At 39.4% G+C, this 144,179-nt stretch overlaps 2 protein-coding genes across 5 annotated transcripts; both read left to right on the top strand.

The window, feature by feature from the left end:
- Positions 1–49,433: 49,433 nt before the first annotated feature.
- On the top strand, positions 49,434–53,488 carry LOC149147511 (cyclin-dependent kinases regulatory subunit 2-like). Of its 2 annotated transcripts, none has more exons than XM_089438021.1 (5): positions 49,434–49,568; positions 49,660–49,721; positions 49,880–49,940; positions 52,881–53,117; positions 53,222–53,488. In XM_089438021.1, exons 2-4 carry the CDS (start codon positions 49,669–49,671, stop codon positions 53,082–53,084), a joined length of 318 nt encoding a protein of 105 aa, XP_089294147.1. In that variant the 5' UTR covers positions 49,434–49,568; positions 49,660–49,668; the 3' UTR covers positions 53,085–53,117; positions 53,222–53,488. The 2 variants fall into 2 exon arrangements, with proteins under 2 accessions (XP_089294147.1, XP_089294148.1); XM_089438022.1 differs by having other exon boundaries at positions 49,490–49,508.
- Positions 49,482–127,628, top strand: LOC149147510 (cyclin-dependent kinases regulatory subunit 2-like). Of its 3 annotated transcripts, none has more exons than XM_089438015.1 (6): positions 49,482–49,538; positions 123,491–123,544; positions 123,636–123,697; positions 123,856–123,916; positions 127,023–127,259; positions 127,363–127,628. In XM_089438015.1, the coding sequence occupies exons 3-5, from the start codon at positions 123,645–123,647 to the stop codon at positions 127,224–127,226; spliced, it is 318 nt and encodes a 105-aa protein (XP_089294141.1). In that variant the 5' UTR covers positions 49,482–49,538; positions 123,491–123,544; positions 123,636–123,644; the 3' UTR covers positions 127,227–127,259; positions 127,363–127,628. The 3 variants fall into 3 exon arrangements, with proteins under 3 accessions (XP_089294141.1, XP_089294142.1, XP_089294143.1); XM_089438016.1 differs by lacking the exon at positions 49,482–49,538 and adding an exon at positions 123,373–123,477 and having other exon boundaries at positions 123,516–123,544; XM_089438017.1 differs by lacking the exons at positions 49,482–49,538; positions 123,491–123,544 and adding an exon at positions 123,401–123,446.
- Positions 127,629–144,179: the final 16,551 nt, after the last annotated feature.

Here is a 144,179-nt window from a genome sequence, read left to right as displayed (position 1 = left end):
GTTTTCTTCTTGGAATCTTCTTTAAACGAGAGTTTTTTAGCTTTTCTATCTTCTAGAGCAGCTTTCTTTTCAAGAGCATTGATGCGCTTTTCAACTGCAAGTGCTTCTTTCATATTTTCAGCTAGGGTAGGTTTGTCAGCCCTGTCCACAAAGATAGCTATGTTGGCGGGTAGGGCAGTGATGTACCATTCGCTTCGGATTTGCTCACTTGGTTTAGAAGTGGTAGGGATTTTATTCAGTAGTTTATTAAATCTGGCATTAAATTCTTTTATTGGTTCCCTGTGCTCTATTCTCAAATTGGAGAGGTCATTTATTAAAGTTTCTAGGGACCGGTCGTCTCCATACTTGCTGAGAAACTGCTCTTGGCATGTAACCCAACTGGTAATCGAACCAGAGGGTAAGGAAAAATACCAGGATCCTACTGATCCTTGTAAAGTATAAGGGAACAGTCTTACTACGACATCTTGCTCTGTCACTCCTTTTAGATTAACTGCTAACATGAAGTTGTTGATGTGTTCTTCGGCTTGGGTTCCATTATCTGGATTAAATTTAGGCAGCCATTTTTCGGGAGCATCTGGTAGATCATGTAATGGTCCAGGCATGTTGACAGCACCCGATCTAGTCCATGGATCTACCATTATGCTAGCGACAGTGGTTGTCACTACTGTCGGGGTTAGAGATGTTTGGTGAGGTATTAAAGAGTGAATAGGTTGGGATATTGAGGCTCCTATTCCCTGATGAACAACAACTTGTAATGGAGGGGTGGGTGGTTGACTTTGCAGATGAGGAGATGAAATGGATGATATGGAAGAAAAATCCCCACTGTCGGATCCTTCAGTGTTTTTCTTTGGCTTTTTCCTTTTGGGTAAAGGAAACTCAGTAGGTTCAATACCAAGTTTTTCGCTCTGAAGTCTGGTAAGAGGATGAGTGAGGTTGAACTGCGAAGTCGCACTGCTTTCTGATATCTCAGATTTCTGTGGTGAGATCGAGAAGCTCTGAAGTTTATGGATTAGAGACTGAACTTCAGGAGATTCAAGACTTAGTTGTTCTGGGATATGATGGGATTGAGCAGTGGTGATAGATTCCTCTTCTTCTTGGTTATGGGCTGGAGAACCAGCATGCAATTGAGAAGAACGAGGAGATTTGGAGGGAGAATTACTCTTAGAATGACTTGCCGATTTGGGTCGGCTTGCCATTCACAGTTGGCCCTCCTTCTAGCGCCAATTTTGTTGAGGCCTCGAAAATCGCTGCCACAACAAAGGGGATACCACCCAGTCCGGACCTTAATGCAGCTCCTTTTCCGTTTGGAATAGTGGTTCCGACTGGGGATAATGGGACCAGTTTCCCGAGAAGTATAAGTGAATGGGATGGATGAATGACTTATGAGATAAGATGGTAATGAGCGGACAGCTAAACTATAAACAAAATGTAATAACTATAATCGGATCCCGGGACTTATTACTAGGCAAAGCGTAGCGTTTGATGATCTGTGCTTTAAGGCAGGCATATAAATGACTCTAACACTTTAAGCATAGACGTTTGAACCATTTAAACATTGCTCTGCATAATTAGTTATGCAAAGCGATTAGAGCGAATTACTACGCTTAATCATTCATATCATTGATACATGCATGAGTGAAAGAGATAACAAATCAACACAAACATTCAATAGTGAAACGAAATGACGATTCGTTGTTATATCGCATACATGCATTCAACAATAGCAAAGATAATAACACAGCAATTCATATAATCAGAAAGAACACAGATACAGATAATAGTACCATGTAAGCTGATCGATCAATACAGTACATCAATCACTATGTCGCAGTCCTTCCTTCCAATCGAAAAGCCTTCCAAACAACAGACATTCGTGCGCAATTGTATATAAAACAGCCTTCTAATCAAAATTCAGAACCATTGGTCGAGTTTCACAAAAAGAATATAGACTGAAGCACAATAGTGCAAACTTCAGCCTTTAAGTCTTATTACAAAATTTTACGACCCTTTCCAAAACAATGAAAGGGTCTATAAATACTATACTAATCTAAATATCTAAACAACTGAAAAGCTATTAAATTGGCATCAATAAATATTTGTTCCATCTTTTTTGGCAATCTGGCAGTTGGCGGCAATGCTTCATTCGACGGGTTCTTTGCCTTTACTCCTTAGCTGACATATCGCCAGCATTGGCTCTACTTCTGGTGGAGTGTTGAGACGCGAAGTTAGCTGAGCATCATATGTAGCATCTTGAATGTTGAGGATCAGGTATCCGAGGGCATCTGTTAAACACTTGAGAGCAGACCTTTGAGTATGTGGCTTGATTAGAAAGAGCCAATATGCATCAGAGGTTAAAGTATTTACTCCAGTAATTAATTTCCTCTGTTCCTCCAAGTCAGGATAACTTGATTCTTCAAGCATACCTGCTGTTGTTATGCTTCCAGGTGTGCACTTGGAGATCATGTTTGCCAAATAAAGTGTATCATTGACTAGGTTGATCATATTGCTGGCAATTATTTTACACCTGGAAGCCGCCCTTTCTGCCTTCATTACTTGAGTATTCCATTCAGTGAAGAGTATGTCCTTATACGTTTCATAGATTCGGGACAAATTCGCCGCTTTCCCTTCTGGAGTGTCTTGCCACTCAACGTATTCGGATATGGCTTCTTCGGCCTGATCTGATCTAGCTCATTCCTGGCCTTCTCTATTTGCTCACACACTGTTGTAGATATTTCGCATAATTGCTCAGCCTTAGCAAGTTTTTGACATAAAAGTCTGATCTGAGACAATAATGCGCCATTTATTTGAGTTGCTTCTGCTCTAAAGACTTTCACATTCTGTGTGCTCTTGATACCTTCGAGCTGTGTTGATAGTTGAGCTATTCGCTCATCTTTTGATTTCATCATCAGCTCATTTGATGCTTCCAACTGTGACAATGCCTCCGACAATTCTTTTGCCTTCTGAGTTTCACTTTGGTCTATCCTTTGTCTTTCAATTTGCAGTTGCTGGGTTAACAAATTGTTCTCTTGCTGTTGAGCCAGCAACTGCTCTTCCACCTGTGCTGCTTTGTTTTTCGCCTCAATTACCTCCGCCTGTAATGCATATATTTCATGGTCCTTAGTCTTCAACAGAAGACTTACCTCCGATGCTTTGTCGATGGTTGCTGCAGAATAAGCTCCCGCGAATTGCGACAGCTTTGTTAGATCATCGGAGGGATCCAAATCCTCCTTCCAGACCATATTGCCCGTGACTGTTTGCTCAGGAAAGATAGAAGGTTGATCAAGCCTTCGTCTTTTCTTAGAGCGCTTGATAACGGCTTTATGCTTTGGGCTATAGAAAATATCCAGGGGAGGAATTTCTTCCACCTGGAGAACAATTTGATCGGAAGGGTCCTTATTGATAATCTCAACATCCTGTGAAATGGGTGGGCCGCTGGTTCCTCCTAGAACCTAAGAAGAAGTGATATCGGGCGCATTGCTTGTTTTAGAGGAGCCTGTGTCTTTGGAGCCTTCCTTTCCACTGATAATGGAATCGAATTGATTCCATTGTTTAATCAATTCAGGATCAATGGAAGATTGCTTATGGGCTTTGCTCCGTTCTTTCTCTTGTTCTAACTTCTGCTGTTCTTCAAGTGATTTTCGCTGCTGCTCCTCTCGCGTTTTCCGCTGCTGCTCCTCCAATTCCTTTTTCTGCCTATCTGCTTAGTTCTTTCTTTAATCTTTCTTCTTCCTTCTTCTTCCTCTGCTCTTCTTCCCTCTGTGTCTTTTGCTGCCTTTCTATCTGCTCCTTTTTCTGCCTCTCTGCTTGCTCTTTTTTCTGCTTCTCAGCCTGCAGCTTTTTCTTTCTTTCCTCCTGTTGTTTATCTTGTTCTTTAGTTGTAACCGGAGGTGAATGTATCTGTTGCCGACCAGGCTCGCTTGAGGAAGACGCTGGGGTTGTGGATAATAACTCTAGGGGCAGAGTTTGCAACCTCTGCTCCCTAAGTTTATTAAACTCAGTCAACGCCTCATCGTTGTATTTCATTATGGCAAGCTGTTTGACTTGGCTTATTGTCTCGGCACCTACGAACAAGTCATCAAATGTATCCTCTTGATGATCAACTTTTGTTAATTTTGCTTGTTCTAGGGCAATGTAGGCAGTTTTCTTTGGATCATAGAGTCTGCTTGGGAGAGTGGCCAGGGATAAAGCTTGGATTTTTGCTGCTTCTTTTTCTGCGTGCTTGTAATTAAGCAGAGTAAAAACCCCAATTCTTAAAGAAAAAGAGGGCCAACCTTTCTTCTTCTCTTCTTTAAGAGTTTGTGTGACACTGTCGGCCATAATCTGGTAGCAGATTTCTCGGGCTAACAGCTTGTCTGGGATATACAAAGGGAGGACATGTGGCCTAGCCTTACTCCCAAAAACTCTGATATAGGAGAAATACTCTTCCCCAAACCAACTCGCTACGGCAGGTAAGTCAAAGGAGGCTTCATAAGAAATTCTGGAAATGGGTCTGTCAAAAATAGAATAGTAAATGGGGACCATGAAACCATTACAAATTTGGTACAAGTGGTCCTTGTAAGAGGACTTCCACAATTTCTGATGGTATAAATGAATGGGTGTTGGATCCTGGGTGGTCCATCTCCAACCGAGGACAGGAAACTCAGAATTAAGACACAGGGTATCCATAATGTAAGCAGAATAATAGAATGGAGGGATTTTCCTTTCGGAGACTATAGTTTTGTTTCTGAATTCACGAACAGCTACGACCAATTTATCGGAAAGAATAGTGGCCCAGTCCATGATTATAGAATTGATAGCCGCTTCCATTAGGGGAACCATGTCAATATTGATATTAACAGAGTCATGTAATCCCCACAATCTACACATCATAATCCCCGCATAGCAATAGGGAGAGGCCAAAGAAACGTTGGAGTACTTACCCGAACTTTCATGCTTATGCTTGGCTGGGTTCTGCCTCCAATCTCGGAGGGGTTCGGATGGTGATTCATTTTCTTTTGCGAATTTCTCCACGAAGGTTCTGTTGTAGACTAGCTCGGGTTCAGGCAGATGATACATTCGCCTCAGGTCATCAGGCTTGAATGACCCGAAAATCCTTTCGTCCCTTGTATGGAAAGTTCTATCAGTGATGGGGATTTCTTCGATTGCCCAGCGCACCACGTCTGTGTAAGGGAGAACCTGCTCTCTGGCCGCTATTCTGTGTAAAAAGGAGTCGGCCAAGTCTTTGAGCGTTGCATCAGACTTCCTTAATACATCTACACTAGCCGTTCTCACTGTTACTTTTGGTTGCTCGGCCTCCAACAGATTATATGTACCTTGCCATGTGGTTCTATGAAGACCAGCGCACGTAGTGTCCGAGATTAAGCCTTTCTTTGGAATTGGAGCAGCTTGACCTGCAACAGATGTTGTAGTAGAACCAGAACTCCTCTTATTTTTCTTCCCCATCATGTTCAGGCTTTCTTCAACAAACGAACTCTACACAAGTGCGAGAGAAATCGTAACACGAGGAATAATGAAGACAAAGCATAATTGGAAAGGTATATATCACTTGAAGCGTGGCGCTATTAATCTTCAAAAGTGGCTGCGGATCCAATCACTGGTAAGAGATTGCATATGCATTAATGGTGATTTTAAGGCTTGCTACCCATTAAATGACCATTTACGCTGTTATTCAGTTGAATGACCACCCAACGCGTGCAACAGATATGATATGCCTTAGACGCAAGTATTCGTTAATCGAAGGGGCAAGGTTATTAAATACGCATGCATTACCTTATCCCTGCATTTAACGGCATTTTGAAATCTGCGCCTTATCAACCGGATTTAAACAATCACCTTTTGAAAATGCCGATTACCGATGAACAATGTCGCATCGCATGGGGGGAGAGTTGTTACATTATCGTTTGAAAGTAGCCCTGGCGAACGCCGATTGCGATATCGCATTGGACTAGCATATGAACACATTACCAGATACAATTTAAGTGATTTGCCGAACTCCGATAGCGAATTCGCATTGCATCGGGGAAAGAGGTGGGCGCCTTATAAAAATGCATGGGATACCGCCGATGGCCGATAGCGATATCGCATCGGGTCGGGGTTTATAACTTGACGCGTTTTCTCATAAGAGGCAGTGCCGATAGCCGATCGCCGATATAGCGTCGCATCGGGGTGTGAGATATGTGCTCTTTTTGTGTATGCCATGAATACCGCCGATTGCCGATAACGATATCGCATCGGCAAAGGCCAAAGTGCCGTTTAAGTGCGCCTCTCTTGTCATTGCGATATGCAATCTTGCGATCGCTTTATCGCAATAACAAAAGATTGTTTTATTTTGGTAACATTGTTATTCGAAAAAGGCTTCATTTTTCATACTTATTTGATTATCATCCCTTTTTCGAACAAATTCATTAATACCAATTAATTTCTAAAAGGGACCCATTTCATACGTTGATTATTTGTAAATACAGATGATATGAAATGGGGGGTTGTTGTAGGGCACAACACCTTCTCAGGAGGGGTCAGTCAGCAAGTGTCTCAAGCATTCACCTTTGGAAATGATTCTCCCAAGACAAGAAACTCTCTCTCTCACACAAGCAACACAAAAACAACCTTCCCTAAGCTATCAAGCACTTCCACACTTATCACACCAACTACCTATAGCAGCAATCTGAGCACTATAAGCTCCACACAATCCAAGCTATTCCAAACTAGCTGCTCATGGTAATGGTGGAAGTTTATATAGGAGAAGGAGCCTCCTAAAAGGGTGGAAGGATGAGCTTATCTTCAAGGGAAGTAGTTGCAAAGGGTCGAACAGACATGCCATAGAAGGGAGTCGATACTCACAAGGCCAACAACCAAGCCTGGAGTTATCTGGAAGGCTGGCTGTTGGAACAAATTCGCCAAAACTGGATCAGCGCGGGTGCATAACTGGTCTGGCGCGCTAACATCGCAAAGAAATAATGGAAAGGGCCATGTCAGTGCGGGTAAATACAAACAGAGGTTGCGCTGGTCATGAAATTCGATCAGCGCGGGAAGGTTGTGTGCTTCCGCGCTGGCAGCGCACGCGGTCTGTTATGAAGCGCCAGTCATCGCGGATATTTTAGAAACAGACGCGCTGATGAGGAAAAGTTTGAAAAAGTGGGTTTTTGGCCAGTTCAAAAGGCATGAACTTGATTATTGTGAACTCCTGACACAGTAGGGTGACTAACAAGGAGGTAGTGACAAATTACTGCATAACACTCCTAGGATAGTTTAAAGTTAGATGTTTTCCTTCATTAGAATAAATTTGCGTATGTTAGTTAATAGATAGATTAGATTTAGAATAAAGAATTCTCCCATAAACCTTTAAAAAAGAAAAACATCATCCCGTTAGAATATCATCATAAACAAATTGGGAAACTGGTCCCATTACCCCCAGTCGGAGCCACTATCCCAAACAGAAAAGGAGTTGCTTTCAAGGTCCGGATCGAGTGGTTATCCCCCTTGTTGTAGACCCAATTTTCGGGCCTTCAACAGGTATAAGAACTCCAAACAACTTATACATACTCAAGGGAGGACAACAACAGTGCTATCTAAGCAAAAATGATGAACACTGGCTATGGCACAGAAGATTGGGGCATCTAAGCTTCTCTCAAATAAGAAAAGCAAGCAGATTCTAGGTTGTTCATGATCTTCCTGATATCAACATTCCAGAGAATACAATATGCAAATCATGTCAGTTTGGTAAGAAAACCAGAGCACACTTCCCTGAAAAGGAAGGATTAGCTAGTAAGCCTCTTGAACTTGTTCATATTGATTTATGTGGACCATCAAGGAAATAGTCACTTCATGGAGAAGAATACTTTATATTGTTCATTGATGATTTTTCCAGAATGTGTTGGATAGGACTTCTAAAGCATAAAGATGAAGCATTTGAAAAATTCAAAGCCTTCAAAGCTTTGGTTGAAAATGAATCAGATCGCAAAATCAAATGCCTCAGATCTGATCGAGGAGGGGAATTTACCTCGGATGAATTCTTTGAATTTTGTGAAGAACATGGAATAAAAAGGAAATTCTCCACTGCAAGGACTCCTCAACAAAATGGAGTGGTAGAAAGGATGAACAGAATTGTTCAACAAATGGCTCGTGCTATGCTAGATGAATCTGGAACTCTTGCAACCTTCTGGGGTGAAGCTGCATTCACTGTCGTCACTATTCTCAACCAAGCAAATGTTCGGGTAAACAGCACTCAAACTCCACATGAACTTTGGTATGGTAAGACTCCTACTGTAAAATATTTCAAAGTTTTTGGAAGCAAATGTTACATCAAAAGGACTGATGAAAAACTTGGTAAGTTTGGACCCAGAGTAGATGAAGGCATTCTCCTTGGTTACTCTTCCTGAAGTAAAGGATATAAATGTTATAATAAAATACTTGGAAAATTATTGAAAGTATTGATGTTGTGGTTGATGAAGCATGCAAAAATTCGAAGCAAATAAAAACCAAAGATTGTGAAGAAGATGAGGATTATCCTTCCACATCAAATCAGATTAATTATGAAGAAGAAACCAATGAAGCACGAGAAGAAGAGATAACAGTAGAAGAAAAGACTCCGTCCAGGTATGTTCAAAAAAATCGCCCAAAGACTCAAATTTTGGGATAGAAGGAGGCAGGTGTGCAGATAAGAAGAACTATGATAGAAGCTTCAAGCTATCTAGCATTGCTATCCTGCACCAAACCTAAAAATGTTAATGAAGTATGCAAAGATGAATGTTGGGTCAAGGCCATGAATGAAGAACATGAGAAAATTGAAAAGAATAATACTTAGGAATTAGTTCCTAGACCTCGTCATAAGAATATCATAGGAACTAAATGGATATTCAAAAACAAGTTGAATGAAAATGGAGAAGTTATTAGAAACAAGGCCAGACTTGTTTGTAAGGGATATGCTCAACAAGAAGGTATAGATTTTGAAGAAACTTTTGCACCTGTTGCTAGACTTGAAGCCATACGAATGTTCCTTGCTCTTTCTAGTTTTTAGAAATTCAAAGTATACCAAATGGATGTAAAATCTGCCTTTCTTAATGGAGACTTAGAAGGAGAATTCTATATTGAGCAACCAGATGGATTCATTCTTGGAAATGATGCAAAACTTGTATGCAGACTCAGAAAGGCTCTCTATGGTCTAAAACAAGCTCCAAGGGCCTGGTGTTACCATCTTGGCAAATATCTCCATCAACAAGGTTTTTCAAAAGGATCAGCTTATAGCAATCTATATACAAACATTGACAATAATAAATTGCTAATACTTGTTGTGTATGTTGATGATATCATTTTTGGTAGCAATGAAGAAGGCATGAGTTGGAATTTTGCTTCGGTAATGCAGCAAGAATTTGAAATGTCCCTGCTTGGTGAGCTTACATATTTTCTTGGTCTATAAGTTCAACAAAATAAAGATGGTATTTTTCTGCACAAACCAAATATCTCAAGCAGATCTTGAAAAAATATGGCATGGAAGATTCTAAACCAGTATGTACCCCAATGGTAATAGGATGCAGTCTCAACTTAACTGATGAATCAACAACAGTACATCAACCAACCTATAGATCCATGATTGGTAGTCTACTTTATCTAACTAGTACCTAATCAGCCATCATGCATGCAATAGGAATAGTTGGAAGATTCCAAGCAAATCCAAAGGAATCATACCTTCAGGAAATTAAACGGATTTTCAAATATCTTCAAGGAACACAGAACTTTGGTTTATGGTATCCTAGAGATACAGATCTTACACTTCATGCATATACAGATGCAGATTGGGTAGGAAGAATTGATGACAGAAAAAGCACTAATGGCGGTTCATTCTATATGGGTTCCAGATTAGTGTCTTGGTTCAGCAAGAAACAAAGTTCAATTGTATTATCTATAGCTGAAGCAGAATATGTGGCCGCTACATCTTGTTGCACGTGACTCCTTTGGCTGATGCAAACATTACAAGACATTCAGATCACATGTACTCCACCCATCTCCATTCTATGTGATAATACAAGTGCCATCAGTATTTCAAAGAATTCAGTCATGCATTTCAAGACCAAGCACATACCCATCAAATATAATTTTCTACGTGGACAAGTGCTTGAACAAAAGGTCAAATTGGAGTATGTTCCCTCCAAAGAATAGGTTGTTGATATATTCACCAAACCACTACCTAGAGAGACATTTGAATATCTCAGACAAAATATGGGAGTAGTTGATGCATCATCTTGTTGTTAACACTTATCTGTTTCAGAGAAAAATGGTTATACACAAGTTTCATGAAGCGTAGTCGCGTACATACGCTGATTTCTGTGGATACAGTCACATATATGATGGTTTGAAGAAAAGCAATGGGTCAGACTCAGGATGAAAGGATTCTGATATGGGTCTGACAGTGATCATCTAGCTCAGCTTTAGGGGGAGCATGTACTTCTACTAATGCATCGTTGGTATTATCTTAGAAGATCTTGGTACAAATTCACACAGTTGTTTTTTATTTAGGTGGAAAGGTTCAGGGGTGGTCTGGATGTTGATTGATAAATGCTGGTTACTGATGACTATCATGGTCTTGTTTCAGATATTTGGTCTCTGTTATATATATCATGTATATCTTTTAATGTAAAGGTCATGAAACGACCTATTTTGTTACCTCACTATGGATGGGATGGTTGATGTAATTTTCTTGTTTTGACATGTATAAACAATTGGTATATCCCCACTTGGTTGGGTGGATGAGTCAAACTTGGTATATCCCCACTTGGTTGGGAGATGGATGTGTGAGTCATTAGTGATAGGAAGGTCATTTATGATGTATGTATATAGTCATGTTCTTCTTTTAGAACATATTTTTGCAGACCTTGCTTATATTTAGGGGCAGCATGGACTCAATCATGAAGCTCAATCAACACACTTCAGCAGATCAGAGAATTCAAAATGTACTCAAGGGGAGAGTGAGTTGGTGTGGTTGTTGCCATCAAGTCCAAAGGGGGAGATTGTTGGCATTATGACACAGTATGACACAGGTGTTTTCCTTGATGGCAACTCTGTCAGACGAAATATCACAATATAGCAGGTAAACAACAAAGAATGAAGAAAGAAAGGTATGCACAGGTTCACCATTGACCAAGCTGCGTATACACGCAGGTTCACTGTATACAAAGTCACGTATAGAAAAAGCTATACATAGGTTCACCATTGACCAAGTCACATATACACGCAGGTTCACTATATACAAAGTCACATATACGTACACATGCATTTTCACAAGAGGAAAAGTGCATATACCTTGGAAAACTAAGTTTTTGGTCCGAAGTATTTGATCCATGGTATTGGTCCAAGGTATCGGGTCCGAGGTATTGACCCCAGGTATTGGATCCAAGGTATTAATCCTAAGTGGTTTTCGTCCATGGTATTGAGAAAGGCCTAAGACTATAAAAGGAGGAGAAGATCATTAGGCTAAGGCACTCAAGTATTGAATATCTGTTGAAGAGCAAGATCTAGTATACAGGTTATTGGGTTATGGTGCATAGCTAGATCTGAACTAAGGATGAACCTTAGCGCTTGATGAAGGATAAGTTCTAATTATGGGTCAAGATCTTAAGGCTTGAAAGTTGTATGCATGTTCACTTTAGAAAAGGTGTGTATACACGTTGGTTATGCATATCAAAACAACGTATACATCTTAAATTTGATTTGTAGATCTGTATGCAAGTTCGCCTTGAGAAAAGAGTGTATGCACACAGGTTTGACACATTGAAGTAGCGTATACCTCTTAAAATATGTTTTAGTTTCTTCTATTTTCTGTTGTAATGTTTTGGGTTCTAGCTTGGGTTCTAGTTACTGTATTCTGATTACAGCATTCTGAAAGATCAGAATGAAGGGTTGTCAAAGTGATTGGTACAAAGAAGATTGGTTGATGCAAATATATTTGATGATTGAATGATGCTATTGATGGATCCAGTCTGAAAATTCATGAAACGTGGTCCCTGGAAGAAAAAGGAAGGTTGTAGCCTTCTGTAGGCTGGCACCTACGTACTAAACATATTAGCTAGTACAAGAGCTAGGGGGTTGTAGCTCCCTTCCAGGAGAAGCTGGAGGATGAGATAAGGTTGTAGCCTTCTGCAGGTAAAAGCCTGCATACTAGTATAAGACTGCACCAGTACAAAATTGGAAAAATAAGTTTCTATTTAAAAAGAAGATAGAAACGATTGCAGCAGGTGGTTTTCACCCACACTAGGTTTCCACCTTATATCATGCGTTCTTGTGTGTGATTGTCTGTTATGTTTTTACTACACTTGCTTACTGTTTAAATGGTTTTGATGCACTGATTAAAGATCAACATATGATGAATTAACTGAATCATAAGTCTGTAGGATATACGCTAGTTTCATAAAACACAGTTGCGTAAACACACGAGTTCCATTAACCGAAGTAGCATATATGAATTTGATTATGGAAATGAAAAATTATTGACTTGCTAATACTGATTCACCCCCCCCACCCAGCCTTATTTACAACAGAAGCAGAGAGAGCCCTAACTATTTTCTTCCCTAAATGCACTAGAAGGCACCCCATAAATGAATGCCCATTAAATATCATAGAGGTCTACTTAGTATGTGAGGAAAACCATTCCACAGATAAATGCCCTACTTTGCCTGCTTTAAAATTTGTATACAAAGGGGTAGAAGGTGGGGCTAAGCATCTCTACTTTATAAATCAAAGGAGGCCTCAAGGACCTTGGCCATACAAGTAGGGCATGAAAGGTGTATCTTACTCTTATTACCAGCCCAACCAGAATGCACCCTTTCCACCCTGGTACTCTTACTCTCATCCATCATGGTCCACTCCGCGTTCATAGCCTTATGCTCCTTAATATCTTCCTAAACCTGTCAAGCAACCATTTTAGCCATATGCTCCCCAACCTCCTCAATGGAACAACCCATCACAAGGGTGAAGACCTCAACTGAACCAACCTCCTGCTCTACTGCCTCCACCTCAGCCTCAACCACAACTCACTCGTCCTACTTCACCCAAGCAACCTCATATGCCTGCTCAAACCCAATATGAACCCGAATAATAAGCAAGCACAATAGGTCTACAATGGAGAGACATCTTACCCTGCCTATGTTGTGCAGATCCAAGAGATCAACCTTAGGTCTGGAAGAGTGCTTTCAGATAACCATCCACCATCTCCACCTGAAGAAATTGAAGAGGAAAAGGAAGAGAGTACCCCTCAAGTGAATCCACATCCTTTTCCTGCGAGATTGATCCACCCTAGCCAACACACCTGAGAAGAGATTGAACTTCTGGGAGAATTGAAGAATATGTGTGTTAAAATACCCCTTCTCCAGGATATTAAGGATCTTCCCATCTATAATAGGCTTATCAAGGAGAAATGTTTCAAACACCCTGCGAGAAGAAAAAGAGACACCCCCACCATCAATGTTATGGGTTAATTATCTGATTTGATGTTCGGGAGAGTGATTTGTCCAAAATATTTAGACCCTAGAAGTCCAGTAGTAGATGTTCACATTGATGGCATCATTGTCCCTCTTACATTGATTGATCTTGGGGTTGTCATCAATGTGATGCATAAAGAAAACATGATATAGCTAAATCTCCAAGGAGCTTTGAGAAAGACCACTACAGTGTTGCAACTTGCATATAGATCTACAATAGCTCCTAGGGGAGTTGTTGAGGATGTCATGGTCTCCATTGACTCTTGGGAGTATCTTACTGACTTCTTGATTCTCCAACCCAAAACCAAGTTCAATGGTTATCCTCTCATCTTTGGAAGGCCATGGTTAGCTGCTGGTGATGCTTACATTAGTTATAGGGCTAGGAACATGACCATTAAGAATGGATATTTGTCTAAACAATTGGTATTGTATTCTCCTACTCAACCATCCATTGAGAATGACTTACCCTTGTGGTTAGAAGAGGAGGAGGAAGATGAAGTATATCATACAACATCCTACCAAATCTATACCCTAGATGTTGTTATAGGAGGGGGGCAACCTGATGAAGATGACCTCATTGACCAGATCCTTTAAAACCAACCCCCCTATACCATACCTCTTGATGAGTTAGTGAAAGAATCTAAGAGTAGTCTTTGGACTAAATTATGCTAAGTTGACCCAAGTCCTACCCATGTCAAAGTTGTATAATTTGGCCCATCTAAAACCTTGAAGATTATCCCCTCTCTCTCAGCCAACTAGGAACAGAAATTGTGCAAGATGCTAAGAGAACGCTTAGATGCCTTTGCTTGGAACTATAAAGAAATGAAGGGGGTGCATCCCTCAGTTTGTACTCATCACATCTACATCAAGGATGGATGTAAACCTGTGCAACAAACTCAAAGGAGAATGAACCCAACCCACAAGGACATAGTCAAGGAAGAGTTACAAAAGTTGCTAGATGTAGGGTTCATATACCCCATCTTAGATAATGAGTGGGTGTCTCCTCTAGTCTTAGTCCTAAAGAAGAATGGGAAGTGGAGGATTGGATTACAGAGAACTGAACAAGGCCACAAAGAAATACCACTTTGCTTTACCTTTCATTGATCAAGTTTTATATGGTCTTGCAAGGAAGAATTTATTCTCTTTCCTGGATGGATTCAATGGTTACAATTAGATCCAGATCAGCCCTGAGGACCAAGACAAGACTACATTCACGTATCCTTGGGGTATCTTTTCTTATAGGGTCCTCCCATTCAGTCTATGCAATGCCCCTGCCACTTTTCAAAGGGAAGTTCTGAGCATATTTGTTGAGCTTGTCCATGACTTTGTGGATATCTACATGGATGATTTCACTCCCTATGGATGTGACTTCCTAAAATCTCCCTCTAATCTAGGTAAAGTCTTGAGAAAGTGCATTGAAATGAACCTCTCACTGAGTCCTGAGAAATGTGAATTCTTAATGAATGTAGGGACTTTCCTTGGCCATTCAATATCTCAAGAAGGGATACAAGTGGACCCAAACAAGATTGCCATCATAAAAAGGGTCCCTACTCCTAAAAAACAGAGGGATGTTAGGATTTTATTGGGCTTAGCTGGCTATTATAGGAGTTTTATCAAGGATTTTAGTAAAATGGCTTCACGATTGTTTGGATTATTGGCCAAGGACTCAAAATTTTGTTGGACAAGTAGCTGCCAAGAGGCCCTTGAGATATTAAAAGAGAAATTGACCATTGCATCCATACTTATGGGTCCCAATTGGGCTCTACCTTTCCATATCCATACTGATGCATCATACAAAGCTATGGGAGCATCCTTGGGGAAAATATATGATAAGTTACCCTATTCCATTTATTTCATTAGTAAAAATTTGTCTAAGACCAAATTGAACTACATTGTCATTGAAAAATAGATCTTAGCTGTTGTATACTCCTTAAACAACTTTAGGCACTACATCACTATATACCAAATTTTTTTGCATAATGATCATGCAACTATTAAATATTTGAAGAATAAGCCTAATGTCAATGCTAGAACCATTAGATGGTTGTTATTGTTACAACAATTTGATTTGACTATCATGGAAAAGTCAGGAAAATAAAATGTAGTTGTAGATTTTTTGTCTAGACTTACTTTTCCTGCAGGTGATGAAGGGATGGTCAATGATCAACTTCCAGGTGAGAAACTATTTGCTATCTCATTTCTCTCTCCCTAGTTTTCTGACATAGCCAACTACCTAGTTGCTAGGATATGTCCTCCAAATCTGTCATCCAGAGAAAATAACAAAATTGTAAGGAAAAGTGCTCCTTTCACTTGGATTAGGGGAAATCTTTTCAAGATGGGACCAGATCAGATTTTAAGGATATTTTTCAGGGAAGAGGAAGTCTTTGACATCCTCTCAGCCTGCGATGATGGCCCCTGTGGAGGTCATTTTTATGCCAAGAGAATAGTTTTCAAAGCTATACAAGATGGCTATTATTGGCACACTCCCCTCCAATATGAAAGAAGGTATACCAGCAGATGTAATCAGTTTCAGAGGATGGGGAAACCCACACCCAGGGATGAAATGCCTCTACAACCTCAAGTGGCCTTAAAGCCATTTGACAAATGGGGCATGTATTTCACTGGGCCAATTGATGCACCATCAGGGCAGGAAAAGTACATCATTGTGTGTACTAATTACTTGACAAAGGCTACCAAAGAAACAACTGAGGAGATAGTGGTTGATTTATTAAGGGAAATTATTTTTCTACAAATTTGGGTACCCAAGGGAAAAGTCACTATTCAGGGGGCTCAATTCACATCACATCTGATTGAGAATCTCCTAAGGCAGAATAATATCAAACATAGAACATCGAATTCCTACCACCCTAAGGAAAATGGGTAAGTAGATGTTACAAATAGGGCATTGGAGAGCATCCTCACCAAGGTTGTGAGCAGCTACAGCAAGAGAGATTGGGCAGACAAATTAGTGGAGGCCACTTGGGCTTATAAAACCACTTGGAAGACAACTACTGGGTTCACTCCATATGATCTAGTTTATGGGAAGAAAGCTCTACTTTCTATTGAGTTTGAGTATAATAATTTGAAAGTGGTAACCCAATTGGACTTAGATGTCACCAAAGCACAACAAGAGAGGTTGCTCCAATTAAATGGCTTGGATGAGTTTAGAATGCAGGCCGTCCTCCACACCGAAGTTATAAGGAAGGTATGGCATGATAAGCATATCAAGAAAAAGGTTTTTCAAGAAGGGGATTGGGCATTATTATATGATTCTAAGTTCAAATAATTTAAAGGAAAAATGATGACAAGATGATTAGGCCCATACCTGATAGAAAAATGTCATGACAATGGATCTATTCAAATCAGGACCATTGGTGAGGAAGGGATCCCCTTGCTTGTCATGGTTATAGGCTGAAGTTATACAGAAACCTATGTCTAAGGCAGAATGCATCAGTACAATCAACATAGAAGTCAATGTGATTGGGAGCATCATAGCTCCCAGTGCACAACACTCTTAGATATTTTTGTTGAAAAGAAAGAAACAAGAAAAAGAAAAATAATAAAGGGAAAAAGGCTTGGATGAAAACCTTTATGAGGCATTTGAGGCAAACTCCTAGGTTTAAAACTTCTCTAAGGCGGACTGGGAGCAAAAAAAGAGAAAAAAAATAATAAAGATCCCTAGGTGAAAAACTCTCTTGAGGCACCTAGGGCATGAATATAGGTTGAAAACCTCCTCTGAGGTAGCCTGTGTGTCTCAAGAAAAAATAAAAAATAAAAAACACAAGAAAAGGATTTTTACCATGTCTGCTGACCTTTTTGTCATTTTGCAGGATTATATACAGTGGCAGATTCCATGGCTACAAGGCAAAAATTCTCAATATTTATTTCATTCTTCCATCCATACACTTCCTATCCATCATCTCCACTCATGTGATCACCTCTCTCCACCATCCCATTAGCCAAAAATTCAAGTTTCACCCCCTCTCTAGACTGCTACAGGAAGGACCTGTAATTGCTACAGGAAGGTCCTGTAGTGCTACAGGAGGGTTCTGAAAAGATACAAGAGGGAGATCTGAGGAAAAGGATAGCCCAACAGGGACCCTATGACCTTGAAAATGATGAATAAGGTTCCCCCATCATGGTCCATCATCCATCTATCACTCATCCATCTCATTTCACAAAAATTCACTCATTATTCACTCACTTTGTATTACCCCAGTTAAAAATTTAAAAAACACACAAGCCCTTATCTTAATTTATACAAGTCTACACTACTCCCTCATGGTCCTAGCATTTTCCTCAAGACTTGTTACAACTTCTCTCATCACCCCCATGCAGATTGAAGACCCCAGAGGAAAAGGAAAGGACTGTTACAGGAAGAAAACCTCCTCTTGTAGTAGCATGTGCACACATCACAAAAATCATTGATCTTGTTTTTTCTCATCAATAGGGGGTGATGGAGACTTATGAGACCACTTTGAAGCAGTCATATCACTCCTAGGAGGACTTTCCACCAATAGTAGTAGCTTGAACATCAAAAAGGTACCTGCACACATAACAAATATAGAATTCAAGTATCATGAGGAGAAATGAAGAAATACATAGGAAATAAGCCAGCAAGTCAACTCCCTTGATGCCAATGATATTGTCCAGCTTCAACATGCAAATCCCTACAACAATTAAATCATGAGGTAGGCACATGTATGGAAATGCTTACCTCCTTCCTATGTGTGAATAACGAAAATGTGTAAATGTCAAGAGGGGATGTTTTAATAAGCTGGAGGTGGCCAGTTAACTTGGCCATCCTCGACTAGTAAACTAAAAGTGATGGTAAGCACTCATGTAATGTGGAGATGTCACATCAGCCAAGTTGGGATCACAAATAGTGGGTGGTGATTATGATAAAAGGAGAAATAATCACTCGTAGTGGGGACAAAGGTCAAAAAGAGGGTACTCTGTGTGACTGCTAGGTCATCACAACGCTCCAAGCCTAAACCAAAAATAGCATATTATGTACTTGGTCTTGGGTTCTTTTGCATAATCATTCATTTCAAAAGCAGCTAGGGAGAGACAAGCTTAGGGTTCCATCGAGAAGTTTTGAACCCCATTCTGCAATTGCTACATGAAAGAGCTACAAGAAATCCTACAACTACTACAGGAAGGTTGAGAGACTACTGCAGGAAGGTTGAGAAGGTGGAGGAAAGCCACAGAGGTTCGAATTGATCTCCAAATTACCACCTTCATCCTAGACTACTTGATAAAAAGGAAGTTCCACCATCTCCTTCATCCATCCATCAGATTGCTTGAAAACTTCACTTCTTATTCTACAAGTAGTGGTAGTCTAATTGTGAAATTAAAAGGTCTTTTCAAGTAGTAGAGTAATGGGAATGTAGGCAATTGTCATTAACAAGGAATTTTTAACTCACTGCTGCCACTGAATTACACACTAAAGCTATAGAAGAAGTATCTCTCCCTCACTTAATTAAGAACATAGAGAAGAGATGGGGGGAGGATTTAACAGAAGGGAGCCCTCAGATACCAAGAGAATCCACCTACACCCTCCTATGGTAGACATTTTTAGAAGACACTAGTGGCTAGGATTCTTCGAGTTATTGAAAGGGTATGATGATGACCTTGCCTTTGAATTTTCCATGGCTCTGAATTCACAAACAGAGGATAGTGCCACCACTGTGGTGAGGGGGTTGGATATCTCTCTTAGCCCTGAAATAATTAGTAGAGTAACAACCCTACCTCTAGGAATCAAGTGGAGCAGAGAAAACAAAGCCACTAGTGTCACTGTTAAAAATAATTTCTTCACTGCCAATGAAAATCCTATTGAGGACAAGAATGGAGTTAGGAGGGAAAGCCTACCTTATCCTTGGGATGAGGTGGCCTACCATATTCTAAAATACATATCTTGTGAGGGAAGAATGAGTGTGGTATATGCTTACCACTTTAGATTACTCCATGAACTCAAAATCTAGGTAGAATTACCTCTTGCTCAAATACTTAATGTGCCATAATTCCTCTTGCAGTCCATCAGGGATATGAGTCAAAAATTGAGAGAGGTAAAACACCAACACCTAGGCCACCATGGCCTCATTAAAATGATAGAGGTGGATGCCTTGAGAAATTTGAGAATCCTTGTCTTTTGGTCCAAATTCATAGACATGGATAGAGAAACCTTCATTGAGACATAAACCCTCACACTAGGTGAGACCCCAACCTCTAGTGTTGGGGGAAGAGAGGGAAAAACATATGAAGAAGAAGAAGGGAAAGGATAGAAGAGGAAGAAGCAGTAGGGTCAGAAGAAAAGGAAAGAGAAATAGAAGTAGAAAGGACAGTAGAAGAAGCAGAGATGAAAACAAAGGAGGAAGAAGAACCAGAGGCATGGATAGGAGGAACCCAACATGAAAAAGAAGAGAGGGAGAAACATGAAAAATCAAGTCCTAGAAAACTATTGAGCCCAGAGAAATAGAGATACCCCCAAAACAAACAAGTTTGTCTCCAGGAACCATTGAACAAGAGGTAGCTACAACTTTAGCTACCTTAAGCACCCCAGTCAAACCTAAAAAGAAGAGACAAAGGCAAGCCCCCATATATTTTAAGACTAGGAAAAGCACCAAGATCAAGCAAGGGAGGCCACAAACTCCCACAAAGGTCCCCATCACAATTGAGGAGTCCCCAAGAAAGAAAGAGGAGGTAGGGCCAACTGAAGGAAAAATTAAAGAGGTCACCTCTCCAAAACCCACAACAAAGACTCCTATAACATATGTAAGGAGGCCCACCACTAGATCAACCTCCTTCAAACAACCCAAGACACCAACAACCCTCCAACAAGAAGAAAAAGGGAAGGTACTAGAGAGGTAGAGCATGCAACATGAGGAACAAAGGATGTTACAAGAGGGGCAGAATGAGCTACAAGAGGGGTAGAATGTGCTGCTAGAGGGGCAGAATGTGACACAATATCTACAGGAGGTAGAAACCTCCCCAAAAACATTTGAGAAGTACTTCCAAAGGCTTAAGGAGCCTAGTCAACAACCTAGACTAAGCTATAGAAATTCTAACTGTAGATTAACCTGATAATGCAATATAACCAAAGAAAAATACTTTAACCTACTTCTACAATCAATTTGTGGAAGCTTAAAATATTTGAGCAAGATCAAGCTGAACACATATAACCAGAAGAAGAATCAATGCACATGAAACACAAAAGAATACTCAGGGGAAAGCCTCAGCTAAAAACCACACTATCTATATTATCATACAAGTTTGAAATATCTTAGAATTACACAAAGCCTTAGCTCTCACAGCTAGCCAACTCTCAGTACAACCCTCACGGATGGTCACAGGCAATCAAATCTTATCACAAGCCTTCTCCTCTGCCCTCCAAGCTCCTATTTCCTTGCACAATTTCTCCTGGATGATGCTGTTGTTACCAAGTTGAACACTGATCTCACACCCTATCAGAACTGTGCAATCCTCAAGGAACCTTTTCTTAACTGCATTCACGAGTTTCCTTTATAGGAAAACACATGCAACTGATAGTACATTGTCCTTGACATTTAGCCCAACTGGGTCTTTCTCAGAATAGATATGCATGAGTTTTTGATGAGAGAATCTTCAGTTATCTGGAGTACACTAGTTGAGTGCATGCATGCATCAACTGGCTGATAAGTCACAGTTAGTTCCTCAAACAATTTGGAACTAATTTAACTAGACTTAACTCAGTAAACTGAGCTAACTAATTACAACTCAAATATAACTCAATCTTATCTCCTTAACTAAGGGATAATCTCCTTAATTTAAGGGATAATTGTTGCATGATTTTAGAAAGACTTCTAACTTGAATTTATCCAACTAATTAATCCATAATGAATTAATTAATTATTCCCAAGCAGCTGGTGAGGCTAAATTTGAATTTAATTCACAATTTTAATTTAGGGACAAATTAAAATTGGAATATTCTTGTTGCACATTTCAACACTCCCTCTCAACAAGAAAGGGATTATATGCCACCCCGATCTTGTCTCTATGGAACTCGAATTTACACTTTGACAATGCCTTTGTCAAAATGTTAGCATCTTGCTCCTCTGTCGAAATATACTGTAGCAATATGATCCTCCTCGCTACATAGTCTCTGAGATTATGGTACCGGATATTGATGGGCTTCGACCTATCATGAAATACTAGATTCTCAGAGAGTTTGATACAACTCTGATTATCACAATAGATCACAGTTGGATCCATCCTCTGATAAAAAAAATCAACTAGGATTTTCCACATCCAGATGGCCTCACATGCTGCCTAACTTGCAGCCATGTATTCAGCCTCTGCCGAGCTAAGTGCAACCGAACTCTATTTCCTGCTGTACCAAGAAACTGCAGCTGACCCATGGTTGAAAATCCCTCCTGATGTGCTCTTCCGAACTGATGGACTTCCTACTGAGATGTGCCTTGGAGGTATCTCAATACATGCTTTGCTGCCTTCCAAAACATCGTGGTAGGCTAAACCATCACTTGACTCAATTGGTTCACCACATAGCATAAATATGGTCGTGTGTTCACTAAGTACATCAGTGAACCCACAAGCTGCTTGTACACAGTAGGCTCTACTACTTCTCTTGAAATAGCATCCTCCTTCCTCCAGTTACCTGTTAGAGGAGTTTGAATGGGCTTGCACTTCTCCATGTGGAATCTCCTAAGTATCTTGTTGGCGTACTTTCCCTAAGACACAAACAACTCCCCATCCTTCTACCACACTTCCATGCTAAGGAAGTAATGCATGATACCCATGTATTTCATCTCGAATTCTCTTGCAAGGTCCTCCTTGCAAGACATGATAAAATGATCATCAGCTATCAATATGAGATCATCAACATAAATTACAATGATCAACGGCTTACCTTTCACCATGATGTGGTACAGGTTCGCATCCGCTTCACTCTTTGTGAAGTCCAACCCAATGAAGTAGTTTTCTATCCTGGTGTACCAAGTACGAGGTGCTTGCTTCAGCCCATACAAAGCTCTCTTGAGTCGGCACACATGTGACTCACGATCAAAGGTCTCAAAACCTTCCAGTTGCTCTATGTACACCTCTTCCTCAATATGGCCATTGAGGAATGCAGTCTTCATATCCATCTAATGGATCTTCCAACCCATTTATGCTGATAGTGCTAACATCGATCTGATAGATGAGTACCTTGCGACATGAGAAAAAGTCTCATCATAGTCAATCCCCTCGACCTGTGAAAAACCACGGGCAAAAAATCTTGCCTTATGCTTCTCCACACTATCATCAACAGCTTTCTTTACCTTGTAAAGCCAACGCGAACTCACAACTGACTTGTTCTCTAGTCTCGGAACCATGTCCCAAACATTGTTACGAACTATGGAGTCATACTCATCCACCATAGCATTAACCTAAATCGGCTACTGCACTGCTTCCTCAAAGGAATATGGTTTGGTCTCAACACATTCCCCAACAAGGCCCATGTATCCAGTGTACCCCTTAGGTGACCTCCTCTGTCTGCTAAGAAGATGGTTCTCCCACACTCTCTCTCGCATCTGTCAACAATCTATTAGCTTCTCTTGTGCACTTCCATCCATCCTTTGAAAAGCAACTGTGCCCACTCCTGAAACATTATACCTTCCGTCATCACCCATCTCTATGCGCATCTTGAGGTCTTTCTCCTCCAAGGTACTGAATAAACTTTTATCACCGGTCATGTGGAATGAGGCTCCACTGTCAAGATACCAGACACAACCCATCATCGATGACACCATGCATGCGATGAGGGTAAAGTCCATTTTGAACTGAGAGGCTAATGCCTCACCTTCCAATCCTTTCGAGGATCCCTTCTTGGACTTCTTCGATGGGAAATTAGTCACATAATGTCCCATCTCGTGACAATTAAAACATCTCACTTTAGACTTGTCAACCTTCTTCCCTCCATGAGAAGAATTCGATTTGGAATGGGAAGCCTTCCCCTTCCCTTTCCTTGCCTTACTTGCTAAGGCCAGATTTTCTTCTTCGTCATTCTTGGATGAAGAACCATCTCATGTGCTCTTCCTAATCTCCTCCTTCATGAGATTTGACCACAGTCGTTCCCAATCTGACAGTTTCTCCCTTCCATTCACAGAGTCTCGGTAGCTATTCCAACTCTTTGGAAGGCCAATGAGAGCGAGACTCACCATATCATCATTTACAATAGTTATTCCCACACTACTAAGCTCATCTCTACAAGTGGTGAGCTTGTTCAGATATGTGGAAATAGTATCGCCATTCTCCATCTTGATTCTTCAAAGCTTATCCTTAAGCTCCAATTTCCTTCGGTCTCTACTATTCTGGTAGAGGTATTTCAATGTCTTCCACATTGAAAATGGAGTATCCTTCCCATGGAGACTCGAGACAATATGGTCTCGAACTCCCTCAAGGATGATCCATCTTGCCTTCACCACACACTTCTTCTACTCATACAACTCTTGTGCATTAGTTGAAGCTGGCTTTTGGATTTCTTGATCAATGAATTCCTTCAAGTCGTTGTCTTCTAATACAGCCTCCATGTGATCTTTCCATGCTATGTAATTCGAGCTACCATCCAAGGCATACTCGAGTCTCAAGCCATTGAATGCCATTGGCCAACCTTGAAGTATGATAAGAATTCGATTTTGCACCTGCAACCCCGAACTTCAAACTTCGAATTCTCTTCTCAGTATACTGTTCACAGCTCTGATAACCTTTGCTCCGATACCATGTAGAAATTCTGACTGTAGATTAACCTGATAATGCAATATAACCAAAGAAAAATACTTTAACCTACTTCTACAATCAATTTGTGGAAGCTTAAAAGATTTGAGCAAGATCAAGCTGAAAACATATAACCAAAAGAAGAATCAATGCACATGAAACATAGAAGAATACTCAAGGGAAAGCCTCAGCTAAAACCCCACTATACGTATTATCATACAAGTTGGAAATATCTCAGAATTACACAAAGCCTTAGCTCTCACAGCTAGCCAGCTCTCAGTACAAACCTCGCAGATGCTCACAGGCAATCAAAGCTTATCCACAAGCCTTCTCCTCTGCCCTCCAAGATCATATTTCCTTGCGCAGTTTCTGTGGGTGATCCTCCTGTTACCAAGTGGAAGACTGATCACTCACATTGATCCTACACCCTATCAGAACTGCGCAATCCTTAAGGAACCTTACCTTGACTGCATGGATGATTTTCCTTTATAGGAAAACACATGCAACTGATAGTAACCTGTCCTTGACATTTAGATCAACTGGGTCTTTCTCATAACAGACATGCATGAGTTAATGATGAGAGAATCTTCAGTTATTTGGAGTACACTAGTTGAGTGCATGCATGCATCAAGTGACTGATAACTCACAATTAGTTCCTCAAATAGTTTGGAACTAATTTAACTAGACTTATCTCAGTAAATTGAGCTCACTAATTACAACTCAAATATAACTCAATATTATCTCCTTAATTAAGGGATAATCTCCTTAATTTAAGGGATAACTGTTGCATAACTTCAGAAAGACTTCTAACTTGAATTTCTCCAACTAATTAACTCAAGATGAATCAATTAATTATTTTTCAAGCAGGTGGTGAGACTAAATTCGAATTTTAATTCAAGGATAAATTAAAATTGGAATATTATTGTTGCCACATTTCAACATAAGCTCCTACTACAAATTCATTGGAGGGAGGATTATTCCCCAAAAAATTGCAGTCCCACTTTTCTATGAGTTAGAAACAAAAAGAGGAAGAACCCATAGGTGGATGCAAATTGCTAAGTCTAAGAAGGTAGAGGATGTGGGCCTCATGGAAGAAAATGTCCTTGAAATGAGAAAATAATTAAGTGAGATGAGAATGAGGGAGTCCACAATGAAGGAGCAGCTATAAGAAAAAAATATGTGGTTGAGAGAGAAGTTGCAGGAGAAAGAAACCCAACTTGCCACCATGGAAAGCCTTGCCATGAAGGAATTACAGTGCAGACAACCATCCAAGTCTTATGCACTCTTTTTCAAAGAATAGTGGCTGAAATTCCAAATCAAAACCTTAACACAACATGTATCTATGCCCTTTTAGGATTACAATAGTCCATTGAATTTTGCAACCAAGCTAGCATGGAGGACAAAACAAAATTAGCTGAGTTTTACATACACAACATCACTCTGACTGGTATGAATTTTTGGGATCCCAATGTAAGATTGGGGGAGATACAGTTGTTGGCATTAGCATCCTGGATGATTCATGAGGAGGCAAGAGGTGAGGAAGTGCAGAGATTCATGGCAAAGGAGGAAAATGAACCATTATATATCAGGGTAGAGCTAGTGAGCCCAATGGATGTCATTAACAATCATAGCATCATCTCCAATGATGTTGATTTAGCACCTAAATAACCTGCCAACTAGGAAGCCATCTTACATTTCGAAGACACATTTAGGTTGTTGGGAACATAAAGCCTGCAAGCTTGCTACTAGCACTAGCTTTATAATTAACAAGCACAATATGAACTCTTATAGTTTTTTTCAACAAAGATAGGAATTTGTCAGGATTGTGATAGAGTACCAGGGAAAGGTTAGGGGAGACAATACCTGAGCTTCAGGGAGGCAAATCATTGATTCCTTTGGATGCATCATCTTCATTAAACAATATTATTATAGAAAAATGCATGTCATGTTGTAGACTTCCCTCCAAACCTAGGTGGCCCTTTCCATCCAACATCTCCATCTCCACTAGCGAAGGTGGGTCCCTATCACCTTCTGGACCCACTATAGTTGTGGATGTCTTTTCCCTTCCCACTGAGCTTCTTTCTATACTTTCTCCCTCTTCTAGATCTTTCAACACCACTCCTTCTTGGTGAAACCCCTTTCATCACCTTTTAATCATCTGCATGGCCCTTTCCTTCCATGTCTCCACTATCCGTGCTCTCCTTTATGCTCTTAGATCTCTGTCCTTTCAAAAGTCATCTGCACCCATCCTCGTGACGGTCTCATAGTTCCCCACTCTGTAACATCCCTCCATTTAGGTCCTTCCCCTAGTACTAGGTATTTACAATGCCATGCTCTGGTTCTGGAACACCAGCAAGCCCTCTTCCACCATTAAAACCTCAATGCACAAGGTAACCTATTTTAATAACTCACAATCTTGATCGGAAAATGACTTCAACTTTAAAAAAAAAACTGATGAATTTCTGCTGCAAACTCAATAATATACGCTTCTAGCGTGGTTTGTGCCCAGAAATATACCGCTCTCTTCAGATCTGTATCAAGATGATGTAGTGCAGCGAGATCTCCTTGAGTCCAGGCACGACTTGATGGGTTTTGTCCACTGGAATTTCCTTTCACCTACAATCTTCGCAACCAATTGTAAAGTTATTTTGGGAACTTGCACAAAAATATCTCGTACTGATCACTAACTAGCTCTGAATACATGATTTCTTCCTTCAAATTCCCAATATTTCATCAACGAAGTTGAGCTTGCTAAGAAACAAACTCGTCCACTTGCTCATCCCACCAGTTTTGAAATTCTTTCTTAAAGATCCTCGATACCATATTCCAAACCCCATTTTTAAATTTCAGGTCCCGACAATAGAATCATTTGTTGGCGCAGAAATAGAAACAAGGTTGACACCCCAGGTTCGGGCGCAGGGGCCAAGAAGGCTCCGTTGTAGTCTAGCACAATGCTGGAATTTTCACCTTACCCAGCATGGGTAAGGAGTCTCACCCAAGGCATGCCGCAACCTTAGTTATACGAGGGTTGAAATCTAGTATCAGGGAAAATCATAATAGAGAATTAAGAGTAGAGAACACTGAATCATTATACAAGGAAGTTGGATCACAACAGGTCATACATGTTGTAATAGAGAAACTACTTAAATATGGGCATACATAAAAATGTTAAAGTACCAGAATGACATATAACTAACATACGATGATCCCAATAGCAGTCTTCATCATTAATATGAGAGGCGAATACATTACATCAGGCTCAAGGCCTCTTCCTCAACATACAAGATATAACACAAGATTAGGGAATGATAGATACATAAGAGTTCTCATAGCTCTGCAACACAAGAATAACAACATCAAAAATAACAACAACAACCATTTTTGGTTCTCCTTTCTACCTTTTGTATTGTTCTTCCTTCTCTCTGCACGCCAACCTGAACTTCCAGTTCCTTCTCAGGCTCTCCGCCTTCTCCCTTGCTCGGCTGTCTCCATTCCTCAGCTGTCCTTGCTCTTTTCCCACTCGGTTGTATCTACTCCTTCCCGTCGTCCCTCCGCAACTGCCAGTCTTCCACAAGTTCCTTCCTTTTCCCCGACTGTTATTCGTGCAGCTCTCCAATGACCATTTCTATCACTTGTTTCCAACCTTTTGACTTCTCTCCAAAATGTCTTAATTCCTCCAAAAACTAATGCCCCAACATTTAGCCACTTATATTCTCATCTAGCCTCCTATTCCCTTACGAAATTCCTGATGAAATTAGCTCCTAAAAGATAGGAATTTCCTCCTATTTGCTTGCAAAATTCCCAAGGATTGATCTCCTGACTCATGCAACAACTGTAAACTCAAAAAAGTATACAACTCATGTTACACTGGCCTTGAATCTTGCACTTCAGCTGAAGAATTTGAATTCCATGCATGCATTAGCTATTTTGGGTTGATTGATCAATTAACTGACATATCTCTAAGTTAGACTGTTGTCCCATTCCACAACTAACCGTAAATTGACTCTAGCGATAGTTAGAGGTTAGTTAACTGAATACAATTGAAAATAACTAAACAAGATTGCTAAAATTTAGCAATTAACACATGCATAACTGAACTCCAAGCCCCTAACTCAAATTTACTGAGCTAACAGAGTGACAAGAGCCATGTCACACTAGTTAGCTGCCTGCAAATTGTCCTACTGATGTGAAAATTCAATTTACTCAATTTGACTAAGGTTAAGGTCAAATTGAGCCTTTCTTGCTGTAAGAACCAATAGAGGAGATGCTTCGGCACTGTAATGAATCCCAAACTGAACTGTACCTCGAACATAACGAAGTATTCTTTTAGCTGCTTTCCAATGACTTTCACGGGTGTTTTGCATGAACCGAGCAACAAGGCCAACATCAAAGGAAAGGTCAGGACGAGTATGAGTTAGATACAAGAGTTTTCCTACAAGTTGACGGTATAATGTAGCATCAACTTCAGGAGAAGTACAAGTGACTGAAAGTTTGACTCCAGACTGAAAGGGAGAAGGGGCTGGCTTACAGTCTTCCATGTGAAAATGACGTAGAATATCACAAGCATACTTGGACTGGGAAAGGGAAATACCCTCCTTGGATTGCAAGACTTGAAGACCGAGAAAATAGTGTAAGTGTCCTAAGTCTGTCATTTCAAATTTCCTTTTAAGGCTAGACTTCACATGATTTATAAGGTTGGGATCACTACCAGTAAGGATAAGATCATCAACATAAAGAACAAGGATGATAAGAGAGTTGCCCACTTTCTTGGTGTAGACAGTATTGTCTGAATGACACCTAGAAAAGCCAGATTCTAAAAGAAAGCTATCCATTTTGGCATACCAAGCCCGAGGAGCTTGCTTGAGACCATAAAGGGATTTCTTAAGTCGACATACGAGGCTAGAGTCTGTTTGTATGAAGCCAATGGGTTGTTCCATATAGATTTCTTCATGCAAGTCCCCATGCAAGAAGGCAGATTTAACATCCATCTGATGGACTTCCCATTTGAAAGAGGCAGCAAGGGAAAGAACAAGGCGGATAGAGTTCATTTTGGCAACAGGGGAGAAGGTTTCGGTGTAGTCAATGCCTTCAACCTGTGAAAAACCTTTAGCAACAAGACGAGCTTTATGTTTATCAACTTTCCCATCTGGTCCATACTTGGTTATGTAAACCCATTTGCATCTGACAAGTTTTCGTCCCTTTGGTAGAGGAACAAGATCCCATGTATCATTTGCCAATAATGAATGATATTCTTCATTCATAGCTGCTTCCCAATCTGGATGGCCTGAAGCCTCTGCAAAGGTGTCAGGATCATAATTTACTGGAGCTTGAGCCAGTAAAGAAGAGGCTCTCTCGAACTGAGAACATGTACGTCGCTGATCTGTAGGATCACCGTCAAGATCACTTGCTGCATCTCGAGTAGCACGAACCCATTTTGGAAGCTCAGGAGCTGAAGGAGGATCCTGAGATGGTGGGGGAGGATTGTCATCCTCACTTTCATCTGAAGAAGAAGAAATGTTTTCAAAAGTAGAAGAGATAGGGAGAGGTGGCACAACCGCCGGACTAGGCTCGCAGGCCGATATATTTTCATCAAATTTTACATCTCTTCTAATGATAACATTTTTGGACTTAAATGGAATAAGTCTATAGCCTTTGACATCTTCAGAATATCCAACAAAAGTACATTTTTCACTCTTAGGTTCTAAAGCTTTATGCTTTTCATCTGGAATATGGGCCCACGCTTCACTTCCAAAAACACGAAAGTGACTTACATCTGGTTTGATTGAGCTCCATGCTTCTTCTGGAGTGATATTCTTTAAAGCCTTAGTAGGAGTGCGATTTATTATGTAATTTTCACAGTTAATTTCTTCTGCCCAAAAACTAAGACCAAGTCCTTTAGATTGTAGCATACAATTAGCCATTTTCTTTAAGGTGCGATTCTTCCTTTCAGCTACACCATTTTGCTGTGGAGTATATGGAACAGTATGTTGCATTTGAATTCCATTCTCAGTGCAATAGTTGATGAATGTGTTTTTAACATATTCTCCGCCATTATCAGATCTTAACTTAAGAATTTGATGTCCAGATTGTTTTTCAACAAAGGCCTTGAAGGCCAAAAAAGTGTTAAATACTTCACTCTTGAGTTTTAAGAAGTATACCCAAGTGTGTCTGGAGAAATCATCAATGAAAGTTAAGAAATACTTGCAGCCAGAGAATGACACAACTGGAAGTGGACCACATAAATCACTATGCACAAGCTGTAAAGGGGCTGAGGCGTGCCAAGAGGCACGTTTTTCAAAACTGTCCCGATGATGTTTTCCGAGTACACATCCGGAACAAACACCATCTCTGCAAGATACCATAGGAAGACCTGTCACCATATTTTCTTTACATAGATGCTGAAGGGAGCGATAGTTTAAGTGACCAAATCGCTCATGCCAAAGTTTGCTCACTTCATCGTTATGAGCAACAAATACTGAGGGAAGATTTGATGACCCAAAGTTGTGAAACTTATACAACCTTGTGGAATCATCAACAATGCCAGTAGCCAAAATCTATTTAGGATCTCTTAAGTCCTTGATTACAACATCATGAGGTGAAAATTCAACGATTTTACCTTCACCTGAATGAGTTATCTGATATACAGATAGAAGGTTGCAGGATAAGGTTGGAACACATAATACATCATTAAACTGACCATTGTCTAGATGAACAGTTCCAGTCCCTACAACATTAAGAGATCTATCATCACCAACATATATATTTTTGGTGTTACAATCATTTAAAGAAGAAAACATGGCTTTGTTTTTGGCCATGTGATAAGAAGCTCCAGAATCAATGAGCCACTCATGAGAATGAGAAGAAGAAGATACATTTAATGCATAGCCAGACCGAGATGCTTGACAACCACATGCAGAAAGTGCCATTTGTGAAGATGAAGTTGAAGTTGGAGATTGCCCCAAATGGATGTTATGCTTCTTCATTGTTGCTTCCAAGGCTTCCATCTTCTTAAAGCATTTTGATTCTAAGTGGCCATCTCGATTACAAAAATTGCAATGTCTATCAGTCTTCTTCCCTTTGTTTTTATTTGTCTTATCATTTTGTTGAAATGATTTTTCATTTTGGGGCTGAAATTGCTTAGGACCCTTGTTTGGTTTAGGACCATTCTTTTTAGGATATGACTTCTTGGGATTCTTTGAATTTGGTTGTTGCTGGGCGGCTAACGCTTTCTTGGAAGAGTTTCCAAGATTAAGAAGACCAAGGTGTAAGAGTTTTTCTTGTTCTCTTATTAAAGAATCACAAAAAGAGTCAAAGGAAGGGGACTTGTAGTCTGTTCCTTGAGAAATGAAGGCTTCTCTTGTAGAATGGAAGGTGGAAACAAACACAGAGTAGGCTGGTCCCAACTTTGTAAGAATGGAATAGATAAGATTACTATCTTCTTTCTTAACTTTAACACCTTCCAAAAGATATCTAAGGGTCTTGAACTTGGACAAGAAATCTTCAATGCAAGAAAAATGATTAGGGTCCAATGCAAGCAACTCATTTTCAAGTTGATGGGCTATAATTTCATTTTTAATGCCAAAAACTTTATTGATTTGTTTCATTGCTTCATCAGGAGAATCAATTTCTGCAATATGGAATCTAAGATCTGGAGAAATAGACATCCCTATCAGTCCACGTGCTTGATCTTGCCTATTTTCCCATTTAGCAGCCTTATCTTCATCCTTTGGTTTCTTTTCTTGGCCTGAGGCTATTCTGAAGAGACCTTTACTTCTAAGTAAATCCTCAATGTAAGCCAACCATTGGAAGTAGTTGGTGCTGTCAAGGGTAACTTGGTATTGACTTTCCATTTCAATGGAAACTGAAGCTAAAGATGCTGAAAATAAGTGTTCCAATGGATAGATCTCAAAAAATTAGGCTGGTTTAAAAAAAACGGCTCTGAAAACGGCTTCCGGATGAAGAAGTTATGGCTTTTTGAAAAAAAGTTGTTGAAGTTGCCGACGAAGTGCGGGAATATGCGGAAATGAAAAAGTCCGCCCCCACAAAATGGAGACTTGAACCCAAGACCTCTACTCTCTTAAAATAGCTTTGAACCAATTGATCTATACAAAAAATTTGAGAGAGAGAGAGAGAGAGAGAGAGAGAGGGGGAGTGCTTTGGGTTGCGTGCTTGCCTTGAGAAAGCTCTTTTTCCCTACAAAACACAAAACACAAAACCCAACACGGACATGAAAAGAAAACGAACCTTATGGCTCGAAGTTAGCTTTAGCCGAAAAACTAAATATTTTCAAAAATGAACCTTGCGGCTCAAAGTTAGCTTTGGCCGGAAACTAAATATTTTTTCTCAATGTTTCTGATTTTCCGAGATCACCCTAAGGCGCAAGGAAAAGAGCATACGCATGAGAAAAATCCTTCCTTTCTGTTTCTGATTTGCCCAGATCGCACAGAGTCGCAAGGCAAAGAGCATATGCAGAAATGAAAGGTATAGATCCGGTAATAAAAAGGCTAAATAAACCGAAACCGAAATAAACAGAGAGAAAATAACAGTAAACTGCAAATAAACATTGTATACCTCCAGATCTTAAAAATGACGCAGCTAGGGCTACCGGAAACCTTTTTGTGTGAAACGAAAGGGGTTCCTCACTGGAACAGATGCTCCGAACACAACAGAGCAGTCCTCTCGGCCCAAAAGCAGTCAGAAACAACAGATCTAGGAAACGACAGTCGGATGCAGTTCTACCGGCTTCAGATTTGGATCACCAACGGACGCGGCCCTCAAATAGCTCTGATACCATGTAAGAATTTACAGGGTAAGTTCCTCAGACAGAACACCAAAAGGACACCGCTCACAACCAGATCGCAGATCAATACACCAGTATTTTGACGTGGTTAAAACCCTCAAAGAGGGAAACAGTCCACGGCCTGAGCCAACGCGGCCACTTCAGGCAATTTATTAATAAAAGAATGAAAATTTACATATGTTTCTCTCATGCACGGATTACCCTACAAATGACCCTCCATGCGCTTTAAATAGAATTCATGGACCAATCGAGTGTCAAGCCACGGATCAAGTGTCGGTAATACCGAGGAGAGAATGAACCGTCGGATCACTACATATCGTGACCGTCAGATTGTAAGTTACAAAATGTACAATGGTAAAGAAACACACTTTACCTAACTCTACACTAGACCAAGTTGTACTTAACTATTTCCTATGTGTCGGAATATCCTAACACTTGCTACATTTTTTTTCAACAAACAGAAACAACACATTGTAAGCACATGAACAAGCAACTAGCAAAATTTTATTAACTGCAAATTGTTTCAATACATCCAATTTGCTTCCCTCAATGAGATCACAAGTATTGATAATGTAAAAGACAATAATTCTTTTAAGAGTTCTACTACTTTACTTCAAGACAAAATAAATAGTTTCTAGATTGCGTGGGATATAAAGATTGATTTGCTAATTTGAGAGAGTCATGACAAGAGCATGAATCTCTCCTATGGTTTACATATTTTGATTTTGTGGGATATTTATCCATTGTGCAACACCAACAAACTTATACTTTGTCATGCTACTTTGCCCACCACTTTAGATTGTTGACTGGGATGTCGATTGAGCTCTAATGGTGATGTGGATGTCTTCTCGCTGCATTCCATAGGTGTAAATCCATCTCCTTACATTTTTCCACATCCCTCAATTTTTGGTTTTGTTGGAATATGTCTTGATATATGATAACTTGTTTAGCTAGAGAAAGGAAGCAACTACAAAATGTGTCAGTTTCTATAGTCATAACATTTTGAACTGCGTTTATAAAGAAATGTACATAACTATAGAAATATGGACATTATTAGCTTAAAACTCTCCACTTGTAACCATTGTAGCTTAGACATTATTTTATGCACAAATGATAGAATAAGTTTGTAAAATGATGGCTATGGTAGGCTTCTAGGAGTAAAGATAAATAAAACTAAGGCATTAGAGAAATTTTGAGGTCTAAAATGGGCCTCCTAAGGAATATTATAAAATAATAGTGGAAATAATAAAATATGATTAGATTACATCATCAAATTTTAGAGGGAAAAATGGAGCAACTATTTTTTCAACTTGTATTTTCAATGTATCTCCCTACAATTTTATTCAAATTTCGAGCAAGAGCACTCATTGGATGCAAAATTTAATTTCTCATCCAAGGAGTACCCACGTTGCATACTTTTAATGGACCCTGCTACATGAAAAATGAGAAATACATGAAAAATGAGAAATACATGAAAAATGTAATTACAATCACGATTTTCATGTATTTCTCATTTTTTGTATAGCAAGGTCCATCAAAAGTATGCAACATGGGTACTCCTTGGATGCATTCAACGAGTGCTCTTGCTTGAAATTTGAGTAAAAATGTAGGGAGATAAGTTGAAAATACGAGTTGAGAAAGTAGTTTTCTTATTTTATTTTATTTTTTAATCTTTTTAAATCTAAAAACACATAATTGACTATTTGCTCGATTTCTCCAAATATTAACTAAGGTTTCTTTTATGTGAATGAGTGAGAGAAAATTGATTTTTAAGTGCCTTTAAACTTAAACTTGAAATCTAAAAATGGGCATGAACAACATAAAGGAAAGAAGAAAACACATAAAACTTTAATGACAGAGTTTGTCCCTGCTAGACTACATCTCCGGGTCCGCTTCCAAGTGGGCATTTGTTGTATTAGGAATGCTAAAAAATTCTCTTTACGTCAACTTCGCCATTCTGGACTGTGCACGCATGCATCAATGGCTACTATAAACTAATAGGCCTCGGCCTCAACTCTACAACGCAACTTTCAGATTACACAAAGGCCCAATTGGCCAAGATATGCCCAAAAAGGCCTATGACGGGCACAAATATCAATAATTACATAGACACATTATACAACTCCCACCTCCAGGGCGCAATGGAAAGTCATTTTATAAGGCCATGGGTAGGTCCCCGGGTCAAACCCGTGGACCTCCTAGGTTTTTGAATGAAAAACTTAGCATATAGTTGTTTTGAATATGGTATATGTGATATTCGGTGCAATAACATTGTGCCCCTGTGTTATGGTTTAATAAACATTTTAAATATAGTCCACAGGCGCGGTGGTTGCCCGACCTGTGGCATACCTAACCCCTTCTAGTGAGGTTCCGTTCACATGTTTTGTGGCATATGTTAATGGTGGAGTGGTGGTTAATGAACTCTAGCGGTGGCAATCTCTCTCTCTCTCTCTCTCTCTCTCTCTCTCTCTCTCTCTCTATATATATATATATATATATATATATATCTGTATGTATATATATATATATATATATATATATATATATACATATGCTTTGTGTTGGCGGGCCTGCCCCCAACACTATTACAATAAAAACTTAAATAATATTTTTGTGCCCATAATAACGTAAACTTTGAAACGAGAATTGATACTGTTACCTGTTTCGTAGAGATAAGAAAAATTGACCTGATTTTGAAAAGGGGCGATGCAGAACACACATACTTTTTTAGAACATAGTTTTTGGCACTTTAAATAACCAATACGATTACCCGTTTCGTAGGAGTAGTAAAAACATGGCCCAATTTTGAAAATTGGTGATGCAAAATACACTTTTTCCTTTTCGGAGCATATTTTTGACACTTTAAATTTTCTTATGTATCAAATATAAATATTTATCTTTAAATGTTAGTGATTTTCATGCTGATTTTGAAACGTGTTGATGCAGCATACCTTTTTTTTAGAGGACTTATTTTTCACACTTTTTTTTTTTTTTGCTAAGGCAAGAGCAGATCCTTCTTATTCAATTAAAAAGAGAAATAGTGTACAATCAACAACCTCCACAGTCGCAAGATGACAAAATGAACCCAGGGATGCAGCCCACCAATACAAACCAACCGTCCAAAATTGACCGTTGGATCCTAAGCTAGAGATCTAGTGGATGAAAACCATATCAGGTGGCTAACAAGCGCACCTTTTAACCACCACATCGGACCTGAACATCCTGTAAACCATAATTAATAATCATATTGGGTCCAATTTTGGCATAACCAGCGATCACTTTTACTGCCCGAAATCCACCGATTACGCGCGATTCCCATGGGGTCCTGCAAACAACTCGAAACATAACCATTGTATCGGTCCCACCAATATGCGCATCCAATCCTGACCGTTGAATGCCCACGCTTGATCCAACGAATGAAAAACATATCGGGTGGCCAACAAGCACACCTTTTAACCACCACATCGGACCCGATACATCCTGTAAACCATAATTTATAATCATGTTGGGTCCATTTTTGGCATAACCAGCGATCACTTTTACCGCCCGAAATCCACTGATTATGCGCGATTCCCATGAGGTCCTGAAAACTGCTCAAAACATAACCGTTGTATCGGTACCACCAACATGCACGTTCAATCCTGGCCGTTGAATGCCCTCGCTTGATCCAACGATTCGGGATCATATCGCATAGACTAACAACACCATTAGTTAGCGTGCGATGAGGGCGGTTATTCCACCCGACCCAAAGCCACGTGTCACGTGGTGAGTGGAATCACTCCCGATTGTGAAAAACTGCTTCCAGCTTAAAGAGCTTGCGATAAACCAAAAACCACCTAGAGGGTAGTAAAGCGATCACCAGAAAACAAACTGGGGTTTTGCACCTGCCGAGAAAGTCTGGATTTCAGCACAAGGGCCCAAGGAAGGTTAAGATCCCTCCTTCCAACCATCTCTCTGAGACTGCTGGTTTGTTGTTACCTATGTTAAGGAGATCAACATAGACCTGCAATCTAAAAAGGACCTCACATATGTCATAACAATTCATAATGAATCTAGATCGATGAGACCCCTTCTGTGTGGCTCTGCTTCGGAAATTCTGTCTCTTGATTTTTCCTGATGCTGTTTTCGGTCACTGATGGCCCTGGATGAGCATCCCTCCTTCAACCTATCATCCGTAATCTCCTCCCACTAGCAGCACAAGTTGGTGTGCTTGTTCCGTACTCCCTCATTTGCTAGCCAGTCCGCAACTTTGTTGGCTTCCCTCCGAACATGCACCAACCTAAGAGTTCTTAGCCTTCGTAGGTGCACTTGGATTCTTTGATAGACTTGCAAAAGCCAGCAGTGTTCTGATATTTTCTCAGGAGTAGCGCCAGCATTTATCCTCTTCACTAAGTTGATGACTAATTCTGAGTCAACTTCGATGATAACATTGTGAATGTTGTGCTTGAGCAGTATTTCCAGGCATGATTCCATCACCATGGGCTTCACCATATTATTGGTTGCTTCTCCTAGATAACTGTGGAAGATGATTTGTATGTTTCCTTCTTCATGTCTCAAGACCCCTCCATAACCAGCTTCTCCAGGATTCCCTTTTGAAGCCTCGTTTATGTTGAATTTTAAAAAGCCATGAGAAGGGGGTTGCTAAGAAGACTTCTCTGTTAATGTCTTCCTATTAATCTGCATAGAACCTTGAGGGGGATGAACCTTGAGCTCTAACTTCTCCGAAATTCTGGCCTCCCTTTGACCGATGGGTTTGTCAGTAGCAGCACCTCCCATGATATGAACAGTCTCTTTAAGTTGTTTAAGGATTAGCTTAAGGATGATACTCACCAGAATTGTTTTCTCCTTGAAAATCCTGTTGTTGCGCTCCTTCTAGACATTCCAGGTTATAAATCCTGGGATTAGCCTCCATGCCGAGTTAATGATCTCATTGTCCGAAAAAAAATTCTACTAATTCTTCAACATAGTAATGATATCATTAGCATTTCTATCTATCTGCTCAAAGACTTCTCCAACCCAATTCCACAGTATTGTGGTAAAAGTGCATCTACTCAATAGATGATTTGTAGTTTCTTCATGTTGTTTACATAAATGGCATCTTGAGGGATCAACAAAGCCTCTTTTTCTTAGGTTATCCCATGTCAGAATCTTTCCCTGTTGAACCAACCACTTGAATAGCTTTACTTTCATCCAATGAAGATTTTCCCAGATTTATTTCCACGTCTTATTAGTGTTTGGAAGGTTTAGCCCTGCATCTGTTCTTTTGGCTTCCTTAAGGTTGAAGAGACCTGTCTTGTTCTTTCCCCATCTTAGTTGATCGTTCAAGTTTGAGTTCAAGATTTGTCTCTTGTCTAAAAGACCTTTAAGGGCTATAGCTTGAGTATGCAGCATGCTCGTTCCACTGTAATCTGGAATTTTCCAAGTTCTCCATTTCTTATCATTTCTTGCTTGGTCCCAACAGTCACTTACCCACCTTAGCCCTTTGTTGATGGTATCGGTGTGAATGTCTACTAATTATTCTCTTCAAAGATTGTCCTCCTGCTGCCAATTGTCCTCCCAGAACCAAGCCAGGTTCCCATTTCTGATCTCCCAAAAACTATGGTTTTGGAATAGGGCCCTGTTCTCCCATGCCCTATTCCAAATTGCAGAACCTTTTACTTGTCCAGTCATTCTGATTAGATTTTCCTCCTGCCATTCGCTAGCATATTTTTGCTTCCAGAGTTTTGCCCAAGGGGCTTGTATTTCTTTTAGCCATCTCCACCAGAGTTTGGCCCCAAGAACTCTATTTAGAATTCTTGGGTCATGAAGACCCAAGCCACCATGGGACTTAGGTTTGCATACTCTGTCCCATGCCATAAGGGCCCATTTCTTCTTTTCTTCGCCTTTCCCCCAGAGAAAGTCTCTCTGAATGTTTCTTATATTTTTCATTACATCGACTGGTGGTGGAATGGCAGATAGCATATAGATAGGGATGCTTTGGAGGACAACCTTAGTGAGAACAAGTCTCCCTACTAGATTTAATGCTCTGTTTGTCCATTTGTTATTCTTATCTTTTAGCTTATTAAGAACAGGCTCCCAGATATCCTTGTGAAGCGGTTTGTTAGTGAGACGAACTCCCAGGTACTTCACAGGCAGTGACTCCCTTTGAAAGCCCAGAATTCTGGAGATATTTCTTTGAATTGAAATATCTATATTGAAAAAGAAGATCTTTGATTTAGTTAGACTTACATGAGTGCTTGCTGCCCTAGAAAACTCACTCAGAATCTATTTGAATGCTTTGGCTTCCTTAACAATGGGTGTGCCTTGAAGCATAATATCATCCACAAATTGTTGATGTGTCACTGTGTCCCCACCATGAGTAGTCTCAGACCCTGAATTCTCCCTTCCTCCTTAGCAACTTTGATAGCTCTTCCTAACCCTTCCATCATTAGAATGAAGAGGAAAGGAGAAAGAGGATCTCCTTGCCTGAGACCTTTAGAAGGCCTGAAGGTTTTGGAAGGAGCGCCATTGAGAAGAATTGAACAATTGGCTATGGTAACTAGCGCCATGACCCATTTAATCCAATTGTGATCAAAGCCATAGGCTTTTAAAATTTCTCTTATGTACGACCAGGTAAGTTTGTCATAGGCCTTTTCTATGTCTAGTTGCATTATCATTCCTGCCTGTTTGTTGGTAATAAGTGAACGAACGATTTCATGTGCTTGAATTATATTATCAAGAATTTGTCTTCCTTTTACATAGCCCATTTGTTCCTCTGACACTAGGGTTGGGAGGAGAGGTTTGAGATGGTTGGCAATGACTTTGGATATAATTTTGTAGATCACATTTCATAATGATATAGGTCGAAATCTATCTGGAGAGGTGGCCTTCTCCTGTTTGGGGATTAAGGCTATAAAAGATTCATTGAGCGCCTTTAAGACTTTCTAAAATCTTCCAGAGTCTTCCACTACCTCCAGGATGTCTTGTTTCACTATCCTCCAACAAGCTTTGAAAAGGTCCACATTGAAGCCATCCAGACCTGGTGCTTTCCCATTTTGCATCTCTTTCACAGCTTCCTCAACTTCTTCCTCTGTTACTGGCCTATTGAGATTGAAATTATCTTCTCTTGTAACTAGTTTAGGGATGCACTAAGTGAATTTTTTCGTAAACTAGTATCTATCTTCTGCGGTTTCCTTAGCATTTTTCTAAAAATTCTGTAGTAGAACCTTCTCCGTCTTTTCATGAGTGTTTCTCTCTATACCATGTTGATCTGTAAGTTTCACAATTCTATTGTTGTTTCGGTGGGCTATGGTGGATCTGTGAAAGAATTTGGTGTTTCTCTCCCATTATTTAATCCATTGTACTCTGGATTTCTGTCTCCAGAGTATTTCCTCTTGAAGGCATCTGTTGTCCCACTCCCGCTGGAGTGACTCTGCCATCTCTTTCCTTTCATCTGTATAGCCTTCTGTGATAAGAATCTGGTTTATTTCCTTTAGTTTCTTTTCCACCTCTCCTTTGGCTTTGAAGATGTTACCAAATTTCTTTTTGTTCCACTCTTTGAGTCCACCTTTAATGTGTTTGAGCCTGCAGTGAAAGAGGAACATATTTGTACCTTGAAGGTGAAGCTCTTCCTTCCACCATTGTTCAATATTGGTGAGGAAATCTGAATATGTGAGCCAAGCATTCTCAAACCTGAAGGGGGTTCTCCTTGGCCTGCCAAAAAAGGAAGTTCCGATTGGATAGGCCAGTGATCTGAACCTCCAAAAGCTAGTATGAGTGCAGTAATGTTGCTTCCCCTGAGAAGAAGTTATTCTGAAACCATAAATCTATCCAATTTTGAGGCCACTTGGGTAGAGCCCCCCCTTTTGTTATTCCAAGTGAATATTCCATTGCTTGTTTCTGTATCAACCAATTTCATATTGGTGATGAAGTTCTGTAAGGCAATTGAGTCTCTCCCAAGTATTCTGGTGCCTCCTTTCTTCTCCATGAGTGATTTTATTATGCTGAAATCACCTCCAAGAATCCATGGTAGAGCTGGGTATCTCTTTTTCATATCCTCCAGTGTTGTGAGGAGTCGAAGTTTGTCCTCCATTGGTTGTGGACCATAGACATTGGTGATCATGTAACATTACCTGTCACCAACCGGTTGGAAAATCAGAGAAAGGTGATGTCTGGATGCCTCCGCATCAATCACACCAAATTTTTGTGGATCCCAGAGAGTGAGAATACCACCAACAGATTTATTTGCCTTAACTTCAAGGTATTCATGTATCTATTTACCCATTTACTATGTTTTTCGCGAATCCTCTCCACTGAACATTTTGTTTCCTATATGAACACTATCTCAGGTTTTTCCTCTCTAATTCTTTTACCGAGATTCATCTGTTTTCTTCTGCTCCCTAGTCCTCTAATATTCCAGGTTGTGATTTTCATTGAGGTGGGGTTATAAAGTGTCAGGCCAGGCAGTAACTCTCCAAAGGCAGAAAAACTGATTCGTCTGATTATTCCATAGGTAGGTTGTTGTTATATACATTAGGAGTGATTGTTTAGTTCATCTCCCGATGACTGTTCACATTCCTGATTTATTTATTTACAAATTCCCCCAATTATGAAGATTAGGTGTCAACATTCCCCCCCTTAATCTGAAGGGATGTTGGTGAGTCCAAGCATCATTCTGAATCGTTCAAGCTTTTCCTTTCCAAGTGCTTTGGTGAAGATGTCTGCAATTTGCTCATTTGTGGAAAAATGACGAAGATGGATTGTTTTGGCCTCAACATGATGTCGAATCAGATGATATTTAGTATTGATATGCTTTGTTCGATCATGGAACTTTGGATTCTTGGCCAACTTTATTGCAGCGGTGTTATCAATCATGAGTGGAGTTGATTGTACTTGTTTTACCTGCAAATCTTCAAGAATTTTCCTGAGCCACACAATTTCTTTCGTTGCTTCAGCTGCTGCCACATATTCTGCTTCTGTTGTGGAATCTGCTGGAACTGATTGTTTGCGTGATCTCCAGGAGACAACTCCTAATCCAAGACTCATAGCATATCCTGAAGTAGATACCCCAGTTTCTTTGTCTCCATCGAAGTCTGAATCAGAGTATCCAATCAAGCTGAAGTCGTCCACCTATGTATACTTGATTCCAAGGTCTTGAGTTCCCTTCAAGTACCTTAGAACTCTTTTTGCAGCAGACCAATGTCCCTCACAAGGCTTTTGCATGAACCTGGAGAGGATTCCAACAGTAAATGAAATGTCTGGTCTGGTAGTAGTGAGGTAGATGAGACTTCCTACAAGCTGTCTATACTTTGTTGCATCCTCAAATTCCTTTCCTTCAATAGATGTGAGCTTTAAGTTTTGTTCCATTGGAGTAGAAAGAGGATTGCACTCTATCATGCCAAATCTATTTAACAAATCTCCAATGTATTTCTTTTGAGAAAGAAATATGGATTTTGGATGTTGGGTTACTTCAATGCCAAGATAGTAATGAACATAGCCCAAATCAGTCATTTCAAAACTTTTCCCCAATTCCTTCTTTATGGATGCAATGTAGCTTTCATTGTTCCCTGTCATTAAAAGATCATCTACATATACCACAAGATACACAATTGTTTTGCCAACTTTCTTGACAAATAAAGTTGCATCATCAAGATCAAAATGATTGAAGTTGAGTTTCAGAGGATGCTCAGTTAGTTTTTCATACCAGGCTCGCGGTGCTTGTTTGAGGCCATACAAGGACTTCACAAGTTTGCATACTTTATGTTCATGTCCTTTCACAGCAAATCCTTCAGGCTAGGACATAAAAACATTCTCTTTTAGATATCCATTCAAGAATGCAGTTTTTACATCCATTTGATGGACTTTCCAACCGTTCTGAGCTGCTAGTGCAAAGAGTGTCCGGATGGTGGCCCATTTTGCTGTGGGGGGAAATTTTTCCTCATAATCGACCCCTTCCTTCTGTGCAAAACCTTTTGCCACAAGCCTAGCTTTGTGCTTGTCAAGTGAGCCATCAGATTTGTACTTGTTCTTGTAGACCCACTTGCAGCCAATTGGTTTGGTTCCAAATGGAGGATCAACCAGCTTCCAAGTGCCATTCTTTATGAAGGCATCATACTCCTTTTACATCACTTCTTTCCATTCATCATGAGAAGCAGATTCTTTGAAGGAAGTTGGTTCAAAATCTGTAGACAAGTTCAATTCACAATCATAAGTAACATCCATATCAACAGGTGAATTAGAGTCATCTACATCACCTCCATTTTGTCGGTTTGAATTTCTGGTTCCTGTTTTTCCAATTTCATCAGGATGAACACTTTCAAGTGTCTTTGTCAGCCACTTTGGGGGACCTTTCTGAGATGGTCCAGGCTGCTCTGTTGATTGAGTTGGGACTAAATCAAGATTGAGTCTCCCAATTCTATCAATTACATCACTTAAAGCATCATCCGTTGTTGGAGTTTCATGCAGAGGAGATTGTTCTTCAGAAGAAGATTCCACATGTTGTTCTAGTATAGGAATCCCCCCTTCAAGATGTGGAATCTGATTATCAAATTCTTGAAATGATTTCATTTTTGCGAATCTATCCAAGCGATCAAGTTGCCGCTCAACAACATTGCCAGATTTGGATGATTCAAGAAAAATTACATCTCTAGATACAACAAACTTTTTATTTACTTCATCATAGAGACGGTATGCTTTGGAGGTGTTTGAATACCCCAGGAAGATACACTTACGACTTCTAGCACCAAGTTTGTTTCTATGTACCTTTGGTATCAAAGCATAACAGGTGGAACCAAAGATCCTGAGATGTTTTACCGAAGGAACATGTCCATACCACAATTCATAAGGAGTCTTGTTTCTTATAGCATTGGATGGACATCTATTCTTTATATATGCAGCACATAGAACAACATCAGCCCAAAACATTATCTTTACATTTTTGAAGAAAAGCATGGATCGTACCATATTCAAGATTGTTCTATTCATTCTTTCAGCTATACCATTCTGTTGGGGATTATAAGGCACAGTTGTTTGATGTTTGATCCCATGTTGGCAAAGATAGTGTTCAAATTCATTTGATGTATATTCTTTTCCATTATCAGTGCGAATAGACCCAATATGAGATTGTGCATCATTTTCAATCCATTTATGAAAATTCTTGAATGTTTGAAAAGCATCAGATTTTTTCTTCAATAAATAAACCCAACACATTCTGGTGTAATCATCAATAAATGTCATGATATATTTATTTCCATTTACAGAAGGAACAGGCATTGGACCACATAAATCTGAATGAATGAGTTCAAGCTTCCTATGTGCTCTTGAATGTGAATCATGAAAAGACTGTTTGCTATGCTTTCCTAGAATGCAAGCATCACATTGCTTATGTTTCCTAGGAATTGTAGGCAAACCAACAACACCATTTTTCTTCAATAAGCAGAGATTGTCATAATTTAAATGTCCAAATCTAGCATGTCATAATAAACTTGATGGAAGTGTACCTTCTTCATGATGAGAAATATATGAGAAATGTTGTGCATGAGCAGAGGTTCCTTGCAGTTTGAGAAGTCTTTCTTCTTCTATTCCCCTCATGACAAGTGAGTAGTCGGATGCTTTTCTTACCTCAAGCTTGCCATCAAACATATGAATGGAGTGACCTTGCTGCCGGATGTGGACCAAGGACAACAAGTTTCTCTTGAGCTATGGGAGATATAGAACATGATCCAGAAGAAAGTCTGGAAGACCAGGCAGTTTAAGCCTGATAGTGCCAAGCCCTTATGGCTTTATTTTTGACTGATTTGCAAAGTATACTGCTCCATCAACATTGTCAGTGAAATCTTCAAAAAAATCTTTTCTATGAGTCATATGACAGGTTGCTCCTGAATCAAGCAACCAATAATTTTTCGAAGAAGCAAGTGAAGCATTAAACAAATCTTCATTTACTCCAATGTTACATTGTGCCTCAATATAGTGAGCGGATTCAGGTGCTTTACCTTTGTCTGTATCATCAGTTTTACCTTTCTGCTGGTTTCTTTTCTGCTCAATTTTGTCCCATGGTAGCTTGCATGTAGAAGCATCATGTGATCCATTTTGTTTGCAGCGAATGCAATGCAGATCTACCTTTTCTCCTTGAGAATGTCTGCCCCCCTGCCTCTGAAGTATCTTCCTCTTCCTCTTCGTCCACCTCTTCCTCTTGTAGAATCTTGAGCAGGATGCTTTTCTTTATGAGCAAGGCACACAGTCTCTTTAGAAGATTCAGGAGCTGTCTTATTTCCAAAGGATTTCTCTCTTTCAGCAAACTTTTTCACAAGAGAGTCAAAGGTTATATCTTTAAGATTTCCATTTGCTTGTAAAGACTCAAGATAATTGGAGTAGGTAGGATAGAGTGCCTTGAGAAAAGCAATAAGAGGGATATCCAGCTCAACCTTAGTGGATATAATATCATGCATTATAGACTTTACTTCAGATGCAAGAGCAAGAGGATCATTATTTTTCAGTTCAAGAGTGAAGAGTTTAATCATGAGCTGAACAACTTCAAGTGCAGAATGTGAGTCATAGAGTTCTTTCAGCTTTTGTAAAGCTTCAAAGGCAGTTGAATATGATGAAATATGGCGACTTACTTCTTCATTTATAGATGCTGCGATTAATGCATAGGCTTTGCTGTTCTTGTTTTCCCAAATGACGAGCTCTTTGTCTGATGTAGGCTGCACTGGGTCATTGTCTCCTTCTCCGACACACACTCCTTTCCATAACTCATTGAAGATGAGGGTGTATTTTATCATCCGAGACCATTCAGGATAGTTCTCCTTGCCAGTGAGAACTATTCCTACCATAGAGATGATTGAATGCATTCTGTAAAAAAAACTTCTGCTGATAAAAAAAAACTTCTGCTGATAAAAAAAACTTCTGCTGATAAAAAAACTTTCTGCTGATATACAGTGAAGTTGTACTCAAAAGGGCAAATAGATTTCAAATTCTTTATGCACTAAGTTTTCTTCAAATGTCTCCAAAATTTATAAAATATCCTCCCCTTTCATTTTCTTTTAAACAAGAAAACCATTCAATATATATATATACACCCACAGTGCTCAGCGTTAATACCCACAGTGTTTCCTCGGATGCGCTCAGCCTTAATACACATTCAATACTTGAATATAGTGAGTGGATTCAGCTTTAATTCAATGAGGTTAATAATGCAAACGCATTCAAACATTAATGCGACTTCAGCTTTAATTCAACAGCGCATTCAAACGTTAATATGACTTCAGCTTTAATGCAAATGCATTCAAAATTCAAAACGATAATACCACTGCGCATTCAACATTCAAACGTTAATACGACTGCGCATTAATATTCAAGCGTTAATACGACTGCGCATTCAAAACGCTGTGACCTTGCCGTCAACACTGAGAATTTATTTAAACTTTCAAAACTTGCGTTGCAGCCCACATGGGAAAGAAAGGATTCTGTCCAGTTTTCAGCGACGTACAAAGAGGCTTCTCAACCAGTCCATTTATCAGGGGTTAGAAATGTTTAATCAATCTTCTGTATAATCAAATCAACAACGCAGTCCTCATACCATGTCAGGCCATTCATGGTGCCGCCTCATATTCATGCATCCTGTCTTTGTGTTCTTCTCCGTTCTGGAACTCCCACTTCCACTGGCGATAGCTATGCTCTCTTTCCGGAAATCCTTCACCAATACGTTCGGATACCCTCTTCCTCTTTCTCGGCTCCAGGAAAAAAAGAGCTGGCATTCAGAGCGACAGTAGTGCTGAAAGTTACCATAGAATAGCGTTCACATATCATGCAGGTCGAACAGGGCAATGAAATGACGGTTTTTACAGCAAAGTAGAATGGTTTGGGCAAATGAAGAGGCACTTTTCATAGCAAAGGTAAATGTTACAGGAGATCTTGAGATCCCAATACCATACGCCTTCAGCGTACAACAACTCGGTCAGGTGAGAGCGAAATGAGCTTGGACAGGTCTGCATAGAGGCACCAACGCATCTCTGGGCATGTCAGGCCATCGACAGAGGCAGAGCAGCGCTCAGGACTGAGGCAGTGGCAGACTATTTCAGGACAGAGGCAGAGCAACGCTCAGGACAGAGGCAGTGGCAAAAATGAAGGGAGTTACAACTATTTTTAGAACTGGCTCTGATACCATGTCAGGCCAGGCAGTAACTCTCCAAAGGCAGAAAAACTGATTCGTCTGATTATTCCATAGGTAGGTTGTTGTTATATACATTAGGAGTGATTGTTCAGTTCATCTCCCGATGACTGTTCACATTCCTGATTTATTTATTTACAAATTCCCCCGATCATGAAGATTAGGTGTCAACATAAAGGAGTAACTAGAAAGGTCTTTCATCCTTCCTGAATCAATCATGAGCTTGCCACACTCCAGCAGTAATTCTTTCTGTCTTTTTCTTCCCCTCCTCTTGCCTGGATTCTTTATTAGTTTTCCTGTTATTAATCCTATTGAGGAAGTCCATTTGTTTTCCTGGTTGTCATGTCCTCTTTTGACTCTTGCAGCTGTTTGATGTGCCTTGTTGAGGAATATTTGTTGGACTTTGTCGACGTCCTCCTGAGGGATGGAGTTTATTCCCAGGCTGCCTCCCTGTTCTAGAAACATTTCCAGCTCTAGGTTCTCCCTTTCCAGGATCTCCTGTAAATCTTGATCCTCTATACCACTTTCACTTTGGGTCATTTCCTCGTCTTTTTCTACTTCCATGGTGCTTAAAGGGTCTGTTGTGTGTTCATCCTGTTCCTGAGTGTACTCCATGCTGGTCTCTTTTTCTTTCCCCTTTGTTATCTGATTATCTGTACTCCCTTTATCCCCTCCCTCAGCTTCTTCTTCTCCTAAGATCTCAAACCTGTTGTAACTTTTTGTTTTATCATTCACACTAGGGTTATTTTATGTCTTCCTTCCTCCTCCTTTTCCTTCTCCTTTTTCTTAAAAAAAAAAAAAATTATCTCATAAACCATAAAAGAATTTGGAAAAAAAAACAAAATTAAAAAAATATATATATAGCCCCATGGGGGTGGGCAAGTTGGTAATCACAATGCGGTGAAGTTTGTTAGAAAGACAGACTCCGTATTGAAAGTCATGAGTTCAAATCCCCCGGACTAGCCCGAAAGCTGTGGAGAGGGGCGAACGCAGTTTCCTAGGGGTTATAGTGGTAGTGGTCAGAATCGACCCCGTGTAACGCGAGTTGCGAGGCTGCTCCAGTTGTTGATTTCTCTGTAATCACACACACACATAAAATTAAGTAAGTAAAAAAAAAAAAACAAAAACATTAACATTAACTAGAAAAAAAATTAAAAACAAACTAAATTTAAAAAAATAAAAAATCAACCAAAAAATAAAATTGAAAACCAGTAAAATTAATATTAAAAACATTTAAAAAAACACTAAAAAACAAAAATAACTATAAAAAAAACCAAAAAAATATGAAAATTTTAAAATATATATTTCTTTTTCAAATTAAAAAGAAATATGCATATTATACATATATATATATATATATATATATATATATATATATATATATATATTAAGCCCTACTTTTTTTATTTAAAAACAAAAAATTAAAATTAAAATTAAAATTTTTTATTTTTTTTAAACAATTTTTTCTTTCATTTATATTTTTTTCACCTCGGACCCATGGTGGCGTGGTCCTGGGCGGAGGGTTTGCATGGAATCGCCTATCCGCTACTTAGCCGCTCGTGGGGGCACGACCTTTTGCGGAGGGTTTGCATGCCCTCGCCCCGCCACTAAGGGCGACTGGGCGAGCGGAGATAAAAAAATTATCTCCACCCAATGTGACAGACCCGTGTCATGTCAAATAAGGGCTTCATGTGTGACCCCAGTTAGCACACATCTCATAGATTTACTCTTCAAGTGAGTGCTCTTAGATAGCTACTATCGTGGGCTACATCTCACTGAAAATTACGCTAAAACTTGTCTTTAAACCTAATATCCACTGGATAAGTCCTTTAGTTTGTGTGTTATTTGATTTTGTTTCCATTCTATATTGATAAGATTAATAAGTTAAAAAGCCTATTAATACCCTAAACTCTACGCATACAATATAACATCTCTAAATTAACAAACTCCTAATTAATAATTCAATATCAAATATTTAAAAAATTAAATTTAACTAACCCTTTCTGAATCATAAATTTCATAATAAACTTCTATCTTACCAAATATTCGTAGTAACCAAATGCAAAACAATTTAACCATAAACTTTAACCAAGTCATCACGGATGGTATCATATTTGAAAAAAACAAAAAACCTCTCCTCGTGAGTCATGACAACGGTCACAAGCCTTCACTAATTCCAAAAATAATAGAACGGTTACAGAGTTCGCAGGCCGCTTCCTTTATGAGAAATCAAACTAAAACTATAAATATGGCGTGTCATTCGCTCAATGCTTCAATACCAAATAGCATTTAGAATTATACTGCAGCGTTTCATCTGATACACGAAGGATTTTTAAATTTTAAAGTGCTTATATATTCTAGTTTTTCATTGCTTTCTGCTTCTGTGCGGACTCAGTTTTTGCAGGTTGGTTTGTTGCAGTTCTCATACGTTTAGTTTCTTTAATTAACAACCACAGGCATTTCGTTTAGATCCTGTTTTCCTTATTGTTTTACAGGCCTGTAAAATGCATCAAATAGAGTATTCTGAGATATACTACGCCGATACCTATGAGTACAGGTATGATACATTTCCCTTTTAAAGGATTTTAATGGCTTATGCTTTGAGGTTTTAGATTTTAGACGCTAGGGTTTGAGGGCCAAATTCGATTAAAAAATCCTTTTAATTTCAATTGCAGTGGGGTAAATGCTTTGTCTCGTGATTGTGTGTCTGTGCAGGCATGTTGAGCTTCCGCCTGATGTTGCCCGGCTACTTCCCGAGAATCGCCTTCTGACAGAGGTAAGCAACGGGTCTTCTTATTCGATGTGCAAGGGCGATTCTGATGTCGTTATTTTCTAATGTGTGGTGTACGAAGTATACTCTTTCTTGTAATGGGTATGATTTCTTTCTTTTTTTTGTTTGGGTCGAGAGAAATGAATTTCGGGTAAAGGATAAACAAACATAAAAAAAAAAATCACTTGTTGCATCTGTTGGGTACTTAGGGTTTAGGTTATTGGGTTTGCCTAATTCAGGGTGATCAGCTTAGGATTTTGGCCAATTCCAGTTTTGGAACAATATTAGATGATCTGTGTTTTGGCTTTTGGCATCGAAGTCAAGCTCATCGTGCATATACATATATGGAGAAACCATTTGTATTTTCAGCATCTTATTTCTGTTTGTATTACCTTAAAACGAAAAAAAACAGAGTATTAAAGACCCTGTCCTGGATGCACATCTATTTGTTTGTCCAGCGTTTCCATGTTCTAGGACGATGAAGCTTCTATTAGACTTGCTTCCAGCACAGCCCAGTTACCACTTTCTGCCCTAGCCCATAGGACCTTTTCCGTATGTGCACAGTAGGTACCTCGTTTCATTCTAGAGCCTGTAAGCGCTTAATAACATGGTGTGGCCAGTACACCGGGGCTTCGGGTCCTTGGTTTAAATTCCAACTTCCTTGTAGTTTTTACAACTTGGGAATTCTGAATGGCCAGATTCAAGCTCTACAATTGGTTTTATATTTTGGAGGTTGTGGGTCGGAGGAAGGATCTAGAAGTATCTGCTGGCAAAGACACACTTGAGACATTCCCAGACGGGATGACCTAGAGTATTCTCCAAATAATCTGCAAACACCAGTGGTTTCTTTGGCAGTTTTTTTGTGAGCATGGCTGAAGTAAGTGCGCTTCTGTGTGCGTTTACTGGTATTTCTTCTCTAAGAATTGAAATATGCTACGAGACTTCTACTCCATTCTAGACAGCAAAGATCCTCGCATGACTGCTTTTTCCTAGTCCTGATAAGACCAACTGGTGTTTTACACATAGTAGCAAGATAATACAATTCGGTACGGGAAAAATTCATTACAAAAAAATGGTACAGCTTCAATATGGAAGTACACCCTCGTAGATATGAAATTATGCATTTTGTTCTATATTTTAGAAGAATTTCAGCCTTAGGAATGCACAATAAACCAGGAAAAATAATGCATTCCTCGAAAATTTTGCAATGTAGTTTTTATCTTTGTAGTTTTCTAAGCGTTCTTAATTTTTTTGAGAGGTTTAGCCGCTGCTTTTTGCCCTTAATAACTTGATTAGTATCAAACGCACTAAAAATCAGGTTGACTGTACCGTACATGAAATTCAATTTTGTACTATTGCCAAATTTCTGTACAGCAAAGAGCAGTACCATAAAATCTTGCTACTATGGTTATATATCTTGACTCTTGTTGGGGGGAGAGGCTTATTCTACAGCTCAGTATGAGGGGATGGGTAAGTGTTCGTCTAAATAGAAAAATAATGTCAGCTATAATAGAAAAAAGTGAATATGCTACAAAACAATGAAAATTAACACATTGTATTTTGCACTATAATGTCGGCTATAATAGGAAAAAATGAATATGCTATAAAACAACATTGTATTTTGCACTCTAAAAATGTTTACATGGGAAGAAATTTAATCCCTCTCAACTCAATATTAAATCCGTAATTAAAATAGATCTATACTAGTTTAAAATTTATTTCTTACAAATACTATATCCATTTAAGAAAGAGGCACCTTGATTTTTAGCTAACGTACCAGGAAAAGCTTTATGTTAGGACGCCAGCAATAAGGGTCAGTGATAATCCATTATCCCAAAATGGCATGTTCCCTTAGAGATTTGGCAACATGCCCACTAGGCTTCTACTATATGACAGCAAATATCTCCACATGTTTGGTTCTTTCGCTGACTCCTTCCTGACAAGCTAGAAGTGTTGTTATACCCCACACATTTCTCTTATTTAGTGTTGTATAGCTGCCGTGTAGAAGAGGCCTCAGTAAATCCATGGTGAAACGGCTGACTTTCTCATATTAATTATTTCATGTTATGGTTCAGACCACTACATAAGGAACACTCTATGTTTGAGTACTTTGATTGGATGCAAATCTAAATCTAGATCCGTGCTAACATTTTTTCAACGGAAGAAATTATGCTAATTGAAGAAATCTTGCCTGGAGCAGCTCTTAGGCATACATAGTTTTGCTTTGGATGGACCAAATCTCCTCACCTAATTGTTGGACCACATCTTCAAGACTAGATCCATGCTTACTGGGCCAACATTCTTAGACATACTTATAATATAAAATTTGCAGTTTTAGTCAAAAGGAATTCAATGCAGGTTAGTTTCACCAAGTAAAGCTTCAGTGCTCAACCTGAACAGGCAGGGGAAAGGATGGGGCAGAGGGTGTTCCAATTGGACCCAAAGCTTCAGTGCTCAACCTGAACGGGCAGGGGAAAGGATGGGGGCAGAGGGTGTTCTAATTGGACCCAAGTTCATTGGAAATTAATATTTAATTTCATACTTCTGCAAAGTCACATACTAGGTCTATGTAACTAGTAGATGTTTTGGTCATCCATTTTTTCAACCTGAGCTTAGCATAGATCCATTATAGCCTTGGATATAATAAGCATCGAGATGGATTAAAAAAGGCCAGCGGTTAAAGATTCAAATTTTCTACTTTAGTTTATTAGCACTATGTATATACATGCACAGAGATAGGTCTCTACTGCCCTGGGCTAAGATCACCTTCAATTGTAAAGTCTCTTTTTTTTTTTTTTCCTTTTTGGCTTCTAAAAATTGCCATTTTCTTTACTGTTTATTTGTCACAGGAATAGCTCTGCTTCTATTTTATGACACCATTGATAGGTTTTACCTCTTTCAAGGGTGGGTTTGAATTATTTTGTGTTAAATTGGTTATTTGATCAGAATGAATGGCGAGGAATCGGGGTTCAGCAGTCTCGTGGGTGGGTGCACTATGCTATTCACTGCTCTGAACCACACATTATGTTATTCAGAAGGCCTTTGAATTACGAGCAAAACCACCAGCACCCTGAGCCACACATTATGTTATTCAGAAGGCCGTTGAACTGCCAGCCAAACCACCAGCCACAAGCACATCATCCAACATAGGCTGTGGGGATTCGAGCCTGATGGTTATGCACTGTAAGTGATCTGATTTGATTAACTATTTTATCAATTAATTTTTCGTTTGAAATTCAACCCATCAATTTCTCTCGACCAATTCCATCTCTGTGCCTGTTTCGTAGGTGGCCAGCATTGATAGTTCAACGCTCTAAGGAGGGTGGAGTAATGGCTATTTTTGTCAAGCAAGATGTTGAAGTTTTAGCTGAGTAATTTGAAAGTTCCCTTTTCCCCTTTCACCATGTAAAATTAGCTATTATGTGTGTACGTATTTCCCAGGCGATGTACAGATTTAAATTGAAATCTAGCCATGACTATCGGCCTTGAGATATGACTATTGTATATGTATCCCCTATCTTGTAAATTGTGAAATTTATATGTTTTTTTCTTCTGCGAATGGTTCAAAATTAGAAGAACAGAAATTTTTTTCCCAGTACAGTAACAGAAATTTTTTTCCCAGTACAGTAAAGCCCGAATGCAAGAGGTCGGACGCAGGCGTTGTGGGTTAAATCATGTCATGTAATTTGTCTGATCAAGTTCTAAGGCTGGCTTGGTGTCAATGAACGTTTAACTTCTAATTTTGAAGACATACATTTATTCTTTTAATTTGATGTCTTTCTGTGATTGGTGGCAATGAAAATTAACATAATGTTCACTATCTTATATTTGAGGAACACATTTTTACTCTTTTTTCATTGCTTATTCGAGGAACACATTTTTACTCTTTTTTCAACGCTTTTCTAAGAGCTTGTCTTGGTTGAAGTGTGAACATGTTAACACCAGCATAGATCCATTTCCATTTACATTTGAAACATGGATCTAACGAAATATTCATACACTTGAAAATAATTTTGTTTTTTTCAAGTATAGTAGGATAGAAAAAATAAGAGGAAAAAGTAAAATCTCAGGTGAAAACCTCATTTGAGACGCTTGATATTGGCTCATTGATTGAAAACCTCCATGAGGCAGTCAATGAGTTGGAAAAAAAGAGAAACAAATAAAAGAAAAGAAAAAATATCCTAGGTGAAAACCTCCTTTGGAGCGCTAGAAAACCTCATTGAGGTAGCTAGTAGGATTAAAAGAAAAAAGAATGAAACAATGAAAACAAATCTTTTCTCCATGTATCTCTCTCTAATGAATGGAGGTTCTCTCCAACCTGTGCAAACAACAAAAACAAGAAGTTGGTCAAAATTGTAGTCAAAGGAAGTCAAACTTGGACTTTTTCCTCCTTTTCTCAAATACTCTAGAAGGACCAAAGATATGTCAATCCATCACCCTCATCCATTTTCAACATCCACCTATCATTTCCAAGCCTTTCTCATGCATTTTCCTAGTTGTCCTAAAATGCTACAAGAGGGATTTGTTTGCTACAGGAAGCCAAAATGCATAGAGCATAAAATTATTTTTATCATATCTTGAAAACTGTGCATTCATTTGTTGATCTATTTTGGGAGATGAATATGGATGATGGTAACATGCTCAAGAAATTTCAGCAAATTCTGGTGCACACTTTTCGAGAAATTGACCTTTATCACCTGCAACCATTTTTATTTTTTCTCGATATTGGCCAAGATTTTTTTTAGTGGGGTGCATAAGGATGATGGCAAAATCTCCCAAAATTTCAGGTCAATCTAGTTTACAGTTTGAGAGATATGCATAAATCAATTTTGTTATAAGAGGTTGTCCTGAAATGCTACAAGAGGGTTTGAATTGCTACAGGATGGCTGAGAAGAAGCTACATGAGGCAGATTAAATTGGAGAAAGGGATCAAAAGCTCATTTCTTCTTTAGGGAAGATTGAGATAGGCCCCCAACACCACTTTTATCACTCATCCACTCCATCTAACCAAAATTCATCTTCAAATTTCATTATGCCTTACATGAAAAAATTAGAAAAAAAAACTTTGTCATCAATGTTTCCACCACATATAGCACCCCTTGATGATTTTAACCCTATCCTTATAGCTCCTAATAATTTCAATCAATCCCACATGCAGTAATGAGGTCTTGAAGAGGAATTACATGATTCCTCCTATAGCAGCCTGCATAGTTACAATATAACTCAACATCAATCCTTTTTTCACTCACATAGCAGAAGATCTAGCCACCTTGAGCATCATGAAGCCATTTCTGAAGATTGAGAAGGGGCACACCTCCCTTAGGAAGCAATCCATCCACTCCACCAGTAGAAGATTGAACACTAGAAAGAATCTTGCACACAACAACCTTATTAGTCAAAGAATCATCAAGCTATGAAGACTTGTGCAAAAGAAAGTAAAGAAAAGTATCACCTCGAGAGAAGCATGCATCAATCATCAACTCATTAGAAGCATGCATGCCTCTCCTTCAACCCATCATGATATGAATCCCAACAACAACATGCATGCATCTACGACAACTCGACATTTGGTAGGCACAGGAATGCATTTGTTCTTCACCTCTCCTATTGAGCACATTAAGGTAAAAAAACTATTTTCAATGCACATGAGAGAAGGTTTTATAGGTTGAAGGTGGCCAGTAAACTTGGCCACCCTTGACTAGTAAGACTTCAATCTACTTAAACAAACATGAAATGTGAATAATTCAAAGTGGGGAATATGATGATTACAAGGAGAGAAATTATTACAGTCAGCAGGGACAACAGTCCACAAGAGGAAACTCAAGTTAATGCCAAGTCACTAAAGCACTCCAAGATTTTCACCGAAAGATGATATTATGTGTTGGATCGACTTCATTTGCACCATCAACTTCATTTGCAACATCACTCATTCCAAAAATAGGTAGAGGAAGAACAAGCTATTGCCTAGGGTGCCATCGAGGAGTTTCAAACACAATCTGTTAGTCCTACATGAGAAAGCTACAGGCAAGCCTATAATTTCTACAAGAGGGTCGAGAGGAGCTACACAAAGAGTTTGGAGGAAAAAAAAGGTGTCATAGTGATATGATATTACCTCAAACCTTCATGAACACCCAAATTTTCTCTCACAAGAAGCAAGTGAGACCCTTCTTCCTAATTTCCACATCTAATTGCATGAAATATTGTTTGAAATTAGGAGCTTGTAATAGTCAATTGATTAGTAGGAGGTCCTTTTGAAGTTTTTTGTGGTTAAGAGAAGAGAAAAAAAAATAGTTAACATAAATTCAAGCACCCTCATTCCTTAATAATACCAAACAATTTACCATTGTTTCACCACTGGGACTGTTTAATTTTTTTTTTGGGTTCCACACCTACGAATAATAGGAGAAACAGGTGGAGGATTTAATAGAAGGGAAGAAAGTTTTGACACCTCTGAGGAGTCCAACCACTAGAGAAACCATTACTGGGAAGAAAGTTTTGACACCTCTGAGGAGTCCAACCACTAGAGAAACCATTACTAAGTGTTACAAAGTAATTTGTCACTATCCTCATCTCAGTCCCTCTGCTGTGTCATGTATCAGATAAACATGTCCATATCTTCCCACTTATGCAAGAAGATTAAGAAAGTGCTCTCTAATGCTGAAGATTGACCCTGTTTGCCTAAGTTTCTATATCGTCGTGAGTAAATCATTAAAATCCACGACGATTCCCTATCATGAACTATATTGTTGCGACGTTGTCGCAGGTGTACACTTGTTTCTTGCGATGGTCAAATTATAGGGCTCGGCACAAGTCTTCCAGATTCTTGTTGCGACGATTGGTCTGAATGCATTGCTCCCTTGCAATGTCGTCGCTAATACCTAGTTCATGACCTGCGACAATCCAGATTAGGCGAATTAGTTCAAACAATCGGCCTTCTAGATGTTTCTAGAGCTAGTTGTTGGGTCAGGTTGGGTTGCCTTTCCTCCTCTGGGATGGTGGTTCTGCCTCTTATTCAACCTCCCTTGAGAATAATCTCCCTCTCCCTCATTTCATGGAGACTCCTCCTCCTATAAAATCACTCACCATTGCTATGATCAATTAGTTCTTTAGTTCTTTACTGGGGAGCTGCTAGTTTTGAGTTTGGTTTGAAGCAAAGTGGATAGCTTTGGTGTGAGTGTGACAAGTGTGGAATTGCTAATAGTTTGATAAGAGGTTGCGGAGTATTTTAGCTTTGCATGAGGGCTTGATAAAGAGAGAGAGCTATTTGTCCTATTAGGAGACTCATTCTTAAGAGTGAATGCTTGAAGAAACATACGACTAGACCCTCCGAGAAGACTTGTCACGTCAAGGCATGGTTGTAAGTTTTCTCTTGTTTCATTTTTAATACAAGCAGTGACGATTTCCTATATCTTGTGTATAATCTACTTGATACCTTATGACTCCTTGACTTTACAAGTAAATAGATCATTATTTTTCTCGGTTATGTGCTCTATTGTTTTCTTGTGGTGTTTCAAGTTGATTGCTCATTGAGGAGAAAGAAATGGAAACTGGAGTAGCACAATGGAAACTTCATCAACCACCGGTTTGAGGTAGGCCTCCAACGATGACTATTTAATGGAATTGATTGTTGTTTTGTCTTTGCTGTGACTATACCCACTCTAGGGCTAGAGGGGTTGCCTCTGTCCACAGAGGGAACACTTTCCTTTATCAATAAGTTGGCGACTCCACTGGGGAGCGGCCTTTTGTATGTTTTCTTCTTATTTGTCTTTTGATTTAGTGTCTCTTGAATTTTGGGGTTAAACAATCAATTTTTGGGGTTATCTGGGTCAATTTGGGGATTCCCCTTATTGCTTGGAAAGATTATCTGGTGTCTTTTTCTTAAGTAAGATCGTTGCTGAAGATAGCCTAACAGTCGCGACGACGTCGCTGATGTTCTAGCTTTGTACCTGTGACTATTTGGCTTTCGTCTCAGGTTTCTAGTTTAATTCCTGCAACCGTTCCTGAAATCAGACCGTCTCTAAAAACTGGTGTACTTTAGTGACTAGTCTCTGTTTGACAGTGTAACACCTGTGACAACGTCTCTAGTTGATAGTGTAACACCTGCTACGACGTCTCTAGTTGTCAATGTAACACCTGCGATGATTCCTATAAAGTTGTTTTTACTACTTTACCTCCTGAATCCACCAGTCTTGTTTATCCCATGTTGTTTCCTCTCTCCCATCAGCTTGTTTTGATTTCTTTTGGTTAAGGTACTGTCTCTTTAGTTTCATTGAGTGAATCTTGTGTTTTTAGACCATGTGACCTAGCTCTTTAGAGGTTTAGTCGAGAAACCGTTTGCTTGGGTTACTTGTCTGTCCAAGGTTCATCCACAACCGTCTTCTTTATATTTGAGGAACACATTTTTACTCTTGTTTCAATATTTTTCTAAGAGCGTCTTGGTTGAAGTGTTAACATGTTGACATCAACATGTGAGGAACACATTTTTACTCTTGTTTCAATGTTTTTCTAAGAGCGTCTTGGTTGAAGTGTTAACATGTTAACATCAACATAGATCTATTTGAAGCATGGATCTAATATGATTCTAGAGATTCGGTTATTTTAGAGGAGTAAAAGAAAATAAGATCAAATTTCTTCAGCTTAAACTTAGTTTAAATTTATTTTAGAGTAAAAGAAAACATGTAGTTTTTTATTGGTTAAATTTGTATTCTTGAATGATATATATTTGTAAGTATTTTATTCGTACTTTATACAACATTAAAATATTTAATTTTAACATATTTTTATGAAGTCGAAGTTGATATTCACATAAGTTGGTTGACATAGATCTTCAAATAATTTATTTAAATAACTTGTTAAAATATTTTTGAATAGTATAAGGTTTAAATATCTTACTCACATTTTTTTTTCTTCTAATTACTTTACAAGAAATTAAGTCATATTAACAACTAATTCAACATGGATAACATATATATATATATATATATATATAATAATTTTTTTTTTTTTTTTTTTTTTTTTATTGTCACTGACATTGATTTTCTATTTATAGAATATTATTATTTTTTATTCTAAGAGGGACACATATTAACTCCAAGTTGAGCACAAACATACTTACACATACCTTTTTTTTATTCTAAGAGGGATACATATTAACTCCAAGTTGAGCACAAACATACTTACACAGACCCTTCACTCGGCTCAACATACATCACTGACATTGATTTTCTATTTAGAGAATATTTTTTTTTTTTTATTATTCTAAGAGGGACACATATTAACTCTAAGTTGAGCACAAACATATTTACACATACCCTTCACTCGGCTCAATAAGCACAAACATACTTACATATTGTCTTCACAGTGGGCTATAGAAGAGCCTCTCGGCTCAATGAGCACGAACATACTTACACATTGCCTTCACAGTGGACTATAGAATGAGCCTCTTGGCTCAATGAGCACGAACATATTTACACATTGCCTTCACTGTGGGCTATAGAATGAGCCTCACAGAATGAGCCTCTCAGCTCAATGAGCAAGAACATACTTACACATTGCCTTCATAGTGGGCTATAGAATGAGCCTCTTGGCTCAATGAGCACGGACATACTTACACATTGCCTTCACAGTGGGCTATAGAATGAGCCTTGAACCTCTTGGCTCAATTTCATTATTGTAGAAAATGTGGAATATTATATTAAAAAAAAGAGAAAAAATGTTATTCAAATTCAAACTACTAGACTGCCATTATGTTTTACATTGCTAGCTTATTATTTTAAGAAATATAAAATGTTATTTATTTATAAATCGAGTTGTCTTTAGTGCGACTTTTTGGAAGCTTTCCGGTGGATTTTTCCAGTTTAATTTCTCTAAAATCTGATAGGAATTTCATTGAAATCACAAGTTTAATAGGTAACCCTTGCACAATAGAAGTGCCGTAGGGGTTCTTTAGGGTGCTGAATCCATATATATCGTAAAAAAACTACAGTTTAATTTCTCTAAAATCTGATAGGAATTTCATTGAAATCACAAGTTTAATAGGTAACCCTTGCACAATAGAAGTGCCGTAGGGGTTCTTTAGGGTGCTGAATCCATATATATCGTAAAAAAACTAGTTTAAATAAAACAAATCAAGATTTCACCACAAATTTTTCTCCCCGATTCCCGCACTGGGATATATCGTAAAAAAATAAGTTTAAATAAAACAAATCAAGGTTTCACCACAATTTTTTCTGCAAGATTCCCGCACCGGAAACTCCAAAAAGTCGCACTAAGGACAACACAAAGTTGCTGCACTAAGGACAACTCCTAGTTTTGCAGATAAACCACATTAAAGATTTTTAGATTTGATCCAATAGAATGTGGTTCATCATCAGGTACACTAGATCTAAAACTCTTTAATGTGGTTTATCTAGAAAACTAATTATAAACATCAGAAAACTATTTATAAACATTATGAACCATTATTATTTATTTATTATTACTATTAATTTTTTTAAAAGTAGATTTCTCTCTTTCTCCTTAATTTAAAGAAGATATACATATTACAATATATTTAAGGATAATTATACAATCATGTTAATGATACATGAATTTGGGTGAGAAAGTTATCGTTAAAACCCTTCCAACTATTTGAGATATATGCAAAATGCTTTTATAAATCCACTTGAGATATACTCAAAATGTCATTATAATTCCACCTGAAAATGCCAAGTTTATCATGAGGTACACTTTCTAAAACTCTTTAATGTGGTTTATCGGAAAACTATTTATAAACATTACAAATCATTATTATTTATTTATTATTACTATTATTTTTTTTAAAGTAGATTTCTCTCTTTCTCCTTAATTTAAAAAAGACATACATATCTGGAAACCTATTTATAAATATGGGAAAACTATTTATAAACATTATGAACCATTATTATTTATTTATTATTATTATTAATTTTTAAAAAAATAGATTTCTCTCTTTCTCCTTAATTTAAAGAAAACATACATAGTATAATATGTTTCAGGATAATTATACAATCATGTTAATGATACATGAATTTGGGTGAAGAGTTATCATTAAAACTCTCCCAACTATTTGAGATATACTCAAAATGCTTTTATAAATCCACTTAAAATATACTCAAAATGTCATTATAATTCCACTTGAAAATACCATTATAATTTATGTTTTTACATTGTAATTTTTAATTAAAAATAAAAATAAATTATAAAGATGTATGTTTTTACATTTTAATTTTTAATTAAAAATAAAAATAGATTATAAACATGTATGTATTTTTGTTTTTCAAGTTATTTATTTTAATGAAAATTACTCATAAAAAAAATCAATTTTAATGATAATAATGATAAATTATTTGATCATTAAAATTGAATTTTTAAATTTATATTTAAGTTTTTTTATTATAAAAATTAATTTGGTTTCTAATTATAATTTTTTTAAAATTTAATTTAAATTAATAATTAAACTTCATATTTAAATTAATAATTAAACTTCATTTTATTTTAGATATTTCGCATGTGAAACAATAATTTTTAATAAGATATCATTCAAATCTTATATATGAAACCTTACATTAAAGATGTCGTTTAAAAATATAAATGTAAAGATAGTATTTAGGTTTGATGTTTTACTGATTTTTTTTCAATGGCTTGGTTTGATTTTTATTTTTTTGATAATTATAAATTTTTATTTTTATTTTTTTTCATAATTATAAATTTTTATATTTATATTATGAGTTTGTTTAATTTAATTTAAAATAATAATTAAATTTCATTTAGTTTGATTTGATGTGAAATAATAAATTTTAATAAGATATTATTCAAAGTCAATTTATAAAGTATGAAGTGAAATAATAAATTTTAATAAGATATTATTCAAAGTCAATTTATAAAGTATGAAGGGGGTTATTTTTTAAAATTACATTAAAAATTTCATTTCAAAGGCAAAATTTTAACAATTTAAAAAATAAATCTAAAATGGTATTTGGAGTGTATAAATATAAAATTTTAAAATATAGATATAAAATAGAATTTGGAATTAATGTTTTAAAGTGAATTATTTTTTGAAATATTTGGTTTGATTTAAAAAAAAAAAGTAAATGTAAATGTAAATGTAAATATTATTTGGAGTTTATATTTTTTACATTGTGTTTGTGAGAAATTTTTAAATTATTTTTCTTTTATGATTTTTAAAATGAATAAATATAAATTTTATGTTTAGTATAATAATTGTGAATGTTACATGGTATTATGTAGAGTTGTATATCTAGATTCTATGTTACATTAAGTTATGACATAGAGAATGGAGAATCTTTAGTTGCTAGAACATGTGTGGATGTTCAAAATCATGTCATGTTTTTTGTTTGTTAAGTTCAATGAGTGGCTTGGTAGCAATGCATGTTAACATCTAATAATTCACTTTTGGATTTTTTATCATTTGTCCATTTGTCCATTGTTTTTGGCCATCGATTTCATTGAAGATTAGATGTGGAGCATGCTATGTTAATAGAAAAGATGATGATCAAGGAATGTAAATGTAAACGTCACTTAAAAATTTATGGACTCTTTCACCTCTACTTGAGGACTACTTTCATTTGGTTGAAGTGTCAATTTTGTTGTGTACTCTTCTTTATATTGATCTATTGACCATTTGATATATCTTCTTGGTTAGATGATTTTATAGCACAATGATTCAATACCTTCAAAAATTGAAACTATTATTCGCTCGACGCTACGATACTTATCTTGATTTCAATCCTTGAGATGCATTGTTCCTCTCAATAGCACTTGCAACATCCTCCAAGCTAAAATATCTCTTTGTATGTAAAGAAGATCTTTAGAAAGCCTAAAGTTTCCTTTAGAATTGAAAGACGAGTCTTCCTTGACTCTTTATTTCCCTTTTCGACTTTCCATTTGAACCAATTATCAATTAATGGGAAATGCCATCACTAAAGCTTTCTAAACAATTGAACCTCTTTGGTGACATCTCCTTTTGAGTTTAAACCATTCTTCTGTGGATTTTATTTTTAGATATTTAACTTTCATTATTTTACCCTGTTGTGCAAACTGTTGTCATTGATGTCAAAGTCTAGTCATTGATGTCAAGTATACAAGTTTAGGGGGAGTTTGTTGTTGAGTTTATATGACACTCTGAGATAATCCCAAGGGATTAGAAGTTATGATAACTTGAAGTTCCACAGGGTTCTAGGTGCACATGGTTCCACATATCCTAACAAAAGCTGTAAATGAGTTTCTTTTATCTAACATAAAAATTGATGCCACTCCATGGAACTTTTGGCCAAAAGGTTTTGTTGACGGTGCTAGACCCGCCAACATTCAAGGGATCTCCCTGGTATGAAGTCCCAAATAGACCTTACACCGTTTGGTGTAGGAGTCCCATTCTGTACGATGCAACGATTTCCATTATATTAGATATTTTCCTTAGCTCTTGCTATTCAACACATAAAAGTGTTATGGTGTTACATACCCGCCATACCACAATCTCTGAATCACCTACCACTTTTAGCATAATAACATTGAGGCTGAGGGCTTTGTGCAAATCCAAGATGAGTACTTCATATTCAACAGTGTTGTTTGTGCACTCGAACTCCAAATGGATTGAGACTAAGTGTTTTCTCTTCCTTGGGTCGATCAAAACAAACCCTGCTCCAGATCCTTCCTGTGCTTTGGATCCATTAAAATACAAAGTCCAGAAGTCATCTGTACAAAGACCACTTGTCGCACTAGTACTGCTAACACTACTACTACTACTGTTACAAAGTACTGTACAAGTTTCATTTTCACCAGTTGGGCAAGGAAGGAGACCCAACTCTATATCTGGTGGGGTGGGGCTTGGCTGTGCAAGATAGCACCTCAACTGCGTATCCAGAAAGCAATTTTCGAATAGAAGTTCTGCGAAAGCCAACAGTTCATTCTGACCGTCCAAGGGAGTAACATTGTGTTTCATATACCTCTCGGACAACACTCGAATCTGGTTGTTTCTGTCTTGGTACGGAAGCCATAAGTGTGACCAGTCTATAGCAAAATATCCTTGCAACTTGCTGGACCAATCTTTGCTGAGCAGTGAGCCATATGCTTCAGGGATGTCCACGATCACAATGTTGATGCACTAGCGAACTCGTCGGCCGATTTGGATGATTTGCACGACTGTACTGCTCTGTTGCACATTGATCTGTTTAGCAATGGAGAGTGGAATGACATTGACTGATGCGCCAGAGTCAATCAAACAGTTGTGGACATTGGAGTTGAATATTTCAAATGATAACAAAAATGGTGGGAAAAGAAAGTTCACTTCTTCCATGCGAAGCACATAGAGTACAAATGCGTGTGATCCGGGTGACTTACTTGGTCCCTTGTTGGAAGAGGAAACATTTTCTGTGGAGGTTTGCCCAGTGCGCGCAAAAGAATATCCTGCTGACCCATGAGTTTGGTGAGTTTGTACAAAGAGATGTTCGCATGAGTCTTCTTCATGTCTTCAACATTATTATAGTCCAAAGAGGGAAGACTCACCAATTTGTCCAAGGGAAGACTTGTGTTTGTACTGTTTGGTGGAGTGTTTTGAAGTGAACTGCTCATGGATGTATCTTTCGTTGGAGCTGTCTTCTCGGACTTGCTCTGTGTTTTCTGTGTTGAGGATGTCGACGGATAAATTTTTTTGAACATTTTCTTGAATTTCTCTTTCAGTATCTCAATCACAGTAGGATCTCCTTGACCTCTCAAGTTGTATCGATCGTTCTGTTTTGGGGGCACCTTCTCAGTGGTTGTTTTCGTCTAGGCAGCGTTTAGACATTGATACATGTTAACCACGTGCCCAAAACTTGGAGCTTCATCAAATGCAACATCTTCTTCATCATCTTCATCTTCTAGTTGAACCTGCTCGCTCACATTAAAATGATCGTTCACCCTTGAAGCCACGAAGCCCATAACTCAGTTCCAATTTGCACAGGTCTTCTTTGAATGCCGTGCTTGGTGGAATTCATAGAAGTTATCCTTCCCAAACAGGTTCGTTTGGAAAAAAACATTTGAATTTCATGTAGATTTAGCCGGGTGACTACTGCTGCTACCTGATGTCACATTATTTCTACGCACAAAACTGGAAGGTTTGCTGCTTACTGTTGTCTTAGATGTCCGTTGCTTGAGTTCTACTACTTTAGTTGTCAAGGACTTGAGGAGATGAGTAAGGGTCTCAATTTCACTTGTTTCCTTTTCCTTTACCTTACTCACAACAATGTGAGACCTCCTGCCCACGTCTTTGGAGTCCTTCACTGGTTCATCATCTACAATGACTCCAATCGTGCGTAGGTCTTTCTCCACATTAATTGCTTCTTGGCAATTTTCGGAAAGTGTTGGTTTCACATCTCGCTTGACGAACTGTGAAATGCTGGTTGGCAGTGCGGATGTGTAGTAGTCGACTGTGATGGAGTCATTAGGTTTAGTGTCTGTAGTAAACTTGTTCGTGATACAACCTCCTGTTAAAGTCTTTCACTTTCTCTTTCGGCTCCATCTTAAGACTACCCAATTCTTTCAACAACATGGCAGGGTTTTTGTCATCAACAAATTTCTCAAGGAAAATTCTTTTGAACATCCCCCGTTATGAATGGAGTTGACAAGAAGGCTGTGGTACCATACAACTGCTCTGCCATCCAAGGTACATGGAAACAATCTACATGCAACATCATCATAATGTACCTCAAGTTTCTGCAGATGTAGGTAGAACATATCTAGATGGTATTCTACCTTCACTGCTCTGTTAGGGTCATACTTCATTAACGACTTCTTTATGTGCCTTGGCATCTTGTGCAAGGCACCATGGAGTGCTAATGGGCCATGTGTAATCCATTCTAGATTTTGATTAGCCATGTTGTCCTCTTCTTTGTACTCCTCTTCTTCTGAATCAGACGGTTCAACCTCCAAATAAGTTGGTTCATCTCCGCCTCCGCCTTCCCCTCCGTCGCCTCCACCGCCTTCCTCTCCACTGCCTCCGCCAGAACCTAAGCCCAAGAGTGTGTTGTTAACTTCTTCACCTTGTTAGAAAACTAGAGGTTCCTCCTCGTTCTCAACAACTTCTGCCATCTCTTCAAGAGTGGTGAGGATTACTTCTTCAACAGACGAGACTACCACTCCTATGGGTGTAGTCTTTTGCTTCCTCTGCGAAGAGGGAAGAGTGTGTACTCCTGGGATCAGTCCAACAACTTTGGCAAATTGATGGGTGATGGGACAGATAGAGCAAAGGTGATGATATGAAATTTCTTGTTTAGGTCTAGGAGGTGAGGAGTAACCAACTTCAGATTTGCGCATGGGAGAGAGGGAGTTTGTGTTACTGCCTTGACTAGATGATGGATACGTGGGGTTGAGAGGAAATTCAGCCATAAACAACTAGCGACCCTCCTTCTAGTGCCAAAAATGTTGACGGTGCTAGACTCACCAACATTCAAGGGATCTCCCCGGTATGAAGTCCCAACTAGACCTCACACCATTTGGTGTAGGAGTCCCATCCGGTACGATGGCCCGGTTTCCATTATCTTATAGTTTTTCTTAGCTCTTGTTGTTCAACACATGAGAGTGTTATGGTTGTAACTTCAAGAAAGAAAAGTGAGTGTGCCTGGTGAGTGCGTAATGTAACTCTCTATCTGATTTCTCTTACTTTCAAAAGGGGGGAGTAAAGTGAGCCTCTTGATGAGAGGGAATAGTCCCAACGCAGGAAGAAACACACGCGAACAACAACAAGGGTCTATCCAACATCTAGCAGAATAGTCCATAGTGGATGTGGCAGTTGCAAAAACCAAAGTTTAAGGGAAAACACGTACACTGTGCAGTAGAATAGTCCACATGGGGGTGACGGTCATTAAAACCAAGAAAACAAAAAGATGGTCAGTCTAATGTCAATCGAAGTAGTCCAAATGGATGGGACAACAATGATAAACAATACAAGACATCTTAAAAAATATGAGTACTAAAATAACCGAAATAGTTCAACTATCTTAGTACAAGTTAAGAAAACATGCATTACAAACATTTAAAGACTAGTCGTACAAATGAATACAAAACATGCATGAAAATATGCTGGCCTGAGACATGCTTCTGAATTAAGCAAAAGATCCAAGACACATCTGTACACCATACATCACTAGTCCCAGTAGTGGGACATTGGATCCACTCCTCGCTCCTCAAAGAACAAACTATAGACTCTCAAGGCTATGTGGGAGGAGCCAAGGTGAAAAGTCCTTTGCTCATACAATGAGGGGGTATATATAGCCAAGGGGGTATAACTGACCCTTGTGACTCTTCAACTTCCCTCATGACTATTTGACTTCCTATGACTTTTTGACTTTACATGACTCTTCAACTTCATATGTGGGTCTCTTGGACTTCCACTTTACATTACATTAATTACAACAAGTATGGCCCATAGTAGTGATGTGGCTGAGACAACTCATGACACAACTCGACATGACACTGCTGACATGTACTGGCTGATTGTGATGTCCGTGTCAAGCTGATGTGCTACTGAGTGATGATATGCTCTTAGTGTAACATGTCTTCACCTCCGCATGGAAAAGTGTGCAGGGTCTTCGATGGTCTTGGTATTTTCTCTATGGTGCCTGTGGATGTGTCCCTTTCGCTCACTTTCTCGATATGCTTCATGCGTTTGTTCGACTGCGAGCAAGTCTTCTAGCATGCGCCTCTTCTCCATCCCGTTCGTCATCGTGCCATGTTTCATCGATGTACCTATTCCTGCAATCACTCATGACAAGATGACATCAAATCCAAAAATCTCCTAGTCTAACATGATGCATTGTTTTCTGTTTCAGTGCAGGTGACCGGGAGAGGGACAAGGCACTGAAACTGCACAGAGCATAGCTCAGGTCGGGATGCGAGGCTTTGAAGCGTTGTCTGGAAAAACTGTGCAAATTCCACTGGGAGGTAGATTTGTGCAACCCGAGACAAAAGTGACAACTGTAGGGCAAAACCCACATGGGATATAGAATTGCATGGTTTCCAGGAGGAAGGCCAGGTAGGGTGTTGGGGAACTGCTGGGCCAATCTGCGCAATTTTGAAGGGGAACACTGGGTAGGTCATCCAGCTGGGATTTGCATAGTTTCTCCGGGGAAGACAATGTGGGCAGTAGGAGGCACTGGCAGAAAAATATGCACAGTTTTCCAAAGGAGGACAAGCTTGGGCTGCGGGAGCTACTGGCCAAAATTGTGTAATCCTGGGAGACAGTCCGAGCCCGGACATGACTGTGAAATTTCTGGGCTGATTGTAGAGTGGTACAGAAGGGTAGGTGATAGATAGATCTGCGCAATTTTCTAAGCGAGAGCATAAAAGGTAAGTAGGGAATCCTGTTTGACAGTTCTGCATAGTTTCTGGGCTGATTGTAGAGTGGGGAAGAAGGGCAGGTGAAGGACAACCCTACGCAATTCCTAGGCTGATTGTAGAGCAGGGAAGCTGTGAAATTCCTGGGTTGATTGCAGAGTGGGGAAGAAGGGTAGGTGATAGATAGCTCTGTGAATTTTTGGAGATTAGTACAATCCTGGGTCACAACTCAAGGCATTTCTACGTTTGACCAATGGAAGGCTTGATGGGAGATCTTGTGGGAAGCGTAGAATAGATCAGGTTCTGGTACAAATTTTACATAGTTCTGGGAGACAGTCAGTTGAATCATTTCCAGAATTGCGTAGTGCAGGCTGCCTGGAGGACATCTTCAAGCTCTGCATAGTTCTGGGCAGCAGTGCAAGGTCACTAAGATTAGGTCTTGTTGACGGAGGGTTGTTCGGTCGACAGATTTTCAGGAAAATGATTAAGTGTGAAGACGAGTGTACTTGTGCATACATTACAATGTGATCACACACTTAGCATGACTCGACAATAACACACCTCAAACCAACAAGAAAACTATGTGCTCAGTAAGACTAACTTCAAGGTTAAGAGAAACAAGTGCGATAGTTGAAATATGTCTCTGAACGACTGTGACGACACTTGCGCAACAATGCTTACAACTTCGTGTGTGAGTGTGACTGGTGTCGAGAGGGTGAAAACAACTCATGCACACAAAGACAACCTTCAAAATTCCATAACAAACTCGCAAGCATGACATAGCGATCAACTTGCCAAAAGGCGACCAATGATCGATCAAGAAAAAAGGGTGTGAAGACCCAACAAGGGATCATGGGATGGGCCCAAGTGTTTGCGACCATTAAGGGGAAAAACCAAGGAAGGCTCTGAAATTTGGATGCAGGCCAAAATTTTGGAGGGTGTTGCAGCCGCTAGAACATGTTTTAACGTGGAGAGTCAGTGACACAATTGACAGAGACCATGGAAGGGAATATTTTCCATCAAACAATAGTAAATTTCATGTTGTGTCACAAAGGTTAAGTAAAAAGTGTAGTGGGATTATTATAATGGAGATTGGTATGGTTGACAAATTTTGTGGGATGGAGAAAACTTTGATAGCAAACACGAACATTCATGTCCTGTCGTGGAGGTTCTGATGAAGGAATTAACACAACGACTGTCCCAGTAGAGAGACTCTAGGAGACAAAAACTCTCCCAGTATGGTAATTAACGTAATCTTGCACCTTGACCAATTTTTTGTTAACAAAGAAAATCATTGTAAAACACAATCCCCGAGACCTCCTTTTGTACATGTGACAAGTAGATGAAAAGTGGCAGTGATGAAACAAGGCAATGTGGCCCATTATAAAAGAATGTGTGGCAGGTGACATGTCAACATATGATGACATGGCACATCATACATGAGATACGTGGTAGGTGTTTTTGACATTTTTGGGTGGCCAAGTGGGCCCAATATGTGTGACATGTTGTAACACTCAGAGGGTGACACATGGCAAGTTGTTGATGTAGGATGATACATGACAAGTGATGTGCATGAGGTGTGGCACATGGTGATTGGTACATGTCGAAATGAGGTGGAAAGAGAGGCCAAAAGGTGTAGGCACTGAATGAAGATTCAATGACTGTGATTTATCATAGTCATAAAGATCAATGGATTTGTATCAATTTGGGTGCACAACATGCACGAAGGTTGAAATGCTGGCATCCACACGATGGATCCAACAATTGATAATGACTTGATCCAATGGCTTAGATCTACATTGGGCTCTCTACATACATGAAGTTTATGGATGGTATTTGGTGTGATGGATTCAACGACAGTGTGACATGGTAGCACACATGGCACCAGGACCCTAAAATAATGTAATTTAATATAGAATGTGTTGGCCTACGGACCATGGGAATGTATAAAGAGAGCGAGGCTCTAAGTGTAAAAGTCAGTCTTAGTTCTTAGCCTGGAGAAGTAATATGGTTTTGGGATAACGGAATTTGCTTTGAGTCTGTAAGTATGAGTCTTGAGTTGTAGTAGTAGGAAGAGGCTCTACAGCTGAGTGCGCAGAGGCTTGGTAGAGTCCACAGCTATGTGCGCAGACCCCTGCAGCTGAGTGTGAAGGGCGGAGTTGGAATTGTATCTAAACAAAGGATTAATAAAAGATAAGTTGATTTTGGAATATTTTGTGTCTATGCTTCTATTATATTTATGCATCTCTTAACGGTTTTATGATTGCGCGCACTTGTCATGAATGTTGAATGATTAATGAGAATATTGGGCCCACTTATTTAAGTTAGATCTATAATGAAAGCAAAGTCAGGAATAAGGATCTAGGCAGCACCTATTTGCGCTCTTTACAGAGCTACGCGAAGGTCAGATGACTGTGTGAAGCAATGCAAGCGCGCAGGATCAGTTCTCAAACTTCCTAGACTTCATCAAGACATCCCTAGGGTGCGGAAACTTGGTTCCAACACCCTCCCATACTACCTCGGGTGAGACCTCAGTCCACGCATCGTGGATTTTTGCTGAAAGGGCCAGTAGTTTTGGGATTTGTTTGGCTAAATCACTTCTGAACCCAGGTCAGGCCCCAATAAGCCAACAAATGGTTCTGTTGCCGGGACCATGATCTGCCTAAGGGATGTCTGATGTCGTGCCACTGGAACCCAACCAAGAAGGAAATTGAAGAGTGGTTGGACAAGAAGCTTCGCGAGTTTGTGACACAGGAAAACAAAACTCCACAGATATCCAAGAAGAGGTGGCTGGATCGCTACGTATATATGGAAATCCATGAGATCTTCTTCGCGTCCTTCTCTTCTGAACTGTATGAGTGGATCGCGAGGTTAGCTGACAGCTAAGGAAGGTACAAGCTCGATCAACCAATAGTGTGGACTCTGGAGTTAGTGCGTAGACTAGAGGTGTTAGGAGATAAGATCGTGTGAGCTGTGGACCATTGGATCGACCAGATAGTAGGGGGGTTTATCACTGAGTTTGCGGTAGACACAACTGTGAGCTATAGCGAAGCAGAACGACGTTTTCTAAAGGGACCACGAGGTAGGTACATTAAATCCCTGAACACCTAGATTAAGATGTTGTTATGTGAAAAACGGGTGATGCGAATACATTAATGTTTGGAACGATGCGAAGCGGAAAGATCTACAAAGGTATCGAGGGATTAGGAAATAGTCCCTTAATTTCACCTTCGCGAGAGAGCGAGGAAGAGTGCGCTCGTGTTTCTCCGAGAAGTGCGATCAGTTTGATAAGGCAACGCATTCCGCAGTTACCACCTCCACTTATGCCATCACCTAGTTCACCTCCTTCACCTCCATCTTCACCCACCCCACCTCCACCAACCCCATAATTCAGCATGGCGAGCGCAATCAAGCTACCCGTGTTTAGAGGAGTAGGGAATGAGGATCCGGACCAGTTCTAGTTCGTGGTAAGAACAGTGTGGGAAGCACAAGGGGTCATAGACGACAACATTAAGAAGGCCACATTGGTAAGCACGCTGCAGGATTGCATGTTGACATGGTATATCAAGCACTCTAATGATCACCCAAATGCAGGAATAACTGAGATCCAGAATGAGCTGAACATAGAATTTAGCCAGCCGAAATCAAAGACACAGTAAATCATTGGATTTAAAGAAATCGCGATGCTGCCAGGTGAGACCCCCTGGGATCCAGATTAGAGGCTGAAAAGTACGATCTGCGAGGCTAATATGACGATAACAGATGCGTAGCACCGTGCATGGTTTGTGGCATCTTTGACACCACACCTGAGGACGACACTGTCACAACAAAATCTTTCAACCCAAGCCAAAGCATTGGAAATGGCGATGAGGTTGCATGAAACACCGATACAGGATCCGGGATTGGGAGTCCAACAAATCCACGTGCAACTATAGAATCTATGCTTGGAGATGCAGAGTTTGAAGCAGGATAGGGCGCCATAGCCAGAGGCGCGCGAAGAAGTGTGGTGCATAAAATGCAAAGGCCAGGGCCATGACAAAGACCACTATCCAGTATTCACGAACTACTTGGCAGGAGGGGGGCCAATGCTGTTGAGACTAGAGGCACAGGCAAGACCAAGTGCAGCACCTACGCTATGGTGCGCAATCTGTCAGATAGGAGGAAAGTAGACGACAAATAATTGTCACTTGTTGTAGAAGCATACACAGACTCCCCAGCAACTGTTTTGTAATTTTTGTAGATCGGTGGGCCACGACGAGCGTACTTGTCAGAGCTATGAGTTAATGATGGATTGGACCCCAACCTAATGGATGTAGACAGAAACATGAGCCCTCGACCCAGTGGCAGGAATGGCGCATTGTGGATTTCAAGGGCGAGCTCGAGGATGACGAGGAATGAGGCTAAGAAGGGGCCGCGAACAGTTAATTTGTTACAATTGTGGAGGACCAGGGCACTATGATCACGATTGTACCAACCCGAAAAGAGTATCCTGTTCATATTGTGATCAGTTTGATCATGAAATGATAGATTTTCCTACGCTGATCGCAGAGATGTGTGAGAAAGAGGTACTCCAGCTTACTCTAACTCAAAATATTCAGATGATGAGGGCTGAATAGCGCGAGGAGGACCCAAATGTGAATATAGTGCTCAGAAGCGATGTGACCACAGGGGAAGATAAGGGGAAGTAGCCCGAGGAAGATACATGGGTTCGCAAGGCTCCTACAAAGGAACCTAAGCTTGACTTGGAATGTTCATGGAAGCTAAGAAGAGCTTCGCGAAGGCCTCTACTTCAGGTAGTAAGGATCAACCAGAGACAGGAATGGATCCTTCTATGCTTATTACCTTTCTGGAGACATGCATGAAACTGCTATATGATAATAAGGAAGTTAAAGGACTATAGGAGTTGATAACTAGGTGCACAGGGTTAGGGGAACCACATGTAGTTCGGAAACTGGGGAAGCATGCATTGCGCACTGATAGGGAAATGAGATTGACAATGCAGATTAGTGAGTATGAAATGGATCAGGTAATCCTAGACCTAGGTTCGGACGTGAATGTGTTACCAAAGCAGACATGGGAATGCATGGGTAGGTCCGTATTACAGTGGTCCCCTATTCAATTACGAATGGCGAACCAACATAAGATTTTGCCCATGGGGAGATTGCAAGGGGTAATAGTTGATATCGAAGGCGCGAGCACACAGATGGACTTTGAAGTAATAGAGATTGTTGATGACAACAATCCTTATCCCACATTGCTAGGAATAGACTGGGCCACCGATATGAATGGAGTCATCAATTTGAAGAAGCGGAAGATGATATTTGAGAAAAAGTCCCTATGCGTAGTAGTTCCGTTAGACCCAGCTGAAGGAGCGCGCTACACTGAACTCGTGCGCGATGATGGAAGTGACGATGAGATGGATTATATCTACAAGATAAATTCGTGAGATCAGGATTGGATGAATCTGACTATAGATGGAAGGATCTCGTGGGAGTGCGTAGGTTCCTGCACCTCGGATTCAGACAAAGAAGACGAACGCTGGCACAATTGGTTGAACGAAGTGACAACGCTAAATTGCAACATGATGACTAAATCACTGCATTGCGTAACAACCCAGGCCCGAGATCTACCAACATATGATGGATTGATAGTGGTGGATGAATTCTTGAGAAAATTTGAGAGCGCAGTATTGAAACAACAATGGCTCTATGCGTTGAAGTGGGCACTGCGTGCAACACCTACGTGTTGGTGGGGAACACATCAAGGAAATTTTGAAAACTGGCGTGGCTGTAGGAGGATGATGCAGCTACGATTTGGGAAATCGGAACTACGAATAGTAGATAAATATGATGGACGTGATGACCTGCGCACGCACCTCGCAAAATGGACCAAGGCCTATGGAGAAGAACCTCAGCTTGAATGGGTACACTTATTCTACCATACCCTGGATGTCATACCCATGAATTGGTATACCGAGACGGAACTCCGACATGGTATGGGCGAATGGGATGTCTTGTGCAAGGGATTTTTGTTAATGTTCACATTTGAAGATCGATGGTCAGACATTGTTGATGACATGCTGCAAGCCGTAAAAGCTACCATCTTCAAAATACCATAGGAAACACGAGAAGCAGTTAAACTAGCATGGGCAACCCAGTTAAGCAGTGCCCTAGAATGTTATAACGTACAAGTAGAAGAGGACGATGATGACCCTCAAAATATTAATATTCCAGAAACTGAAGGGTGTCATGAAGTTCGAGGACCATCAATTGAGGAGCCTAACATTACTACGCCACTCAAAACAAAGCAGGTAAACATTGGTACAGACGCGGAGCCAAAGTACACAACGCTTGGGGACTGTTGGGACAATGCTACGGTAGATAAGGTTGCCAAGTTACTCCGCAAATATCAAGATTTGTTCTTGACCAAAATCGCGGACTTAAAGGGGATCATTGATGACTTAGGAATGATGAAGATCACTCTGAAATCGGACGCGAAGCCAGTTAAGAAACAACCTTACCGTTTGAATCTGAAGTATAAAGAAAAGGTCTGCAAAAAATTATACAAAATGCTTATAGCGGGAATTACTGAACCAGTGGAAGAATCCGACTAGGTGAGTCCTATGGTAGTACAGGAGAAAAAACAGAAGGGCGAAATTAGAATCTGTGTGGACCTTAGGAAGCTTAATGACGCCTGTGTTCACGATCCATTCCCAACACCATTTACAGATGAAGTATTGGAGAATGTTGGTGGACAGGAAGCTTACTCATTCATGGATGGATTCTCAGGGTACCATCAGATCAAGATCGCACCAGAAGATAGGAGCAAGACAACCTTCGCAATCGAATGGGGTTGTTTTCAATACACCGTTATGCCCCTTAAACTCAAGAACGCGCCAGTGATATTTTCGTGCATAGTGGTGGTTGCGTTCAAGGAATACATCCACAAGTTCTTGGAGGTCTATCTGGATGGTTGAACTGTATTTGGGTTAGTTAAACACCATATAGCGAGCTTACGTTTGATGCTAGATACTTGCCGACGTCACCAGATTGAGTTGAATCTTAAAAAGTGCACTTTCCTTGTCCCCTTTGGAAATCTACTCGGCCATGTGGTTTGCAAACAAGGCTTGATGGTGGACCCTGCAAAGATTGCCGTTATACTCAATCTGGAAGCACCGCGAAGTGTTAAACAACTACGTGCCACTTTGGGGCACACTGGTTACTATAGAAAGTTTATTAAGAGATATGCAAAAATAACAACACCAATGGAACAATTATTGAAAAAGGATGCTACATATTGTTGGAATGATGATTGTAAGAAAATTTTGGAGGTTCTCAAGGAAAAAATGGCATCCGCTCCCATCTTGGTCTTCCCAAAATGGGACATCGAATTTCATGTACATGTTGATGTGTCATGTATTGCGCTGGGCATTGTATTTACACAGGAAGGCGTGGATCACCTTATCATGTTCGCGATTCGGCGGCTGTCCAAAGCCGAAAAGAACTATTCTACTACTGAACGCGAAGGCTTGGCAATGGTATACGTGCTCCAGAAATACTGCCACTATTTACTTGGTGGACACTTCAAGATGTATACTGATCATTCCATGTTGAAATACCTGGTGAACAAGCCTGTGTTTGGGGGGCGCATATGCAAATGGTTGTTACTGTTTCAAGAATATGACTTCGAGGTCATCGTAAAGCCGAGATGCCTAAATGCAGGACCAGATCACCTATCACGAATTAAGACCGGTGAGGAGCCAAAAAATTTGGAGGAAGGACTACCTGATGCACAGCTCTTTGTAGTGCGTGTCGCGGACAACCAATTTGAAGATATAATCCATTTCTTAACCATAGGGACTGCGTCACAACAATATTCAGTCCAGCAGAAGAAGGAATTGGTGGTACGTGCGACAGACTTTTCTGTCATCACGGGGCACCTCTACAAAATGGGAAACAATGAGATATTGCGAAGATATGTACTTGAATTTGAATGAGGATAGATCCTCATGAAAGCACATGGGGGGGCTGTAGGAGGACACTATACAGGACAAGCGACGACACAGAAGATTCTTCGCGCTGGGCTATGGTGGCCAACCCTACATCAAGATTCGAAAGCATACTGTTGGGCCTACGACATATGTCAAAGGACTGGGAAACCATCACGAAGGGATGAGATGCCACTCAATCCACAGATGACGCTGCAACCATTTGAAAAATGGTCAATTGACTTTGTGGGGCCAATAAAATCCCAGGGGAAGATGGGTGCATGCTACATCATTACTGCGACATAGTACCTGACCCGATGGGCAGAAGCACAGTCGGTAAGGACTACACGGCTGCCACCGTTGCGAAATTTTTGTTCGACAACATGTTGACACTGTTCGGATGCCTGAAGATTTTAATGAGTGACCGTGGAATGCACTTCCTGAATGAAACTATCAGTTCACTCACCGAGGAGTTCCGGGTGTATCATCAACAAAGTACGTCGTACCATCCGCAAGATAATGGGACAGTAGAAGCATTAAATAAGATTCTAGAGATTGCGCTGATCGAAGTATGTAAGGTGCAGCGAAACGACTGGGACTTGTGCATACCTACCGTATTATGGGCATACAGAACCACATCCAAGAAATTGATGGGTCAGACACCTTTCAGGCTAGTCTATGGCACGTAAGCAGTCATGCCAATGGAATACATCGTACCCAGTTTGCAGATAGCAGCAATGACATGCATGTCATACCGCGAAGCCTTGGAAGAGAGGCTCGTGCAATTGGAAGAACTCGAGGAAGAACAGTTTCTGGCGGGATTCCATCAGTAGGTATAGAAATAGCGCGAGAAATCTTGGCACAATCGCCATATCAAGTTGCGCACATTCAAGGTAAACGATTTAGTGTTGTTATATGACAGCAAGTTCGAAACTTTTCCTGGAAAACTCATAATGCATTGGTTGGGACCATATGTGGTAAAGGAGGTCACAGACGAAGGCATGGTCCAGCTAGTCAAACTTAATGGAGAGCCCTTCCCAGGAAGAGTAAATGGCAGTCGCCTGAAGCCCTACACGGGTGGGCCGACTGTCTGACTAACCGACCAAAGCACAGTCTTCATGACCTAACAAGCCGGACAGAGGTGCGGGACTATAAACACAGGTACTCGAAGTCGAGATCAAAGTAGAGAATCAAGTCAGACGCAGATGATTCCGAAGCAAAAAGGGAGAAAATCTAGACAACGACAGTATGGTGAATTGCGGACCTTCACGCCACACAGGCACAGTTGGATGGAATTCGTGAGGATTGCCACACCAGCCGATTGACTCGAGACAAGTCACGATGATTGTGTTAGGGGCCTGTTGGGCAGCAGATCCCCCCATAGCGGGTTTTTGGGGCTTGTAGCCCAAATTTTTGTGAAATGTAATATAAGACCCCATGAAATGTGAGTGCGGAGCACGAGAGTCTAGGGTTGTCTGCCCTAAAATAATGTAATTTAATATAGAATGTTTCGGCCTACGGACCATGGGAATGTATAAATAGAGTGAGGCTTTAAGTATAAAAGTTAGTCTTAGTTCTTAGCTTGGAGAAGTAATATGGTTTTGGGATAAGGGAATTCGCTCTGAGTCTGTAAGTCCAAGTCTTGGGTTGTAGTAGTATGAAGAGGCTCTATAGCTAAGTGCACAAAGGCTTGGTAGAGTCCGCAGTTGTCTGCACGGACCCCTGAAGCTGAGTGCGCAGGGTGGAGTGGAATTGTATTTGAACAAAGGACTAATAAAAGATAAGTTGATTTTGGAATATTCTGTGTCTATGCTTCTGTTATATTTATGCATCTCTTTACGGTTTTATGATTGCGCGCACTTGTCATGAATGTTCAATGATTAATGAGAATATTGGGATAACTTAATTAAGTTATATCTATAATAAAAGCACAGTCAGGAATAAGGATCTAGGCCGCACCTCTTCGCGCTCTTTACAGAGCTACGCGAAGGTCAGACGGCTGCGCGAAGCAGCGCAAGCACACAGGATCGGTTCACGAACTTCCCAGACTTCATCAAGACATCCCTAGGGTGTGGAAACCTGGTTCCAACACCCTCCCATACTACCTCGGATGAGACCTCAGTCCATGCACCGCGGACTGTCGCTGAAAGGGCCGGTAGTTTCTGGATTTGTTTGGCTAAATCACTTCTGAACCTGGGTCAGGCCCCAATAAGCCAACATTGGTCCTGACTTAGGGCCATAGAACACTATCAACCAAGGAGTTTTGATACTCTCCAACAACTAGCACATGGTTCCTGATCATGGTCTTATACAATAAAGTATTGAAGTTAAGGGTGTGGCACAATTCTAAATTTGGTGTTCAATGTATTGAAGTAAACTTGGCGTTCCAACACCAAAATTAAAACAAACTAATAGATTACAAATTAGAACAATATTCTTGAACAAATGAAGGATCAATCTAACATAGTTAAACACTTGAAATTTAAACAAAGATAAATAGTGAGAGAAGAGAATCTAATTAAACATAACAATAGTTAATTTGAAGAATAGAATTGATTGTTAACCCCAATATTAACAAATCAGATAATATAGAAGTTGCTCTAAATATATATAAACAATAACAACATTATAGAGAATGCATTTGAAAGGAGGTATCTGTGGTATTAGGGAAGTGTGTGTTTTGAGAGAGTGCAATGAATGGGTTATTGAGTGAGTAGAACCAAGAATTTATCTATGAATGTATGACAACAAGGCCTTTTTTATATGAGTTTGAAAATATATGAAAAAAGGATCTAAAGGGCTATTTAGGTAGGTGCTTTCACAATAGGGAGTTAGCGCTTCCTTTCAGTTGGTGTTGATAAACAAGGAATTGATGCTTCCTTAAGGTTGGTGCATGAAAAAATAGTAGGTTGATGTTTGTAGAAAGAGAAAAGGTTGAAGCCTTTTGTAAGTTGTAATTTACACAAATTTGATGTAATTTGAAGTTGGAGCTTTATTTTTCATCATAATACAAAAATATTTGTGGTTTTCTTAGTTGGGTTTCCACATTAATATCTTGTGTCTAGATTTTATGAGATTGGCGTGCTATTGTTTATTACTATGTTGCTAAGTATTTTTACTTTGAGCAACGAATTTTTGTTGTTAAAATACTAATTCACCCTTGATCTTAGTATTTCCCTGGTTTCTAACATACCCCAATCATTTTTTCGTTATATTTTAATATCCACAGATATTTTAATAGCTAGAATTAGTGCCTCATTAAAAGCATAAATATTCTTCAAGTCCCAACCACTTGCTTCGTTAGGGGTTGCCACTTTTTACCATTTTATTAGAGGAATTCATTCCTTTATCCTTTTCCATGTGCTCATGTTCCTTATATGGTTTGCAAACTTGTGGAAGAACTTGGTATTATTGTCCCCTTTAGCCAACCCTCTGACTCTACTTTTAATCCTTCTTTGTTTAGATAAACCTTATTTTTCCCTTCAAACTATTTTACAAATTGGATTTTTTCCTTTGAGAATACTCTTGCTACATTATTTTCAAAAATATTTTTCATACTTACTTTCACTTAAGAATTTTTTTATTCATCATAGCATGATTTTTTCCCCACTCGCTTTCCACTCCAATCACTTTCTTAGAGTTATCAATAAACTACTTCATGGTGGGGTCTCTTGAATTATTTTCAAAAGACCTCCGAATCCTTTTTACTAGATCCTTGAAGTCCTCACCATTCAACCATGAGCGGTTTGAACTTAAATGGAGTATGTTGTTTCCATCCTTCATTTTCTAATTAATGAACACACACAAATGATTAGATAATCTTTTGTAACCTATCTAGGATTTCACTTTGGCATTATCCTCCATCAATGGCTCAATCATGAAATATATCCAACCTCTTAGATATGCCATCCCTACCTCTTCATGTAGAGACAATTATGATTGGCTCTACATTAATGAGATTTTGGGCTTAAAAAATAAGTGAGAAAATTTTTGCTAGGGGATATTTCCTTTCCATACATAACTCTTCATGCATTTCTCCATGTACAAAAAAAATTATATAGTTCCACATCAATGAGTTTTTGGGCTTCAAACATAGGTGAGAATACATTTTCTAGGGGATCTTTCCTTGCCACTTCCCTCCCCCCACCCCCCATATTTCTCTCTATTTCAATGTCAAATTGAGATCTACCCCCAAAAATCTTGAGTGCACAGGGTGTGCCACGGTTGCATGCTGACCACCCCCCCCCCCTCCTAAAATAACATTACCACCTTGCATTAACCCAAGGGCTCTTAACCCCTCCCAAAATATCTTTCTTTCCTCATAAGGAGCATACATATTAATTATTTTAAATATCCACCCCAATTCTTTGAACAACCTTTATCAAAATTCTTGCATATATGACATTGGTCAAAATAGGTTCAAAATTTGTTGGGTTGTGTTATATTCTTTCCATGTAGTTAACAGGGGGTTTGAAGGGCACCCGTAACCCCACTTTATGGGGTCCGGGGCAGCGCCCTAGGAAATTTTGGTTTTGGAACCTATGTTAGGTTGGGCAGAGCCACCTATGGTTTTGTGCATGATTTTCGCATATGTTTTTTGGACGTGATGGTTTTCGGTCCATGGTATTGGATGCGATGGTTTTCGGTCCATGGTATTGGATGCGATGTTTTTCGGTCCATGGTATTGGATGCTTTGGCATGTATAAATATGTATTGTAACATTGAAAGGAACATAATGAAAAATCAAGCTGGTAGTCCCGGTTTTGGGATCCAGGGGAAAATCTCTTTGTATATGTGTTTTATGTGTTATGCTCTCACATTGTTTATTTCCTGTGTTTTAGAATTCGTATGCAGGTGATTTCTGTACGGGGTTAAAACCTATATTTGGTATCGAAGCTGTTTTGGCTTCAAGGGGACGCCTTTTTTGTTGAGGGGTTTCGATCGGGCTTGTGGTAGACCCTGTTCAGTGGGAGATCTTTTAGATCGATTCTAGTGGTGAAAGAAGATGGCGAGTAGTGGAAAGATAGAGATTGAGAAATTTAATGGTCAGAGTTTTGAGTTGTGGAAACTCAAGATGGAGGATCTGTTGGTGGATAAAGACTAGTGGATTGCGGTAGATCCAGGTACTAAAACAACGGGAGTGTTTGATGAAGAATGGAAGAAGTTGGATAGGAAGGCAAAGCGCACAATACGATTATGTGTCTCAGATTCAGTATTATTGAATGTATCAGGGGAAGCTACGACAAAGGCTTTGTGGGACAAGTTAGGGACTTTGTACCAATCTAAGTCTCTGGTGAATAAACTATTCCTGCAGAAAAAGCTGTACAACCTGAGGATGAAAGATGGAGACTCGGTGACAGAGCATTTGAATGAATTTAATACTGTGGTAAGTCAGTTAGCATTTGTTGATATTAAAATTTCAGATGAAGATAAGTGCATCAGTTTGTTGTGTTCTCTACCAGATTCGTGGGATAGTCTGGTTATTGCAATAGGTAGCAATGCAACTGCCTTGTAGTTTGATGAAATAGTCTCAGCCTTTCTGACGTAGGAGATAAGACGGAAAAATATGGAGAGCTAGAATGGTGATGCCTTGTTTGTACAAGGACAGTCCCAGAATAGAAACAAAAATAATTCATCGAATGGGAGATCTAAATCTAGAGGGAGATCTAAATCTCTAGGAAAACCTGTAAGGTGGTGTGCTGGAAATGCGGAAAGGAAGGCCACTTCAAAAGGGACTGTAAATCTAAAGCTCCTGAAAAACGAAAGGGATCTGATGAGGCTCCTTCTGCAGAGGCGAAAACCACCTCAGATGAAGGTGGGGATGTGTACTTGGCTTCTTCAAGTACACATGTAAAACATGAGGCATGGTTAATTGACTCAGGTGCATCCTTTCACTTCACTCCCCATAGAGAGTGGTTTTGCGAGTATGAGAAATATGATGGTGGTGATGTCTTCTTGGGGGATGACAAGAAGGCTAAAATCATTGGTCGTGGAAAGGTAAAGTTGAAGTTGCAAGGTGGAAGAGTTAGAACACTTCCGGGTGTTCTACATATTCCTGCATTGGCTAGAAATCTAATTTCTGTAAGCAAGCTGGATGATGCAGGTGTAAAAATAGTGTTTGAGAAGGATACCTGCAAGATGGTTTGAGGAGCACTGGTATTGATGCAAGGAGTTCGGATTGGAACTCTGTACAAGCTGCAAGGTAGCATGGTTGTTGATGGGTGCAACAGTTCTGTGGTTCCTGAAAGTGGAGCAGAAAATCTAGTGGTCTCTGGAGAGAAGACCATGTTGTGGCATCAAAGGCTTGGACATATTAGAGAGAAAGGCCTTCGAATACTTCATGGTAAAGGTATGGTAGAAGGTATGAGTAATAGCTCTTTGGATTTTGATTTTTGTGAAAATTGTGTATATGGGAAGCAGAATCGGGTGAGTTTCCCCTCTAGTGGTAAGAGGGCGAAATAGATATTAGAGCTTGTGCACAGTGATGTGTTTGGACCTGTGAAGGTTCCATCACTGGGTAAGTCTGTGTACTATGTATCATTTATAGATGAATTCTTAAGGAATACATGGATATATTTCCTTAAGAAGAAATCTAAAGTCTTTGATAGGTTTGAAGAATTTAAGGCTCTCGTGGAAAATCAGATAGAGAAGAAGATAAAGGTGCTGAGGACAGATAATGGTGGAGAGTTTTGGAGCAAGGAATTTGAAGAATTCTGTAAGAAGTGTGGTATAGCATGGCAGAAGAATACTCCATATACACCTCAGCAAAATGGAGTTGCAGAAATAATGAACAAGACGTTGATGGAGAAAGAAGCATGCTCAGTGGTGCCGGGTTAGGACAGGAATTCTGGGCGGAGGTGGTGGATATTGCATGTTACCTGGTCAATAGGTCACTTTCATTAGCGTTGGAGGATAAGACTCCACATGAGGTATGGACTGGTAAGAAACCATCTCTTTCACATCTAAGGGTATTTGGATGTGATGCATATGTACATGTTCCAAAGGAGAAATGAACCAAGTTGGATAGTAAATATGAAAAGAGCATCTTTATTGGGTATAAGGATGGTTTAAAGGGTTATAAACTTTGGAACCCAGTAACAAGGAAGGTTGTGTACAGCCGAGATGTGGTGTTTAGAGAGGTGAAAGATGTTATTAAACATGAATTCCAACCAAAGGAACCCGAGAAGATAGAGTTTGAGCTAAAGGAGGAAGAATCAGACTCTACAACAGAGGAGGAATCATAAGATGAAGAGCCACAAACTCCGGCTGTGAGAAGATCAGTTCAAGAAAGAAGGCAACCTGAAAGGTATAGTCCATCTACTTTCTGTTCAAATTTTTCTTTATCTATTACTGATGATGATCCCAAAACTGTGAAGGAAGCAGTAGATTCAGAGGATGGAAAACTCTGGAAAGAGGCCATGGTTGATGAAATGGCGTCTTTGCACAAAAATGAGGCTTGGGATCTGCTGGAGTTGCCATATGGAAGGAAACCCATTGGCAACAAATGGGTGTTCAAAAAGAAGACAAATGTAGAAGGAAAAGTGGACAAATACAAAGCTCTGTTGGTAGCAGAAGGTTATTCCCAGGAGCCGGGAATTGATTTTGGTGATATTTTTTCTCCTGTTTCCAAGGTAACTTCTATTAGATTACTTTTATCTGTTGCTGCTGCTTTTGATTTTGAGGTAGAACAGATAGATGTGAAGACAACATTTCTTCACAAGGATCTGGAAGAGGAAATCTACATGAAGCAACCTGAAGGCTTTGCAGCGAAAGGTAAGAAAGAACTGGTATGCAAGTTAAAGAAGACTTTGTATGGGTTAAAACAGTCACCAAGGATGTGGTATCAAAAATTTGATACATTTATACGGGGACTTGGCTTCACCAGAAGTGAAGCAGATCACTGTGTGTATTTTAAATTAATTAGTGACCGTGTTATTTATCTGGTCTTGTATGGATGATATGTTGCTGGTTGGAAATGACAAAGAAATTATCCAAGATTTGAAGACCCAATTGTCCTCCAAATTCGACATGAAAGATCTTGGTGCTGCAAACTATATTTTGGGCATGGAAATTAAAAGAGATTGGGAAAAGAGGAAGCTCTGGTTAAACCAGAGGAAGTATGTCGAGACAATACTGCAGAGGTTTAATATGCAGGATAGTAAATCGTTGAAGGTTCCTATTCCTGTAGGTGTGAGGTTATCTGCTGAACAGTGTCCCAAGACATAAGAATAGGAAGAGGACATGTCCCATGTTCCATATACAAGTGCAGTCGGTAGCCTGATGTATATGGGAGTAATTGATGCATCATCTTGCTGTTAACACTTATCTGTTTCAGAGAAAAATGGTTATACGCAAGTTTCATGAAGCGTAGTCGCGTACATACGCTGGTTTCTGTGGATACAGTCACATATATGATGGTTTGAAGAAAAGCAATGGGTCAGACTCAGGATGAAAGGAGTCTGATATGGGTCTGACAATGATCATCTAGCTTAGCTTTAGGGGGAGCATATACTTCTACTAATGCATCGTTGGTATTATCTTAGAAGATCTTGGTACAAATTCACACAGTTGTTTTTTATTTAGGTGGAACAGGTTCAGGGGTGGTCTGGATGTTGATTGATAAATGCTGGTTACTGATGACTATCATGGTCTTGTTTCAGATATTTGGTCTCTGTTATATATATCATGTATATCTTTTAATGTAAAGGTCATGAAATGACCTATTTTGTTACCTCACTATGGATGGGATGGTTGATGTAATTTTCTTGTTTTGACATGTATAAACAATTGGTATATCCCCACTTGGTTGGGTGGATGAGTCAAACTTGGTATATCCCCACTTGGTTGGGAGATGGATGTATGAGTCATTAGTGATAGGAAGGTCATTTATGATGTATGTATATAGTCATGTTCTTCTTTTAGAACATCTTTTTGCAGACCTTGCTTATATTCAGGGGCAGCATGGACTCAATCATGAAGCTCAATCAACACACTTCAGCAGATTAGAGAATTCAGCATGTACTCAGGGGGAGAGTGAGTTGGTGTGGTTGTTGCCATCAAGTCCAAAGGGGGAGATTGTTGGCATTATGACACAGTATGACATAGGTGTTTTCCTTGATGGCAACTCTGTCAGATGAAATATCACAATATAGCAGGTAAACAACAAAGAATGAAGAAAGAAAGGTATGCGCATGTTCACCATTGACCAAGATGCGTGTACACGCAGGTTCACTGTATACAAAGTTGCGTATAGAAAAAGGTATACATAGGTTCACCATTGACCAAGTCGCATATACACGCAAGTTCACTATATACAAAGTCGCATATACGTACACATGCACTTTCACAAGAGGAAAAGTGCATATACCTTGGAAAACTAAGTTTTTGGTCCGAAGTATTTGATCCATGGTATTGGTCCAAGGTATCGGGTCTGAGGTATTGACCCCAGGTATTGGATCCAAGGTATTAATCCTAAGTGGTTTTCGTCCATGGTATTGAGAAAGGCCTAAGACTATAAAAGGAGGAGAAGATCATTAGGCTAAGGCACTCAAGTATTGAATATCTGTTGAAGAGCAAGATCTAGTATACAGGTTATTGGGTCATGGTGCATAGCTAGATCTGAACTAAGGATGAACCTTAGTGCTTGATGAAGGATAGGTTCTAATGATGGGTCAAGATCTTAAGGCTTGAAATCTGTATGCATGTTCACTTTAGAAAAGGTGTGTATACACACTAGTTATGCATATCAAAACAACGTATACATCTTAAATTTGATTTGCAGATCTGTATGCAAGTTCGCCTTGAGAAAAGAGTGTATGCACACAGGTTTGACACATTGAAGTAGTGTATACCTCTTAAAATATGTTTTAGTTTCTTCTATTTGCTGTTGCAGTGTTTTGGGTTCTAGCTTGGGTTCTAGTTATTGTATTCTGATTACAACATTCTGAAAGATCAGATTGAAGGGTTGTCAAAGTGATTGGTACAAAGGAGATTGGTTGATGCAGATATATTTGATGATTGAATGATGCTATAGATGGATCCAGTCTGAAAATTTATGAAACGTGGTCCCTGGAAGAAAAAGGAAGGTTGTAGCCTTATGTAGGCCGGCACCTACGTACTAGTAAACATATCAGCTAGTACAAGAGCTAGGGGGTTGTATCTCCCTTCCAGGAGAAGCTGGAGGATGAGATAAGGTTGTAGCCTTCTGCAGGTAAAAGCCTGCATACTAGTACAAGACTGCACCAGTACAAAATTGGAAAAAGAAGGTTCTATTTAAAAAGAAGATAGAAAAGATTGCAGCAGGTGGTTTTCACCCACACTAGGTTTCCACCTTATATCATGTGTTCTTGTGTGTGATTGTCTGTTATGTTTTTACTACACTTGCTTACTCTTTAAATGGTTATAATGCACTGATTAAAGATCAACATATGATGAATTAACTGAATCATAAGTCTGCAGGATATACGCTAGTTGCATAAAACACAGTTGCGTAAACACGCGAGTTCCATTGACCGAAGTAGCATATATGAATTTGATTATGGAAATGAAAAATTATTGACTTGCTAATACTGATTCACCCCCCCACCCAATCTTATTTACAACAGAAGCAGAGAGATCCCTAACTATTTTCTTCCCTAAATGCACTAGAAGGCACCCCATAAGTGAATGCCCATTAAATATCATAGAGGTCTACTTAGTATGTGAGGAAAACCATGCCACAGATAAATGCCCTACTTTGCCTGCTTTAAAATTTGTATACAAAGGGGTAGAAGGTGGGGCTAAGCATCTCTACTTTATAAATCAAAGGAGGCCTCAAGGACCTTGGCCATACGAGTAGGGCATGAAAGGTGTATCTTACTCTTATTACCAACCCAACCAGAATGCACCCTTTCCACCCTGGTACTCTTACTCTCATCCATCATGGTCCACTCCTCCTTCTTAGCCTTATGCTCCTCAATATCTTCCTAAACCTGTCAAGCAACCATTTCAGCCATATGCTCCCCAACCTCCTCAATGGAACAACCCATCACAAGAGTGAAGGCGTCAACTGAACCAACCTCCTGCTCTACTGCCTCCACCTCAGCCTCAACCACAACTCACTCGTCCTAATTCACCCAAGCAACCTCATATGCCTGCTCAACCCAATCTGAACCTAAATAATAAGCAAGCACAATAGGTCTACAATGGAGAGACATCTTACCCTGCCTATGTTGTGGAGATCCAAGAGATCAACCTTAGGTCTGGAAGAGTGCTTCCAGATAACCATCCACCATCTCCACCTGAAGAAATTGAAGAGGAAAAGGAAGAGAGTACCCCTCAAGTAAATCCACCTCCTTTTCCTGAGAGATTGATCCACCCTAGCCAACACACCCCAGAAGAGTTGAAATTTTGGGAGAATTGAAGAATATGTGTGTTAAAATACCCCTTCTCCAGGATATTAAGGATGTTCCCATCTATAATAAGCTTATCAAGGAGAAATGTTTCAAACACCCTGGGAGAAGAAAAAGAGACACCCCCACCATCAATGTTATTGGTTAATTATCTGATTTGATGTTGGGGAGAGTGATTTGTCCAAAATATTTAGACCCTAGAAGTCCAGTAGTAGATGTGCACATTGATGGCATCATTGTCCCTCATACCTTGATTGATCTTGGGGTTGCCATCAATGTGATGCATAAAGAAAACATGATATAGCTAAATCTCCAAGGAGCTTTGAGAAAGACCACTATAGTGTTGCAACTTGCAGATAGATCTACAATAGCTCCTAGGGGAGTTGTTGAGGATGTCATGGTCTCCATTGACTCTTGGGAGTATCTTACTGACTTCTTGATTCTCCAACCCAAAACCAAGTTCAATGGTTATCCTCTCATCTTTGGAAGGCCATGGTTAGATGCTGGTGATGCTTACATTAGTTATAGGGCTAGGAACATGACCATTTAAAATGGATATTTGTCTAAACAATTGGTATTGTATTCTCCTACTCAACCATCCATTGAGAATGACTTACCCTTGTGGTTAGAAGAGGAGGAGGAAGATGAAGTATATCATACAACATCGTACCAAATCTATACCCTAGATGTTGTTATAGGAGGGGGACAACCTGATGAAGATGACCTCATTGACCAGATCCTTTAAAACCAACCCCCCTATACCATACCTCTTGATGAGTTAGTGAAAGAATCTAAGAGTAGTCTTTGGACTAAATTATGCTAAGTTGACCCAAGTCCTACCCATGTCAAAGTTGTATAATTTGGCCCATCTAAAACCTTGAAGATTATCCCCTCTCTCTCAGCCAACTAGGAAGAGCAATTGTGCAAGATGCTAAGAGAACGCTTAGATGCCTTTGCTTGGAACTATAAAGAAATGAAGGGGGTGCATCCCTCAGTTTGTACTCATCACATCTACATCAAGGATGGATGTAAACCTGTGCACCAAACTCAAAGGAGAATGAACCCAACCCGCAAGGACATAGTCAAGGAAGAGTTACAAAAGTTGCTAGATGCAGGGTTCATATACCCCATCTTAGATAATGAGTGGGTGTCTCCTCTAGTCTTAGTCTTAAAGAAGAATGGGAAGTGGAGGATTGGATTAGATAGAACTGAACAAGGCCACAAAGAAATACCACTTTTCTTTACCTTTCATTGATCAAGTTTTATATGGTCTTGCAAGGAATAAGTTATTCTCTTTCCTGGATGGATTCAATGGTTACAATTAGATCCAGATCAGCCTTGAGGACCAATACAAGACTACATTCACATATCCTTGGGGTATCTTTGCTTATAGGGTCCTCCTATTCGGTCTATGCAATGCCCCTGCCACTTATCAAAGGGAAGTTCTGAGAATATTTGTTGAGCTTGTCCATGACTTTGTGGATATCTACATGGATGATTTCACTCCCTATGGATGTGACTTCCTAAAAGCTCCCTCTAATCTAGGTAAAGTCTTGAGAAAGTGAATTGAAATGAACCTCTCACTGAGTCCTGAGAAATGTGAATTCTTAATGAATGTAGGGACTTTCCTTGGCCATTCAATATCTCAAGAAGGGATACAAGTGGACCCAAACAAGATTGCCATCATAAAAAGGGTCCCTACTCCTAAAAGCCAGAGGGATGTTAGGATTTTATTGGGCTTAGCTGGTTATTATAGGAGTTTTATAAAGGATTTTAGTAAAACGGCTTCACGATTGTTTGGATTATTGGCCAAGGACTCAAAATTTTGTTGGACAAGTAGCTGCCAAGAGGCCCTTGAGATATTAAAAGAGAAATTGACCATTGCATCCATACTTATGGGTCCCAATTGGGCTCTACCTTTCCATATCCATACTGATGCATCATACAAAGCTATGGGAGCATCCTTGGGGAAAATATATGATAAGTTACCCTATTCCATTTATTTCATTAGTAAAAATTTGTCTAAGACTGAATTGAACTACATTGTCATTGAAAAATAGATCTTAGTTGTTGTATACTCCTTAAACAACTTTAGGCACTACATCACTATATACCAATTTTTTTTGCATAATGATCATGCAACTATTAAATATTTGAAGAATAAGCCTAATGTCAATGCTAGAATCATTAGATGGTTGTTATTGTTACAACAATTTGATTTGACTATCATGGAAAAGTCACGAAAATAAAATGTAGTTGTAGATTTTTTGTCTAGACCTACTTTTCCTGCAGGTGATGAAGGGATGGTCAATGATCAACTTCTAGGTGAGAAACTATTTTCTATCTCATTTCTCTCTCCCTAGTTTTCTGACATAGCCAACTACCTAGTTGCTAGGATATGTCCTCCAAATCTGTCATCCAGAGAAAATAACAGAATTGTAAGGAAAAGTGCCCCTTTCACTTGGATTAGGGGAAATATTTTCAAGATGGGACCAGATCAGATTTTAAGGATATTTTTCAGGGAAGAGGAAGTCTTTGACATCCTCTCATCCTACCATGATTGCCCCTGTGGAGGTCATTTTTCTGCCAAGAGAATAGTTTTCAAAGCTATACAAGATGGCTATTATTGGCACACTCCCCTCCAATGTGAAAGAAGGTATACCAGCAGATGTGATCAGTTCTAGAGGATGGGGAAACCCACACCCAGGGATGAAATGCCTCTACAACCTCAAGTGGCCTTAAAGCCATTTGACAAATGGGGCATGTATTTCACTGGGCCAATTGATGCACCATCAGGGCAGGAAAAGTACATCATTGTGTGTACTAATTACTTGACAAAGGCTACCAAAGAAACAACTGAGGAGATAGTGGTTGATTTATTAAGGGAAATAATTTTTCTACAAATTGGTTACCCAAGGGAAATAGTCACTATTCAGGGGGCTCAATTCACATCACATCTGATTGAGAATCTCCTAAGGCAGAATAATATCAAACATAGAACACCGAATTCCTACCACCCTAAGGAAAATGGGTAAGTAGATGTTACAAATAGGGCATTGGAGAGCATCCTCACCAAGGTTGTGAGCAGCTACAGTAGGAGAGATTGGGCAGACAAATTAGTGGAGGCCACTTGGGCCTATAACACCACTTGGAAGACAACTACTGGGTTCACTCCATATGATCTAGTTTATGGGAAGAAAGCTCTACTTTCTATTGAGTTTGAGTATAATAATTTGAGAATGGTAACCCAATTGGACTTAGATGTCACCAAAGCACAACAAGAGAGGTTGCTCCAATTGAATGGCTTGGATGAGTTTAGAATGTAGGCCCTCCTCCACACTGAAGTTATAAGGAAGGTATGGCATGATAATCATATCAAGGAAAAGGTTTTTCAAGAAGGGGATTGGGGATTATTATATGATTCTAAGTTCAAATAGTTTAAAGGAAAAATGATGATAAGATGGTTAGGCCCATACCTGATAGAAAAATGTCATGACAATGGATCTATTCAAATCAGGACCATTGGTGAGGAAGGGATCCCCTTGCTTCTCATGGTTATAGGCTGAAGTTATACAGGAAACCTATTTCTAAGGCAGAATGCATCAGTACAATCAGCATAGAAGTCAATGTGATTGGGAGCGTCATAGCTCCCAGTGCACAACACTCTTAGATATTTTTGATGAAAAGAAAGAAACAAGAAAAAGAAAAATAATAAAGGGAAAAAGGCTTGGATGAAAACCTTTATGAGGCATTTGAGGCAAACTCCTAGGTTTAAAACTTCTCTAAGGCAGCCCGGGAGCAAAAAAAGAGAAAAAAAAAATAATAAATATCCCTAGGTGAAAAACTCTCTTGAGGCACCTAGGGCATGAATATAGGTTGAAAACCTCCTCTGAGGCAGCCTCTGTGTCTCAAGAAAAAATAAAAAATAAAAAACACAAGAAAAGGATTTTTACCATGTCTGCTGACCTTTTTGTCATTTTGCATTATTATATATAGTGGCAGACTCCATGGCTACAAGGCAAAAATTCTCAATATTTATTTCATTCTCCCATCCTACAATTCCTATCAATCATCTCCACTCATGTGATCACCACTCTCCACCATCCCATTAGCCAAAAATTCAAGTTTCACCCCCTCTCGAGACTGCTACAAGAAGGACCTGTAATTGCTACAGGAAGGTCATGTAGTGCTACAGGAGGGTTCTGAAAAGATTCAAGAGAGTGATCAGAGGAAAAGGATAGCCCAACAGGGACCCTATGACCTTGAAAATGATGAATAAGATTCCCCCATCATGGTCCATCATCCATCTATCACTCATCCATCTCATTTCACAAGAATTCACTCATTATTCACTCACTTTGTCTTTCCCCTGTTAAAAATTTAAAAAACACACAGAAGCCCTTATCAAGTCTACACTACTCCCTCATGGTCCTAGCATTTTCCTCAAGACTTTTACAACTTCTCTCATCACCCCCATGAAGATTGAAGACCCCAGAGGAAAAGGAAAGGACTGTTACATGAAGAAAACCTCCTCTTGTAGTAGCATGTGCACACATCACAAAAATCATTGATCTTGTTTTTTCTCATCAATAGGGGGTGATAAAGACTTATGAGACCACTTTGAAGCAGTCATGTCACTCTTAGGAGGACTTTCCACCAATAGTAGTAGCTGGAACATCAAAAAGGTACCTGCACACACAACAAATATAGAATTCAAGTATCATGAGGAGAAATGAAGAAATACATAGGAAATAAGCCAGCAAGTCAACTCCCTTGATGCCAACGATATTGTCCAGCTTCAGCATGCAAATCCCTACAACAATTAAATCATGAGGTAGGCACATGTATGGAAAATGCTTACCTCCTTCCTATGTGTGAATAACGAAAATGTGTAAATGTCAAGAGGGGATGTTTTAATAAGCTGGAGGTGGCCAGTTAACTTGGCCATCTTCGATTAGTAAACTAAAAGTGATGGTAAGCACTCATGTAATGTGGAGATGTCACATCAGCCAAGTTGGGATCACAAATAGTGGGTGGTGATTATGATAAAAGGAGAAATAATCACTCGTAGTGGGGACAAAGGTCAAAAAGAGGGAACTCGGTGTGACTGCCAGGTCACCACAACGCTCCAAGCCTAAACCAAAAATAGCATATTATGTACTTGGTCTTGGGTTCTTTTTCATAATCATTCATTTCAAAAGCAATTAGGGAGAGGACACGCTTAGGGTTCCATCGAGAAGTTTTGAACCCCATTCTACAATTGCTACATGAAAGAGCTACAAGAAATCCTACAACTACTACAGGAAGGTTGAGAGACTACTACAGGAAGGTTGATAAGGTGGAGGAAATCCAAAGAGGTTTGAATTGATCTCCAAATTACCACCTTCATCCTAGACTACTTGATAAAAAGGAAGTTCCACCATCTCCTTCATCCATCCATCAGATTGCTTGAAAATTTCACTTCCTATTCTACAAGTAGTGGTAGTCTAATTGTGAAATTAAAAGGTCTTTTCAAGTAGTAGAGTAATGGGAATGTAGCCAATTGTCATTAACAAGGAATTTTTAAGTCACTGCTTCCATTTAATTACACACTAAAGCTATAGAATAAGTATCTCTCCCTCACTTAATTAAGAACATAGAGAAGAGATGGGGGGAGGATTTAACAGAAGGGAGCCCTCAGATACCAAGAGAATCCACCTACGCCCTCCTATGGTAAACATTTTTAGATGACACTAGTGGCTAGGATTATTCGAGTTATTGAAAGGATATGATGATGACCTTGCCTTTGAATTTTCCATGGCTCTGAATTCACAAATAGAGGATAGTGCCACCACCGTGATGAGGTGGTTGTATATCTCTCTTAGCCCTGAAATAATTAGTAGAGTAACAACCCTACCTCTAGGAATCAAGTGGAGCAGAGAAGACAAATCCACTAGTGTCACTCTTAAAAATAATTTCTTCACTACCAATGAAAATGCTATTGAGGACAAGAATGGAGTTAGGAGGGAAAGCCTACCTTATCCTTGGGATGAGGTGGCCTACCATATTCTAAAATACATATATTGTGAGGGAAGAATGAGTGTGGTATATGCTTACCACTTTAGATTACTCCATGAACTCAAGTTCTAGGCAGAATTGCCTCTTGCTCAAAGACTTAGTGTGCCATAATTTGTTATGCTCTTAACCTGCAAAGCGATACCCAAACATAGAATTTGCGAAGAAAAGATACCGAGAACGCAGAATATGCAAAAAAATATACCCAGAGCACAGAATAGAAATGATTTTATTATTCAGAGAGAAATGTTCACAGGCCTCTTCGAGGGGGCAACCTCCAATAGAGCAGAGCTCGATTATAAAACAAGACACAATGCTCCTCGCAGGGAGTCTCTATCCTTTATATATGACTCATACATGCAATACCACGAGCCAATATCGTGGGTTTTATTAATACCATCTATCTAATACTACCGCCCATTTACCATCTAACTAATACTACCGCCCATTTGCAACTAACTGTGGTCCCGTAATTAATTGCGGGTTAACCACTTACAAATATTAATATGGGCTTTATTGACTCTTGACTATGGCGTGATCCCATGACATAAATAAGGGGGTTAGGGTGGGACCCTAACATGCCCTCCCCCTTAAGACTAGCCTTGTCCTCAAGGCTGAAGCTGCGGAAACTGTTGAAGAATAGCGGCTGGTTCCCAAGTTGCATCTTCTGGCGAGGTATCTTTCCATTTGACGAGGACCTCCTTAATCAGGCGGCTGCGCAGGTGCTTGTCTCGAGTGTCTAGAACCTGTTCAGGTTGAAGCCAGATTGATCCTTCTTCATCCAACTCAGGTAGACTGGTTTGAACTCGGCAATTGTTCCCAATCACTTTCTTGAGACACGATACATGGAAAACTGGGTGGATTTTTGCTGTAGGTGGCAAAGCCAACTTGTAAGCCACTTCTCCAATGCGCTAAAGTACTTGATATGGTCCGTAGAATTTTGGAGAGAGCTTTTGACAGCCCTTGTCTTTGAGTGATGTTTGCTTATATGGTTGCAGCTTCAAAAAGACCTGATCCCCTTCTTGAAATTGGCGCTCTGAGCGATGTTGGTCAGCCTGTTGCTTCATACGGTTCTGAGCTTGATGAAGATTCTCGCGCAGGTGGGAAAGCATGGTTGCACGGTGTTGTAGGAGTTGATCCACGACTTGTACTTTGGAGCACCCCATGAGATAAGAAGTGGGGGACGGCGGAAGTTGTCCATAGACTGCTTCATAGGGAGTCATTTTGGTGGTGGCATGATAGTTGGTGTTATACCACCATTCCGCCAGAGGTGACCACTGTACCCAAAGGTGTTGTTTTTCTGAAGTGAAACACCTAAGGTAGGTTTCTAGACATTTGTTGACTGCTTTGGTTTGACCATCTGTTTGCGGATGATATGAAGTACTGAGTTTGAGTTGAGTGCCTTGTATTCTGAAGAGCTCCTGCCAAAAATTACTGGTGAAGATTGGGTCGCGGTCGGACACAATAGAAGTGGGCATGCCATGCAATTTGAAGATTTGATCCATGAAAGTTTGAGCAACCAAAGTGGGTGTGAATGGTTGGGGTAGGGCGCAGAAATGAGCATACTTCGACAGTCGGTCCACAACCACCATGATGACTGATTTGTTCCCGGACTTTGGAAGACCTGTAATGAAATCCATGGAGACCTCCATCCAAATTGACGCCGGAATGGGCAATGGTTGTAATGTGCCTGGTGTGTTGACGATTTCCCCTTTGTGGCGTTGACAGACGTCACATTCTGCTACAAAAGTAAGGATGTCCTGTTTCATGCCGGTCCAAAAAAATGATCTTCTGGTGCGAGCGTATGTCTTCTGAAAGCCCGAATGTCCTGCAATGGGGGATGAATGCAATTCTGACAAAATGCGACTTTTGAGGGTGGATGTTGGTGATATGACGACTCTGTCCTTGTAGCGAAGAATATCATTCTGCCACGAGTAGCCCTTGCTGGAATTAGGATCTGCCTGTAATTGAGAAATGAGTTGGGAGAGCCCAGGATGTGAAAACCATTCCCTGCGAGCCTCTTCAATCCAGTCTGGAAGGGGGAGGGATATTGCGAGCAGAGTACTTTCCTCCTCAAATTGGCGCGACAATGCATCTGCTACCCTGTTGTCTTTCCCTTTCTTGTAAATGATCTCATAATCATATCCCAGCATTTTGGCTAACCATTTATTTTGTTGGGGGGACGATAGGCGTTGCTCCAAAAAATATTTAAGACTGTGATGATCTGTGCGGATTTGGAAACGTCACCAGGTCTCAACTGCATGTAAGATGGCCATCATTTCCTTCTCATAGGTAGATTGGCCCAAGTTCTTCCCACTTAGTTGTTGGCTGGTGAAGGCCAATGGTCGCCCTTCCTACATTAAGACTGCTCCAATACCTGTTCCCGAAGCATCAGATTCAATGACAAATGTTTTGGTGAAGTCCGGTAGTGCTAAGACTGGAGTGGAACACATGGCGGTTTTGAGAGCGGTAAATGCCTGTTGTGCTTCTTCGTTCCAAAAGAAGGAATTTTTCTTTAGAAGTTGCGTCAGGGGCTTCGTTATGCGGCCATAGTTGCGGACAAATTTACGATAATAGCCTGTGAGACCCAAAAATCCTCTCAAGCTTTTCAAGGTCTTAGGTTGAGGCCATTCTTGCATTGCCTGGATCTTTTTGGGATCCACCTTGACACCTTCACGCCCCACAATGTGGCCTAAATACTCAACTTCTTCCATGCCAAACGCACACTTAGACATTTTGACAAATAATTTATGCGTGCGGAGCAGTTGCAAGAGGATATCTACATGCTGAAGATGTGCTGCCCAAGTGCCACTATAGATGAGTATGTCATCGAAGAAGACCAGGACAAATTTTCTGAGATATGGTTTGAGGAGGTGATTCATAAGGCTCTAAAAAGTAGAGGGGGCATTACAGAGACCAAATGGCATGACCAAGAACTCATAATGGCCTTCATGAGTTCTGAAAGCTGTCTTGGGAATGTCGACTTCCTTCATGCGAATTTGGTGGTAGCCTGAGCGAAGATCCAATTTAGTGAAGAATTGAGCCCCATTGAGTTCGTCCAGCAAATCGTCAACCACTGGGATGGGAAATTTATCTTTGACTGTTAACTTATTGAGGGCCCTGAAGTCTGGACACATCCGCCACTCCCCATCTTTCTTGAGGACCATGACGACTGGAGATGAATAAGGACTAATGCTAGGACGAATGACACCTGCTTCCAACAATTCCTTGATGATTTTTTCTATTTCATTCTTTTGGGTGAACGGATGTCTGTATGGCCGCACATTTGGGGGTTGGGCCCCTGGAACTAATGTGATGCTATGATCATGTTCCCCTCGCGAGGGTGGAAGTTCATGAGGTTTGTCAAAGACCATCCGATGTTTATTCAAAATCTGTTGCATCTCAGGATGAATTGGCAAAGACATGGTGTCTACTACCTGGATGGCATTAAATTGAGCTACCACTCCATGATGGCCCTTTTTTAACAATTTTTCCATCCTATGCGAGCTTATGATAGAGGGGGCTCCCGCCTGTAGTCCACGGAGGGTATGTGTGAAGTTGTTCTGCTTAAAACTCAAATATAACTCCTGGAAATCCATTGTGATTGGCCCAAGAGTGCGGAGCCATTCCGCACCGAGGACAATGTCGCAACCCCCCATGTGTATTGCAAACATGTGGGTTTTCAAATGATAATCCCCCATTTGAATTTTGAGATTTTCACAGCGACCTTCACATTTCATTGTGCCCCCATCTGCAATCTGGACTTGGAAGTTAGAAACTGCCCGGACAAAACAATGTGCTGCTTCAGCGATCTTTTGGTGGATGAAATTATGGGTACTTCCACTATCAATCAAGACTACTACTGGGCGATGTTTAAGAAAACCCCTGATTTTGAGAGTTTGAGGGGAAGAAATTCCTGCCAATGCATGTAGCGAAATCATTGGTTCATCAGATACCATCTCCTGTTGGTTATCTTCTTCGGTGGCCTCTGGTTCCTCAAGTGGTGGATCTTGCTCGGTGGAGCTGTAGTCAGTGGCATCTATTTGAAAAAACTTGTGCTCTTTGCATTTATGACCCGGGGAATATTTTTCATCACAGTAGTAACATAGTCCTTGCTTCCTTCTTTCGGCCATTTCTGCCGGTGACACCCTTTGAATCTTAAGTGTTTGGGTCATATTGGGAGCCTGTGAGGGATGACCTTTAGCTGGGAAGTTGGGGCGGCTGGATTGGGCTGTTAATGCACGTTCCACCTTACGGGATACCCGGCAAGCCTCAGTCCATGTGGGGGGGTGGTGGAGTAGAACCTGAGCTTTGATGGCTTCTTTAAGACCGCTGATAAAGCATTCCATGTAGAACTCATCTGTGAGCCCCTTAGTGCGGAAGGCTAAAGCTTCAAAAGCAGTCATATATTCCTCCACTGTACCCGTCTGTCGAAGCTTAGTGAGACGCCCCAAAAAAGAGTCTTCCTGTTCAAAGCGACTGCGGAGAGTTTTGGCAAATTGGGCCCAATTCTGAAAATGTCCATTGCAGCGTTGATGCCATTCCTTCCATTGCCATCTTTCATTGTCCAAGTACATGGTTGTTATAGACATTTTTGTGCCTCGCGACATGGAGCATGAAATGTCAATAATTACAGGGATCCTCAGTCCCTAAACATGTTGTTCTTACCCCTAAAAGAACAAGGTCATCAAACAACAGCACTTCCAATCAGTTCTCCACCTGAAAACACTTCAAAACAGGCTTATTTTGGATCATGTCAGCTGCTCCACTGAGCTTCTGCGCTGGAATGCAACTGTCCCTCCTTGTACCTGCGCTGGAAGTCAAGATTAATGAAGGCTACCTGCGCTGGGCGAGATTGGCCAAGTGGCACAGTCATCCTGCAAGGTGTCAACTGCCCAGGAAGCTTCCAAACTGACACTTGGTTCATGAGATTCGCCCTGTGATGAGTAAGAGGTACTTGATCACCATGTGTAAGCAAGGATCTCCAAGTGGACTCAAGGACTGAAGTTTAACTGAAGAGGGAGAGGACACTAGTCAGCTCTATGCCAGCCTCAAGCTGACTCATCCTCTCTTCTTCTCTCCTATATATAGAGCTCTTCTATGAGGTCTAAGGGGGCTGGAATTTTGTGTAAAGCAAGGAGGTGTTGTTGGTTTACAGTTAGAGCTATTGGGTGATTGTTTTACTAGAGGTGAAGAGGAGAGTTCTTGTTGCTGGGGAGGTGCTGCTAGATTGGAGCCATCATTGGTTGTAACCTTCTCAGAACCCTGTTACTTCTATCAATAAAGTTTTGCATGTTCTCCTATATACTTGTATTGCATTGATGTATTGTATTTACATGTATATTTGATTCATCCTAATCCATGCTTCAGTTATGAGTACACGTATCTTGTAGTTTGCTCTCTTGTTTTGTGCAGGATCTGTGTGTAGCTGGACTGGCAAAGAGAGCAAAGAGCTGGGAACAAGAGACAAAGAGAGAGGACAAGGATCGACTAAGCGAAAGACACCAGGTTGGTTAATCTTTCTTCATTCTCTCTGTACTTTCATAAAGGAAATCATCAAAACTTTACTTTCAGTTGTTGCTAAAGACTGTCACCTTTAGAGTAGGGATAGGGTCATCCGCATCGGATACTTTTCCCCACAACAAACTGGCGACTCCACTGGGGAGCCTAGTATCTTGTTGGTGTTTGTAGTATTTTGCTATTCATTTCTTGAAGAAAAGAGTACCAAATCGAAAAGCTTTTGACTATATCAAAAGCGAAGTAGAGGGGCTGCTACTCTTGCTCATTTGCTAAGCAAATTCAAGATTTAAAGAGCTAATCTACAAAAGACTCTTTACTCTTTGTGATAGATCTTCATCCTCTTGATCATCCCTTAGCCCGTACTTGACCTATAGCTTTTTATTTCAGCAAAAACAGTGCATTTTTGAGCTTTTTATGACCCGAAATTCTTTGTAGACGAAACTCTCGTGAGTCAGTGCAGGCTGTCCACAGGCAGTCTGCATTACAGCGCAGGTACTCCCTTCGGGAACTGCGCTGAGAGTCAAACTGACAGACCAGAGCTTGCGCTGGTCCAGTTAGCCATTGTCTTGCTCAGTTTTCCCATTGTGTCTGAGCCCTGTTTTCACTGAGTTTTAGCTGATTGCTTGCTGGTCATTGTACTTGCTGTAGACCACTTCTCCTTGACATTATTCCGCCTCAGTTGTGTGATGAAACTGTGAATGTTCTTTCAGTATTTCTTGCTTCAGTTACAGTTTCCCATTGTGAAAAGCGAACCAGTATAGCTGTGACCTCTTAGATCCTGAACTGAAAAAGTGTCTTTGTGATCTTAAGAGCTAGTTTTATTACTGTTCATGGCTGTTTGAGTTTGTTTGCTTTTCATTTCATGGTTTGAATCTATACATTTCCTGTGTTTTAAACAAGTCTATCATAAGGTGTCTTTTTGATTGTGGACAAGCTTGTTTATTTCTACTTGAAATTAGATTCAAAATTATACAACAGTTTCCTTTCTGTCTAGCATCAACATTAAGGATAACGAAAAGAAATACATGCATTGTGCATTTTGCATTTGACTTTATGCTTGACGATTTAGGAAGATGTGCATTTTAGTGTGTGTTCTTTGATCTGTGGAAAAAGTTGTGTCTTTCTTTTCCCTCAAGTAGATTAAGGTTTTCAAAGTTGAAAGATTGAAAAGATTTGCTTCTCATTCTTAGATTGCATATAGGAAGTTGTATATATACATCTCGTGGCGAACCTGAAAGGCAAACTGTTAAGAAAGATCAACATTAAAATAAACTCAATTTACATAACAACGCTTTGGAATTTAACGCAAACATCTAGAGGTCTAGGTAGAGACGTGTTCCGGCGTCGTTAAACATAGTGACTGTCGATCTCTACGAAGGTGGGTGATTCCTCCTGAGAGTCGGTGGCACTAACACGGACTTGAGCTCCCGCGTACCGTCGCGTATATGGGGAGACCCCTATAGGCTTTTATCCTTTATCCTTAGGAAACCGTGTCGGCCGCCCTACTGATCGCGATGCAGTGAACACAGCATTCACGAAGATCGACCACCCGTACCGTAAAACGTATTCTGTGGTTTCGCGAAAGGTTTGGCACACCCTCTGCCTAGATCTCCAGAGCAGTTTCTTTTGGCCTTTTTCAAACTCTATAACTGAAAAAGTCCAACCGAGCATTTGTCACTTCGGGCTCGTTAATACATCGAAGGCGGCTAGAGTCATCTTTAGCTTTTTCTCGACTCTTAAAACATGAAAAAGCAAGTTTGTGTCTAAAAGCGTCGTTAATAAAATTTATTTTAAGCGGAACATAATCACCTATTATTCCCACGTTGATCTTTCAGTTGAAAAGTATGGAGCCCACCAACCAAGGAAATAACCTTGGCGGAAGTTCAAACCCCTTCTCCTCTTGGGGAGATGTTGGTGCGCCTCATATGGCTACATTGTCACTTCCAGGATTGACAATTGGCCTCCCTGTATGGCTCTTTTCAACTAATGTAGTCCAGATCGCCACTAATCCTGAGCAGTCGAATCAACAGTCAGAACAATCTAGAACTACCCACCAGCCTTCCACTTCTTATGATACTTCCTCTGATCCTTCATCTTCCCAAGGTAGAGCCGGCAAAAGTCAGCCTCCCAAGGAGAAGAAGGAAAAGAAGAAGAGAGAAAAGAAGCAGAAGGAGCCTCTGGCAAAGGCGACTGGGGGCAAGTAGAAGAAAGCTGACAAAAACCCACACACTGCACCGACCGGGCCTAAATCGCCATGTGTCATTTGCAAAGGGACCCACTTCCATCGTGATTGTCCTTGTATTCCCCGGATACTAAGGGACTGGTCCCCAAGGTTGCACAATCCGGTAGCATCAACCTCTGGTTGTCATGTTGATTGCAATCCGTCAGCTAACGAGAGTGAAGGACGAAGAAGGGGACCAATATCACCCTGTCTATTGTGTGAAGGCAATCATGCCATCCACAAATGTCCATTCTTAGATGAGGCCAAGAGAGTTTTGGAAGATCGCCCGGTTTCACCGTTGCGACTTCCCCCTGGATACCAAAAACTCGTGCCTAATCCCTCGATAGTTGAAAATCTAGCTGGCCCGCTCAAGTGGTCAGCTGAAGTGTCGGTCATTGAGAATGAACCTACTGAATCCAGATCAGACGAAAGTCTAAAGGTCGAAACGGCAGTTGACCCGGTTCTTCCTTCAGAGGTTCTATCGTCCAATGACTTCGTCATTGAAGATCCGTCTTCAAATGACACCGTCGCCGAAGAGTCGTCTTCATGCGACACCCTCACCGAAGAGATGACACCATCCAGGTTCTTTTCATCAACACCGACTCCGATGAGCGTCAGGGCAATGTGCCCATTCCTTTATCGCAGGAAGGAACATCATCAGAGTCATATCCGGCCGTATATTCGGTCCCACCACCAAGCAACCTGGTTGTATCCTTTGATTGGAATCAACTAGGCAGACCCCGGTTACCAGCCAGTGTACCATTCAGAATCATTGTCCAGATCTATAGAATGATCATGGCTGGTACTATCATTGATGAAGGGGCGTCTGTGAGTATCCTTTCCTCTGTTGCTTGGAAAGCACTGGGTTCCCCAGCGCTTTTACCTGAGTTGAGAAATCTCTCAAGTTTTGATAAAGGAACCAGTCGACCATTAGGGATCCTCCCCAATGTACCTGTTACATTGAAAGGGAAGACCGTCGAGATGAACGTGATGGTCGTCCAAGGACCTTTGGATTATAACCTACTCCTTGGGCGGGACTATATTTATTGCATGGGAGCGATAGTCTCCTCACTCTTTAGAGTAATGTGTTTTCCACACGAAGGAAGGGTGGTCAAGCTCGTAGACCAACTTTCGTTTCCAGGATCTCGCATCGCAAATAGTCAAATACCATTCCTAAATGGTCTGTTCACTCAAGATTCGCCTCCACCCCCGGTCCTCCTTCCCGATGAGCGCGAGTGATTCGGAAAGAAAGACTAGGACCCAGGGGGCATGCACCCTGGTCTGCTTCGGGCAGATGAAACCCCGGGTATAAGAAAGAATTTCCGCAGAAGAATATGACTAGTCCGTACCCCGTCCGAAGGAAGTGGGGTTGTTCTAGAATAGTAATCTTTTGTTAAAGTTATGTGTTTGACAAAAGTCATTCACCTTTGTCTAAAAAAGTGGGCAATGCCCAAGTAGGAATTCCCTTATTGCAACAAGTAGTAACCATCTTTGAATTCAAGCCTCGCCCATCGAAACATATGTTTTGAAGGATAAGCAGGGGCAGTCTACGAAGAAGGAGACCGTATTGTTGTGACAGAGGGTAACCATCTTTGGACAACCCAATGATAGACACCGCCGAAGAAAGAGATTGATTTGCGGCAGCGAATCGAACCGTCTTTGGAATAATAAGAAAGAGGCAAGCCTCCCTCAATAATGCCAATGTTTTATCTTTGAGTGGTGTTCTTCTATTGTCACAAATAGCTGTTTGTTAAAAGTGGGCCGACGGGAAGCCTGAGTACTGCGTAAGACCCCTTAGAATAACGAGAAGACAAGTATCATTAGCATTAGATTGGCAAGATGACAAGTAACTGTGAACACCCAAAGAAAAGCAGAGGTAGGGGAGAGGAGGGGCAGCCTCGAAATTCTATCCTATACCTGGGGGCATGCAAACCTTCTGGAGTGCAAGCTAGGGATGGTTATTTATCTGGTTTTAAGATTAGCCGTTTCCAAACTTGCATGAAAGAAGCCTGTGGGGCAAAAGTAAAATTTGCCAAAAGTGAGCATAGCTGTGGTAAGGCATAAGCTCTATAAAAATTGGTCCTTACGGGAGGCGTTCTTTTTATGACTGGTATATCGAGCAGTTTTAGCATATAGTTCATGCTCGTTAAAAAATAAACGCAAAATTCGAGCAGTTTTATGACTGAATCTATGCTCGTTAAAAAATAGAAAAGTGTGAGCAAAAGTTTCCCCCAGAGTTCAAGCTCATGGAAAAAATGAACCGGTAAATAACCTCTTGAGATCGTAAATTTATCAGCCATAAGAGCCTTGATCGTGTTGTCATCCATCACCTCCACCGTTCATTTGGCCGATCATTCACTCCCATTTGTGTGTTTACCTCTTTTGAGAAACAGCTGCGAAGAGTGATTCCACCTAGCCATCCTCGTAACACTGCCGTGATTGGAAAATTCCAACCTGTACCTGGAATCTGTAGCTATCCCTGTTTATCACTCGTTCCTCAAAAGACGAGTCTTCTTTCAGCTCTTTTCACTGACTCGTAAAATATGAAAAGTTTGCCGAGTTTTGGCCTTCCAGCTCGTTAAATGACCGGAACGCTATCCCTCCTCTAAATTTTAATCTTTTTGGACCTGAGGGATTATTGCACAAAAGGATCGAGCGCTTGTCTAGTTCGGCTCGTTAAAAGTACCGAACAGCCATCCCTTCTGTATTGTTTTATACTTTTTCGGACTTAAGGGATTTGCTGACGAAAAAGGAATTATGGAGTTAGCTTTCTGTACCTTTTCAGACTCTCTAAAAATGAAAAGGACCGAGTTTTCTTTGTCGTTAGACTCGTTAAAATGATTAAATAGCGACAAACTTGTCTTTAGACGAGAACGAGTTTCCCTATCGCTAGGCTCGTTAAATCATAGCGATGGGCTTGCCCGAAGGGCAGGTTATAGAACAAGCATATGTTATCCTCCTCAAGCTTGACAAAAATAAAGAGGTATTGGTCAGAAATGACTGGGGAAAAATTGGGAGAACATCAAAGTTTAATGGTAGCAAGTCACTCTTGAACATGACACTTTTCCTCCGTACCACATCGGGTTGGGTTGTCTCATTCACCGGTCTCATCACCATGGTCCTCGCCAAACCATCCACATTTGGGGTAATGCTACCGATCCATCGCATCAGTGTCGTTATATGTTCAAGAGGGGTCATTCTGAAAGTGTCAACCGTGTCCCATCCACTGCCATACATTATCCTTCATCCATTCATGATCGCCACCCTGAATCATATGTCACAGTTTGTTTTCACCTCCACTAAAGTCATTAGCTCCGTTCCGTGTCATTGATGTGGGATTCATTAAGGCCCTCCTTTGACGGATCGCTTCTTGTCGACTTCAGCTCATTATCCAAGAAGTTGATCTAGGAACACCCCCATCAGTACTTTGAAGCTTGCATGCCTCAATGGCAAGTTTCTCACTTCCGGCGACAGGTATACATCAATGACCTTCGACCAGAAGATTTTGCGTGGCGTTCGACGCCAAGTCCTTTATTCACGCCACGTGAATTGTACTGCAGTACCTTGAGGGTCATCGTCATTATTGGTGATTCCTCTCGCGCTTGTTAACGGTTTTCATTATTGACCGGTAATCAAGCGATGTCTTTCCATGTTCGACTTCAGCGCAATTCTCACATGGATCGACTTGTACTTAGAGTGAAGATCGAACGAGTTTGAAGACCCCGGATCTAGTTTCATCCATCCGGGCTGCGATATATATTCGGGAAATATAAAAGCATTTGCCATGTACATCATTGCAGCAGATGATCATCCTACTCAAAGGATGATAATTTCAGCAGAAAATTATCAGTCTACCTTCAGACGATCGTCTGTCATATGTACCAAAATGTATTTACAAAAGCTGAGCATGGGAATGCCCGCCTCAGCTAGATCATGAAAATAGAATGAAAAATAATGTATTGTATTGTATTGTATTACAGGGCGCCTCCTCAGCACTGGAATGAACTTCGGACCCTCTAGATAAAGCATTTCACCCGATAAACGGCCTCATACTTTAGGGGGCAACTGTTATAGACATTTTTGTGCCTCGCAACATGGAGCATGAAATGTCAATAATTACAGGGATCCTCAGTCCCTAAACATGTTGTTCTTACCCCTAAAAGAACAAGGTCATCAAACAACAGCACTTCCAATCAGTTCTCCACCTGAAAACACTTCAAAACAGGCTTATTTTGGATCATGTCAGCTGCTCCACTGAGCTTCTGCGCTGGAATGCAACTGTCCCTCCTTGTACCTGCGCTGGAAGTCAAGATTAATGAAGGCTACCTGCGCTGGGCGAGATTGGCCAAGTGGCACAGTCATCCTGCAAGGTGTCAACTGCCCAGGAAGCTTCCAAACTGACACTTGGTTCATGAGATTCGCCCTGTGATGAGTAAGAGGTACTTGATCACCATGTGTAAGCAAGGATCTCCAAGTGGACTCAAGGACTGAAGTTTAACTGAAGAGGGAGAGGACACTAGTCAGCTCTATGCCAGCCTCAAGCTGACTCATCCTCTCTTCTTCTCTCCTATATATAGAGCTCTTCTATGAGGTCTAAGGGGGCTGGAATTTTGTGTAAAGCAAGGAGGTGCTGTTGGTTTACAGTTAGAGCTATTGGGTGATTGTTTTACTAGAGGTGAAGAGGAGAGTTCTTGCTGCTGGGGAGGTGCTGCTGGATTGGAGCCATCATTGGTTGTAACCTTCTCAGAACCCTGTTACTTCTATCAATAAAGTTTTGCATGTTCTCCTATATACTTGTATTGCATTGATGTATTGTATTTACATGTATATTTGATTCATCCTAATCCATGCTTCAGTTATGAGTACACGTATCTTGTAGTTTGCTCTCTTGTTTTGTGCAGGATCTGTGTGTAGCTGGACCGGCAAAGAGAGCAAAGAGCTGGGAACAAGAGACAAAGAGAGAGGACAAGGATCGACTAAGCGAAAGACACCAGGTTGGTTAATCTTTCTTCATTCTCTCTGTACTTTCATAAAGGAAATCATCAAAACTTTACTTTCAGTTGTTGCTAAAGACTGTCACCTTTAGAGTAGGGATAGGGTCATCCGCATCGGATACTTTTCCCCACAACAATGGTGCCCACCATAAGCTTAGTTCCCTCATCTGTGATATGATTCAATTGGAAATACTGCTCCATTTGTGCTAGCCATGTTGACGTGTGAGAACCATCAAATTTCTGCATATCCAACTTGGGAGGACGCTGACTGGGTGGTGGACGGGAGTGCCAAATGTGAGGAGAGTGGCTAGACTCACCCTCATGGTAGTTATGGCCATTATACCCCTCCTCGTGGGCTGGCTCCTTGCCTTCTGGGAATGCCTCCTGTATCTGGTTACTCATTCCTTTAAGCTGAAGTTGTACGAAGCTACTCATTTCTTGAAGCTCATGTGCGATCTTGGACATAGCCGTTTCGAGGGTCTCCATATGGTTTTCAATTTTGTCGATCCGTTCATTGGCCATCGCTTGGGCGCGAGTTTCTACCATACACCAACCTGATGAAAATTTGGGACCGCCTAAAAATTTTTACTAAGAAATTGAATGGTACCACCTTGCTCAGCTCGTCGTCCTGATACCGATGGGCTAGGTCACCAATAAGCGGCCCGGAAGATCTCAGACTTTTTTTTTTTTTTTTTTTTTTTTTGGAAAACTCCGTTACAATACTGCAGTCGCCAAATCCTCAAAATGTCAATGCCGCCAAAAGTCCTGCGAAAATTATATCCGGTACAGGAACCCTTCCCAACTACTCCGATCTGGTGAATCTGAGAGATCTGAATGGTGGAACAACTGCTGCTGCTGATCTGAAATATCCGATCTGGTGGATCTGAGAGATCTGAATGGTGGACAACTGCTGCTGCTGATCTGGAATATCCGATCTGGTGGATCTGAGAGATCTGAATGGTGGAACCACTGCTGCTGCTGATCTGGAATAGAAGATGTGTGATCCCCCGATAGAAAGGGAACTATGGTCTTGGGGAGTGTCAGGTGCTACAGATTGCAATATACATAAGGGTCTGACAGTAGTACTCGGCCCAATGTTTCAGGGCTCTAACTAAGGAGGATCGACCGTACCCTTAGCCGTACAACCCGACTACCCTATCGTACGGGCGAGTAATCTCTCCGAGTGCTGTTCTCGGTGTACTGTAGCCACAAGACGGCCGAAGGTTTATCTATGGCGAGGTTTCAAGGGAGCTAGGGGGCTTCCTATATACCCAGAGGGTACGTGGAAGACAGTCCGTGTGCGGTTCTGTCTAATGCGCTACTACTCGAAGGGGTACCCACAGGGGTTACAAGGGAGTCCAACAGACGTGACCACCTCTTGTATTTCCTGCGTGCATGCCTCCCCAAATCCGCAGGTTTATGCGCTTAACGACAGATCCCGTGGTTTAAAGACGCCGGAACACGTCTCTAGCCTAAAAAAAATTTGCTAAAATTTGGAGATCCCACCGAGCCCTGGAAAGTGCTCTGATACCACTTGTTATGCTCTTAACCTGCAAAGCGATACCCAAACATAGAATTTGCGAAGAAAAGATATCGAGAACGCAGAATATGCAAAACAATATACCCAGAGCACAGAATAGCAATGATTTTATTATTCAGAGAGAAATGTTCACAGGCCTCTTCGAGGGGGCAACCTCCAATAGAGCAGAGCTCGATTACAAAACAAGACACAATGCTCCTCGCAGGGAGTCTCTATCCTTTATATATGACTCATACATGCAATACCACGAGCCAATATCGTGGGTTTTATTAATACCATCTATCTAATACTACCGCCCATTTACCATCTAACTAATACTACCGCCCATTTGCAACTAACTGTGGTCCCGTAATTAATTGCGGGTTAACCACTTACAAATATTAATATGGGCTTTATTGACTCTTGACTATGACGTGATCCCATGACATAAATAAGGGGGTTAGGGTGGGACCCTAACATAATTCCTCTTTCAGTTCATCAGGGATATGAGTAAAAAATTGAACAGGTAAAACACCAACACCTAGGCCACCATGGCCTCATTAAAATGATAGAGGTGGATGCCTTGAGAAATTTGAGAATCCTTGTCTTTTGGTCCAAATTCATAGGCATGGATAGAGAAACCTTCATTGAGACATAAACCCTCACACCAGGTGAGACCCCAACCTCTAGTGTTGGGGGAAGAGAGGGAAAAACAGAGGAAGAAGAAGAAGGGGAAAGGATAGAAGAGGAAGAAGCAGTAGGGTCAGAAGAAAAGGAAAGAGAAATAGAAGTAGAAAGGACAGTAGAAGAAGCAGAGATGGAAACAAAGGAGGAAGAAGAACCAGAGGCATGGGTAGGAGGAGCCCAACATGAAAAAGAAGAGAGGGAGAAACATGAAAAATCAAGTCCTGGAAAACTATTGAGCCCAGATAAATAGAGATACCCCCAAAATAAACAAGTTTGTCTCCAAGAACTATTGAACAAGAGGTAGCTACAACTTTAGCTACCTTAAGCACCCCAGTCAAACCTAAAAAGAAGAGACAAAGGCAAGCCCCCATATATTTTAAGACTAGGAAAAGCACAAAGATCAAGCAAAGGAGGCCATAAACTCCCACAAAGGTCCCCATCACAATTGAGGAGTCCCCAAGAAAGAAAGTGGAGGTAGGGCCAACTGAAGGAAAATTTAAAGAGGTCACCTCTCCAAAACCCACAACAAAGACTCCTATAACATATGTAAGGAGGTCCACCACTAGATCAACCTCCTTCAAACAACCCAAGACACCAATAACCCTACAACAAGAAGAAAAAGGGAAGGTACAAGAGAGGTAGGGCATGTAACATGAGGAACAAAGGATGTTACAAGAGGGGCAGAATGAGCTACAAGAGGGGCAGAATGTGCTGCTAGAGGGGCAGAATGTGACACAACATCTACAGGCGGTAGAAACCTCCCCAAAAACATTTGAGAAATAGTTCCCAAGGCTTAAGGAGCCTAGTCAACAACCTAGCCTAAGCTATAGAAATTCTAATTGTAGATTAACCTGATAATGCAATATAACCAAAGAAAAATACTTTAACTTACTTCTACAATCAATTTGTGGAAGCTTAAAATATTTGAGCAAGATCAAGCTGAACACATATAACCAGAAGAAGAATCAATGCAGATGAAACACAAAAGAATACTCAGGGGAAAGCCTCAGCCAAAAACCCCACTATCTATATTATCATACAAGTTGGAAATATCTTAGAATTACACAAAGCCTTAGCTCTCACAGCTAGCCAGCTCTCAGTACAACCCTCACGGATGGTCACAGGCAATCAAAGCTTATCACAAGCCTTCTCCTCTGCCCTCCAAGCTCCTATTTCCTTGCACAATTTCTCCTGGATGATGCCGCTGTTACCAAGTTGAACACTGATCTCACACCCTGTCATAACTGTGCAATCCTCAAGGAACCTTTTCTTAACTGCATTCACGAGTTTCCTTTATAGGAAAACACATGCAACTGATAGTACATTGTCCTTGACATTTAGCCCAACTCGGTCTTTCTCAGAATAGATATGCATGATTTTTTGATGAGAGAATCTTCAGTTATCTGGAGTACACTAGTTGAGTGCATGCATGCATCAACTGGCTGATAAGTCACAGTTAGTTCCTCAAACAATTTGGAACTAATTTAACTAGACTTAACTCAGTAAACTGAGCTAACTAATTACAACTCAAATATAACTCAAGCTTATCTCCTTAACTAAGGGATAATCTCCTTAATTTAAGGGATAACTGTTGCATGATTTTAGAAAGACTTCTAACTTGAATTTATCCAACTAATTAATCCATAATGAATTAATTAATTATTCCCAAGCAGCTGCTGAGGCTAAATTTGAATTTAATTGACAATTTTAATTCAGGGACAAATTAAAATTGGAATATTCTTGTTGCCACATTTCAACACTCCCTCTCAACAAGAAAGGGATTATATGCCACCCCGATCTTGTCTCTATGGAACTCGAATTTACACTTTGACAATGCCTTTGTCAAAATGTTAGCATCTTGCTCCTCTGTCGAAATATACTGTAGCAATATGATCCTCCTCGCTACATAGTCTCTGAGATTATGGTACCAGATATCGATGTGCTTGGACCTATCATGAAATACTGGATTCTCAAAGAGTTTGATACAACTCTGATTATCACAATAGATCACAGTTGGATCCATCCTCTGATAAAAAAATTCAACTAGGATTTTCCACATCTAGATGGCCTCACATGTTGCCTAACTTGCAGCCATGTATTCAGCCTCTGCCGAGCTGAGTGCAACCGAACTCTGTTTCCTGCTGTACCAAGAAACTGGAGCTGACCCAAGGTTGAAAATCCCTCCTGATGTACTCTTCCGATCTGATGGACTCCCTACTGAGATGTGCCTTGGAGGTATCTCAATACATGCTTTGCTGCCTTCCAAAACATCGTGGTAGGTTGAACCATCACTTGACTCAATTGGTTCACCACATAGCACAAATATGGTCGTGTGTTCACTAAGTACATTAGTGAACCCACAAGCTGCTTGTACACAGTAGGCTCTACTACTTCTCTTGATATAGCATCCTCCTTCCTCCAGTTACCTGTTAGAGGAGTTTGCATGGGCTTGCACTTCTCCATGTGGAATCTCCTAAGTATCTCGTTGGCGTACTTTCCCTGAGACACAAACAACTCCCCATCCTTCTACCACACTTCCATGCTAAGGAAGTAATGCATGATACCCATGTATTTCATCTCGAATTCTCTTGCAAGGTCCTCCTTGCAAGACATGATAAAACGATCATCACCTATCAATATGAGATCATCAACATAAAGTACAATGATCAACGGCTTACCTTTCACCATGATGTGGTACAGGTTCGCATCCGCTTCACTCTTTGTGAAGTCCAACCCAATGAAGTAGTTGTCTATCCTGGTGTACCAAGTACGAGGTGCTTGCTTCAGCCCATACAAAGCTCTCTTGAGTCGGCACACATGTGACTCACAATCAAAGGTCTCAAAACCTTCCAGCTGCTCTATGTACACCTCTTCCTCAATATGGCCATTGAGGAATGCAGTCTTCATATCCATCTAATGAATCTTCCAACCCATTTGTGCTGATAGTGCCAACATCGATCTGATAGATGAGGACCTTGCAACAGGAGCAAAAGTCTCATCATAGTCATTCCCCTCGACCTGTGAAAAAACACGGGCAACAAATCTTGCCTTATGCTTCTCCACACTATCATCAGCAGCTTGCTTTACCTTGTAAAGCCAACGGGAACTCACAACTGATTTGTTCTCTAGTCTCAGAACCACATCCCAAACATTGTTACGAACTATGGAGTCATACTCATCCACCATAGCATTAACCCAAATCGACTGCTGCACTGTTTCCTCAAAGGAAGATGGTTTGGTCTCAACATATTCCCCAACAAGGCCCATGTATCCAGTGTACCCCTTAGGTGACCTCCTCTGTCTGCGCTAAGAAGATGGTTCTCCCACACTCTCTTTCGCATCTGTCAACAATCTGTTAGCTTCTCTTGTGCACTTCCATCCATCCTTTGAAAAGCAACTGTGCCCACTCCTGAAACATTATACCTTCCGTCATCACCCATCTCTATGCGCATCTTGAGGTCTTTCTCCTCTAAGGTACTGAATAAACTTTTATCACCGGTCATGTGGAATGAGGCTCCACTATCAAGATACCAGACACAACCCATCATCGATGACACCATGCATGCGATGAGGGTAAAGTCCATTTTGAACTGAGAGGCTAATGCCTCACCTTCCAATCCTTTCGAGGATCCCTTCTTGGACTTCTTCGATGGGAAATTGGTCACATAATGTCCCATCTCGTGACAATTAAAACATCTCACTTTAGACTTGTCAACCTTCTTCCCTCCATGAGAAGAATTCGATTTGGAATGGGAAGCCTTCCCCTTCCCTTTCCTTGCCTTACTTGCTAAGGCCAGATTTTCTTCTTTGTCATTATTGGATGTAGAACCATCTCATGTGCTCTTCCTAATATCCTCCTTCATGAGATCTGACCACAGTCGTTCCCAATCTGACAGTTTCTCCCTTCCATTCACAGAGTCCCGGTAGCTAATCCAACTCTTTGGAAGGCCAATGAGAGTGAGACTCACCATATCATCATTGACAATAGTTATTCCCACACTACTAAGCTCATCTCTACAAGTGGTGAGCTTGTTCAGATATGTGGAAATAGTATCGCCATTCTCCATCTTGATTCTTCAAAGCTTATCCTTAAGCTCCAATTTCCTTCGGTCGCTACTATTTTGGTAGAGGTCTTTCAATGTCTTCCACATTGAAAATGGAGTATCCTTCCCATGGAGACTCGAGACAATATGGTCTCGAACTCCCTCAAGGATGATCCATCTTGCCTTCACCACACACTTCTTCCACTCATACAACTCTTGTGCATTAGTTGAAGCTGGCTTTTGGATTTCTTGATCAATGAATTCCTTCAAGTTGTTGTCTTTTAATACAACCTCCATATGATCTTTCCATGCTATGTAATTCGAGCTACCATCCAAAGCATACTCGAGTCTCAAGCCATTGAACGCCATTGGCCAACCTTGAAGTATGATAAGAATTCGATTTTTCACCTACAACCCCGAACTTCAAACTTCGAATTCTCTTCTCAGTATACTGTTCACAGCTCTGATAACCTTTGCTCCGATACCATGTAGAAATTTTGACTGTAGATTAACCTGATAATGCAATATAACCAAAGAAAAATACTTTAACCTACTTCTACAATTAATTTGTGGAAGCTTAAAAGATTTGAGCAAGATCAAGCTGAAAACATATAACCAAAAGAAGAATCAATGCACATGAAACATAGAAGAATACTCAAGGGAAAGCCTTAGCTAAAAACCCCACTATACGTATTATCATACAAGTTGGAAATATCTCAGAATTACACAAAGCCTTAGCTCTCACAACTAGCCAGCTCTCAGTACAACCCTCGCAGATGCTCACAGGCAATCAAAGCTTATCCACAAGCCTTCTCCTCTGCCCTCCAAGATCATATTTCCTTGCGCAGTTTCTCTGGGTGATCCTCCTGTTACCAAGTGGAAGATTGATCACTCACATTGATCCTACACCCTGTCAGAACTGCGCAATCCTCAAGGAACCTTACCTTGACTGCATGGATGAGTTTCCTTTATAGGAAAACACATGCAACTGATAGTAACCTGTCCTTGACATTTAGATCAACTGGGTCTTTCTCATAACAGACATGCATGAGTTAATGATGAGAGAATCTTCAGTTATTTGGAGCACACTAGTTGAGTGCATGCATGCATCAACTGACTGATAACTCACAATTAGTTCCTCAAACAGTTTGGAACTAATTTAACTAGACTTATCTCAGTAAATTGAGCTCACTAATTACAACTCAAATATAACTCAATATTATCTCCTTAATTAAGGGATAATCTCCTTAATTTAAGGGATAACTGTTGCATGACTTCAGAAAGACTTCTAACTTGAATTTCTCCAACTAATTAACTCAAGATGAATTAATTAATTATTTTTCAAGCAGCTGGTGAGACTAAATTCGAATTTTAATTCAAGGATAAATTAAAATTGGAATATTCTTGTTGCCACATTTCAACATAAGCTCCTACTACAAATTCATTGGAGGGAGGATTATTCCCCAAAAAATTGCAGTCCCACTTTTCTATGAGCTAGAAACAAAAAGAGGAAGAACCCATAGGTGGATGAAAATTACTAAGTCTAAGAAGGTGGAGGATGTGGGCCTCATGGAAGAAAATGTCCTTTAAATGAGAAAATAATTAAGTGAGATGAGAATGAGGGAGTCCACAATGAAGGAGCAGCTACAAGAAAAAAATATGTGGTTGAGAGCGAAGTTGCGGGAGAAAGAAACCCAACTTGCCACCATGGCAAGCCTCGCCATGAAGGAATTACAGTGCAGACAACCATCCAAGTCTTATGCACTCTTTTTCAAAGAATAGTGGTTGAAATTCCAAATCAAAACCTTAACACAACATGTATCTATGCCCTTTTAGGATTACAAATAGTCCATTGAATTTTGCAACCAAGCTAGCATGGAGGACAAAACAAAATTAGTTGAGTTTTACATACACAACATCACTCTGACTGATATGAATTTTTGGGATCCTAATGCAAGATTGGGGGAGACACAGTTGTTGGCATTAGCATCCTGGATGATTCATGAGGAGGCAAGAGATGAGGAAGTGCAGAGATTCATGGCAAAGGAGGAAAATGAACCATTATATATCAGGGCAGAGCTAGTGAGCCCAATGGATGTCATTAACAATCATAGCATCATCTCCAATGATGTTGATTTAGCACCTAAATAACCTGCCAACTAGGAAGCCATCTTACATTTCGAAGACACATTTAGGTTGTTGGGAACATAAAGCCTGCAAGCTTGCTACTAGCACTAGCTTTATAATTAACAAGCACAATATGAACTCTTATAGTTTTTTTCAACAAAGATAGGAATTTGTCAGGATTGTGATAGAGTACCAGGGAAAGGTTAGGGGAGACAATACCTGAGCTTCGGGGAGGCAGATCATTGATTCCTTTGGATGCATCATCTTCAGTAAACAATATTATTATAGAAAAATGCATGTCATCTTGTAGATTTCCCTCCAAACCTAGGTGGCCCTTTCCATCCAACATCTCCATCTCCACTAGCGAAGGTGGGTCCCTATCACCTTCTGGACCCACTATAGTTGTGGATGTCTTTTCCCTTCCCACTGAGCTTCTTTCCATACTTTCTCCCTCTTCTAGATCTTTCAACCCCACTCCTTCTTGGTGAAACCCTTTTCGTCACCTTTTAATCATCTGCATGGCCCTTTCCTTCCATGTCTCCGCTATCCATGCTCTCCTTTATGCTCTTAGATCCCTGGCCTTTCAGAAGTCATCTGCACCCATCCTCGTGATGGTCTCATAGTTCCCCACTCTGTAACATCCCTCCATTTAGGTCCTTCCCCCAGTACTAGGTATTTACGATGCCATGCTCTGGTTCTGGAACACCAGCAAGCCCTCTTCCACCATTAAAACCTTAATGCACAAGGTAACCTATTTTAATAACTTCCCTCACAATCCTGATCGGAAAATGACTTCAACTTTCGAAAAAAACTGATGAATTTCTGCTGCAAACTCAATAATATACGCTTCTAGCGTGGTTTGTACCCAGAAATATACCGCTCTCTTCAGATCTGTATCAAGACGATGTAGAGTAGTGAGATCTGCTTGAGTCCAGGCACGACTTGATGGGTTTTGTCCACTGGAATTTCCTTTCACCTACAATCTTCGCAACCAGTTGTAAAGTTATTTTGGGAACTTGCACAAAAATATCGCGTACTGATCACTAACTAGCTCTGAATACATGATTTCTTCCTTCAAATTCCCAATATTTCATCAACTAAGTTGAGCTTGCTAAGAAACAAACTCGTCCACTTGCTCATCCCATCAGTTTTGCAATTCTTTCTTAAAGATCCTCGATACCATATTCCAAACCCCCTTTTTAAATTTCAGGTCCCGACAACAGAATCATTTGTTGGTGCAGAAATAGAAACATGGTTGACACCCCAGGTTCGGGCGCAGGGGCCAAGAAGGCTCCGTTGTAGTCTAGCACAATGCTGGAATTTTCACCTTACCCAGCATGGGTAAGGAGTCTCACCCAAGGCATGCCGCAACCTTAGTTATATGAGGGTTGAAATCTAGTATCAGGGAAAATCATAATAGAGAATTAAGAGCAAAGAACACTGAATCATTATACAAGGAAGTTGGATCACAACAGGTCATACATGTTGTAACAGAGACACTACTTATATATGGGCATACATAAAAATGTCAAAGTACCAGAATGACATATAACTAACATACGATGATCCCAATAGCAGTCTTCATCATTAATATGAGAGGTGAATACATTACATCAGGCTCAAGGCCTCTTCCTCAACATACAAAATATAACACAAGATTAGGGAATGATAGATACATAAGAGTTCTCATAGCTCTGCAACACAAGAATAACAACATCAATAATAAAAACAACAACCATTTTTGGTTCTCCTTTCTACCTTTTGTATTGTTCTTCCTTCTCTCTGCACGCCAACCTGAACTGCCAGTTCCTTCTCAGGCTCTCCGCCTTCTCCCTTCCTCATCTATATCCATTCCTCACCTGTCCTTGCTCTTTTCCCACTCGGTTGTATCTGCTCCTTCCCGTCGTCCCTCCACAACTGCCAGTCTTCCACAAGTTCCTTCCTTTTCCCCGACTGTTATTCCTGCAGCTCTCCAATGACCATTTCTATCACTTGTTTCCAACCTTTTGACTTCTCTCCAAAATGTCTTAATTCCTCCAAAAACTAATGCCCCAACATTTAGCCACTTATATTCTTATCTAGACTCCTATTTCCTTACACAATTCCTGATGAAATTAGCTCCTAAAAGATAGGAATTTCCTCCTATTTGCTTGCAAAATTCCCAAGGATTGATCTCCTGACTCATGCAACAACTGTAAACTCAAAAAAGTATACAACTCATGTTACACTGGCCTTGAATCTTCCACTTTAGCTAAAGAATTTGAATTCCATGCATGCATTAGCTATTTTGGGTTGATTGATCAATTAACTGACATATATCTAAGTTAGACTGTTGTCCCATTCCACAACTAACCTTAAATTGACTCTAGCGATAGTTAGAGGTTAGTTAACTGAATACAATTGAAAATAACTAAACAAGATTGCTAAAATTTAGCAATTAACACATGCATAATTGAACTCCAAGCCCCTAACTCAAATTTACTGAGCTAACAGAGTGACAAGAGCCATGTCACACTAGTTAGCTGCCTGCAAATTGTCCTACTGATGTGGAAATTCAATTTACTCAATTTGACTAAGGTTAAGGTCAAATTGAGCCTTTCTTGCTACATTTTTTTTCAACAAACAGAAACAACACATTGTAAGCACATGAACAAGCAACTAGCAAAATTTTTATTAACTACAAATTGTTTCAATACATCCAATTTGCTTCCCTCAATGAGATCACAAGTATTGATAATGTAAAAGACAATAATTCTTTTAAGAGTTCTACTACTTTACTTCAAGACGAAATAACTAGTTTCTAGATTGCGTGGGATATAAAGATTGATTTGCTAATTTGAGACTGTCATGACAAGAGCATGAATCTCTCCTATGGATTACATATTTTGATTTTGTGGGATATTTATCCATTGTGCAACACCAACAAACTTATACTTTGTCATGCTACTTTGCCCACCACTTTAGATTGTTGACTGGGATGTCGATTGAGCTCTAATGGTGATGTGGATGTCTTCTCGCTGCATTCCATAGGTGTAAATCCATCTCCTTACATTTTTCCACATCCCTCAATTTTTGGTTTTGTTGGAATATGTCTTGATATATGATAACTTGTTTAGCTAGAGAAAGGAAGCAACTACAAAATGTGTCAGTTTCTGTAGTCATAACATTTTGAACTGCGTTTATAAAGAAATGTACATAACTATAGAAATATGGACATTATTAGCTTAAAACTCTCCACTTGTAACCATTGTAGCTTAGACATTATTTTATGCACAAATGATAGAATAAGTTTGTAAAATGATGGCTATGGTAGGCTTCTAGGAGTAAAGATAAATAAAACTAAGGCATTAGAGAAATTTTGAGGTCCAAAATGGGCCTCCTAAGGAATATTATAAAATAATAGTGGAAATAATAAAATAAGATTAGATTACATCATCAAATTTTAGAGGGAAAAATGGAACAACTATTTTTTCAACTTGTATTTTCAATGTATCTCCCTACAATTTTATTCAAATTTCGAGCAAGAGCATTCATTGGATGCAAAATTTAATTGCTCATCCAAGGAGTACCCACGTTGCATACTTTTAATGGACCCTGCTACATGAAAAATGAGAAATACATGAAAGATGAGAAATACATGAAAAATGTAATTACAATCACGATTTTCATGTATTTCTCATTTTTTGTATAGCAAGGTCCATCAAAAGAATGCAACATGGGTACTCCTTGGATGCATTCAACGAGTGCTCTTGCTTGAAATTTGAGTAAAAATGTAGGGAGATAAGTTGAAAATACGAGTTGAGAAAGTAGTTTTCTTATTTTATTTATTTTTTAATCTTTTTTAATCTAAAAACACATAATTGACTATTTTCTCGATTTCACCAAATATTAACTAAGGTTTCTTTTATGTGAATGAGTGAGAGAAAATTGATTTTTAAGTGCCTTTAAACTTAAACTTGAAATCTAAAAATGGGCATGAACAACATAAAGGAAAGAAGAAAACACATAAAACTTTAATGTCGGAGTTCGTCCCTCCTGGACTACATCTCCGGGTCCGCTTCCAAGTGGGCGTCTGCTGTATTAGGAATGCTAAAAAATTCTCTTTACATCAACTTCGCCATTCTGGACTGTGCACGCATGCATCAATGGCTACTGTAAACTAATAGGCCTCGACCTCAACTCTACAATGCAACTTTTAGATTACAGAAAGGCCCAATTGGCCAAGATATGCCCAAAAAAGCCTATGACGGGCAAAAATATCAATAATTACACGGACACATTATACAACTCCCACCTCAGGGTGTAATGGCAAGTCATTTTATAAGGCCGTGGGTAGGTCCCCGAGTCAAACCCGCGGACCTCCTAGGTTTTTGAATGAAAAACATAGCATATAGTTGTTTTGAATATGGTATATGTGATATTCGGTGCAATAACATTGTGACCCTGTGTTATGGTTTAATAAACATTTTAAATATAGTCCACGGGCGCGGTGGTTGCCCGACCTGTGGCATACCTAACCCCTTCTAGTGAGGTTCTGTTCACATGTTTCGTGGCATATGTTAACGGTGGAGTGGTGGTTAATGAACTCTAGCAGTGGAAATCTCTCTCTCTCTCTCTCTCTCTCTCTATATATATATATATATATATATATATATATATATATGCTTTGGGTTGGCGGGCCTGCCAAATATGGCAGGCTCCGCCAACTCACCCCCCAACACTATTACAATAAAAACTTAAATAATATTTTTGTGCCCATATTAACGTAAACTTTGAAACGAGAATTGATACTGTTACCCGTTTCGTAGAGATAACAAAAAATTGACCTGATTTTGAAAAGGGGCGATGCAGAACACACATATTTTTTTAGAACATAGTTTTTTGCACTTTAAATAACCAATACGATTACCCGTTTCGTAGGAGTAATAAAAACATGGCCCAATTTTGAAAATTGGTGATGCAAAATACACTTCTTCTTTTTCGGAGAAATATTTTTGACACTTTAAATTTTCTTATGTATCAAATATAAATATTTATCTTTAAATGTTAGTGATTTTCATGCTGATTTTGAAACGTGTTGATGCAACATACCTTTTTTTTAGAGGACTTATTTTTCACACTTTTTTTTTTTTTTTTGCTAAGGCAAGAGCAGATCCTTCTTATTCAATTAAAAAGAGAAATAGTGTACAATCAACAACCTCCACGGTCGCAATATGACAAAATGAACTCAGGGATGTGGCCCACCAAGACAAACCAACCGTCCAAAATTGACCGTTGGATCCTAAGCTAGAGATCTAGTGGATGAAAACCATATCAGGTGGCCAATAAGCGCACCTTTTAACCACCACATCGGACCTGAACATCCTGTAAACCATAATTAATAATCATATTGGGTCCAATTTTGGCATAACCAGTGATCACTTTTACTGCCCGAAATCCACCGATTACGCGCGATTCCCATGGGGTCCTGCAAACAACTCGAAACATAACCATTGTATTGGTCCCACCAACAAGCGCATCCAATCCTGACCGTTGAATGCCCACGCTTGATCCAACAGATGAAAAACATATCGGGTGGCCAACAAGCACACCTTTTAACCACCACATCGGACCCGAGTTATCTAAGTGTCAACACTTTTCGTTTTGAGTGTGTTTTTTGCACAAAATTTACCATTGAAAAAAAAAAGTGTTATTCGAAAATCAACACTTTTCGTTTTGAGGGTGTTTTTTGGACAATTTTTGCACAAAAAATTGATTTTCACCGCCATTTTTAAAACATGTTGAAAATTTACCCTAGAAAAAAAAAGGTGCTATTCCAGCATCAACACTTTTCGTTTTTAGCATTGTTTTTTATGTTTTTACGGGGCTTTTTGGCCAGAGTTCCCGTTTTGAGTTTATAGTTCCTGTTTTAAAGTTTACATTGTTCCGTGTTATACAAAGGCATGTCGATGGTGTATTGGTAAGGTTTTGCAATGTGCTTTCACAGGTTATGGGTTCAAGCCTCGACCCTGCCAATTTGACCTTTGACCTGTTGACTTTGACTGCCACTTGCGTTGACTTTGACCTGCCACGTGTCACATTGAGAGACTACCACTTGGCCTGCAAGGCCCATTTTTTTGCTTGTTGGAATCCTCTTGGATCATTTTTGCTTTTTAACTCCAAAAATGGTGAATTGTCGTCCATGGTTGATATCATCATCTTGAATCCTATTGGTTCTTATAAAGTTGATTTTGGTTGTACATTTTTGTTTTGAGGTCCATTTTTGACCTCAAAATTTCTGTAATGGATACCAAAATGACAAAAAGAACTTATTTTTAAATCTCAGTTTTATGTTTTATTCACTTGCACCTGGTATTAATCGAGATCCTATTAAGCACACCAACTATATTTTTGGTTGTGTGAGGACACAAAAAAACTTAGGCATGGGGGACATATCAAGGTTCAAAATTAACATGGATTCTACTATTAGTGCAACCTATTTGACCTCACAAAAACCCATTTGGAGCAAGTATTGTCCTTTTCCAATATCATTATAAGGAAAAAGTCACAAGGAAAGGTTCACAAGGAAATTTTTTGTTGCTTCTCATTTACTCCATTGTTTTGGCATATTATAAGGCTTAATTAAGATTTAATGCTACTAATGAAGGTTTTAAGCAGATCATGTAATTTCCATGGGTTTTGGTGGCCCACCTCCACATTCATGATGGTTGCACATATCTAGGGAATAAATGGTGACATGAGTTTCCCAACATCCTTTAGAAGCTTTGGTGTTCATTGGATCAAGACGAAGGTCGTTGAGGAGTGCGTTCACCTCTGGTCAAATCTCTGTTGACCAAACCCTGAACTTGTGGATACACATAAAGTAGTCAACCCTGCATGAATTGAATGTCAAGTCTGCACAGGGTCACCAACTTGTAGCTTGATGGCTTGGATCTAAGGTTAAGAATGGATGGGAATCCTTTAATATTACCCATTCATGGTTTTGGTTATGATTGGGTGTTGTATCACATGTACAAGATAGGGGATTCAATGAATCTGCCTGCTTGTCATTTTCTCAATGTAAAATTTATATATTTCATCCTCTATTAATGATACAGGGGAGAGAGATCGATCTATGAATCTATTTTGATTAATTCAATAGCTAGGTATGTATCTCCGGTTTGGCATGTAATTTTTGATATGGTGAATAGATTCAATGTTAATTTGTGTCATTATGATGTATGCTAGTTTTGTAGCTCTATTTGTGGGTTAAGACTTCTTTTGCAGACAACTTGGTTGGTTGGGAGGTCCCACCAACTTAGCCATGTCCACCTTGTATTATATGTATTGTAGCATAAGATCGATGCATGGTAATACTTTGTAATTCATACTCTATTTCATTGGATTGTCTTTGGTAATCACATATAAATTTGTACACCCTACTTTATATCATTTTACATTGTTGCTATTGTATACTAACTTATTCGTGTTCGCATGTTCATAATCTTATCTCCTTACCTATGTAAATAGAGTATACATCTATATAACCACTTTGGAAAATTAACTTGGTAATTTGAGAATTAGTTTTCTCTTTACATGCATGATTAGATAGGGTTTCATTCTTTACACAGTTTGGTTATTACATCGTTTGGTTTTGAGTTTGTCTCTTTCGGATCTTGTGATTGTAGAGTGTGTTAAATTAAGCACTAAAGTGAAATGCCAAACATTGTAACCCTTTTGGTTGTCTAACCATCTGGTCCAATCAGTGTGACATACTTATAACCTGTTAAGCAAGGGCTTTGTGTGCAACCTGAGTGACCACCATATCTCATTACTTTTCCATTTCCTTGCGTACATTTGAATTGTTGTTTGGTATAATTGAGATTTCTTTTTGAAGGGCAATAACATACACACTGCAACCCTCCTGGTTGTTTAACCATTTGATTCAACCAATGTGACAGACCCGTGTCATGTCAAATAAGGGCTTCATGTGTTACCCCAGTTAGCACACATCTCATAGATTTACTCTTCAAGTGAGTGCTCTTAGATAGCTACTATCGTGGGCTACATCTCACTGAAAATTACGCTAAAACTTGTCTTTAAACCTAATATCCACTAGATAAGTCCTTTAATTTGTGTGTTATTTGATTTTGTTTCCATTCTATATTGATAAGATTAATAAGTTAAAAAGCCTATTAATACCATAAACTCTACGCATACAATATAACATCTCTAAATTAACAAACTCCTAATTAATAATTCAATATCAAATATTTAAAAAATTAAATTTAACTAACCCTTTCTAAATCATAAATTTCATAATAAACTTCTATCTTACCAAATATTCGTAGTAACCAAATGCAAAACAATTTAACCATAAACTTTAACCAAGTCATCACGGATGGTATCATATTTGAAAAAAACAAAAAACCTCTCCTCGTGAGTCATGACAACGGTCACAAGCCTTCACTAATTCCAAAAATAATAGAACGGTTACAGAGTTCGCAGGCCGCTTCCTTTATGAGAAATCAAACTAAAACTATAAATATGGCGTGTCGTTCGCTCAATGCTTCAATACCAAATAGCATTTAGAATTATACTGCAGCGTTTCATCTGATACACGAAGGATTTTTAAATTTTAAAGTGCTTATATATTCTAGTTTTTCATTGCTTTTTTTTCATTGCTTATATATTCTAGTTTTTCATTGCTTTCTGCTTCTGTGCGGACTCAGTTTTTGCAGGTTGGTTTGTTGCAGTTCTCATACGTTTAGTTTCTTTAATTAACAACCACAGGCATTTCGTTTAGATCCTGTTTTCCTTATTGTTTTACAGGCCTGTAAAATGCATCAAATAGAGTATTCTGAGAAATACTACGCCGATACCTATGAGTACAGGTATGATACATTTCCCTTTTAAAGGATTTTAATGGCTTATGCTTTGAGGTTTTAGATTTTAGACCCTAGGGTTTGAGGGCCAAATTCGATTAAAAAATCCTTTTAATTTCAATTGCAGTGGGGTAAATGCTTTGTCTCGTGATTGTGTCTCTGTGCAGGCATGTTGAGCTTCCGCCTGATGTTGCCCGGCTACTTCCCGAGAATCGCCTTCTGACCGAGGTAAGCAACGGGTCTTCTTATTCGATGTGCAAGGGCGATTCTGATGTCGTTATTTTCTAATGTGTGGTGTACGAAGTATACTCTTTCTTGTAATGGGTATGATTTCTTTTTTTTTTTTTGGTTTGGGTCGAGAGAAATGAATTTCGGGTAAAGGATAAACAAACCTAAAAAAAAATCACTTGTTGCATCTGTTGGGTACTTAGGGTTTACGTTATTGGGTTTGCCTAATTCAGGGTGATCAGCTTAGGATTTTGGCCAATTCCAGTTTTGGAACAATATTAGATGATCTGTGTTTTGGCTTTTGACATCGAAGTCAAGCTCATCGTGCATATACATATATGGAGAAACCATTTGTATTTTCAGCATCTTATTTCTGTTTGTATTACCTTAAAACGAAAAAAAACAGAGTATTAAAGATCCTGTCCTGGATGCACATCTATTTGTCTGTCCAGCGTTTCCATGTTCTAGGACGATGAAGCTTCTATTAGACTTGCTTCCAGCACAGCCCAGCTACCCCTTTCTGCCCTAGCCCATAGGACCTTTTCCGTATGTGCACAGTAGGTACCTCGTTTCATTCTAGAGCCTGTAAGCGCTTAATAACATGGTGTGGCCAGTACACCGGGGCTTCGGGTCCTTGGTTTAAAATCCAACTTCCTTGTAGTTTTTACAAGTTGGGAATTCTGAATGGCCAGATTCAAGCTCTACAATTGGTTTTATATTTTGGAGGTTGTGGGTCAGAGGAAGGATCTAGAAGTATCTGCTGGTAAAGACACACTTGAGACATTCCCAGACGGGATGACCTAGAGTATTCTCCAAATAATCTGCAAACACCAGTGGTTTCTTTGGCAGTTTTTTTGTGAGCATGGCTGAAGTAAGTGCGCTTCTGTGTGCGTTTACTGGTATTTCTTCTCTAAGAATTGAAATATGCTACGAGACTTCTACTCCATTCTAGACAGCAAAGATCCTCGCATGACTGCTTTTTCCTAGTCCTGATAAGACCAACTGGTGTTTTACACATAGTAGCAAGATAATACAATTCGGTAAGGGAAAAATTCATTACAAAAAAATGGTACAGCTTCAATATGGAAGTACACCCTCGTAGATATGAAAATATGCATTTTGTTCTATATTTTAGAAGAATTTCACCCTTAGGAATGCACAATAAACCAGGAAAAATAATGCATTCCTCGAAAATTTTGCAATGTAGTTTTTATCTTTGTAGTTTTCTAAATTTTTTTGAGAGGTTTAGCCGCTGCTTTTTGCCCTTAATAACTTGATTAGTATCAAACGCACTAAAAATCAGGTTGACTGTACCGTACATGAAATTCAATTTTGTACTATTGCCAAATTTCTGTACAGCAAAGAGCAGTACCATAAAATCTTGTTACTATGGTTATATATCTTGACTCTTGTTGGGCAGAGAGGCTTATTCTACAGCTCAGTATGAGGGGATGGGTAAGTGTTCGTCTAAATAGAAAAATAATGTCAGCTATAATAGAAAAAAGTGAATATGCTATAAAACAATGAAAATTAACATATTGTATTTTGCACTCTAAAAATATAACGTCGGCTATAATAGGAAAAAATGAATATTCTATAAAACAACGAAAATTAACACATTGTATTTTGCACTCTAAAAATGTTTACATGAGAAGAAATTTAATCCCTCTCAACTCAATATTAAATCCGTAATTAAAATGTTTGAAAAAATAAATATGCTATAAAACAATGAAAATTAACACATTGTATTTTGCACTCTAAAAATGTTTACATGAGAAGAAATTTAATCCCTCTCAACTCAATATTAAATCCGTAATTAAAATGTTTAAAATTTATTTTTTACAAATGCTATATCCATTTAAGAAAGAGGCACCTTGATTTTTAGCTAACGTACCAGGAAAAGCTTTATGTTAGGACGCCAGCAATAAGGGGGTCAGTGATAATCCATTATCCCAAAATGGCATGTTCCTTTAGAGATTTGGCAACATGCCCACTAGGCTTCTACTATATGACAGCAAATATATCCACATGTTTGGTTCTTTCGCTGACTCCTTTCTGACAAGCTAGAACTGTTGTTATTCCCCACACATTTCTCTTATTTAGTGTTGTATAGCTGCCGTGTAGAAGAGGCCTCAGTAAATCCATGGTGAAACGGCTCACTTGCTCATATTAATTATTTCATGTTATGGTTCAGACCACTAGATAAGGAACACTCTATGTTTGAGTACTTTGATTGGATGCAAATCTAAATCTAGATCCGTGCTTACATTTTTTCAACGGAAGAAATTATGCTAATTCATTCGAAGAAATTATGCTAATTGAAGAAATCTTGCCTGGAGCAGCTCTTAGGCATACATAGTTTTGCTTTGGATGGACCACAAGACCAGTGGGACCAAATCTCCTCACCTAATTGTTGGACCACATCGTCAAGACTAAATCCATGCTTACTAGATCCATGCTTACTGGGCCAACATTCTTAGACATACTTATAATATAAAATTTGCAGTTTTAGTCAAAAGGAATTCAATGCAGGTTAGTTTCACCAAGTAAAGCTTCAGTGCTCAACCTGAACAGGCAGGGGAAAGGATGGGGCAGAGGGTGTTCCAATTGGACCCAAAGCTTCAGTGCTCAACCTGAACGGGCAGGGAAAGGATGGGGCAGAGGGTGTTCTAATTGGACCCAAGTTCATTGGAAATTAATATTTAATTTCATAATTCTGCAAAGTCACATACTAGGGTCTATGTAACTAGTAGATGTTTTTGGTCATCCATTTTTTCAACCTGAGCTTAGCATAGATCCATTATAGCCTTGGATATATTATCCATCGAGATGGATTAAAAAAGGCCAGTGGTTAAAGATTCAATTTTTCTACTTTAGTTTATTAGCACTATGTATGTACATGCACAGAGATAGGTCTCTAAGATCACCTTCAATTGTAAAGTCCTTTTTTTTTTTTTCCTTTTTGGCTTCTAAAAATTGCCATTTTCTTTACTGTTTATTTGTCACAGGAATAGCTCTGCTTCTATTTTATGACACCATTGATAGGTTTTACCTCTTTCAAGGGTGGGGTTTGAATTATTTTGTGTTAAATTGGTTATTTGATCAGAATGAATGGCGAGGAATCGGGGTTCAGCAGTCTCGTGGGTGGGTGCACTATGCTATTCACTGCTCTGAACCACACATTATGTTATTCAGAAGGCCTTTGAATTACGAGCAAAACCACCAGCACCCTGAGCCACACATTATGTTATTCAGAAGGCCGTTGAACTGCCAGCCAAACCACCAGCCACAAGCACATCATCCAACATAGGCTGTGGGGATTCGAGCCTGATGGTTATGCACTGTAAGTGATCTGATTTGATTAACTATTTTATCAATTAATTTTTGATTTGAATTCAACCCATCAATTTCTCTCGACCAATTCTATCTCTGTGCCTGATTCGTAGGTGGCCAGCATTGATAATTCAAGGCTCTAAGGAGGGTGGAGTAATGGCTATTTTTGTCTAGCAAGCTGTTGAAGTTTTAGCTGAGTAATTTGAAAGTTCCCTTTTCCCCTTTCACCATGTAAAATTAGCTATTATGTGTGTACGTATTTCCCAGGCGATGTACAGATTTAAATTGAAATCTAGCCATGACTATCGGCCTTGAGATATGACTATTGTATATGTATCCCCTATCTTGTGAATTGTGAAATTTATATGTTTTTTTCTTATGCGAATGGTTCAAAATTAGAAGAACAGAAATTTTGTTCCCAGTACAGTAAAGCCCAAATGCAAGAGGTCGGACGCAGGCTGGCTTGGTGTCAATGAACGTTTAACTTCTAATTTTGAAGACATACATTTATTCTTTTAATTTGATGTCTTTCTGTGAGTAATATGGTGGCAATGAAAATTAACATAATGTTCACTATCTTATATTTGAGGAACACATTTTTACTCTTTTTTCATTGCTTATTCGAGGAACACATTTTTACTCTTTTTTCAATGCTTTTCTAAGAGCTTGTCTTGGTTGAAGTGTTAACATGTTAACACCAGCATAGATCCATTTCCATTTCCATTTGAAACATGGATCTAACAAAATATTCATACACTTAGAAAATAATTTTCTTTTTTTCAAGTATAGTATGATAGGAAAAATTTATTTTCAAGTATAGTATGATAGAAAAAATAAGAGGAAAAAGTTAATGGGTTGGAAAAAAAGAGAAAAAATTAAAAGAAATGAAAAAATATCCTAGGTGAAAACCTCATTTGGAGCGCTTAGGCAGACCTACTTGTAGAAAACCTCATTGAGGTAGCTAGTAGGATTAAAAGAAAAAGGAATGAAACAATGAAAACAAATCTTTTCTCCATGTATCTCTCTCTAATGAATGGAGGTTCTCTCCAACCTGTGCAAGCAACAAAAACAAGTTAGCACCAAAAGAAAAAGTTGGTCAAAATTGTAGTCAAAGGAAGTCAAACTTGGACTTTGTCCTCCTTTTCTCAGATACTCCAGAAGGACCAAAGATATGTCAATCCATCACCCTCATCAATTTTCAACATCCACCTATCATTTCCAAGCCTTTCTCATGCATTTTCCTCGTTGTCCTAAAATGCTACAAGAGGGATTTGTTTGCTACAGGAAGCCAAAATGCATAGAGCATAAAATTATTTTTATCATATCTTGAAAACTGTGCATTCATTTGTTGATCTATTTTGGGAGATGAATATGGATGATGGTAACATGCTCAAGAAATTTCAACAAATTCTGGTGCACACTTTTCGAGAAATTGACCTTTATCACCTACAACCATTTTTATTTTTTTTCGATATTGGCCAAGATTTTTTTTAGTGGAGTACATAAGGATGATGGCAAAATCTCCCAAAATTTCAGGTCAATGAGGCAGATTAAATTGGAGAAAGGGATCAAAAGCTCATTTCTTCTTCAGGGAAGATTGAGATAGGCCCCCAACACCACTTTCATCACTCATCCACTCCATCTAACCAAAATTCATCTTCAAATTTCATTATGCCTTACATGAAAAAAAAAAAAAAAAAAACTTTGTCATCAATGTTTCCACCACATATAGCACCCCTTGATGATTTTAACCCTATCCTTATAGCTCCTAATAATTTCAATCAATCACACATGTAGTAATGAGATCTTGAAGAGGAATTACATGATTCCTCCTATAATAGCCTGCATAGTTACAATATAACTCAACATCAATCCTTTTTTCACTCACATAGCAGAAGATCTAGCCACCTTGAGCATCATGAAGCCATTTTTGAAGATTGAGAAGGGGCACACCTCCCTTAGGAAGCAATCCATCCACTCCACCAGTAGAAGATTGAACACTAGAAAGAATCTTGCACACAACAACCTTATTAGTCAAAGAATCATCAAGCTATGAAGACTTGTGTAAAAGAAAGTAAAGAAAAGTATCACCTCCAGAGAAGCATGCATCAATCATCAACTCAGTAGAAGCATGCATGCCTCTCCTTCAACCCATCATGATATGAATCCCAACAACAACATACATGCATCTACGACAACTCAGGTATGCATTTGTTCTTCACCTCTCCTATTGAGCACATTAAGGTAAAAAAAATATTTTCAATGCACATGAGAGAAGGTTTTATAGGTTGAAGGTGGCCAGTAAACTTGGCCACCCTTGACTAGTAAGACTTCAATCTACTTAAACAAACATGAAATGTGAATAATTCAAAGTGGGGAATATGATGATTAGAAGGAGAGAGAAATGATTGCAGTCTGCAGGGACAACAGTCCACAAGAGGAAACTCAAGTTAATGCCAAGTCACTAAAGCACTCCAAGATTTTCACCGAAAGATGATATTATGTGCTGGATCGACTTCATTTGCACCATCACTCATTCCAAAAATAGGTAGAGGAAGAACAAGCTATTGCCTAGGGTGCCATCGAGGAGTTTCAAACACAATCGGTTAGTCCTACAGGAGAAAGCTACAGGCAAGCCTATAATTTCTACAAGAGGGTCGAGAGGAGCTACACAAAGAGTTTGGAGGAAAAAAAAGGTGTCATATGATATTACCTCAAACCTCTGACAAGAAGCAAGTGAGACCCTTCTTCCTAATTTCCACATCCAATTGCATGAGAATATTGTTTGAAATTAGGAGCTTGTAATAGTCAATTGATTAGTAGGAGGTCCTTTTGAAGTTTTTTGTGGTTAAGAGAAGAGAAAAAAAAAATAGTTAACATAAATTCAAGCACCCTCATTCCTTAATAATACCAAACAATTTACCATTGTTTCACCACTGAGACTGTTTAATTTTTTTTTGGGTTCCACACCTACGAATAATAGGAGAAACAGGTGGAGGATTTAATAGAAGGGAAGAAAGTTTTGACACCTCTGAGGAGTCCAACCACTAGAGAAACCATTACTAAGTGTTACAAAGTAATTTGTCACTATCCTCATCTCAGTCCCTCTGCTGTGTCATGTATCAAATAAACATGTCCATATCTTCCCACTTATGCAAGAAGATTAAGCAAGTGCTCTCTAATGTTGAAGATTGACCCTGTTTGCCTAAGTTTCTGTATCGTCGTGAGTAAATCATTAAAATCCGCGACGATTCCATGTCATAAACTATATTGTTGCGACGTTGTCGTAGGTGTACACTTGTTTCCTGCGACTGTCAAATTTTAGGGCTCGGCACAAGTCTTCCAGATTCTTGTTGCGACGATTGGTCTGAACGCATTGCTCCCTTGCAATGTTGTCGCTAATACCTAGTTCATGACCTGCGACAATCCAGATTAGGCGAATTAGTTCAAACAATCGGCCTTCTAGATGTTTCTAGAGCTAGTTGTTGGGTCAGTTTGGGTTGTCTTTCCTCCTCTGGGATGGTGGTTCTGCCTCTTATGCAACCTCCCTTGAGAATAATCTCCCTCTCCCTCATTTCATGGAGACTCCTCCTCCTATAAAATCACTCACCATTGCTATGATCAATTAGTTCTTTAGTTCTTTACTGGGGACCTGCTAGTTTTGAGTTTGGTTTGAAGCAAAGTAGATAGCTTTGGTGTGAGTGTGACAAGTGTGGAATTGCTAATAGTTTGATAAGAGGTTGTGGAGTATTTTAGATTTGCATGAGGGCTTGATAAAGAGAGAGAGCTATTTGTCCTATTGGGAGACCCATTCTTAAGAGTGAATGCTTGAAGAAACATACGACTAGACCCTCTGAGAAGACTTGTGACGTCAAGGCATGGTTGTAAGTTTTCTCTTGTTTCATTTTTAATACAAGCACTGACGATTTCATATATCTTGTGTATAATCTACTTGATACCTTGTGACTCCTTGACTTTACAAGTAAATAAATCATTATTTTTCTCGGTTATGTGCTCTATTGTTTTCTTGTGGTGTTTCAAGTTGATTGCTCATTGAAGAGAAAGAAATGGAAACTGGAGCAGCACAATGGAAACTTCATCAACCACCGGTTTGAGGTAGGCCTCCAACGATGACTATTTAAGGGAATTGATTGTTGTTTTGTCTTTGCTGTGACTAGACCCACTCTAGGGCTAGAGGGGTTGCCTCTGTCCGCAGAGGGAACACTTTCCTTTATCAATAAGTTGGCGACTCCACTGGGGAGCTTTCTTTTGTATGTTTTCTTCTTATTTGTCTTTTGATTTAGTGTCTCTTGAATTTTGGGGTTAAACAATCAATTTTTGGGGTTATCTGGGTCAATTTGGGGATTCCCCTTACTGCTTGGAAAGATTATCTGGTGTCATTTAGGTGATTTTACTTTGTCCTTTTCTTAAGTAAGATCGTTGCTGAAGATAGCCTAACAGTTGCAACGACGTTGATGATGTTCTAGCTTTGTACCTGTGACTATTTGGCTTTCGTCTCAGGTTTCTAGTTTAATTCCTGCGACCATTCTTGAAATCAGACAGTCTCTAAAAATTGGTGTACTTTAGCGACTAGTATCTAGTTGATAGTGTAACACCTGTGACGACGTCTCTAATTGACAGTGTAACACCTGCGACGACGTCTCTAGTTGTCAATGTAACACCTGCGATGATTCCTATAAAGTTGTTTTTACAACTTTACCTCTTGAATCCACCAGTGTTGTTTATCCCATGTTGTTTCCTCTCTCCCATCAGCTTGTTTTGATTTCTTTTGGTTAAGGTACTGTCTCTTTAGTTTCATTGAGTGAGTCTTGTGTTTTTAGACCATGTGACCTAGCTCTTTAGAGGTTTAGTCGAGAAACCGTTTGCTTGGGTTACTTGTCTGTCCAAGGTTCATCCACAACCGTCTTCTTTATATTTGAGGAACACATTTTTACTCTTGTTTCAATGTTTTTCTAAGAGCGTCTTGGTTGAAGTGTTAACATGTTAACATCAACATAGATCTATTTGAAGCATGGATCTAATATGATTCTAGAGATTCAGTTATTTTAGAGGAGTAAAAGAAAATAAGATCAAATTTCTTTAGTTTAAACTTAGTTTAAATTTATTTGAGTAAAAGAAAACATGTAGTTTTTTATTGGTTAAATTTGTATACTTGAATGATATATATTTGTAAGTATTTTATTCATACTTTATACAACATTAAAATATTTAATTTTAACATATTTTTATGAAGTCGAAGTTGATATTCACATAAGTTGGTTGACATAGATCTTCAAATAATTTATTTAAATAACTTGTTAAAATATTTTTGAATAGTATAAGGTTTAAATATCTTACTCACATTGTTTTTCTTCTAATTACTTTACAAGAAATTAAGTCATATTAACAACTAATTCAACATGGATAACATATATATATATATATATATATATATATTGTTAGGATATTCCGACACATAGGAAATAGTTAAGTTCAACTTGGTCTAGTATAGAGTTAGGTAAAGTGTGTTTCTTTACCGTTGTACATTTTGTAACTTACAATCCGACGGTCACGATATGTAGTGATCCGACGGTTCACTCTCTCCTCGGTATTACCGACACTTGATCCGTGGCTTGACACCCGATTGGTCCATGAGTTCTATTTAAAGCGCATGGAGGGTCATTGTTCGGGTAATCCATGCATGAGATAAAACTTATGTAAATTTTCATTCTTTGATTAATAAATTGCGTGTAGTAGCCACGTTGGCGCAGGCCGTGGACTGTTTCCCTCTTTGAGGGTTTTCACCACGTCAAAAATACTGGTGTATTGATCTATGATCTGGTTGTGAGCGGTGTCCTTTTGGTGTTCTTTCTGAGGAACTTACCCTGTAAATTCCTACATGGTATCAGAGCTATTTGAGGGCCGCGTCCGCTGGTGATCCAAATCTGAAGCCGGTAGAACTGCATCCGACTGCCGTTTCCTAGATCTGTTGTTTCTGACTGCTTTCGGGTCGAGAGGACTGCTCTGTTGTGTTCGGAGCATCTGTTCCAGTGAGGAACCCCTTTCGTTTCACGCGAAAAGGTTTCCGGTAGCCCTAGCTGCGTCATTTTTAAGATCTGGAGGTATACAGTCTTTATTTGCAGTTTACTGTTATTTTCTCTCTGCTTATTTCGGTTTCGGTTTATTTAGTTTTTTTTTAACCGGATCTATACCTTTCATTTCTGCGTATGCTCTTTGCCCTACGACTCTGTGCGATCTGGGCAAATCAGAAACAGAAAGGAAGGATTTTTCTCATGCGTATGCTCTTTTCCCTGCACCTTAGTGTGATCTCGGAAAATCAGAAACATTGAGAAAAATATTTAGTTTTTCGGCTAAAGCTAACTTTGAGCCGCAAGGTTCATTTTTTAAAATATCTAGTTTTTTTGCTAAAGCTAACTTCGAGCCATAAGGTTCGTTTTCTTTGCATGTCCGTGTTGGGTTTTGTGTTTTGTGTTTTGTAGGGAAAGAGAGATTTCTCAAGGCAAGCACGCAAACCAAGGCCCCCCCTTCTCTCTCTCTCAAATTTTTTGTATAGATCAATTGGTTCAAAGCTATTTTAAGAGAGTAGAGGTCTTGGGTTCAAGTCTCCATTTTGTGGAGACGGATTTTTTCATTTCCGCACATTCGCGCACTTTGCCGGCAATTTCAACAATTTTTTTTTCAAAAAGCCATAATCTTCATCCGGAAGCCTTTTTCAGAGCCGTTTTTTTTAAAACAGTCTAATTTTTCGAGATCTATCCATTGGAACACTTACTTTCAGCATCTTCAGCTTCAGTTTTTTTTAAAAATGGAAAGTCCATGCCAAGTCATTCTTGACAGCACTAACTACTTCCAATGGATATCCTACATGGAAGATTTACTTAGAAGTAAAGGTCTCTACAGAATAGCCACAGACCAAGAGAAGAAACCAAAAGATGAAGACAAGGCTGCAAAATGGGAAAATAGACAAGATCAAACACGTGGTTTGATAGGGATGTTTATTTCTCCTGATCTTAGATTCCATATTGCAGAACTTGAGACTCCTTATGAAGCATTGGAACAAATCACTAAAGTTTTTGGGATTAAAAATGAAATTAGAGCCCATCAACTTGAAAATGAGTTGCTTACATTGGATCCTAATATTTTTTCTTGCATTGAAGATTTCTTGTCCAAATTCAAAACCCTTAGATATCTCTTGGAAGGTGTTAAGGTTAAGAAAGAAGATAGTAACCTTATTTATTCCATCCTTACTAAGTTGGGACCAGCCTACTCTGTATTTGTTTCCACCTTCCATTCTACAAGGGAAACTTTCATTTGTCAGGGAAAAGACTACAAGGCCCCTTCCTTTGACTCTTTTTGTGATTCTTTAATAAGAGAACAAGAAAAACTCTTACACCTTGGTCTTCTTAATCTTGGAAACTCTTCCAAGAAAGCGTTAGCCGCCCAGCAGCAATCAAATTCAAAGAATCCTAAGAAGTCATATCCTAAAAAGAATGGTCCTAAACCAAACAAGGGTCCTAAGCAAACTCAGCCTCAAAATGAAAGATCATTTCAGCAAAATGATAGGACCAATAAAAACAAATGGAAGAAGACTGATAGACATTGTAACTTTTGTAATCGAGATGGCCACTTAGAATCTAAATGCTTTAAGAAGATGGAAGCCTTGGAAGCCGCAATGAAGAAACATAACATCCATGTGGAGCATTCTTCAACTTCAACTTCAACTTCATCTTCAGGAATGGCACTTTCTGCATGTCGTTGTCAATCATCTCAGTCTGGTTATGCATTAAATGTATCTTCTTCTTCTCATTCTCATGAGTGGCTCATTGATTCTGGAGCCTCTTATCACATGGCCAAAAACCAAGCTATGTTTTCTTCTTTAAATGATTGTAACACCAAAAATATATATGTTGGTGATGATAGATCTCTTAATGTTGTAGGGACTGGAATTGTTCATCTAGACAATGGTCAGTTTAATGATGTATTATGTGTTCCAACCTTATCCTGCAACCTTCTATCTGTATATCAGATAACTCATTTAGGTGAAGGTAAAATTGTTGAATTTTCACCTCATAATGTTGTAATTAAGGATCTGAGAGATCCTAAACAGATTCTAGCTACTGGTATTGCTGATGATTCCACAAGGTTGTATAAGTTTCACAACTTTGGGTCATCAAATCTTCCCTCAGTATTTGTTGCTCATAATGATGAAGTGAGCAAACTTTGGCATGAGCGATTTGGTCACTTAAACTATCGCTCCCTTCAACATCTATGTAAAGAAAATATGGTGACAGGTCTTCCTATGGTATCTTGCAGAGATGGTGTTTGTTCCGGATGTGTACTCGGAAAACATCATCGGGACAGTTTTGAAAAACGTGCCTCTTGGCACGCCTCAGCCCCTTTACAGCTTGTGCACAGTGATTTATGTGGTCCACTTCCTGTTGCTTCATTCTCTGGCTGCAAGTATTTCTTAACTTTCATTGATGATTTCTCCAAACACACTTGGGTGTACTTCTTAAAACTCAAGAGCGAAGTATTTAACACATTTTTGGCCTTCAAAGCCTTTGTTGAAAAACAATCTGGACATCAAATTCTTAAGCTAAGAACTGATAATGGTGGAGAATATGTTAAAAACACATTCATCAACTTTTGCACTGAAAATGGAATTCAAATGCAACATACTGTTCCATACACTCCACAACAAAATGGTGTAGCTGAAAGGAAAAATCGCACCTTAAAGGAAATGGCTAATTGTATGCTGCAATCTAAAGGACTCAGTCTTAGTTTTTGGGCCGAAGCAATTAATTGTGCAAATTATATAATCAATCGCACTCCTACTAAGGTTCTAAAGAATATCACTCCAGAAGAAGCTTGGAGTTCCATTAAACCAGATGTAAGTCACTTTCGTGTTTTTGGAAGTGAAGCATGGGCCCATATTCCAGATGAAAAGCATAAAGCTTTAGAACCTAAGAGTGAGAAATGTACTTTTTTTGGATATTCTGAAGATGTAAAAGGTTATAGACTTATTCCATTTAAGTCCAAAAATGTTATCATTAGAAGAGATGTAAAATTTGATGAAAATAAATCGGCCTGCGAGCCTAGTCCGGCGGATGTGCCACCTCTTCCTATCTCTTCTACTTTTGAAAACATTTCTTCTTCAGATGATGAAAGTGAGGATGACAATCCTCCCCCACCTTCTCAGGATCCTCAACTTCCAAGATGGGTCCGTGCTACTCGGGATGCAGCAGGTGATCTTGCCGGTGATCCTACAGATCAGCGACGTACACGTTCTCAGTTTGAAAGACCCTCTTCTTTACTGGCTCAAGCTCCAGTAAATCATGATCCTGACACTTTTGCAGAAGCTTCAGGCCATCCACATTGGGAAGCAGCTATGAATGAAGAATATCATTCATTGTTGGCAAATGATACATGGGATCTTGTTCCTCTACCAAAGGGACGCAAACTTGTTAGATGTAAATGGGTTTACAGAACCAAGTATGGACCAGATGGGAAAGTTGATAAACATAAAGCTCGTCTTGTTGCTAAGGGCTTTTCACAGGTTGAAGGCATTGACTACACTGAAACCTTCTCCCCTGTTGCCAAAATGAACTCTATCCGCCTTGTTCTTTCCCTTGCTGCCTCTTTAAAATGGGAAGTCCATCAGATGGATGTTAAATCTACCTTCTTGCATGGGGACTTGCATGAAGAAATCTATATGGAACAACCCATTGGCTTCATCCAAACAGACTCTAGCCTTGTATGTCGACTTAAGAAATCTCTTTATGGTCTCAAGCAAGCTCCTCGGGCTTGGTATGCCAAAATGGATAGCTTTCTTTTAGAATCTGGCTTTTCTAGGTGTTATTCTGACAATACTGTCTACACCAAGAAAGTGGGCAACTCTCTTATCATCCTTGTTCTTTATGTTGATGATCTTATTCTTACTAGTAGTGATCCCAACCTTATAAACCATGTGAAGTCCAGCCTTAAAAAGAAATTTGAAATGACAGACTTAGGACACTTACACTATTTTCTCGGTCTTCAAGTCTTGCAATCCAAGGAGGGTATTTCCCTTTCCCAGTCCAAGTATGCTTGTGATATTCTTCGTCATTTTCACATGGAAGACTGTAAGCCAGCCCCTTCTCCCTTTCAGTCTGGAGTCAAACTTTCAGTCTCTTGTACTTCTCCTGAAGTTGATGCTACCTTATACCATCAACTTGTAGGAAAACTCTTGTATTTAACCCATACTCGCCCTGACCTTTCCTTTGTTGTTGGCCTTGTTGCTCGTTTTATGCAAAACCCCCGTGAAAGTCATTGGAAAGCAGCCAAAAGAATACTTCGTTATGTTCGAGGTACAGTACAGTTTGGGATTCATTACAGTGCCAAAGCAGCTCCTCTATTAGTTGGTTTCACTGATTCTGATTGGGCTGGTGACCCTGATGATCGGAAGTCTACTGCCGGTTATGTCTTCACTCTTGGTTCAGGACCTATTACATGGGCTTGTAAGAAACATGCTGCCATTTCTCTTTCGTCAAGAAGCAGAGTATCGTGGTGCCGTGGAAGCTAGTAAGGAAGCCTTGTGGCTTCGTCAGATCCTATCAGAGTTTGGCTTTGAGCAGCAGCATCCAACCACACTTTGGTGTGATAATCAAAGTGCCATTCAGCTATGCAAAGATCCATTCCAGCATCAGCGCATCAAACACATTGAACTACACATGCACTTCATCAGAAAGCTCATTCATGACCATGTTCTTGAAGTGCAATATTGTTCAACAGATGATCAGGTTGCAGACATCTTCACAAAGGCTCTCACAGAGGCGAAGTTCACTAAACTTCGATATATGCTTGGAGTTCAGGAAGTTGTCACTAAGGGGGGATAGGCTCTAGTGCCTCCTTCCTTCTCCTATTGTGTCATATTTGTAAATCCTTCAATCCTATCCCAAGTTGTTCTTAAGGGGGGATGTTAGGATATTCCGACACATAGGAAATAGTTAAGTTCAACTTGGTCTAGTATAGAGTTAGGTATAGAGTTAGGTAAAGTGTGTTTCTTTACCGTTGTACATTTTGTAACTTACAATCCGACGGTCACGATATGTAGTGATCCGAAGGTTCACTCTCTCCTCGGTATTACCGACACTTGATCCGTGGCTTGACACCCGATTGGTCCATGAGTTCTATTTAAAGCGCATGGAGGGTCATTGTTCGGGTAATCCGTGCATGAGAGAAAGCTTATGTAAATTTTCATTCTTTGATTAACAAATTGCCTGTAGTAGCCACGTTGGCGCAGGCCGTGGATTGTTTCCCTCTTTGAGGGTTTTAACCACGTCAAAAATACTGGTGTATTGATCTGTGATCTGGTTGTGAGCGGTGTCCTTTTGGTGTTCTTTCTGAGGAACTTACCCTGTAAATTCCTACACACATATATATATATATATATATATATATATATTTTTTTTTTTCATTTTTATTGTCACTGACATTGATTTTCTATCTAGAGAATATTATTTTTTTTATTCTAAGAGGGACACATATTAACTCCAAGTTGAGCACAAACATACTTACACATACCCTTCACTCGGCTCAACATACGTCACTGACATTGATTTTCTATTTAGAGAATATTTTTTTTTTATTCTAAGAGGGACACATATTAACTCTAAGTTGAGCACAAACATACTTACACATACCCTTCACTCGGCTCAGTAAGCACAAACATACTTACACATTGTCTTCACAGTGGGCTATAGAAGAGCCTCTCGGCTCAATGAGCACGAACATACTTACACATTGCCTTCACAGTGGACTATAGAATGAGCCTCTTGGCTCAATGAGCACGAACATACTTACACATTGCCTTCACTGTGGGCTATAGAATGAGCCTCACTGAATGAGCCTCTCAGCTCAATGAGCAAGAACATACTTACACATTGCCTTCATAGTGGGCTATAGAATGAGGCTCTTGGCTCAATGAGCACGGACATACTTACACATTGCCTTCACAGTGCGCTATAGAATGAGCCTTGAACCTCTTGGCTCAATTTCATTATTGCAGAAAATGTGGAATATTATATTAAAAAAAAGGAGAAAAAATGCTATTCAAATTCAAACTACTAGACTGCCATTATGTTTTACATTGCTAGCTTATTATTTTAAGAAATATAAAATGTTATTTATTTATAAATCGAGTTGTCTTTAGTGCAACTTTTTGTAAGCTTTTCCGGTGGATTTTTCCAGTTTAATTTCTCTAAAATCCAGTAGGAATCTCATTGAAATCACAAGTTTAATAGGTAACCCTTGCACAATAGAAGTGCCGTCACCACAAATTTTTCTGCAAGATTGCTGCACCGGAAACTCCAAAAAGTTGCACTAAGGACAACACAAAGTTGCAGTAAGGACAACTCCTAGTTTTGCAGATAAACCACATTAAAGATTTTTAGATTTGATCCAATAGAATGTGGTTTATCATCAGATACACTAGATCTAAAACTCTTTAATGTGGTTTATCTAGAAAATTATTTATAAACATCATAAAACTATTTATAAACATTATGAACCATTATTATTTATTTATTATTACTATTAATTTTTTTAAAATTGGATTTCTCTCTTTCTCCTTAATTTAAAGAAGATATACATATTACAATATATTTAAGGATAATTATACAATCATGTTAATGATACATGAATTTGGGTGAGGAAGTTATCATTAAAACCCTTCCAACTATTTGAGATATATGCAAAATGCTTTTATAAATCCACTTGAGATATACTCAAAATGTCATTATAATTGCACTTGAAAATGCCAAGTTTATCATCAGGTACACTCGTTCTAAAACTCTTTAATGTGGTTTATCGGAAAACTATTTATAAACATTGGAAAACTATTTATAAACATTACAAACCATTATTATTTATTTATTATTACTATTATTTTTTTAAAGTAGATTTCTCTCTTTCTCCTTAATTTAAAGAAGATATACATATCTGGAAAACTATTTATAAACATCGGAAAACTATATATAAACATTATGAATCATTATTATTTATTTATTATTACTATTAATTTAAAAAAAAATAGATTTCTCTCTTTCTCCTTAATTTAAAGAAGATATACATAGTATAATATGTTTCAGGATAATTATACAATCATGCTAATGATACATGAATTTGGGTGAAGAGTTATCATTAAAACTCTCCCAACTATTTGAGATATACTCAAAATGCTTTTATAAATCCACTTAAGATATACTCAAAATGTCATTATAATTCCACTGGAAAATGCCATTATAATTTATGTTTTTACATTGTAATTTTTAATTAAAAATAAAAATAAATTACAAAGATGTATGTTTTTACATTTTAATTTTTAATTAAAAATAAAAATAGATTATAAAGATGTATGTAATTTTGTTTTTCAAGTTATTTATTTTAATGAAAATTACTAATAAAAAACCAATTTTAATGATAATAATGATAAATTATTTTATCATTAAAATTGAATTTTTAAATTTATATTTAAATTTTTTTATTATAAAAATTAATTTGGTTTCTAATTATAATTTTTTAAAATTTAATTTAAATTAATAATTAAACGATATTTCGCATGTGAAACAATAATTTTTAATAAGATATCATTCAAATCCTATATATGAAACCTTACATTAAAGATGTCATTTAAAAATATAAATGTAAAGATAGTATTTAGGTTTGATGTTTTACTGATTTTTTTTAATGGCTTGGTTTGATTTTTATTTTTTTGATAATTATAATTTTTTATATTTATATTATGAGTTTGTTTAATTTAATTTAAAATAATAATTAAATTTCATTTAGTTGATTTGACGTGAAATAATAAATTTTAATAAGATATTATTCAAAGTCAATTTATAAAGTCTGAAGGGGGTTATTTTTTAAAATTACATTTCAAAGGCAAAATTTTAACATTTTAAAAAATAAATATAAAATGGTATTTGGAGTGTATAAATGTAAAATTTTAAAATATAGATATAAAATAGAATTTGGAATTAATGTTTTAAAGTGAATTATTTTTTGAAATATTTGGTTTGATTTAAAAAAAGTAAAAGTAAATGTAAATGTAAATGTAAATATTATTTGGAGTTTATATTTTTTACATTGTGTTTGTGAGAAATTTTTAAATTATTTTTCTTTTATGATTTTTAAAATGAATAAATATAAATTTTATGTTTAGTATAATAATTGTGAATGTTACATGGTATTATGTAGAGTTGTATATCTAGATTCTATGTTGCATTAAGTTATGACATAGAGAATGGAGAATGTTTAGTTGCTAGAACATGTGTGGATGTTCAAAATCATGTCATGTTATTTGTTTGTTAAGTTCAATGAGTGGCTTGGTAGCAATGCATGTTAACATCTAATAATTCACTTTTGGATTTTTTATCATTTGTCCATTTTTCCATTGTTTTTGGCCATCAATTTCATTGAAAATTAGATGTGGAGCATGCTATGTTAATAGAAAGGATGATGATCAAGGAATGTAAATGTAAACGTCACTTAAAAATTTATGGACTCTTTCACCTCTACTTGAGGACTACTTTCATTTGGTTGAAGTGTCAATTTTGTTGTGTACTCTTCTTTATATTGATCTATTGACCATTTGATATATCTTCTTGGTTAGATGATTTTATAGCACAATGATTCAATACCTTCAAAAATTGAAACTATTATTCGCTCGAAGCTACGATACTTATCTTGATTTCAATCCTTGAGATGCATTGTTCCTCTCAATAGCACTTGCAACATCCTCCAAGCTAAAATATCTCTTTGTATGTAAAGAAGATCTTTAGAAAGCCTAAAGTTTCCTTTACAATTGAAAGATGAGTCTTCCTTGACTCTTTATTTCCCTTTTCGACTTTCCATTTGAACCAATTATCAATTAATGGGAAATGCCATCACTAAAGCTTTCTAAACAATTGAACCTCTTTGGTGACATCTCCTTTTGAGTTTAAACCATTCTTCTGTGGATTTTTTTTTTTTTTAGATATTTGACTTTCATTATTTTACCCTGTTGTGCAAACTGTTGTCATTGATGTCAAAGTCTAGTCATTGATGTCGAGTATACAAGTTTAGGGGGAGTTTGTTGTTGAGTTTATATGACACTCTGAGATAATCCCAAGGGATCAGAAGTTATGATAATTTGAAGTTCCACAGGGTTCTAGGTGCACATGGTTCCACATATGTTAGGGTCCCACCCTAACCCCCTTATTTATGTAATGGGATCACGTCAAAGTCAAGAGTCAATAAAGCCCATATTAATAATTGTAAGTGGTTAATCCGCAATTAATGACGGAACCACAGTTAGTTGCAAATGGGCCGTAGTATTAGATAGATGGTATTAATAAAACCCATGGTATTGGTCCGTGGTATTGCATATATGAGTCATATATAAAGGATATAGACTCCCTGCGAGGAGCATCGTGTCTTATTTTGTAATCGAGCTCTGCTCTATTGGAGGTTGCCCCCTCGAAGAGGCAAGTGAACATTACTCTTTGAATAATAAAATCATTGCTATTCTGTGTTTTGGGTATCTTTTCTTCGCATATTCTGTATTTGGGTATCATTTTGCAGGTTAAGAGCATAACAAGTGGTATCAGAGCACTTTCCAGGGCCGGTGGGATCTCCATTTCGTAGCAATTTTTTTTTTTGACTAGAGACGTGTTCTGGCGTCTTTAAACCACGGGATTTGTCATTGAGCGCATAAACCTGCGGATTTGGGGAGGCATGCACGCAGGAAATACAAGAGGTGGTCACGTTTGTTGGGCTCCCTTGTAACCCCTGTGGGTACCCCTTCGAGTAGTAGCGCATTAGAAAGAACCGCACACGGACTGTCTTCCACGTACCCTTTGGGTATATCGGAAGCCCCCTAGGCTCCCTTGAAACCTCGCCATAGATACACCGTCGGCCGTCTTGCGGCTACAATACACCGAGAACAGCACTCGGAGAGATTACTCGCCCGTACGATAGGGTAGTCAGGTTGTACGACTAAGGCTACGGTCGATCCTCCTTAGTTAGAGCCCTGAAACATTGGGCCGAGTACTACTGCCAGACCCTTATGTATATTGCGATCTGTCACACCTGACATTCCTCAAGACCATAGTTCCCTTTTCTATCGGGGGATCACACATCATCTCTTCCAAATGCGCTTGTGCAAAGGGGTGCAGCAGCAGCAGACATCAGTCCCACAGTCTCGAGTTCGCAGATCAGCCATTCTGATCTATTAGATCCATCAGATCCGCAGAAGTAGTCTGTTCCGCTGCCCAGAGCTATCAGATCTGCCATTCAGATCTCTCAGATCCACCAGATCGGAGTCGTTGTGAAGGGTTCCTATACCGGGGTATAATTTTTGCAGGACTTTTGGCCGCATTGACATTTTGAGGATTTGGCGACTGCAGTATTGATAAGGAAGGAGTAAAACTCCGTTAGGAGTTTTCAGGAAAAAAAAAAGTCTGAGATCTTTCGGGGCGCTTATTGGTGATCTAGCCCATCAGAATCAGGACGACGAGCTGAGCACGGTGGTACCATTCACTTCTTAGTGGAATTTTTTTTAGGCGGTCCCAATTTTCAAAAAATCAGGTTGGTGTATGGTAGAAACTAGAGCTCAAGCGATGGCCAATGAAAGGATGGACAAACTTGAAGAATCAGTGCAAACCCTCCACATTCAGCTTAGCGGACTATGTAGCATGGTCGAGAAAATAATCCCGAAGGGCAAGGAGCAAGCCCACGAGGAGTATAATGGAAATGGACACAATGAGGGTGAGTCTAGCCACTCTCCTCACGTCTGGCACACCCACCAACAACCCAGTCAGCGACCTCCCAAGTTGGATATGCATAAATTTGACGGTTCTCACCCGTCGGCATGGATAGCACAAATGGA

The sequence above is a fragment of the Pinus tabuliformis genome, chromosome 9, assembly GCF_031772625.1.
Source record: "Pinus tabuliformis cultivar Carrire ecotype Pingquan chromosome 9, CPIR1, whole genome shotgun sequence".
NCBI lineage: Eukaryota > Viridiplantae > Streptophyta > Pinopsida > Pinales > Pinaceae > Pinus > Pinus tabuliformis.
The sequence above is the reverse complement of the archived record's forward strand: the minus strand, read 5'-3'. Positions and strand labels throughout refer to the sequence as shown.

Excerpts from the sequence above, each read along its gene's own strand:
- LOC149147511 (XM_089438021.1), top strand. The coding sequence starts at position 49,669 with ATGCATCAAATAGAGTATTCTGAGATATACTACGCCGATACCTATGAG. Across the intron at positions 49,722-49,879 it reads GCCGATACCTATGAGTACAG|GCATGTTGAGCTTCCGCCTG; the intron begins GTATGATACATT and ends GTGTCTGTGCAG. Across the intron at positions 49,941-52,880 it reads AGAATCGCCTTCTGACAGAG|AATGAATGGCGAGGAATCGG; the intron begins GTAAGCAACGGG and ends TTATTTGATCAG.
- LOC149147510 (XM_089438015.1), top strand. The coding sequence starts at position 123,645 with ATGCATCAAATAGAGTATTCTGAGAAATACTACGCCGATACCTATGAG. Across the intron at positions 123,698-123,855 it reads GCCGATACCTATGAGTACAG|GCATGTTGAGCTTCCGCCTG; the intron begins GTATGATACATT and ends GTCTCTGTGCAG. Across the intron at positions 123,917-127,022 it reads AGAATCGCCTTCTGACCGAG|AATGAATGGCGAGGAATCGG; the intron begins GTAAGCAACGGG and ends TTATTTGATCAG.